Source organism: Culex quinquefasciatus, chromosome 2 (genome assembly GCF_015732765.1).
Source record: "Culex quinquefasciatus strain JHB chromosome 2, VPISU_Cqui_1.0_pri_paternal, whole genome shotgun sequence".
NCBI lineage: Eukaryota > Metazoa > Arthropoda > Insecta > Diptera > Culicidae > Culex > Culex quinquefasciatus.
In genome coordinates this window covers 21,718,895-21,863,073 of record NC_051862.1, presented here as the reverse complement: position 1 = coordinate 21,863,073, position 144,179 = coordinate 21,718,895, and the positions used below count along the sequence as shown (strand labels likewise).

General features: G+C 38.3%; 4 protein-coding genes and 1 long non-coding RNA gene across 7 annotated transcripts in view; 4 read left to right on the top strand and 1 right to left on the bottom strand.

Moving 5' to 3' along the window:
• Window positions 1-18,546, top strand: part of LOC6052963 (zinc finger protein 135) — a 20,908-nt gene extending 2,362 nt beyond the window's left edge. Inside the window, exons 2-4 of the mRNA XM_038250195.1 lie at window positions 1,880-2,191; window positions 13,331-13,454; window positions 17,235-18,546. Of these exons, the coding sequence (XP_038106123.1) occupies window positions 1,880-2,191; window positions 13,331-13,454; window positions 17,235-18,308 (1,510 nt within the window). The 3' untranslated portion in view covers window positions 18,309-18,546. The remainder of the gene's footprint in view (window positions 1-1,879; window positions 2,192-13,330; window positions 13,455-17,234) is intronic.
• A 37,349-nt stretch (window positions 18,547-55,895) lies between these two features.
• LOC6049144 (probable cation-transporting ATPase 13A3) lies at window positions 55,896-83,013 on the top strand. 3 transcript variants are annotated; one of them, XM_038251299.1, is made up of 3 exons: window positions 55,896-56,727; window positions 56,865-57,754; window positions 76,672-83,013. In XM_038251299.1, the coding sequence occupies exons 2-3, from the start codon at window positions 57,228-57,230 to the stop codon at window positions 80,114-80,116; spliced, it is 3,972 nt and encodes a 1,323-aa protein (XP_038107227.1). In that variant the 5' UTR covers window positions 55,896-56,727; window positions 56,865-57,227; the 3' UTR covers window positions 80,117-83,013. The 3 variants fall into 3 exon arrangements, with proteins under 3 accessions (XP_038107227.1, XP_038107226.1, XP_001865950.2); XM_038251298.1 differs by having other exon boundaries at window positions 56,862-57,754; XM_001865915.2 differs by having other exon boundaries at window positions 55,896-57,754.
• A 5,764-nt stretch (window positions 83,014-88,777) lies between these two features.
• Window positions 88,778-90,174, top strand: LOC6049143 (luciferin sulfotransferase). Its single transcript, XM_001865914.2, has 3 exons — window positions 88,778-88,986; window positions 89,041-89,220; window positions 89,278-90,174. Exons 1-3 carry the CDS (start codon window positions 88,829-88,831, stop codon window positions 89,954-89,956), a joined length of 1,017 nt encoding a protein of 338 aa, XP_001865949.2. The 5' UTR covers window positions 88,778-88,828; the 3' UTR covers window positions 89,957-90,174.
• Window positions 90,175-91,819: 1,645 nt separating this feature from the next.
• Window positions 91,820-107,548, bottom strand: LOC6045882 (putative helicase mov-10-B.1). The gene is made up of 4 exons (XM_038255535.1): window positions 107,172-107,548; window positions 98,327-99,203; window positions 97,781-98,260; window positions 91,820-93,438 (listed from the first exon to the last, which is right to left on the bottom strand). Exons 1-4 carry the CDS (start codon window positions 107,191-107,193, stop codon window positions 92,052-92,054), a joined length of 2,766 nt encoding a protein of 921 aa, XP_038111463.1. The 5' UTR covers window positions 107,194-107,548; the 3' UTR covers window positions 91,820-92,051.
• On the top strand, window positions 94,931-95,498 carry LOC119767274. The gene is made up of 2 exons (XR_005277428.1): window positions 94,931-95,087; window positions 95,189-95,498. It is a non-coding gene; the product is annotated as an uncharacterized LOC119767274 (long non-coding RNA).
• Window positions 107,549-144,179: the final 36,631 nt, after the last annotated feature.

Below are 144,179 nucleotides of genomic sequence, written 5' to 3'. Positions count from 1 at the left end.
GAAAATAAATTGATTTGCATGTCAATTGCTGTAATAAAAACCATGCAAGAGATTTTAAAACATAAACATGACGTGGTGTTGTGTAAATGATAAAATGAAGTTTTCAAAAGAAATTTAAAAAAACGTCATTTTTATTTTACTAAAATGGCTAAATCATAGCACTGTAGTGACAGCAACTAATAACTCAAAAATCAAATTGTTCAGTAAGAAATTTCCTAATAGATGGTAGTACTTTAAAGAGCAATTCGCAAAAAAATAATTTCATTGATTAAAGTTTGACATGTTGCCAATGAGAAATGACGAATTCTTGGATCACTAAATACAGAACATTACTGATAGGACCCCTAGCATGGATTTTCAATGAAACACAGAACAATTTGAACTCATTTTTGAATGTGTTAATATAAAATATGACATCGCATTTTTTTATGGGACACGCTAAACAACAGTTTCCAATTGAGTTATTAATAAACTCACAGCTGAACCCCAAAGCTATTCAATATCTTTAAAAAAAATCACTTCTTGTTTCATAACTGTTCATGCTCAACCATAAAAAAAAATATCTAATGGTATAAAGTATCTAAACACTCTTAACATTGTAACATTCAGATCGAAAAAGCAAATTTTCATCATTAGAGTAATTCGCTACAAAAACAATCATGTTTCTTTAATTTAATTTTTTAATTTTTTTTATTTGCCTTAAACTTCCATGTGACCAAAGAAGTCCAAAAACCTTTTCTGTGAAAAAACTAGGGTTGGACTAAATTTTGGCCAAGAGTTGTTTATATTCTATATTTAAAAAAATTATTTATCTTTTTTTTGCCGCAATATCCAATTTTTTTTTATGGAAAAATCAGTTCCCAAATTCAAGTTCAAATAGTTTTTGCCCTTGCTGAGCTATACTTTGAAATACTTTTTGGAGAAATTCACTTTTCAGTGACCAAAAAGGTAATACCTATTTTTCACAAAGTCCTAAGCAACTCAAAAAATATTCAAAATATTGTTGGAAATGTTATGACTTCATTTTAATAAAAAAAAATCTTTCCCAGTTCCTGAGAGGAACACCCGTGAAGAGTATCGGGGTCGGCATTTACAAGGCGGATTCAGGGACAGTAACTGTTCATTAATCAACTTAATGTAAACATTCCATAGGTCGCCTTCCCTAAGGTTTCATGATAAGGTCCAGCTTGTGACGATACACTACCTTCCCTTTACTAAGCAATCGAATCCCGAAACGAAAACTTGACCAGTTGTGTTGGTCCGAGCCGGGATTTGAACCCCGATCTACCACTTACGAGGAGGAAGCGTTTGCAATAAAGACAGATAAATAATTAAAGACACACTTATTTTAGTCCTTTCGCATACAAATTTTCGATTTTTTTTTTGTTCGAGAAAGCAGATCATTTCACAAGATTTTATAGTCCTGAACATAACCTACAATTTTTCCGAAGACACCAAATCGATCAGAAATCCCTTCTTAAGATATAGATTTTTGCATTTTCACTGAAATAAAAAAATACCAAATTCTTAAATTCTAGGAATTTTGCCTCTTTTCCTTATTTAGTAATCCAAAAAAACCAATTACTAATTAAGGAAATGAGGCCAAATTTCTAGAATAAAGGAATTTGGTACTTTTTTTTTATTCCAGTGTTCACAGCCAAGCTTTGTAAAACACTTGAACCTGGAAGATAATATGTCATACCACATAAAACAATTTGAATCATCGCACTTTAAGCATCATCCAAAAAACATCTTCATTATCCTGCCAAGCCCATTGTGACCCACATTACGAACGACCTTTTTCGCCTCATTCTCCAACCATTTATGCTCCAAAATTTGCCTTCATTACAAACGACTCTTTTTTTCCTCCCACACCCAGCTTCAACCTGGAGCTGGACGAGCACGCCCTGGACTACAGCATCCAGTCCATCATAGCGGCGGACGGCGGAGAATCCCTGTTCAGCACACTGTTCCAACAATCGCCATCCAGTCCCACCGCTAACCAGGACGACGACGACGACGATGGCCAAACATCGTTCCTGTCGTCCACCACATCATCATCATCGGAAGAACTTGGCCTGACCTCGGCACTGTTCCCGCTGGACGCCATCATCCTCCAGCAGCCGCCGTCGCCGCCACTTTCAACGTGCTCTGCGCCGACAACGACGTCCCTGAAGACCCACAAATGCATGTAAGTTGTTGCGTTGGTTGGTGAATTCACGCAGTTTTCCGAATGGCAGTTGTATAGTTTCGCCACTATATCTACACAAAACCCCTTGCAAACATATCCTCAACCATTCGTGTCCTTGGTAGATCCTTCTTTTCATGGGGTTCCGAAGGATTAGGAAATTACTTACAAACGATTTGAACTTGATAAATACCATTAATGCCCGACGTTCCCCGTGAAACGCCCGGAGTACGGGGAAGTAATTATTTGCTTTGCAACCGATTCCAAAGGATTAACTTCTGAATGGGAAATGAGCGCTCACCGGTGTTGTGTGTGGTGGTACGAGGTCCTTCCCCATACAAACTGCAACAGTTGTAGTTGCTCCAGGACACACCAGCGAATTAAAGATTCACGCACACAAGCTCGAATCACGTAATTTTGGTATTACACTCAACATTACGACATATTGCGGAATCAATATCCGGACAAAGTTGTTGGCATTACGGCAAACAATGGAAAATCGATTTCGAAACCAAAAGTTTTCTTCAAACACATTAAATTTTCATCCCACCGTTTCTCAATCCCCTTGTAAAAGAAGCAAACAAAACTTTGATTGAAAGCACACACTCACTCGCAAACACTCACAGTCCAAGATGAAGTAGAAGAAGAAGAAGTTTTGCCGGTGTGGTCCTTCGATGAAGTAGAAGGAACTTGCCCCCGCAACTAAAACAATGAGTTCTGTGCAGTTGTGTGGAATGACCAATGGCTATTTCGCCCCTCAAACTTGTCTTGGAAAAGTTTCTTAGAACACAATGGACGGTGTAGGACAAAAGAGGGAACGTAGAATGTGGTTTGAGGAGGTAAGAGAAAGGAGTGCAGTTCGTCGCCATCGTGCTAACTTGTCGTACGTGCATTTTGGGCCAAATTGAGTTATGAACGCCATTTTGTGCAGCTCACAATGCCTCATCTTTTGACCTTCACAGATCCCCAAAATTCGATTTCAATTCCGAGATATTCAATGAAAACCACAAAAGCTCCGAAAATTTTTGTCACTCTACATATAAAAGAAGTTTCAATCCTGTCGTGCTATCTTGTCACTCCCTGAAAATTGATGTAAGTGCGACAAAGGGCAAAAGGATTTCAGGTCAGGATGCGTTTGACGCACGTACAAGTTAGACTACCGTAAACATTTTTAATTATAACTCGGGACTCCAGCAACCAACTTCAACCAAACTTCGAGACAATGCACAGAATGGTCAGCCAAGCAAAACGTGTTTGTTATTGTTTACATTGCGTGCTTTCGTTTTTGTTTATTCAAGGTCAAACATTAAAACGCGTTTTTCTCGGAACGTCGAAATAGCGGGTGCGACATGATAGCACGACGACGTCGAGTTGATTGGAATAGTTGAAGAACAAAAGGCTAGTGAGAGAATGACTGAGCGAACCATTGATTTTAAAAATTTAATTAGGAAATATGAAATTCAGACAACTTCAGACAACAGCCACATGAAACAATGCTTTTGTTCAAAAAATATATATTTTGTTTTCGAATACGAAAACTCAAAAAACTTATTCAACGTTAAATCAACTAATTGGGTACTAAAGCCCTATGTCAATTTTTATGTACAACGGTAAAAAACACGATTAAAAACCATTTCTGTTCACTTTTTTTCATTTTAATGCAAAATTTTGTTTTGACAAGACAACATTTTTTTGGGGGATCAACTATGGTCCCCTTGGAACGAGCTGTCAAGTAGGAGCTTTTCTGTCAAGAAGGACCGCGAGATTAATTTTTCAAAATTGATTTAAAAATTCATTTTAAACTCTTTGTGGTCATACAAAGGGTCATTGTACTCAGAAAAATAAGCTTTATCGCTGTAAACAATAATATCAGCAATCTAAGCTTCATTTTAGGACCCAATTATGCTAAAAATCAGGGCAATAAATTAATACAAAGTCCGAGGTTTTTTCTGTCTCTTAGAAAGCAGTTAGTGACATCGTTTTTCTCGATGAAACCAATCCCATGTCCAAATTTGCTACTACAGTTCAGACTCGCTTACCTATCCGAAGACCTTGGAAAAATTTCACTTCGGATAATCGAATCACGAAAACAAACAATTTTTGTTGTCTTTTTTATTACCGAGCTTAAGGATGACCCCTAAACCACGCTAAAGTGAATTAGATTTTTAAATTCCAAGATGGCAGCCAAAATGGCGGAGATTAAATATTGGTAAAATGTATTTTATATTTTAATAAGATATCAACTATTCGAATTTTGACTAAAATGGTGTTGCTGAACACGAATTTGATGGTAAAAGTGAAAAATAAAAATACGACTATTATTTTTTAATTCATTATTTGATTACTCGAAGTCCAATAAAAACCTTCGGATATTTGAGTCTGGACTGTATTGGTAACAATGTTGAGCTACGTTAAAAAAAATATTTCTAATTTTGAGCAGTGTTTATGCGCCTTTAATCAAAAACATAAAATAGTATTTTAGGCAACAAATTGCAAAAACTCGTCTTTATAATATTTTATAAAACCTCGTTTGATAAATGTACGACCCGTGCTGAAAAAATCGAGTTGTGCCAGCGAGTTGCAAACATATTTTTCATTGTGCAGTTCTAAAATCCACTCTTTGAATGAGATTTTAAATCAAACTTTTATGTGTTTAGTTGATTCTCCGTTCAAACCAAAATTATATTGAAAAGTATTACTTTTCGATTCAGTTATTGTTTGTGAAGAAAAGTTGGCCGTTTAGATGAGGAAATAAAGTAGTTTCACAATGGAGTTGCAAAATAGTAGTTTATGAAACAAGTTGCAAAGAGAGGATTTTTTCAGCACGAGTCGTACATGTATCCAACGAGATTCACCGAGTTGAACAAATACGACGAGTGATGAAAAAATCATGTTTTGCAACGAGTTACATACACCGTTTTTTGCACTTCCGTAAAACACCCTTTAAACAGAATTATAGTACAAATGGAAAAGTAGAACTTTTCAGCATTTGTTTTGAAAAGGATTACTATTTAATTTTGATATTTTTGGTACAGAAAATAGGCCGTTTCGTCGTTCAAGAATGTCAGAAGTTTCACGACGGAATTGCCAAAAATATATTTTTGCAATTCCGCTGTGAAACTGTCAACTTTTCCGGTCCTTCTGGAGAAACGAAACGGCCTACTTTTCCCTACCAAAAATAACAGAATGGAAAATTAACACATTTCAATACCAGTGCTGAAAAGTAAAACTTTTGGGTGCTGAAATGTTGAACTTTTCAACACTAGTATCGAAAAGTAACATTTTTCATTCATTTTTTTTTTGTTTTGATCTGTGAATTTAATAAATACATGTTTGACATGAAATTCCATTCTAGAAGCGTTTTTCGAAATGGCAAATAATGTTGTAAGCAACTCGTTGCAAAACTTGATTTTTTCAGCACTCGTCGTATTTATGCAAATTTTCTTTTTGCGACTTGTTGTATAAACTACTATTTTTGTTACACTGTGATAACTTTTCGAACTTACAATGTTTCAAGGTACTCAAGTTTCATTCAAAAACATGCCCAAGCTTTCAAATATATCTATATTCCAATGCACACCAATAATATTTTTTGGTGTTCCTTGTGACCTCACGGTTTAACTGGAGCAAATTTTACGAACATTATACTTAACCAACATAAATCCGAAAACTAGACAATATTGTATAGGTTAAATTTGGTTAAAAAAAGCATTTTGAGTCTTTGATTTTTACTGACCTGGCCTTATAAATGAATAGACCATAAAAAACGGGTTAATAGACTTAATTTGTCGAGTTAGTTTGCAGTGGGTCTTAGGCGCCATTTGTGAATAAAGCCGTTTTTTATCGGTTCTCGATCAATTTACGAAATATTGACTTCAAAAATGCTTTAGATTGTTTATCTGCACGTTTGCTAACAATTCTAGGCCTAAATATTTAAAAAAATATGTGGTTAGATAATGATAGGGAAATAATTTTCAGGACCATACAAAAATTTCAGGATAGCTTAAAAAAAATCGGTTCAATATTTTTTCATCAGGCTTGAAAATGTATGAATTATTCACTCCAAAAATGCAATTTTTTACCCATTCCAATCCTGAATATTGGCGAAATGTAGGCAATTGTCCATGTACTATACAATTAATCTTTTTTATATCGACGTCGTCGTGCTATCTTGTCGCACCCGCCATTTCGACGTTCCGAGAAAAACGCGTTTTAATGTTTGACCTTGAATAAACAAAAACGAGAGCACGCAATGTAAACAATAACAAACACGTTTTGTTTGGCTGACCGTTCAGTGCATTGTCCTGAAGTTTGGTTGAAGTTGGTTGCAGGAGTCCCGAGTTATAATTGAAAATGTTTACGGTAGTCTAGCTTGTACGTGCGTCAAACGCATCCTGACCTGAAATCCCTTTGGCTATTTGTCGCACTTACATCAATTTTCAGAGAGTGACAAGATAGCATGACAAGATTGAAACTACTTTCATATGGAAAGTGACAAAAAATTTCGGAGCTTTTTGGCATTCATTGAATATCTAAGGATTGAAATCGAATTTTGGGGATCTGTGAAGGTCAAAAGATGTGGCATTGTGGGATGCACAAAATGGCGTTCTTAACTCATTTTGGCCCAAAATGCACGTACGACAAGTTAGCACGGCGGCGACGATATGGACAATTGTCCTCGAGGGGTGGGGGGAGTTAAGATTGCCGAAAAAAGTGTCCACGTGGTTTATGAATGGTCCCTTAATACTGTTTTTTACCGATAGAATGTTTTCTAGTTTCCAGTTATGATTCAGGGCGGTAAATATCAACTATTACTGACTTGACCAAATTGGATGTAATTGTAATTGGCATCAGAAACATCTTAACTAAAATTTTAAAAGAAGAAGAAGTTCAATTCAGTTTCTGTGGCCGTAAGTCGAACCCGACTAGAGCCATACCCAAATACATTGAAATTTTCATGTCTTAAACTATATGAACCCTTTAGGGCGGGAGGATTGGCGACTGTCCACGCTCCATACAAAAAAGTAATTTTTGTATGAACAATTGTCCATGAGGTATGAGTTAAAATTTCCTAAAATAAAATACACTTTGTTTATGAAACAACTTCAAATTCAAAATTCTGTTATAAATCATAACTGATTGAAAATTGTTTCTTAAGGAAAAGATATTGGTCAGAAAATCATAACTCAAGATAATTATTTCCCTGAACAAAATGAGTATGCAAATTCTTATCACATTTTCATTATTGGCCTTGAAATACAGCTTTCGAAAACTATTTTTGCAGTTTTGTTGTGAAACTTTTTACTTTTTCTGTCATTCATTGAGTGCTAAAAAGTTAAACTTTACTACTAATCTAATCTCGCCGTCAACATAACATTCAAGCGGAGATACAATAGTTTCACCGAAAAAATCAAAATCAATGGGGTTTCCCGGAAATGCAAAAAAAAAATTGTATTCAACTCGTTGCAATAAATCATAGATCTAGCTTCAACAAGCCAACTCAATCTAAACATACACATATGCACCCTCCCTGTAGAGACTTATGAATTAATCTCAGTTGAAAGGATTTTTCAAATCCAAATTAAAATATCCTGCATAAGAACTTTTGTTCTCATAAAACACAAATAAGACTGAACTCGTTGCAGTACTTGAATCTTCTTTTTGGAACTTGTTGCATAAAGTACTATTTTTCGCTCCAAAAATTGTATTATTTATCTGCGAAATCATGCTGCTACGACATATTCAACGGAAGCTTCTGTTCAAACCCCCACTTGCGTCAACCCAACCAAGTAATATTTAATTATCGTTTCTATTATTTTTACCCTTCAACCACCGCTGAACTCCCCACTCAATCATTCATTCATTTATTTCCCCGTGCAAAATTCTTCGTTCATATTTAATGCCCCTCCCAGCGACAAACCTAGCGTGTTCCAACTCTTTCCGCGGACGCGCAATTTCCCGCCCCAAACCGTACCTAATGTTGAATAAATGTTTAACCTTGCGGAATTGTGCCCGCGATTATTGTTATTTCTTGGCCGCGACCGCGCGGAAAATTTCAATAGTTCCGCCGCCGGATCATAACCCCTTTTCTTCGGCGGGGTGGTCCGACGGTGCATTTGAAATTTGGTACGCTTTTCAGGATTTGGGCGTGTAGTACAACTGTGCAAATAAGCAGAACTCATTTTTTGGAACTCGGTAAACAACAAGGAACGAAAAAAATGCTTTACTTAGGATTTTGCGGCGAAAAACTTTTTCCTCCCCGGACCCGGTGGGGTGTTTTGCTTTCATTATCTTTCAATTTAGCGGGAAATTTGTATTTATGTTGAACCTTCGCGAGGGGCTTCCTTTTGCCTGAAGTTTTGAAGTCGGTGGGCGCAGGATAAAAGATGAAAATTAAACGAGAAAGTTACGTCGAGAAAACGGAGAGTGAGAAAATGAGGAGAAAAAAAAGATTTTCCATGGCCCATTACGCGGGTGGATGGTGCTGAAGAAAGGAACATTTTAATTACAAATCTTGCCTGCTGCACTTTTTTTTTGTGCGAAGGTGGTGGGAAGCCACCTTTTTGCGTTGCAGCTTTTGTGTTGCGAATTAAAAAAGAAATTTACACCTGGGGAGGAATCGAAAGGAGAAAGAAAATGTTCGATTTTTATGTAATCACTTCTGGAGCAACATTTGAAACGGGCGCATAAGTATTTTGGCAGCTGAACTTATTTTGCAAATTTATAGACAACAAAAATCTAAGGATTTCTATTGTTTTGGATCTCAAATTAATTTGCCGCAAAATGTTGAATATTTAATTCAATTACCTCATCATACATATATAAATATAGGTAATTCTCCGCCAACTCACACGAAATCGGAAAAAAGTTGCCCCGACCCCTCTTTAATTTGCGTGAAACTTTTTCCTATTTTTTGTCGCTGATCACGAATCCGGTACGACCCTTTCTTTTTTTAAACATTCGAAAAAAGACGTATTTTTCAATAATTGTCAAAGGGATTTTTATGCTAAATTGAACGCCCGATTTGATGGCGTACTCAAAATTTAAAAAAAAAATCATTGAAAAGAGTATAAAAAAAGTTTCAAAAATTCTGCCATTTTTCGTTACTTGACTGTCATTTTGTTTGGGGCATATCATTTTATGGGAAAATTCTTTTCGAATTTGGAATAACTCAGAAGGGCAACTTTTCATTTCGAAATAAAAATCATATTAAATATCGTGTTTTTTGTAAATTTGCAGGGTAACAATGTTCTACAAAGCTGCATGGGAGCTTATGGGAAAATTCTTTTCGAATTTGGAATAACTCAGAAGGGCAACTTTTCATTTCGAAATAAAAATCATATTAAATATCGTGTTTTTTGTAAATTTGCAGGGTAACAATGTTCTACAAAGCTGCAGAGCAGATAATCACACAAATTTTGATATATAGACATAAGGTTGTTTGCTTGTAACAATCACAACTGTCCGCGATTTTATTTAAAAAAACGTTACTTAATCCACCTTAAGGTGGTTGGTGCCTCCCTCACATTCATGTTGTATTTTCAAATTAATTTAAGAGTTTTTTTTTATCTTTTTATTATTTTTTTGATATGCCAACATTAGGTGCACGATGGAATTGCATGCCCCTAGTCTTAGTAAACAATGTCTTTTGAGTTGTATATTTCAGTAAAAAGTTCGTGTAAATCTTTGTCGAGACAAAATGAATTAATACAGACTTTTTCCAGAAGAGACGCAGACACTGCTTTAGCAAACCGGGTGATACGCATGCTGCGCGACTCTCGCGCGTAAGCAAAAAGATCCGGCCTTTGAGGTTAGGTTAGGTTAGGACTTTTTAGCAGCTACAAAAAAACTTTTTCATGACATAACTTTAAAAGTACTTAATTAATCAGAATAAAATTTAATAGGGTCTTAGGGGACCCCAAAAGGAACAGAATAAAGCGGATTCGGCCAAATCAGTTCAGCCAGTTCTGAGATAATCGTGTGTAAAAAAAAATCATGTCTACACACATCCCCACAGACATTTGTTCAGAATTTGATTCTGAGTCGATAGGTATAACTGAGAGGTTTATTTAAGAAGTTCATTTTTCGAGTGATTTTATAGCTTTGCCTCAGTGAGGTGAGGAAGGCAAAAAGGTTTGGAAAAAGTAACTTTTCGTGATTCTTTTTGTTTCGTTGTTCGTGTCTGTCGGGTGACCTTAAATGGACATGATCAACGACGGCCAACTTTTTTTAAACTAAAATCGCGTTAATTCTGTTATTGTCAATAATTCGATCGTCCATGATTTTTTGCAGATTTTTGCAATGAATATTTCTCGATAAATGCTCGGATTACGATCTTTAGTCAGAGCCAAAAGCAAATCCTACACCTTTCCTTAGTAAGAAAGGCAAAATGTTGAAAATAATCGCATTACAGGACAAAGTTCATCAAAAACGATGTTAAAAAATAGTTTTTATTTACGGCAAAAATCATTCCAGATTATAAAATAATTTTAGATTTAAAGGTGGAGCGACAGCTCCTTTTAATTCCAATCAAACTCTGGAATCATCCCCAGAATATCCATCAAAAAGTCATTTTAAGAGGCAGTATTTGTAGATATTGCTCAGTTTGTTCTAGAGTTACACAGAAAAAAATCTGTGAATTTACTCGACACGGAAAAAATGAATCACATGTAAACTCAGTTGATGTAAACTTGAGATTCGACGTAAACGGTTGAATCACACGTAAAATCATGTTTTTACGTATAATTTGTTGCAAATTTACATCAAATTACATTTAAATTTAAATGTTTAATGACGTGCAAAAGTGTTACATCATAAATGATGTAACATTCAGAAATATTTTTTGTGTGTAGTATCGAGGTGCTCCGATTTGGATGAAACTTTCGGCGTTTGTTTGTCTATACAAGAGATGAAATCGTGCCAAATATGAGCCCTCTACGACAAAGGGAAGTGGGGTAAAACGGGCTTTGAAGATTGAGGTCGAAAAAACATGAAAAAAATATCAAAATTGGTCTTTTGAAGCACTTCAAAATATGCCATAGACATCCAGGATTGGTTTGATTTTTTCTAATAGCTTTTGCAAATTACTGTTAAAAATTGTTTTTTTTTAAACCTTAATATCTTTTTGAAACAGCCTCCAACATCCGCACTTCCATAGGTCAAAAGATATGTAATTTCATGGATTATAAGCCTACGGTATTAACTTTTTGGCCAATCGCAGTTTTTCTCATAGTTTTTCGATTGTGCTATAACAAACATTTTACAAGGTTAGTTTTTGCCCTGTAGGCCGCCATAGCGACACTTTTTGGTCTTAATTTTGTCATATTCGAAATCCTCGGACAATTTCACGTAAGTTAGAAGTATTAGAGTCGTAAATTTGATTTTGAAAAATAATTAAATAAAACATTTTTGAAAATAAGTAAGATTTGGTTTATTCTGTGATCCATACGTCAAATGCTGTATCAAGTAAGCAAATATCTGTTTTACCCCTAACACGACAAAATGTTAAAAAATATTTTAATTCATTCTAAATGGCATTTTTTCCAACCAAATTTACAACTCCAATACTTCTAACTTACGTGAAATTGTCCGAGGATTCCGAATATGACAAAATTGAGACCAAAAAGTGCCGCTATGACGGGCTACAGGGCAAAAGCTAACGTTGTAAAATGTTTGTTCTAGAAAAATTGAAAAACTATGAGAAAAACTGCGATTGGCCAAAAAGTTATTACCGTAGGCTTATAGGCCATGAAATTCCCTAACTTTTAAGCCTATAAGAGTATGGATGTTGGAGGCTGTTGCAAAAAGATATTAGGGTTTTAAAAAAATCTATTTTTAACAGTAATTTGCAAAAGCTATGAGAAAAAGTCTAACCAATTCTGGATGTCTGTGGCACATTTTGAAGTGCTTCAAAAGACCTTTCGAATGCATCAAAGAGAGTTGGAATTGATGAAGTTTTACGGAAATGCGAGCAATTTTGAGATTTTTTTCATGTTTTTTCGACCTCAAACTTCAAAGCACGTAGGGTAACCTACTTCCCATTGTTGTAGAGGGCTCAAATTTGGCATGAGTTCATCTAGACAAACAAGCTCTGAAAGTTTCATGCAAAGCGGAGCACCTCGATACAACCTGTTACACATTTGTGAAAAACTCGCTCTTAATTACACCTACTATATTGGAATGTTTGAATAGAATTAGTAAAATATTTCTATACAAGTATCATATCAATAAATTATCTCAAAATTGCATCGGAGCTCCAAGCGTTTGGTACGGTATGTCCACACATCCTTCCTCCCCTGTAGATTCTGAGAAATGTGATCCATTCTCAGAATCCTCTCTGCGGTAAACACAACGTAGTAGGGCTGGCCGCTTTAATTTATGCTATACATTTTCGGGTGTCCTCGGATTTACTGCAATTATTAATATTAACAAGAAAAGTTCTTGGAGCGTAATCTTATCACAAGACTTTCCAGCATGCTTTCATCGGACTGGCTGCGTTTGTGTTAGATTAGATTTGATAAGATTAGATCAAAATTGCATCGGAGCTCCAAACAAATCTGAAATCCATTTCCTCTTGTGATAAGGTTGCACGGTAAAATTCCTGCATACTTGTTGTATGCCTTAAATTCGAAACAATTTAATACGACAACGACCTTTCCGATCCGAAAATCGATAACATTGTCGGATTTCCATATTACAACCACAGGAGGAAGAAAAAAAATCATCATCCCAACCACATGCGAACGCACCACCATTGAAGGGTGTGTCCTTCCACCCCTTCAATTCAACCTCCGCGCGCGAGAGAGTGAGAAGAGCAATTCATCTCTCCCTCCCCTTCTCCGGTGGAAAAAGGCGTTGCCATACGAACCAGCAGCCAGCCACGCATCCTTCAATTGTGTCTGCTCTCATTTTTAAATCGATAATGGCGATTCACGTGGTTGCCACGCGCGCGCGTTTCCGTAAAAGGATATCTCTCTGCTGCGGTTCCGGCTGCCGGAGAGAAGTCCTGCAAGTGTCCTCTGCCATTGAGCGCACACACACACACCATTTTTCCACTTTATTCTGCATTCCATTGTGTGAGGTTCTGGGGCGAGGATATCGAGTTTCGTGTGGTTTTGTAGGATTTTTTCGAAGATATTAAAGATGTGAGGTTTTAAAAACGTATTCCTTCTGTATTTTCAGGGACGACGAAGAAGACCACGATTCGGGCAACGCCTCATCTTCAACGTCAACGCTGGATTCCGGCACAGAGGAGACACTTTCTGAGGTACAGTTACATCAAGATCTAGTTGATTATGCAAACAAATGGTGTTTTTTTTTTAAAGCAATGCATGTCAATAGGCTTTTCTTATTATTAAGTGAAATACATACATCATGTAATGAAAATTTGTATCTGAGTAATATTTTGAGAAATTGTTAGAAAACTTAGAATATAGACATGTTATGCAACTGCACATTAGGCCGTCCCAAAAAAATGAAAAGTTGTCAAATCTTCGGTGCTCACCCCTAGAATGATAGATAAGGATGTCAGGAACAATGTTTTCAAACAACAAAAAATTCTCAAAAATGGTTTACAACTCGCGCGCGGAGCTTGAATGAAAAAAGTGCATTTTCCGAGTATTTTTCAGAAATGCGCGTAACAATCATACTAAAGTCATTCAAATTTGGTCGCCTTGGGCTTCAAGTGATAGTTTAATGTCCCCTGAACAAATTCCTGTATAGACATAGTCCATAAAAGCTTGTGTTTGGGCATGGCAGGGCGTTTTAGGGAGAAAATTTTTTTAGACAAAAAATTTCAAAAATCACTCCCCAAAACCAGCCAAAAAATTGTGCAGCCAAAACTAATGCATTCAGCTTATAGGAAATTTTACGGAGATCATTATGCCTTTTTAACATTCAATTTATGTCCACGCAAAGCCGAGATATTTGCATTTTAGTGAACAAAAAGTGACGAATTTTCTAAATTCTTGGTATATAAGCGTTTCTAGCATAGACATTGCCTACTATGATTACAAACGGGGACATTAAACTATCACTTGAAGCCCAAGGCGATTAAATTTGAATGACTTTAGTATGATTGTTACGCGCATTTCTGAAAAATACTCGGAAAATGCACTTTTTTCATTCAAGCTCCACGCGCGAGTTGTAAACCATTTTTGGGATTTTTTTGTTGTATGAAAACATTGTTCCTGACATCCTTATCTATCATTCTAGGGGTGAGCACCGAAGATTTGACAACTTTTCATATTTTTTTTGGGACGGCCTACTGCACAGTGAATGCTTCAGTTTCATCAAGATATGATAGCTCCTATCGACAGAATTGAATTTTATTTAATTTCCTGCGAATGTTAAAGGTTGTTATTTTCGGGTATGAAATCATTCTAAGAAACCAAGCGGCTCCATTGAATTTCATCTTCTCAGTATAAAACCATGGAGGCGCCTGGCTTCTTAGCACGGGCTCATATCATATCATTTGAATTTGTAATTTACAGCTTTGGCTTCATCCATAAAGTACGTCACGCTAAAATCAGCCAAAATTTACCCCCCCCTCCCCCCTTTGTCACGCTTTCCCTATACTTATAACACGCAATGTCACACTTTCTCAGACCCCCCCCCCCTCCCCCCCTAGAGCGTGACATACTTTATGGATGACGCCTTTATTCTTTGGCAAAAATTTCACTAAATTCACTGCCAAACATACGAGAATTTCCTAACCACAAAATTATATCAATGGGATATTTTTAACTCAACTAGTTATTTTTATGATATTTTACTTTGAAAAATTGATACCATAAACTCAACTGAGAAAATTAACTATTCCAAAATGATTGTCTCGAGATAAGCATAACGCATTGAATTGAATGATGAATTTGTGAAAATGATAATTGTTAGAATTTCGTCTATGAGCTAAACATATGCGGCCAATTGCACAAAACCAAAATTTTTTTAAAAGTATGTGAAAAAATGTCGTCCATGAATAACATAAAATTCAAAAATTTGAATGTAAAAATCAATTTCAAACATTTCACGAATTTAGCTTAATGTGTTTTTAAAGCTTAGAACTAGTTGATAACCATTAACTGGTATTTTTTGCATTCCTCACCTTACTGAGGAAAGGCTGTAAAATCACTCGAAAAAACCGACTTCGAAAGTTCGGCTTTTCAGTACTAAACTGCGTGCTGAAAAGTTCTACTTTTCAACACTAGTATCGAAATAGTAGTTTATGCAACAAGTTGCAAAAAAAAAGATTTTTTCAGCACGAGTTGTACATTTATCCAACGAGGTTTACCGAGTTGGATAAATACGAAGAGTGCTGAAAAAATCAAGTTTTGCAACGAGTTCCATACAATATTTTTTGCAATTCCAAAAAACACACACTGAGTGAAATTTTATGTAAAATTTTCATGTATTTTGTCAATAAATCGTTTTAATCAAAAAAATGTTGAAAAGTGTTACTTTTCGAAACAAGTGCTGAAAAGTAGAACTTTTCAGCATTTATTTTGAAAAGTGTTGCCATTCGATTCTGTTATTTTTGGTACAGAAAAGTAGGCTATTTCGTCGTCCAAGAATGACAGGAAAAGTAAGTAGTTTCACGACGGAATTGCAAAATAGTAGTTTATGCAACAAGTTGCAAAAAAAAATTTTTTTCAGCACGAGTTGTACATTTATCCAACGCTTTTTATCGAGTTTATCAAGTTTTACAACGAGTTGCTTACAGCATTTTTTGGAATTCCGAAAAACGTTTCTAGAATGGAATTATATGTCAAACATCCATGTGTTTAGTAAATTCACCGTTCAAAACAAAAAAAAATATATTGAGAAATGTTACTTTTTGCAATTCCGTCGTGAAACTCGTTGGATAAATGTACAACTCGTGCTGAAAAAATCTTTTTTTTGCAACTTGTTGCATAAACTACTATTTTGCAATTCCACTGTGAAATTGTCAACTTTTCTTGTCCTTCTGGAGAAACGAAACGGCCTACTATTCCCTACCAAAAATAACAGAATGGAAAATTAATAACTTTCAATAACAGTGCTGGAATTTTAAACTTTTCAACACTAGTATTGAAAAGTAACATTTTTCAATATTTTTTTGTTTTGAACGATGAATTTACTAAACAATCCTAATTCGAATCCCGCGGCGGGCGCTCTAAAATTCTTTGTGTAAATATGGGTATTCGGCGCCGTCGCTCCGTGCCATACTTTCATACACTTAGGAGCCCAGGGCGGCGAAGTCCTTGTAGATAAAAGGAAGACACTAGTGGTTGATACTAGCAATGGTGGCCGACAGCTATAAAGTCAACTTCGTTCATTTACTAAACACATGGCTGTTTGACACAAAATTCCATTAAAGAAGCGTTTTTCGGAATTGCAAAAAAAAATGTTGTAAGCAACTCGATTTTTTTAGCACTCGTCGTATTTATCCAACTCGGTAAACCTCGTTGGATAATTACACAACTCGTACTGAAAAAACTTTCTTTTTGCAACTTGATGCATAAACTACTATTTTCTAATTCTAATATACAGCCATGCCAGCAACCAGTTTTCGATCAACTGAGTCTGAAAAAGAAAATCATAAGATTTTTTTCAGCCCACGGTTTATTACATGGGCTCCTTTTCCTTATAATATGTGAATCGATATTTTAAAAATCAAACATTTTAAACAAAAAATGTCTATAACATGAAAACAGTGAAATTTATGAAATTTTTTGTTAATTTGGATTGCAAATTTTATTTGCATCTTAAAGTGAGTCATAAAGTTTAGTGCGACCATATTCTTGATTCTTTGCAAAAATCTTAATTCAAATAACTCCGGTTCGTAATATTAGGTGTTTTTTTTTAAATCTTAAAACATTTTAACAGAAAGGCCACACACAAAGTTAGACTCAAATAAAAAAAAAATAAACAAACATTTAAAATTTCAAAACATTTGCGAATTTCTCATTACAAGAATCATTGGATATTTTGTCTAAGTAGTATTGAATCTGCAAAATAAAACATTTCTCCCTACCTACGATAATTAAATGAGTAAACTCCCTCTTTACAGACCACACCAACATCCCCCGAGGGCTCCACCAACGGTAGCGACGCGGAAAACGATGCGCCGGATTATGCGGCGACGGAAGCAGCGCGTCCCTTCAAATGCTCCGAGTGTGGCAAGAGCTACACCCGCAAGCTGTATCTGATGCGACACTATGTCCAGCACACCCGCGAGCGCCCCTACCAATGCGACGGCTGTGACAAAGCGTTCGCGTACGCCAGCTCGTTGTCCTCGCACCGGAAGCTGCATCTGGCCAGCGGCGAACATCGGTGTGAAATTTGCAGCAAAAGCTTCGTCAGTGAGGCGCTCGTTGAGGCTCATAAAACGGCGGCTCATTACGGGGAACGGCCGTACAAGTGCAAACTGTGCAAGAAGAGTTTTGTCCTGCTGCACGCGTACAACTCCCACAAGCGGTGGCACGCCCAGTTTAATCCGTTCCGGTGCGGAGTGTGCGACAAACAGTTTACCAAGAAAATCAGCCTCAAGTGTCATCTGAGGGTTCACACGGGCGAGAAACCGTACAGTTGTGAAGTATGCCACAAGAGCTTCACCCTCTCGTCCACACTTTCTTCGCACAAACGTCTGCACGGCAGCAAGCCCACCCTCCAGTGTGACACCTGCGGCAAAATCTTCACCCAAATATCGGCCCTCTCAACCCACAAATATCTGCACACGGAGACACGGCCGTACAGCTGTGACCTCTGCGGCAAGCGCTTCATCCGACTCCACGCCATGAAGATCCACATCCGGACGCACTCGAACGAGCGACCCCATCGCTGCGAGCTCTGCCCGAAGACCTTCACCGAGAAGCACGTTCTGGTGCGGCACCTCAAGACCCACAGCAACGAACGGCCTCACGCCTGCGACAGCTGCGGCAAAGCCTTCAAGGAGAAGTACGACCTGCTCCGGCACGTCCTCATTCACACCGGCCGGCGCCCGTACGAGTGCGAGCTGTGCCCGAAAACTTTCGTCCAGTCGAACGCACTGGCCAAGCACCGGCGGAAGCACGAACGGGAGCAACAGCTCAAGACGATGCAGGCAAGGGCGGTGGAGGGTGGAGTTGATGCAACGGAAGTCTAAGACGAGAGGTGCTAGGAACAGGTGTGAGTGTTGAGTTACATGCAGAGAGTTGATTTCAGTGAAAATAGTGCCAGGTGGTTTGAGAAAATAAAGCACGTGATAAGGATAAGGTTTAGGTTCTGAGGAATTGCATTGGACTTGTTTGGCAGAAAAGAGCTTTTTGAGTTGGAAGGAGGAGGTTTATGTACGATGTGATATAAATCATATTGTGTAAAAATATAGCTTTGTTGTGAATCAACGTGAAATTGTTTTCTTTTAATATTTAGACCCATATCCCTCAAACGAACGTACCATTAGAAGACAAAGAAAAGTAGAAAACTTACGAAAACAGGTTTTTAAATCAATTTAATTTAATTCAATTTCAAACTACATATCCTGAGCACCACTTTTTTGTTGAGCAACTCTCTACGAAATCGGCCGATTTCGACCATTTTTATTTTTTTGTATTTTTTGATTTGACTCAAACTTTGTGGGGGCCTTCCCTATGACCAAATATGCTATTTTGTGTCATTGGTTCACCCATACAAGTCTCCATGAGCAGTTCTCTAGGATTTCGGTCATTCGATTTTTTTTGTATTTTTTAATCCGACTGAAACTTTTTTGGTGCCTTCGGTATGCCCAAAGAAGCCATTTTGCATCATTAGTTTGTCCATATAATTTTCCATACAAATTCGGCAGCTGTCCATACAAAAATGATGTATGAAAATTCAAAAATCTGTATCTTTTGAAGGAATTTTTGATCGATTTGGTGTCTTCGGCAAAGTTGTAGGTATGGATACGGACTACACTAGAAAAAATAATACACGGTAAAAAAATTTGGTGATTTTTTATTTAACTTTTGTCACTAAAACTTGATTTACAAAAACACTATTTTTATTTTTTTATTTTTTATATGTTTTAGAGGACATAAAATGCCAACTTTTCAGAAATTTCCAGGTTGTGCAAAAATCATTGACCGAGTTATGAATTTTTAATCAATACTGATTTTTCAAAAATCGAAATTTTGGTCGTAAAATTTTTCAACTTCATTTTTCGATGTAAAATCAAATTTGCAATCAAAAAGTACTTTAGTGAAATTTTGATAAAGTGCACCGTTTTCAAGTTATAGCCATATTTAAGTGACTTTTTGAAAATAGTCGCAGTTTTTCATTTTTAAATTAGTGCACATGTTTGCCCAGTTTTGAAAAAAATATTTTTGAAAAGCTGAGAAAATTCTCTATATTTTGCTTATTCGGACTTTGTTGATACGACCTTTAGTTGCTGAGATATTGCAATGCAAAGGTTTAAAAACAGGAAAATTGATGATTTCTAAGTCTCACCCAAACAACCCACCATTTTCTATCGTCAATATCTTAGCAACTAATGGTCCGATTTTCAATGTTAATATATGAAACATTTGTGAAATTTTCCGATCTTTTCGAAAAAAATATTTTCAAAATTTTCAAATCAAGACTAACATTTCAAAAGGCCAAACATTCAATATTACGCCCTTTTAAAATGTTAGTCTTGATTTGAAAATTTTGAAAATATTTTTTCGAAAAGATCGGAAAATTTCACAATTGTTTCATATATTAACATTGAAAATCGGACCATTAGTTGCTGAGATATTGACGATAGAAAATGGTGGGTTGTTTGGGTGAAACTTAGAAAACATCAATTTTCCTGTTTTTAAACCTTTGCATTGCAATATCTCAGCAACTAAAGGTCGTATCAACAAAGTCCGAATAAGCAAAATATAGAGAATTTTCTCACCTTTTCAAAAATATTTTTTTCAAAACTGGGCAAACATGTGCACTAATTTTAAAAAATAAAAAACTGCGACTATTTTCAGAAAAGTCACTTAAATATGGCTATAACTTGAAAACGGTGCACTTTATCAAAATTTCAGTAAAGTACTTTTTGATTGCAAATTTGATTTTACATCGAAAAATGAAGTTGAAAATTTTACGACCAAAATTTCGATTTTTGAAAAATCAGTATTGATTAAAAATTCATAACTCGGTCAATGATTTTGCACAACCTAGAAATTTCTGAAAAGTTGGCATTTTATGTCCTCTAAAACATATAAAAATAAAAAAATTAAAAATAGTGTTTTTTGTAAATCAAGTTTTAGTGATAAAGTTAAATAAAAATCACCAAATTTTTTTACCGTGTATTATTTTTTCCAGTGTAGTCCGTATCCATACCTACAACTTTGCCGAAGACACCAAATCGATCAAAAATTCCTTCAAAAGATACAGATTTTGAATTTTCATACATCATTTTTGTATGGACAGCTGCCAAATTTGTATGGAAAATTATATGGACAAACTAATGATGCAAAATGGCTTCTTTGGGCATACCGAAGGCACCAAAAAAGTTTCAGTCGGATTAAAAAATACAAAAATTAAAATTGAAGAAAAAAGACCGATTTCGTAGAGAATTGCTCCCATACAATTTTGGCAGCTGTCCATACAAAAATGGTATGTAAATATTCAAACAGCTGTAACTTTTGAGTGAATTTTCTGATCAATTTGGTGTCTTCGGCAAAGTTGTAGGTATTGTTGAGGACTATTGAGAAAAAAATAGGTACACGGAAAAAAAAATTAAGGATTTTTTTATCAAATTTTTTTTCACTAAAACTCAATTTCCCAAAATACGTATTTTTTGATTTTCGAGATTTTTTGATATGTTTTAGAGTACAAAAATCCGCAACTTTTGAGCCATAGAGAAACATGGTCAAAAAATCTGCCGCCGAGTTATGAATTTTTGAAAAAATAGTGATTTTTGGAAAAAATCGAAGTTTCATGCAAAAACAAGTTTGACATTATTTTTTAATGCAAAATTGAATTTACAATCGAAAAGTACTCTACATATTTTTGATAAAGGGCTCCGTTTTCTAGATATAGCCACCGAAAGTTTGATTTTAGCGAAATATTTGCAGTTTTTCAATTTTTAAAAATAGTGACCATGAGTGACCATTTCTAAAAATATATTTTTTGAAAAGTTCAGAAAATTTGCTATAAAATTGTCTAAGAGACATTGAAGATTGGACCTTTGGTTGCTCTGGTCTCTTCGAAAAAAATATTTTGAAAATTTTAAAATCAAGACTAACATTTTAAAAGGGCCAAACATTGAACATTACGCCCGGCTTGGTTTGGTGTGTTGTTTGTACTTATGGCATGGAGGCCGGGATGGAAGGTTTCTTTGCAACCCTACATTTATTCAACCTGCATAGGTTTGTACAGCGTTTCCACGTCAAGCCAGTATGATCCAGATTTAAGTGTTTCGATCGGCCGCCATCTTGGGTGGTTGAGATTAATATCGCGCACAAACTGCACTCAGCAAAACAGATATTTTTTTATTCATGTTTTTTAACATTAATAGAGGATTTGCAGCAAAGCTAAAATACACATGTCGCCACCTATGAACAAATAGCGTAAACCTATGATTTTTCGAAAAAATGTGTTTTTACCTTCATAATCAACAGTTTTATGAAACTTATGCCGGATTCAGATGAGAAAAAATATTTCCAACAATTTGGTGTATAACTTTCCACTATTTGTTTGATTTTTCTACGAGAAAACTGTAAATTTAGAAAAAGAATAGTAATTTGGAAGTCTGTCAAAAATCAATAAAAAATGTTGAATATACGTTAACACATCTGTTATCAACTATATAACTGTTTATTTCATTGATATATACGAGGAAACTCATTTTTTCGTGTTCCAAAACATGTTTTTTCAAGAAAAAGTTCACAATTTTTTGCGCGCCCAAAAATTGATGTTCTTTATTTTAAAGCAAAAAATGTTTCTCGTCTTTTGCAACCAGTTTCATTAAGATTGATGCAGGGAACCATGAGAGATAAGCGATTTTGTTCTTCAATCCAGCAGAAAGGAATTCGATTTTTGGCAAGTAACCTCATTTTGGCGCCACCTACATTTGAAACGCAGGCGCGCTGCAAAACCTCAATTGATTGAAGAACAAAATCGCTTATTTCTCATGATTTCCTTTATCGATCTTAATAAAACTGGTTGCAAAAGACCGTGGTGCCGTAATTGACAGCTTGGGATGGCTGCGGTTGAGCTGTCTGTGGTGAGATACATATAGATGTCGCCACCCTGGTTCCGATTTAGCTCTAATTTGGCATGGAAATTCCTTGGCCAATAAATAAAGCCAGTTTTTTTTTGCGATTTGGCGTTCATATCCCAAATATGGTAGTCCCAAAAATTGCGTTCTTTTTACCATTTTTGCAAAAACCACATTTTCAATAAAAAAAAAACAGGCGGAATCAATGTTTGCTTGCGACGGTTTGATAGAAAGGTGTTTAGTTCGACTTTTAATGGAACAACGTCACAATTCAAATTCCCAGACGCTTCGAAACCCGGACACCTCATCTTGTTTTATCAATTATTTGAATATGAGTTCACATAATGAATTCCAAACTGTGTTATTTGATGAATTCTAACAACAACTTTCATTTAAAGTTTGTTTGAACGATTAAGTTAATGTCAAATCAATTAAAATAAAATAAATTTATAAGTTTATCAAGAATGTGAAATATATCACTGAAATATTTCATAGGCGTCCGAAGCACCGGGAAGGCGAAGCAGAAATACATGGTTTTATTTTCTTAAATTTTAGCAAATTTATATATAAAATATCAATTGTTTTGATGTTAACAGCTTATTTGAGACCTAAAGAATGCCTTTCACTAACATTTCAGTCCTAATTTGTGCGATTCATAAGCAAAATCGAGTGTCCAGAATTCAAAGCAAAAGTTGACGGATTTCGAATCAACTTTTATCAGTGTCCGGAACTCGAAGCACAACAAGTCATTAATTTAATCATTTAATTTAATCTTAACATTCTGATGAAAAATACTTAGAAAAGGCATATTTCGCATGCATTCTGTTGAAACTGGCTGTTTGTACTACATCCTGATGATATTTCTACATTTCCAACTTATTGCATGATTTTTTGCCAGATATAACAAAAATGATATGCTACTAAGTGTCCGGATTACAAATCATGACATTATAAAACATAGCTGAATACAATTACAGATGCAAACTTACTGTGTTGATTTGAATGTCTCGGCACGAAAGAGCTCAAAGCTGAAAATATTTACACAAAAAAAAGAGGTAATCCATAAGGGGCCATCCATAAATCACGTGGAAACATTTCATGAGCATTTTCGATATTTTCCTAAAAACAGTATTTTAAAAAAACATAATTTGGCCCAAAATAAAACCTTCGTGATACTCTATATCTCAAAAGTTCTGTCTACGTGTAATTTTTTTCTGAATAGTCCTAATCAGAACCTAAAACTTTGCCGAAGACATCAAATCGATCAGAAAATTCCGCTAAAAGATACAGATTTTCGAAGGTTTTCATAGCACTTTTATTTGAACAGCCCACAAGTTTGTATAGAGATTTGTGTAAAGAAACTAATTGTGCAAAATGGCTTATCTGGGCATAAGGAATCGATGGACAACGTTTCATACAAATAAAAAAAACAAAAATTAAAATCAGGAATTTTAGCGAAATTCTCTTTTTAAAACTATGAATTATCGTTTTCGTGATGAATTATCGTGATCATTATTTAGCTGTCTAATCCGAAATATATCGAATATCTTTTTATGTATCTTCGCATTGATTTGATGTCTTTATTAAAGTTGTATGTATTGGATAGGCCCGTGGTTAAGCCTCATTTTTTCATAGTTTCAAGATTTTTTTTTCTATTTTGATGTCAAAAATATGGACAACAAGTTACTTATGAAGTTATAAATTTTTGAAGAAATTGTGAAGAAATCTAAAAAAACGATTTTCAAGCGGAACGTATTGCTGCAAAAAAATGGATGTAAATCTGAATTTACAAACAAAAAGTACTTAATTTTTGTTTGAAAAAGTGACATTTTTCGTGTTAAGCCTGATCTACAATGGAAAATTGCAGAATGTTGCGTCTGCCACTTTTGCCCCTATTTACTTTGTCATTTCGATGTCGAACAGAGACCGATGGTCGATACTTGACTGACATCTGGATCAACTTGATGATTACTGTCGCAAGAGTTTGCGTAAGTTTGGTTCAAGATGAGCCCCGAAAAATATCTTCAATTTTGTTTTTTTAAGTCCTGCGATGCAACCACTTAAATATAAAGAAACATGTTTGCAATGCAAAATAATATCAAAAAAAATGTTTTTGGGAGTTCAAATTTCAAAAATAAAAATGAATTTCAAAAATATTGCTCTGCTCTGTGTTGACTAATTTTAAGTGAATTATTTGTTGTAAAATAAATATTCTACTGAAAAACTCTTCTGCACGTGTCAACGAAATGTGAGATTTCTTATGTTAGTTACCACGACAGTCGGAATAGAACTAAGTATTCTGTCTCGCTTTTCCTAAAATCGTCGCTTTTATGCTATCTTGGACACGTCATATCATGTATATGTAGATGTTTGGTTAGATAGCATACACGCGAAGAAATAACGTATTTGACCAGGCAGTATACAGCTATTTTCTACACATACTTTAACGCCAAGTTAAAACATAAAGCTTCGGGTAGTAAATTGAGGATTAAGACCATTGAAATACGCTTACAAACATGTACTGAAGTAATGGGCCGTTTTGGGCAGATCCCTCTCCATCCTTTCGATAAATAAAAATTTCTACCCGAATCTCCCTTTTCAAAAACCGCCAGGTAAATCCTGGAATTTCCAGCTTCTCATTAGATCGTCATTCAACGCGTCAGTTCAGTTCTACCCTCCGACGACGAAACGACCATGTGCGTCCACACTCGCAGTGCCCGCCCGCCCCAACGCGGATTCGCCGACCTGCCGCCCGAGATCCAGGAGTACATCTTCGACTTTCTACCGCTCGCGGATCGCAAGGCCGCCGCCTGCGTCAACTCCCACTGGCTGACGTTGGCCTTCTCGGGTAGGTTCCTGGCCCGTACACGGCTCAAGATTCCCAGCTGGACCGAGCTGGACATCTGTTCGCGGATGCTGCTGGCCAAGAGTGGCCGGAGACATCGGAACATCTTTGCCGCGTTCGGGAGCGGGTCTTGCGAGCCGCGCGATCTGCACCTGCTGTTGGACATCTTGGTGAGATTGGCTGAGACGATCGAGTGCGTGCAGAGTCCGACCATGTTCAGCTCGCAGCAGCTGACCGCCATCGTGAACACTTTACCGCGGTTGAAGGAGCTGGAGGTTGCCGTTGGGGATGTTTACAACTTTGAACACGAGGGGTTGATGCAGCTGGCCAGGCTTGTGAAGCCGATTGCGAGTAGTACCCACTTGAGTGAGAAGAATTCATTGACGAAATTACGAATGAAACTGTTTTCTTGTAAAAGTCCAAGCTTCTTTGGAAATTTCCTTAGAAAAATGTCTGTAAACTTGAGGGAGCTCAGCCTGTACGTAGTCTGTCCGTATGTCCCACTGAGTAGCGTAGATTTGCCCAATCTAACAACACTTCGTATATCAGCGCAACAGTTTTCAATGAAGTCGGACATGCTGATCATCATGTTCCAAGGAACTCCAAAAGTGAAAAAGCTACGAATTGATCATGACATCGACAGTCATGTGTTCGAAACACTTACGCAAAACTGTAGTGAACTGCAGGAACTAAACGTCCATGTCAATGTTAGGGACATTCCCTCGCTGGAATCCCTGTCGAAACTGCAGAAACTTCGCAAACTGAAACTCGAAGGATCATTCACGAGCAATCAGATGCGCGCCTGCTCGCCGATTCCCGGCATGCGCAAGCTGTACCTTCGCGTCCATCGGCTGGACAACATCACAACCTTCTTCCAACAGCTGGAGCGAATCCTGCCCAACCTGCACACCATCCACTTCCGCATCAACAGTCTGCCCCTGTTCAGCAAGCGGATCGTCCAGCAAATCACCCGCGGTTTCCAGTCCCTGTCCAAGTTCACCATCGAGGGATCCCCGGTCGTAATGCGCCCGGAGTTGGCGTTCCAATCACTTCGAGACAGACCCGATGGTGTGCAGGAGGACGACGATGACGAACTTGAGACCGATAGCAAGATCGGCCGTCTCCGGGTGAGCAACTGTACCGACTTTCGTGACGCCGATCTGCTCCGGTTGGCTACGACGTTTCCGGAGCTGACGTACGTCGAGCTGTGCAAAAGTCGGTGGATCACCGAGGAGGGACTACGAGTTTTTGCGGAAGTGCTACCGAATTGTCGGATTGAATTAAATGATAAATAAAGATTTGTTTTAAGAGTAACTTGTTTTGATTGGAGGGACTATCCGAACTTTCTTGTATTGCGAAATAAATAAGACATACCAGGATCGATTTGTATAGTTTATCTACAAAAACAAAAATAGCCTGCCTTAACCATCTATCCTAATAACGGCATTCAAGCTACAACCAGGCATCTTCGGAATCAGCGCTTGCACAGCCGGCTTGGTAACATTCGCGCAGAACCCAATCTCCAGCACCTTCAGCTTGGGGAATATCAGCGGCACCAGCTGCAGATCTTCGTCGCGCAGCGATCGGCAGTAGTTGATCCGCAGGATCCGTAACTTCCCCGGCATGAGCCGCTCCATGTTCAGATACATATCGCGCACGATCAGCTCCTCCAGGAACGGCATCTGGTCAAAGTGCACGAAGGTATCGCACCGGGACTCCACCGGAGCCATCATCGAGCCGAACAGGGCCAGCTTGCGCAGCATTCGGAAGTTGCGACAGATCAGTTCGGCCATCGCGTTGTCCAGGATGCAAGGTGGAGGCAGTAGCACTCGCAGATCGCTTAGATTCGGCGTGATCTTCGCTATGGTTTCGAAGAACTGATCGACCGTGTCGATGTGCTCGATGCGAAGAATCAACGTTTTGACCGTTGCAAGAGGAGCACAGTCACGTAGCAAAGCCTTATGGAAGTCTCCAAACACGTACAGTTCTTCCAGCTGATCCAGGCTATCTAAGTAGCGAACCGCTTGTTGCGACAACCAATTGGTACTGATTCTTAGCGTGGTCAACCGAGAACAAGTTGATGTTATGACCTGCAACAACGGTAGAGTAACCTCCAAAGTAGGATACGCTTGCCTCTTCACACTAAGCTCCTCATTGAACTGCATTTGAATGTTCTCGTCGATTCCCTCCAAGCTTCCCGACATCAACATCACCCTCACCTTCCGCTGCTTCAAATACTCCATCGGAATGTAACTCTCCTTCGAGTAGATGTACATCTCTCTCAACTCATCCTTAACTCGACCAAGCACATTAAAGTCATAGTTCGTATTGGAATACACGTTGATCCTCAGCGCCAGCTTGACCACATTCGGCAACGATTCCGGATCCACATCCGCTCCCACTCCCAGCAGCTGCCGTTCCAACGTAAAAACGTCCGTCACCCCCAAGTACGCCTCCCGACTACCGCCAACAATCGAACACTGACAACACGCAACGTCCCCGCTAACGCCCACACAAATCTCCTTCAAACCAGGAAGCCGCTCCCTAATCGCCTTGACCTGAACCGGCGTGAATCGGACCATCGACTGGAAGCACGTCACCGAACCTGCGAACCGCTCCAAAAACTGCACCAACAGGCGCCAATCGTCCGGACCGCATCGCCCATACTCCGTTGAGATGAAAAAGTTCCGGTACGGCCGCTTGCTGGCCAGCAGCAGCTGGATCCGGTCGACGTTCCGGCGACTGCTCGGCACCAGCAGGTTCACCTTGTTGAGAAAGCGGCTGGAGAAGGCAGCTTGGAGCCAGCGTTGACTAACTAGGGACGCTGATTTGCGGTCGATGCAGGGTAGAAAGTCCAGCACCATCTCGAGCACTTCCGGGGGAAGGCAGTTTATGGTGGTAGAGGACATTGTGGTGGCGAGACTAGAATCAACCATCCCGATCGCGTTTTCAAGAAGAACTGAAGAAAGCTGAGTCTTGCGGTTTTATATAAAGAATCACAAAAAACCGTTATTCGCTAATCCATACTATTTCAAGAACGTCTAGGCAGTAAACTTAAGCTCAGGTAATGATTTTCACATAAAAAATGAAATTTACCTCCAACAAAATTGTTTTTTTTTTTTTTCTTTTAACTCTTCTTATCCATCTTATCGTATTGTATTTGTGTCCCAGCTTAGAAACATAAATAAAATTCCGCTATTATTTTGAAAATGCAGACTATAGTGCTATGCTAAACAATATCTGGGTAAAAATCAAACCAGTTCATAGGGACACGAACAAACCGTCGCTATCGTGCCAACTTGTCGCACGTGCATTTAGGAAAAAATTGAGTTGAGGACGCCATTTTGTGCAACTCACAATGCCTCACCTTTTAAACTTCACCGATCCCAAAAATTCGATTTCAATACTGAGTTAATCAATAAAAACCAAAAAACAAACTCCAGGCATTGTTGACACAGTTTCAATCTTGTCGTGCTATCTTGACACAGCCTGAAAATTGATTTAAGTGCGACAATTGGCCAAATGTATCCCTGCAAAGATCTGGCAACTCTGTCTCAAAATACAAAACCTAAATTTGTTTGATCATTTTTGTCATTTTGGTCATTTTGGTCATTTTGTTCATTTTGTTCATTTTGGTCACTTTGGTCATTTTGGTCATTTTGGTCATTTTGGTCATTTTGGTCATTTTGGTCATTTTGGTCATTTTGATCATTTTGGCCATTTTGGTCATTTTTGTCATTTTGATCATTTTGGTCATTTTGGTCATTTTGGTCATTTTGGTCATTTTGATCATTTTGGTCATTTTGATCATTTTGGTCATTTTGATCATTTTGGTCATTTTGTTCATTTTGTTCATTTTGTTCATTTTGGTCATTTTGGTCATTTTGGTCATTTTGGTCATTTTTGTCATTTTGGTAATTTTGGTAATTTTGGTAATTTTGGTAATTTTGGTAATTTTGGTAATTTTGGTAATTTTGGTAATTTTGGTAATTTTGGTAATTTTGGTAATTTTGGTAATTTTGGTAATTTTGGTAATTTTGGTAATTTTGGTAATTTTGGTAATTTTGGTAATTTTGGTAATTTTGGTCATTTTTGTCATTTTGGTCATTTTGATCATTTTGGTCATTTTGGTCATTTTGGTCATTTTCGTCATTTTCGTCATTTTGGTCATTTTGGTCATTTTGGTCATTTTGGCCATTTTGGCCATTTTGGTCATTTTGGTCATTTTGGTCATTTTGGTCATTTTGGTCATTTTGGTCATTTCGATCATTTTGGTCATTTTGGTCATTTTGGTCATTTTGGTCATTTTTGTCATTTTGGTCATTTTGGTCATTTTGGTCATTTTGGTCATTTTGGTCATTTTGGTCATTTTGGTCATTTTGGTCATTTTGGTCATTTTGGTCATTTTGGTCATTTTGGTCATTTTGGTCATTTTGGTCATTTCGATCATTTTGGTCATTTTGGTCATTTTGGTCATTTTCGTCATTTTCGTCATTTTTGTCATTTTCGTCATTTTCGTCATTTTCGTCATTTTCGTCATTTTCGTCATTTTCGTCATTTTCGTCATTTTTGTCATTTTCGTCATTTTCGTCATTTTCGTCATTTTCGTCATTTTCGTCATTTTCGTTATTTTCGTCATTTTCGTCATTTTCGTCATTTTCGTCATTTTCGTCATTTTCGTCATTTTCGTCATTTTCGTCATTTTCGTCATTTTGGTCATTTTGGTCATTTTGGTCATTTTGGTCATTTTGGTCATTTTGGTCATTTTGGTCATTTTGGTCATTTTGGTCATTTTGGTCATTTTAGCCATTTTGGTCATTTTGGTCATTTTGGTCATTTTGGTCATTTTAGGCATTTTGGTCATTTTGGTCATTTTGGTCATTTGAGTCATTTTGGTCATTTGAGTCATTTTGGTCAATTTGGCCAATTTGGTCATTTTGATCATTTTGGTCATTTTGGGCATTTTGGTCAATTTGGCAATTTGGTCATTTTGGTCATTTTGGTCATTTTGGTCATTTTGGTAATTTTGGTCATTTTGGTCATTTTGGTCATTTTAGCCATTTTGGTCATTTTGGTCATTTTAGGCATTTTGGTCATTTTGGTCATTTTGGTCATTTGAGTCATTTTGGTCATTTGAGTCATTTTGGTCAATTTGGCCAATTTGGCCATTTTGATCATTTTGGTCATTTTGGGCATTTTGGTCAATTTGGCAATTTGGTCATTTTGGTCATTTCGGTTATTCTACTCATTTTGGTAATTTTGTTCATTTGAGTCATTTTGGCCATTTTGGTCATTTTGGTCATTTTGGTCATTTTGGTCATTTTGGTCATTTTGGTCATTTTGGTCATTTTGGTCATTTTGGTCATTTTGGTCATTTTGGTCATTTTGGTCATTTTGGTCATTTTGGTCATTTTGGTCATTTTGGTCATTTTGGTCATTTTGGTCATTTTGGTCATTTTGGTCATTTGGTCATTTTGGTCATTTGGTCATTTTGGTCATCATTTTGGTCATTTTGGTCATTTTGGTCATTTTGGTCATTTTAGGCATTTTGGTCATTTTGGTCATTTTGGTCATTTGAGTCATTTTGGTCAATTTGGTCATTTTGGTCATTTTGGTCATTTTGGTCATTTTGGTCATTTTGGGCATTTTGGTCAATTTGGCAATTTGGTCATTTTGGTCATTTTGGTCATTTTGGTCATTTTGGTAATTTTGGTCATTTTGGTAATTTTGGTCATTTTGGTCATTTTGGTCATTTTGGTCATTTTGGTCATTTTGGTCATTTTGGTCATTTTGGTCATTTTGATCATTTTGATCATTTTGGTCATTTTGGTCATTTTGGTCGTTTTGGTCATTTTGGTCATTTTGGTCATTTTGGACATATTGGTCATATTGGTCAATTTGGTCATTTTGGTCATTTTGGTCATTTTGGTCATTTTGGTCATTTTGGTCATTTTGGTCATTTTGGTAATTTTGGTCATTTTGGTAATTTTGGTCATTTTGGTCATTTTGGTCATTTTGGTCATTTTGGTCATTTTGGTCATTTTGGTCATTTTGGTCATTTTGGTCATTTTGGCAATTTTGGTCATTTTGGTCATTTTGGTCATTTTGGTCATTTTGGTCATTTTGGTCATTTTGGTCATTTTGGTCATTTTGGTCATTTTGGTCATTTGGTCATTTTGGTCATTTTGGTCATTTTGGTCATTTTGGTCATTTTGGTCATTTTGGTCATTTTGGTCATTTTGGTCATTTTGGTCATTTTGGTCATTTTGGTCATTTTGGTCATTTTGGTCATTTTGGTCAATTTGGTCATTTTGGTCATTTTGGTCAATTTGGTCATTTTGGTCATTTTGGTCATTTTGGTCATTTTGGTCATTTTGGTCATTTTGGTCATTTTGGTCATTTTGATCATTTTGGTCATTTTGGTCATTTTGGTCATTTTGGTCATTTTGGTATTTTGGTCATTTGAGTCATTTTGGTCAATTTGGTCATTTTGGTCATTTTGGTCATTTTGGTCATTTTGGTCATTTTGGTCAATTTGGTATTTTGGTCATTTGAGTCATTTTGGTCAATTTGGTCATTTTGGTCATTTTGGTCATTTTGGTCATTTTGGTCATTTTGGTCATTTTGGTCAATTTGTTATTTTGGTCATTTGAGTCATTTTGGTCAATTTGGTCATTTTGGGCATTTTGGTCAATTTGGTCATTTTGGTCATTTGAGTCATTTTGGTCAATTTGGCCATTTTGGTCATTTTGGTCATTTTGGTCATTTTGGTCATTTTGATCATTTTGATCATTTTGGGCATTTTGATCACTTTGGTCATTTTGGTCATTTTGGTCATTTTGGTCATTTTGGTCAATTTGGTATTTTGGTCATTTGAGTCATTTTGGTCAATTTGGCCATTTTGGTCATTTTGGTCATTTTGGTCATTTGAGTCATTTTGGTCAATTTGGCCATTTTGGTCATTTTGGTCATTTTGGGCATTTTGGTCATTTTGGTCATTTTGGTCATTTTGGTCATTTTGGTCATTTTGGTCATTTTGGTCATTTTGGTCATTTTGGTCATTTTGGTCATTTTGGTCATTTTGGTCATTTTGGTCATTTTGGTCATTTTGGTCATTTTGGTCATTTTGGTCATTTTGGTCATTTTGGTCATTTTGGTCATTTTGGTCATTTTGGTCATTTTAGCCATTTTGGTCATTTTGGTCATTTTGGTCATTTGAGTCATTTTGGTCATTTGAGTCATTTTGGTCAATTTGGCCATTTTGGTCATTTTGGTCATTTTGGTCATTTTGGTCATTTTGGGCATTTTGGTCAATTTGGTCAATTTGGTCATTTTGGTCATTTTGGTCATTTTGGTCATTTTGGTCATTTTGGTCATTTTGGTCATTTTGGTCATTTTGGTCATTTTGGTCATTTTGGTCATTTTGGTCATTTTGGTCATTTTGGTCATTTTGGTCATTTTGGTCATTTTGGTCATTTTGGTCATTTTGGTCATTTTGGTCAATTTGGTCATTTTGGGCATTTTGGTCAATTTGGTCATTTTGGTCATTTTGGTCATTTTGGTCATTTTGGTCAATTTGGTATTTTGGTCATTTGAGTCATTTTGGTCAATTTGGTCATTTTGGTCATTTTGGTCATTTTGGTCATTTTGGTCATTTTGGTCAATTTGGTATTTTGGTCATTTGAGTCATTTTGGTCAATTTGGTCATTTTGGTCATTTTGGTCATTTTGGTCATTTTGGTCAATTTGTTATTTTGGTCATTTGAGTCATTTTGGTCAATTTGGTCATTTTGGGCATTTTGGTCAATTTGGTCATTTTGGTCATTTGAGTCATTTTGGTCAATTTGGCCATTTTGGTCATTTTGGTCATTTTGGTCATTTTGGTCATTTTGATCATTTTGATCATTTTGGGCATTTTGATCACTTTGGTCATTTTGGTCATTTTGGTCATTTTGGTCAATTTGGTATTTTGGTCATTTGAGTCATTTTGGTCAATTTGGCCATTTTGGTCATTTTGGTCATTTTGGTCATTTTGGTCATTTTGGTCATTTTGGTCATTTTGGTCATTTTGGTCATTTTGGTCATTTTGGTCATTTTGGTCATTTTGGTCATTTTGGTCATTTTGGTCATTTTGGTCATTTTGGTCATTTTGGTCATTTTGGTCATTTTGGTCATTTGAGTCATTTTGGTCATTTGGTCATTTTGGTCATTTTGGTCATTTTGGTCATTTTGGTCATTTTGGTCATTTTGGTCATTTTGGTCATTTGGTCATTTTGGTCATTTGGTCATTTGGTCATTTTGGTCATTTTGGTCATTTGGTCATTTTAGTCATTTGGTCATTTTGGTCATTTGGTCATTTTGGTCATTTTGGTCATTTTGGTCATTTTGGTCATTTTGGTCATTTTGGTCATTTTGGTCATTTTGGTCATTTGGTCATTTTGGTCATTTTGGTCATTTTGGTCATTTTGGTCATTTGGTCAATTTTGGTCATTTTGGTCATTTGGTCATTTTGGTCATTTGGTCATTTGGTCATTTGGTCATTTTGGTCATTTTGGTCATTTTGGTCATTTGGTCATTTTGGTCATTTTGGTCATTTTGGTCATTTTGGTCATTTGGTCATTTGGGTCATTTTGGTCATTTTGGTCATTTGGTCATTTTGGTCATTTTGGTCATTTGGTCATTTGGTCATTTTGGTCATTTTGGTCATTTGGTCATTTTGGTCATTTGGTCATTTGGTCATTTTGGTCATTTTGGTCATTTTGGTCATTTGGTCATTTGGTCATTTTGGTCATTTGGTCATTTGGTCATTTTGGTCATTTTGGTCATTTTGGTCAATTTGGTCATTTTGGTCATTTGGTCATTTTGGTCAATTTGGTCATTTTGGTCATTTGGTCATTTTGGTCATTTTGTTATTTTGGTCATTTGAGTCATTTTGGTCATTTGGTCATTTGGGCATTTTGGTCAATTTGGTCATTTTGGTCATTTGAGTCATTTTGGTCAATTTGGTCATTTTGGTCATTTGGTCATTTTGGTCATTTTGGTCATTTTGATCATTTGGTCATTTTGGTCATTTGATCATTTTGGTCATTTTGGTCATTTGGTCATTTTGGTCAATTTGGTCATTTTGGTCATTTGAGTCATTTTGGTCATTTTGGTCATTTTGGTCATTTGGTCATTTGGTCATTTTGGTCATTTGGTCATTTTGGTCATTTTGGTCATTTGGTCATTTGAGTCATTTTGGTCATTTTGGTCATTTTGGTCATTTGGTCATTTGGGTCATTTTGGTCATTTGGTCATTTTGGTCATTTGGTCATTTTGGTCATTTTGGTCATTTTGGTCATTTTGGTCATTTGGTCATTTTGGTCATTTTGGTCATTTTGGTCATTTTGGTCATTTTGGTCATTTTGGTCATTTTGGTCATTTTGGTCATTTTGGTCATTTTGGTCATTTTGGTAATTTTGGTCATTTTGGTCATTTTGGTCATTTTGGTCATTTTGGTCATTTTGGTCATTTGAGTCATTTTGGTCATTTGAGTCATTTTGGTCAATTTGGCCATTTTGGTCATTTTGGTCATTTTGGTCATTTTGGGCATTTTGGTCAATTTGGCAATTTGGTCATTTGGTCATTTTGGTCATTTTGTCATTTTGGTCATTTTGGTCATTTTGGTCATTTTGGTCATTTTGGTCATTTTAGTCATTTTGGTCATTTGGTCATTTTGGTCATTTTGGTCATTTTGGTCATTTTGATCATTTTGGTCATTTGGTCATTTTGGTATTTTGGTCATTTGGTCATTTTGGTCATTTTGGTCATTTTCATTTTGGTCATTTTGGTCATTTTGGTCATTTTGGTCATTTTGGTCATTTGGTCATTTGGTCATTGGTCATTTGGTCATTTTGGTCATTTTGGTCATTTTGGTCATTTGGTCATTTTGGTCATTTGGTCATTTTGGTCATTTTGGTCATTTTGGTCATTTGGTCATTTTGGTCATTTGGTCATTTTGGTCATTTTGGTCATTTTGGTCATTTGGTCATTTGGTCATTTTGGTCATTTGGTCATTTTGGTCATTTTGGTCATTTTGGTCATTTGGTCATTTGGTCATTTTGGTCATTTTGGTCATTTTGGTCATTTTGGTCATTTTGGTCATTTTGGTCATTTTGGTCATTTTGGTCATTTTGGTCATTTTGGTCATTTGGTCATTTGGTCATTTGGTCATTTTGGTCATTTGGTCATTTTGGTCATTTTGGTCATTTTGGTCATTTTGGTCATTTTGGTCATTTTGGTCATTTGGTCATTTGGTCATTTGGTCATTTTGGTCATTTTGGTCATTTGGTCATTTTGGTCATTTTGGTCATTTGGTCATTTTGGTCATTTTGGGCATTTGGTCATTTGGTCATTTGGTCATTTTGGTCATTTTGGTCATTTTGTCATTTTGGTCATTTTGGTCATTTTGGTCATTTGGTCATTTTGGTCATTTGGTCATTTGGTCATTTTGGTCATTTTGGTCATTTTGGTCATTTTGGTCATTTTGGTCATTTGGTCATTTTGGTCATTTGGTCATTTTGATCATTTTGGTCATTTTGGTCATTTGGTCATTTGGTCATTTTGGTCATTTTGGTCATTTGGTCATTTTAGTCATTTTGGTCATTTTGGTCATTTTAGTCATTTTGGTCATTTTGGTCATTTTGGTCATTTTGGTCATTTGGTCATTTTGATCATTTTGGTCATTTTGGTCATTTTGGTCATTTTGGTCATTTTGGTCATTTTGGTCATTTTGGTCATTTTGGTCATTTTGGTCATTTTGGTCATTTTGGTCATTTTGGTCATTTTGGTCATTTTGGTCATTTTGGTCATTTTGGTCATTTGGATCATTTTGGTCATTTTGGTCATTTTGGTCATTTTGGTCATTTTGGTCATTTTGGTCATTTTGGTCATTTTGGTCATTTTGGTCATTTTGGTCATTTTGGTCATTTTGGTCATTTTGGTCATTTTGGTCATTTTGGTCATTTTGGTCATTTTGGTCATTTTGGTCATTTTGGTCATTTTGGGCATTTTGGTCATTTGGTCATTTTGGTCATTTGGTCATTTGGTCATTTTGGTCATTTTGGTCATTTTGGTCATTTTGGTCATTTTGGTCATTTGGTCATTTTGGTCATTTTCGTCATTTTCGTCATTTTCGTCATTTTGGTCATTTTCGTCATTTTGGTCATTTGGTCATTTGGTCATTTGGTCATTTGGTCATTTGGTCATTTTGGTCATTTTGGTCATTTTGGTCATTTGGTCATTTTGGTCATTTTGGTCATTTTGGTCATTTTGGTCATTTTGGTCATTTGGTCATTTTGGTCATTTTGGTCATTTGGTCATTTTGGTCATTTGGTCATTTTGGTCATTTGGTCATTTGGTCATTTTGGTCATTTTGGTCATTTGGTCATTTTGGTCATTTGGTCATTTTGGTCATTTTGGTCATTTTGGTCATTTTGGTCATTTTGGTCATTTTGGTCATTTTGGTCATTTTGGTCATTTGGTCATTTTGGTCATTTTGGTCATTTTGGTCATTTTGGTCATTTTGGTCATTTTGGTCATTTTGGTCATTTTGGTCATTTTGGTCATTTTGGTCATTTTGGTCATTTTGGTCATTTTGGTCATTATGGTCATTTTGGTCATTTTGGTCATTTAGGACATTTTGGTCATTTTGGTCATTTTGGTCATTTTGGTCATTTTGGTCATTTTGGTCATTTTGGTCATTTTGGTCATTTTGGGCATTTTGGTCAATTTGGTCATTTTGGGCATTTTGGTCATTTTGGTCATTTTGGTCATTTTGGTCATTTTGGTCATTTTGGTCATTTTGGGCATTTTGGTCATTTTGGTCATTTTGGTCATTTTGGTCATTTTCGTCATTTTGGTCATTTTGGTCATTTTGGTCATTTTGGTCATTTTGGTCATTTTGGTCATTTTGGTCATTTTGGTCATTTTGGTCATTTTGGTCATTTTGGTCATTTTGGTCATTTTGGTCATTTTGGTCATTTTGGTCATTTGGTCATTTGGTCATTTTGGGCATTTGGTCAATTTGGTCATTTGGTCATTTTGGTCATTTTGGTCATTTGGTCATTTTGGTCATTTGGTCATTTAGTCATTTGGTCATTTTGGTCATTTTGGTCATTTTGGTCATTTGGTCATTTGGTCATTTGGTCATTTTGGTCATTTTGGTCATTTTGGTCATTTTGGTCATTTTGGTCATTTTGGTCATTTTGGTCATTTTAGTCATTTGGTCATTTTGGTCATTTTGGTCATTTTGGTCATTTTGGTCATTTTGGTCATTTTGGTCATTTTGGTCATTTTGGTCATTTTGGTCATTTTGGTCATTTTGGTCATTTTGGTCATTTTGGTCATTTTGGTCATTTTGGTCATTTTGGGCATTTTGGTCATTTTGGTCATTTTGGGCATTTTGTTCAATTTGGTCATTTTGGGCATTTTGGTCAATTTGGTCATTTTGGTCATTTTGGTCATTTTGGGCATTTTGGTCAATTTGGTCATTTGAGTCATCTTGGTCATTTTGGTCATTTTGGGCATTTTGGTCAATTTGGTCATTTTGGTCATTTTGGTCATTTTGGTCATTTTGGTCATTTTGGTCATTTTGGTCATTTTGGTCATTTTGGTCATTTTGGTCATTTTGGTCATTTTGGTCATTTTGGTCATTTTGGTCATTTTGGTCATTTTGGTCATTTTGGGCATTTTGGTCATTTTGGTCATTTTGGTCATTTGAGTCATCTTGGTCATTTTGGTCATTTTGGGCATTTTGGTCAATTTGGTCAATTTGGTCATTTTGGTCATTTTGGTCATTTTGGTCATTTTGGTCATTTTGGTCATTTTGGTCATTTTGGTCATTTTGGTCATTTTGGTCATTTTGGTCATTTTGGTCAATTTGGTCATTTTGGTCATTTGGTCATTTGGTCATTTGGTCATTTTGGTCATTTGGTCATTTTGGTCATTTTGGTCATTTTGGGCATTTTGGTCATTTGGTCATTTTGGTCATTTGGTCAATTTGGTCAATTTGGTCATTTTGTCAATTTGGTCATTTGGTCATTTTGGTCATTTTGGTCATTTTGGTCATTTTGGTCATTTTGGTCATTTTGGTCATTTTGGTCATTTTGGTCATTTTGGTCATTTAGGTCATTTTGGTCATTTTGGTCATTTTGGTCATTTTGGTCATTTTGGTCATTTTGGTCATTTTGGTCATTTTGGTCATTTTGGTCATTTTGGTCATTTTGGTCATTTTGGTCATTTTGGTCATTTTGGTCATTTTGGTCATTTGGTCAATTTGGTCAATTTGGTCATTTTGGTCAATTTGGTCATTTGGTCATTTTGGTCATTTTGGTCATTTTGGTCATTTTGGTCAATTTGGTCAATTTGGTCATTTTGGTCATTTTGGTCATTTTGGTCATTTTGGTCATTTTGGTCATTTTGGTCATTTTGGTCATTTTGGTCATTTTGGTCATTTTGGTCATTTTGGTCATTTTGGTCATTTTGGTCATTTTGGTCATTTTGGTCATTTTGGTCATTTTGGTCATTTTGGTCATTTTGGTCATTTGGTCATTTTGGTCATTTGGTCATTTGGTCATTTTGGTTATTTTGGTCATTTTGGTCATTTTGGTCATTTTGGTCATTTTGGTCATTTTGGTCATTTTGGTCATTTTGGTCATTTTGGTCATTTTGGTCATTTTGGTCATTTTGGTCATTTTGGTCATTTTGGTCATTTTGGTCATTTTGGTCATTTTGGGCATTTTGGTCAATTTGGTCATTTTGGGCATTTTGGTCAATTTGGTCATTTTGGTCATTTTGGTCATTTTGGTCATTTTGGTCATTTTGGTCATTTTGGTCATTTTGGTCATTTTGGTCATTTTGGTCATTTTGGTCATTTTGGGCATTTTGGTCATTTTGGTAATTTTGGTCATTTTGGTCATTTTGGTCATTTTGGTCATTTTGGGCATTTTGGTCATTTTGGTCATTTTGGGCATTTTGTTCAATTTGGTCATTTTGGGCATTTTGGTCAATTTGGTCATTTTGGTCATTTTGGGCATTTTGGTCAATTTGGTCATTTGAGTCATCTTGGTCATTTTGGTCATTTTGGGCATTTTGGTCAATTTGGTCAATTTGGTCATTTTGGTCATTTTGGTCATTTTGGTCATTTTGGTCATTTTGGTCATTTTGGTCATTTTGGCATTTTGGTCATTTTGGTCATTTTGGTCATTTTGGTCATTTTGGTCATTTGGTCATTTTGGTCATTTGGGCATTTTGGTCATTTTGGTCATTTTGGTCATTTGGTCATCTTGGTCATTTTGGTCATTTTGGTCATTTGGTCAATTTGGTCAATTTGGTCATTTTAGTCATTTGGTCATTTGGTCATTTTGGTCATTTTGGTCATTTTGGTCATTTTGGTCATTTTGGTCATTTTGGTCATTTGGTCATTTTGGTCAATTTGGTCATTTGGTCATTTTGGTCATTTGGTCATTTGGTCATTTGGTCATTTTGGTCATTTGGTCATTTTGGTCATTTGAGTCATCTTGGTCATTTTGGTCATTTTGGGCATTTTGGTCAATTTGGTCAATTTGGTCATTTTGGTCATTTTGGTCATTTTGGTCATTTTGGTCATTTTGGTCATTTTGGTCATTTTGGTCATTTTGGTCATTTTGGTCATTTTGGTCATTTTGGTCATTTTGGTCAATTTGGTAATTTTGGTCATTTTGGTCATTTTGGTCATTTTGGTCATTTTGGTCATTTTGGTCATTTTGGGCATTTTGGTCATTTTGGTCATTTTGGTCATTTTGGTCATTTTGGTCATTTTGGTCATTTTGGTCATTTTGGTCATTTTGGTCATTTTGGGCATTTTGGTCATTTTGGTCATTTTGGTCATTTTGGTCATTTTGGTCATTTTGGTCATTTTGGTCATTTTGGTCATTTTGGCCATTTTGGTCATTTTGGGCATTTTGGTCAATTTGGTCATTTTGGTCAATTTGGCCATTTTGGCCATTTTGGTCATTTTGGTCATTTTGGTCATTTTGGTCATTTTGGTCATTTTGGTCATTTTGGTCATTTTGGTCATTTTGATCATTTTGATCATTTTGGGCATTTTGGTCATTTTGGTCATTTTGGTCATTTTGGTCATTTTGGTCATTTTTGCCATTTTGGTCATTTTGGTCATTTTGGTCATTTTGGTCATTTTGGTCATTTTGGTCATTTTGGTCATTTTGGTCATTTTGGTCATTTTGGCCATTTTGGTCATTTTGGTCATTTTGGTCATTTTGGTCATTTTGGTCATTTTGGTCATTTTGGTCATTTTGGTCATTTTGGCCATTTTGGTCATTTTGGGCATTTTGGTCAATTTGGTCATTTTGGTCATTTGAGTCATTTAGGTCAATTTGGCCATTTTGGCCATTTTGGTCATTTTGGTCATTTTGGTCATTTTGGTCATTTTGGTCATTTTGGTCATTTTGGTCATTTTGGTCATTTTGATCATTTTGATCATTTTGGGCATTTTGGTCATTTTGGTCATTTTGGTCATTTTGGTCATTTTGGTCATTTTTGCCATTTTGGTCATTTTGGTCATTTTGGTCATTTTGGGCATTTTGGTCATTTTGGTCATTTTGGTCATTTTGGTCATTTTGGTCATTTTGGTCATTTTGGTCATTTTGGTCATTTTGGCCATTTTGGTCATTTTGGTCATTTTGGTCATTTTGGTCATTTTGGTCATTTTGGTCATTTTGGTCATTTTGGTCATTTTGGTCAATTTGGCCATTTTGGTCATTTTGGTCATTTTGGTCATTTTGGGCATTTTGGTCAATTTGGTCATTTTGGTCATTTTGGTCATTTTGGTCATTTTGTTCATTTTGGTCTTTTTGGTCATTTTGGTCATTTTGGTCATTTTGGTCATTTTGATCATTTTGGTCATATTGGTCATTTTGGTCATTATTGTCATTTTTGTCATTTTGGTCATTTTGGTCATTTTGGTCATTTTGGTCATTTTGGTCATTTTGGTCATTTCGATCATTTTGGTCATTTCGGTTATTCTACTCATTTTGGTAATTTTGTTCATTTGTGGCATTGGAGAATTTGAACGGTGTGCGTCGCGGTCCTCACGCAGGATTTTCGTTGCCGTTTACGTCTCTGTTGTCCCCCGATTGTGCGTGTATTTCGATCTGGGCGGTTTCGGGATGTTTGACAGTTGCGTTGGAGAATTTGAACGGTGTGCGTCGCGGTCCTCACGCAGGATTTTCGTTGCCGTTTACGTCTCTGTTGTCCCCCCGATTGTGCGTGTATTTCGATCCGGGCGGTTTCGCGTTTTCGCATTTTAGTTGGTTTTATCTTTCCACAGCCGGCTGTCTAAGATTGAATCATTTATGCTAAACTTAACACCAAATAACCGGGAATAGTCTCATCCGCATACTCCGACTGATTGTCTTGAGAATGCATAATACATCACACCATTAAACAAAATTTATTGATTATTGGGTCGCATCATCATCCTCTATGTTGAATCCTGGCCATTACCCTTACCCACTAACAAAATCCCAAGTAGAAGTAGTTTTCCGGCACACGCGGGGTTGTGGATATCGTATAGAACCCACCCTTGGTAGCAGCCTGTGCTAACTAACATTCCCGTCCCATTCCCTCGAGATCTACAAACTGACATGGCGGGCGCCGTTGGTGGCCAACGGCTGTTTCCTATTCGCACCGGCTCTAGTTTTGATGATCGTGATGTTTTATCTTTTCAGCGCATTCATGCATGCTGTTGAAAAGGGAAACATCATTTGATCGTTGAAGCGTGTGACCGGTTGTGCTGATGGGATATTATGGTCCTGTTCAGCAACGGAGAAGGACAACCATGGGTGGTCTCTCATGCTCATGCTCATTTTGGTAATTTTGTTCATTTGAGTCATTTTGGTCAATTTGGCCATTTTGGTCATTTTGGCCATTTTGGCCATTTTGGTCATTTTGATCATTTTGGTCATTTTGGTCATTTTGGTCATTTTGGTCATTTTGGTCATTTTGGTCATTTTGGTCATTTTGGTCATTTTGGTCATTTTGATCATTTTGGTCATTTTGGTCATTTTGGTCATTTTGGTAATTTTGGTCATTTTTATCATTTTTGTCATTTTGGTAATTTTGGTAATTTTGGTCATTTTGGTAATTTTGGTAATTTTGGTAATTTTGGTAATTTTGGTAATTTTGGTAATTTTGGTAATTTTGGTAATTTTGGTAATTTTGGTAATTTTGGTAATTTTGGTCATTTTGGTCATTTTGATCATTTTGGTCATTTTGGTCATTTTGGTCATTTTGGTCATTTTGGTCATTTTGGTCATTTTGGTCATTTTGGTCATTTTGGTCATTTTGGTCATTTTAGTCATTTTGGTCATTTTGGTCATTTTGGTCATTTTGGTCATTTGGATCATTTCGATCATTTTGGTGATTTTGGTCATTTTGGTCATTTTGGTCATTTTGGTAATTTTGATCATTCTGGTCATTTTGGTCATTTTGGTCATTTTGGTCATTTTGGTCATTTTGGTCATTTTGGTCATTTTGGTCATTTTGGTCATTTTGGTCATTTTGGTCATTTCGATCATTTTGGTCATTTTGGTCATTTTCGTCATTTTCGTCATTTTCGTCATTTTCGTCATTTTCGTCATTTTCGTCATTTTGGTCATTTTGGTCAATTTGGTCATTTTGGTCATTTTGGTCATTTTGGTCATTTTGGTCATTTTGGTCATTTTGGTCATTTTGGTCATTTTGGTCATTTTGGTCATTTTGGTCATTTTGGTCATTTTGGTCATTTTGGGCATTTTGGTCATTTTGGTCATTTTGGTCATTTTGGTCATTTTGGTCATTTTGGTCATTTTGGTCATTTTGGTCATTTTGGTCATTCGGGTCATTTTGGTCATTTTCGTCATTTTCGTCATTTTCGTCATTTTCGTCATTTTCGTCATTTTCGTCATTTTGGTCATTTTGGTCATTTTGGTCATTTTGGTCATTCGGGTCATTCGGGTCATTTTGGTCATTTTGGTCATTTTGGTCATTTTGGTCATTTTGGTCATTCGGGTCATTCGGGTCATTTTGGTCATTTGGTCATTTTGTCATTTTGGTCATTTTGGTCATTTTGGTAAATTGCTAAATTGTTAAATTGTTAAATTGTTAAATTGTTTAATTGTTAAATTGTTAAATTGTTAAATTGTTAAATTGTTAAATTGTTAAATTGTTAAATTGTTAAATTGTTAAATTGTTAAATTGTTAAATTGTTAAATTGTTAAATTGTTAAATTGTTAAATTGTTAAATTGTTAAATTGTTAAATTGTTAAATTGTTAAATTGTTAAATTGTTAAATTGTTAAATTGTTAAATTGTTAAATTGTTAAATTGTTAAATTGTTAAATTGTTAAATTGTTAAATTGTTAAATTGTTAAATTGTTAAATTGTTAAATTGTTAAATTGTTAAATTGTTAAATTGTTAAATTGTTAAATTGTTAAATTGTTAAATTGTTAAATTGTTAAATTGTTAAATTGTTAAATTGTTAAATTGTTAAATTGTTAAATTGTTAAATTGTTAAATTGTTAAATTGTTAAATTGTTAAATTGTTAAATTGTTAAATTGTTAAATTGTTAAATTGTTAAATTGTTAAATTTTAAAATTGATAAATTTTCTAAATGATTAGTCAAAAGTGCCAAATAATATACACAAATAAATACTTGCTGATGTTCTAAGCTTCCACACGAACACCATCTATGCGTTTAACCATGAAACCAGTCAACCCCAGTCATAAAGTGTCGAACATAAAGCACAAACTTCACGCAGCTGCTCGACATCAAGCGAACTATAATAGTCGCATTCGAGCACGTGGTGAGTTTCTCGCGTTCGGAAGTCACGCTTTTAGCAGCGATTGCTGTACCTTCCATTATGGCGCGCTTCTAGTTGGAGATTTGGCTTGAGTAGTTGTAGCAGTTCAGCTAATTACGCGAACGGCAGCAATTTCTTGCAGTGCAGAAGGCAACCTTCAAAACTTTTAGACTTTGACCGTTTCTTCAGTTTCGCAACAAGGGGGTTCACTGGCAGAGGTGAGTTACCTCTATGCAAAAATAAAGAATGTGCTCAGGTAGGTAAATGACTCCGGCTTGACGGACGACCTTGGTCCGTTAAGTTTTTTTTTTTTAATAATAATTTGCTAGAAGAGGCAAAACATAAAAAGCTGTTCTAACTGAACCCACAAATCAGTGTGTGCGGTTAGGTCGACAATTGGTTCGCGGTTCACCAATCAGTTTCATAACGGGCGCGAACCAATTGGGACCACTTTCCGACCATGGGACAAGCCCGGCGACTTCAGCTGTGGCGGTGTAGATTAGATTCAATTGAATCGCGCAGCATATCTACTTGATGATGATGCTGTAGAGCACGAAGTCGGTCTAATGTGGTTGGAGATGATTGTTGGTAGAGCATAGCTATAAGTAAAATTTAGTAATTTTGGCGGCATAATTAAAAAAAAAACTTAAAGGCACGACAAGTTAAAAAGTTTTTAAATCATATTTTAACACTAAAAGAAAAAATTAAAAAATAAACATTTTCAAATTGATTTGACAAAAATAAAAGGGCAATCATAGAAACCCTACCCTAAATCCAACTCAACTACCAACTACACACAAAACCGACTGGATGGACCCTCGTTTGCAAAAATTACCAGATTCAGGACAGCAATATTTTTTGCAAATTTTTACCCTCCCCAAAAAAAAACCTGCACCAGCTGATCGTCAACGTCAGCGTTCATATCACATCATTTCGCCAGCATTTCGTATCAAGCCAAATGTGCAGTAAATCGACGCAGATTATCTCGCGACACGGTGTGGTGTTGGCGTAAACGAGCTTTTAATGGGGTCTGATTTGGGAATTAAGCCCAAGTCTAGTCGTGAATTTAGAGCGTCGTGGTGGTGGTGTTGGTAGGAAACACGATTCAGGAAGAGTTCCGTATTAAACACCTTGAATGGCCAGCAGTAAAGACACAGCTGTCCGAATGTTAGATTTGATTTGGGTAATTTTTGTTGCGGAACAGGAAGAAGATATTTCGTTCAATTTCGCTATGGGAATGCGAAATTAGCACCTCGTTGTTAATGAAAAAGTAATGAGCTAATAATTGGAAATTTTCAGCAGAAGCTATGATTGGCGAGTGTAGTATTCAACAATTCAACGGAATGTATTTTGAACTCATGGAATTGTAAAATTTTAATGTATTATCGAAATTGGATACGATTCAAAGCAAATCACTACAATTGCCGGAAGGCTTTCCTGTGAACAATGAAGGTTTTTTGCATAATTAATTCGTCCATTCAAGTCTGATTTTCAAAACTTCAAAACAAAAGGCAACAACTTATTAGTTTTTTTTTTTTTTCAATATAATTTTCAAGTGTCATTACTGTCGTTGTCATTAATTTGTTTTTATCCCGTGACTATTTTGCAGGGGGAAGTAAAAACTTTAAATAAAATTTGCAATGATCTTAAAGTGGATAAAAAAAAAACAATTTTTAAACCACAGATAAGCGTTGAAAAAAACCGTAGCGATATTTATTTAATTAATGCATTTCTAAGAATGTTGAAAATCTACCTGCATTTTTTTTTAGAAATTTTTAATTGTAAAATCAAATTTGACTACAATTAGTGTTAAAAATATGTGTAATTTTACATCAGGACCTGGTGAAATTTTCATCTGTCTCTGTTAAGTTTCACTTTTTTAACATTATTTTAGGTAAAATTTACTCAAAAAAGACCAACCAACTAAATTTTCAACCTTCCTAAATTCAACAAGCATAATTTGAAAATGTTCCCAAAAAACCGAGCAAGGTGGATTGTTTGATATATAAAAAGATGTTTTAGGAGTAGGGCCGTTGCAAATATCGTGGGGGTGTTGAACATTCCAATGAAAAAAGTGTTTTAAAATGCAAATTGCACCTGTTCAGTAGATTTGTACCCATTAATTTTCAAAAAATCTAAGTAACGACGAAAAATTTCACAAAAATTCAACATATTTTTAATCGAGCTAAAACATGCTAAATATGACATTTAATGCAGCAAAATGCATTTAAATTGTTTTCAGTTGATATGACTTCTACTTACATTTATATTTAAAAATATATAAATTTTAATGATAATGGTACTGTCAAATGTTTCCAAAATATGCATGTATATTTAGGATTTTTTCAGAAGTAGCCACGGCGCCCTTGGCGAAACATCAATTTGGCGCCCCTCCCAACTTTACAAGCATTCTGATAATTTTCAATGATTGCTTCGATATAAATTGATTTTATAATTGCAATTGGAGACCTTAATATGGTTAAAATCAGAAACACAGTTATTTTATGTTTTATTTTTCAAATAATATGAGATAGGTAATCGAAAATTTAGTATAGGAGTTAAGTTAGCTGAATAATTTCTCGGATTTCATAAAATCGATAATGATTTTGTTTTAATTTATTTTTCAGATAAATGCACAGAATTAGATACTCAATCATGATAAATTTTGCTATAATTTGTTTGCTCATTTTATAATTCGAAGCCTGCAAAATTTTATCTGACCTAGTATTAATTTGATTTTATAAGCCCGAATTTGTAAAATAATTAGCTGATTTGGCTTTGGATTTAATTTCGTTAATTACAACAAAAAAAAACCTTCTTATAAATTGAAAAAAATAATAATTCGATGCCCGTGTGCTCTCTTGTTCTATCTAGATAGGAATCCCAGCAAGCTTAGTTCAAAAGAGCACACCGGCATGGAAGTAGAATTTTCCAACATGCAGCGGCAGAACAAAATTTCGTCAAAATCAATTTAGACCTTTGCAAATTTGTAAATTATTTTTGGTGAAAAAGTTAAACTTTTTTCCTGAACTGAACTCCTTGCCACCTACAACTTTGCTCAAGTCAGAAAATATTTTCGCATACATTTTGGAATATTTACAAAACATGTATGAATGGACAGTTGTCAAAATTGTAAAGACAAACGAATGATGCACAGTATAAAAAATAGTAAATTAAAAAGGTATTAAATTAGGGGTCGTGCATAAACCACGTGGCCTTTTTTTGGAGAATTTTTGACACTCCCCTCCCCCCTCATGGTTTTTCGTGGTTTCACGCAAACCCCCCTCCCCCCCTATATGGCCACGTGGCTTTTTCCTTCCAGGTGAAAAATCTTTAAAAATAACAAAATATGTATAGATTTCAAAAATGTTTATCCACAAATGATGTACCGTCAGTGGTGGTGACTTTTGGTCAAAAAACGAAATTACTGTTGTTATTTCAACACAAAAAAAAATCACGAATGTTTTATTTATAAACACTGAAAATCGCACCATTAGTTGCTGAGATATCGACATAAGAAAATTATGGGTTGTTTGGGTAGTAAACATCCATTTTTCTGTTTTAAAATCTTTGCATGGCAATATCTCAGCAACAAAGCAACAAAGAATTTTCTCAGCATTTCAAAATTTTTTTTTCAAAATTGGGCAAACATGGGCACTAAATTTTTTAAATTAACAACTGCAACTATTTTTTTTTTAAGTTACCTAAAAATAGCTATAACTTGAAAACGGTGCACTTTATGAAAATTTCACTAATGTACTTTTAGATTGCAAATTCGATTTCATACCGAAAAATAAAATTGAAATTAAGTTGCGGTCAATATTTTGATTTTTTTTTAATCAGTATTGATTCAAAAATTCATAACTCAAGCAACGATTTTTTGCCCGTTCTGGAAATTTCTGAAAAGTTGGCAAAATAAAAAAAAAATAAACATAGTGTTTTTTTTTGCAAATCATGTTTAGTGACAAAAAGTGAAATTAAAAATCAGCAGAGTAAATTACCATTTATCATTTTTTTCAGTGTAGTCCTTATCCATACCATCAACTTTGCCGAAGACACCAAATCGACCAAAAATTTCTTCAAAAAATACAGATTTTTTAATTTTCATTGCTGCCAAATTTGTATAGAAAACTATATGGTCAAACTAATGATGCAAAATGGCTTGGGCACCAAAAAAGGTTTCAGGCGAATTAAAAAAATCAAAAGTAAAAATTTAAGAATAAAGACCGATTTTGTAAAGAATTGCTCGAAAATCGATTTCGTGTCTTTGGAAAAGTTGTAGACAACGCGCCATGGACATCCAAATTGTTTAAGTCTTACTCTTACTTTAAATTGATTTTGCTATCGACTACGTGTTTTGATAAATTTAAAAAAGATTGAGCTAAAACTTGGAATTTATTTTACATTTTTTCAGTTGTTTAAATAGGCAATTATCTACGATTTAAAATATTTGATCCAACTTTTGGTTGCTGAGATATTACCTCAAAATAAATACAAAAAAAATTAAATAAGTTAATTTTTCAATCTTTTCAATATCTTTGAAATTATTACCACTGGGACGCTCAACGCATGTCCAATATACACGGATGCCAAAGCCTCCCTAAAACGTTGGAACGGTAACTTCAACTCACAGGTTTTCGGGCTTGTCTTCGCGGATTTTGTCCCGCCCGTGTGGATCAATCGGACCGCGCACTGGACTAACAATCCAGAGGTTGCTGGTTCGAATCCCGCGGCGGGCGCTCTAAAAATTCTTTGTGTAAATATGGGTATCCGGCGCCGTCGCTCCGTGCCATACTCAAACACTTAGGAGCCCAGGGCGGCGAAGTCCTTGTAGTTAAAAGGAAGACACTAGTGGTTGGTACTAGCAATGGTGGCCGACAGCTATAAAGTCAACTTCGTTTTCGTTCTTCGCGGATTTTCGGGCGATTTTTTTACTAGAGCAAACAAAAGTTGGAACGACGTTTTTGATCGCATAAATTACAGATTTTATCAAATCGAGTTCTGCAAAGTTTAAGGATCATCTAGACATCCTTATAATTCACTCAAAAAAAAATGTCCCCGTTGGTTGAGTTATGCCCGAGAACCAGCAAGTTGAAAATACCGTTCCATCTTTTTTTAAGGAGTTTTATTTATTTTGATCTTTAACGGCATTGTATTGAAATTTATTTCACAAATTGATATCGGCATTTAAAAATTAAGTGACTGTTTAAAACTAAAATTATTTTAATGTGTCTATATATTTGAGTGGTTTTATCTCAAATATGAAGTTAAAACATAAATTATTTTAATGTGTCTATATATTTGAGTGGTTTTATCTCAAATATGAAGTTATAGTATATTTTCTCAGCTTAAAGAAAAACAAATATTTTCAGGAAAGGGCACCTTTGGCCCCTATTTTTTAATCTTTAAATTTATTGAGAAACAAAAACAATGTTTGCTTGAAGCTCTTTTTTTCTCTAAAAATCTAAAATGTTTGCCCATGTTTCTCTTTGGCTCAAGAGATGGTCCCTATTAACATAAAAAAAAAAACAAAAAAAAATACCAACCCGAGCAAACGGAAATAACTTGGGAAAGTCAGTTTTTGATATTGTGAGAAGATCGAAATATGTTATTGGGATGATCGGATTAGTTGTTAAAATAACAAAAATCAATAACAAAGATTTGTTCGAAGAATAACTTAAACCGTTATTATGTTGTTATTGCAATAACAAACTAATAACACAGAAGGATTCATGAAGGAATAACAAGATTTGTTATTTTGTGCGGAGAGGTGGAGCAGCATAATAACAAAAAATGTTATTGAACTGGTATGTCTCCATAACAAAAAAAGTTATTGTTTTGGTTTATTTGTAATTTGCAAATAAACCTGCAGTTGCCATAACTCCTCTGTACTAGTCAGGGCTGCAGAGTCGGGTACCTCCAAGCGACTTTGAATCCATACTTTGAAGACAACTTCGATTCTGGATGCAGGATATGACGTCAACGACGACTTCAGCTCTCCAAAAATACCCGACTTCACAGATTCCGACTCCAAGTAAAAGTTGCTGGAAATTTGCTGAATCCGATGCAGTCTCCGAGGTCTCACTCCAGCTCGAACTTCAACGTCAGCTCTGTGGCGTTCCTGGCTCTGTGAAGATAATAACAGTTTTTGTTATTCACACTTCAAAAATTCTCAATAAATAAATCAATTCCGTTAGGGAACATAATTTTTTTTTAAATGAACTCTAAAAAGTTAATTTTATTGGATTAATTTTAAATTGAAACCCGATTTCATGGTGAAATAAATGACCCTGACGAAATTGGTCAAAATTATCATAGTTCTAACCATTTTAAACAAAGTCCTTTAGGGGGTATATCAAATGATTAAAAAAAATCAACTTTCAAAATTTCAACTTTTTAGAATAATTTTAGCTTAAGGACCCCATTTCATGGCCAAGATAATGACCCTGACGAAATTGGTCAAAATTATCCCATAGTTCTAGCCAATTTTAGCAAAGTCCCTTAGGGGGTATATGAAATAATTAAAAAAAATCAACTTTCAAAATTTCAACTTTATAGAATAATTCTAGCTTAAGGACCCCATTTCATAGCCAAATTAATGACCCTGACGAAATTGGTCAATATTATCCCATAGTTCTAGCCAATTTTAGCAAAGTCCCTTAGGGGGTACCGACACGCAGAAAAATGTTTTGTAGAATCAGCCTGTACGAGGGTTGATTCAACAAAATATTTTGTTGAATATAATCAACAAAATTTTTGCGTTGAATCAACACTCAAGTTTTGTTGTTTCACATCGGGGCATTTTGTTGTATCAAACCGGCTTTTTCGTTGAATGTACTCTCATTTTTGTTAATTAAAATTTGACAGACAGTGCGTTCAAATTTTTGTTGAATCAACGAGAATTTATTTTTGAAATAAGCCGGTATTTTTTTTAATATAAGACTCAACATTTCATTAAATCAACAAAACGTTGAAATGAAATAATAATGCTAACTTTTATTGCGCATTTTGCACTTTACTAGAGTCTTGCGCAATTATTTTCATCACAGTATTTTTTCATCACAGTGATTTTTCTTCACAGTGATGACGATGATATCCGTTGCTATGGCAGGCTGTTTATTTATTTGTTTATTTTTGGTTCAGAAAGCTCGTCCAGCTCAGAAAAAGTGTTTGAACCGGCTAAGTGGAGGGACAACAACTTGTTTCGACTGTGAAATCGTGGTCTTCGGCACTGGGATGCAGCGGTGTTGCGCAGGGATCTTGACTTACGGTGAATCTTTGTCTTTTTGCTGGGCGGACAACCAGCGATAGTCTTCACTACTTGTTGGATCGGTACAACATCCGGCTGATCCGGCGCTGCTAAGAGGAGTCCCTTCATAGCGATGAAGGCCAGTAATTATCGTCCTCTATGGTCCTGGGGAAGGGGATGGGAAGGTGACAGACGGCGGAGCAGAAGCAACTGCCCGGGATTCAAGCTACCCATGCGGATCAATCCGAGATAGACAGATGTCCGGAGTTTCGCTGTCGGAGAGGGCGATTTGTTATCATTGGCTACCCTGGAGTTTGTTCAAACTTTTACCAATGCTATTTATTACATGTAATCCTGTCTAATAAAGTCTTTCGATACGGTAGTTAAGAGTATTTAGTACTGATTTACTGAAAAATAAAAAAGGCTTCTTTCGTCTACCATCCATTGGTTTTTAGTCAATTCATGGCCTCGGGCCGTGAGAATAATGGTACCGTTTACTGACTCATTGAACATAGCTCGAGATGGTCGATAGAATTATGCCCTCGAACTCAATAGAAAAAAATAATCCACCAAAAAACCTAACAGTGGCAACCACAAGAATCGATCCAGGAACCTTTAACAGACCATCTCAATGACTTATCTGCCTCGGCCACCACAGCTTGATGACTAGATTGTGGTCAGAAGTCGATGTAGTACACTTGTTTTGTTTTGATGGTGTGATGGAAATTCGGTTTGCCAACTGTGATGAAAATTTTCCCGCAGCACTCTAGCACGGTGCAAAGTGCGCAAAGTTGACAGTTCTCAGTCCTGCAAAGCAGTGTGATGAAAAAATCTAGGCCTAGCACGATTGACACAAAACTCTAGAAATTGCTGAAAGGCGCAATAGTTTATTATTCATTTTATTTATTTATTTATTTTGAGGTGAATAAATTTTATTTCGCCCGCCAGTCCGTGTGTGGTTCCGCTGCTCTTGAAATGCACCTGGGCTTCTGATTAAACTGGTGCCGTCTGCACCAGGATGCTCTGTTCTTGCATCTTCCCGATGATTGCATCAATGAAATCTGCAAAGGTGGACAAGGTGATTATAAGTGGGGTCAATTTATGTTGAGTTTCAATGCGTTTACCCTGGGTCGATCAGAGAGAAACTTCTGTCTCATTTGTGTTTCATTGGCTGCCATTCTGTGCGAGGGTTGTGTGAACTCGTCAAATTTCCGATGATTCTCCGCCGTGGTAATAACACGCGGAGGACCTCCCAGGTGAGGCAGAGATATTTCATACACAAGTCCATTCAGCTGATGCAGGTTAAACCTTCTTAAAATTGGTTTAATTAGAAAATATCGCAAGATATCACAAAGATTTTCCTAAGACAAACGCAAAACTTAATCACCAGCCGACTGACGAAAATTTAACTTTTGACAGATAGCAGCCACGTGTCAACAACAATTAATTGTTATTCAAATCAAAAAACAATGTAACGTTGATTCAAAGTATATTCGGGTAGAATCTACGCAGTAATTTTGTTGATTTTTCCAAAAGGATATGACAAATTATAGTGAGTTGATTCAATGCTACATTTTGTGTTGTTCCAATTGGTTTTCAGGGTTCTTTCAACAAAAAATCGTTTAGTTGAAACAACAAAGAAATTTTTTGATTCAAACCCAATCGATTTTTCTGCGTGGAGCCACGTAGCCCAGTGGTAACGCTTCCGCCTCGTAAGCGGTAGATCGGGGTTCAAATCCCGGCTCGGACCAACACAACTGGTGATCTTTTTCCCTTCTGGAATCGATTGCTTAGTAAAGGGAAGGTAGTGTATCGTCACAAACTGGACCTTATCACGACACCTTAGGGAGGCGACCTATGGAATGTTAACATTAACCTTAACATGTTAACATTAAGTTGAGAATGAAACTGCCACTGAATCCGCTTTGTAAATGCCGGCCCCGATACTCTTCAAGGGTGTTCCCCTCAGGAACAGGGAAAGATTTACTTTTACTTAGGGGGTACATCAAATAATTAAAAAAAATCAACATTCAAAATTTCAACTTTTCAGAATAATTTCAGCTTAAGGACCCCATTTCATGGCCAAAATAATGACCCCGACGAAATTAGACAAAATTATCCCAAAGATCTAAACATATTTAAGAAAAGAAAAAATAATAACAGATTGTGTTATGGACACTTAGAAACTTTTCCATTTGTGCGATTTATGGTAATTTTATTTCTAAGTCAGTATACCGAACGAATAACAAATTTTGTTATTAGGAGAGTTTTTGAAATGTATAACATTTCCTCTTATTAGCGTGTTATTAAACATTTTCAATATAATATCACTTCAATACCAAATTTTGTTATTTTATCAGAAACTGTTATTATTTTTTCTTCTTGAAATTGAACTTCAGGATAAAATAATAACAATTTTTGTTATTTTAACAGGATTTGTTATTGAAATATTATTAATTTTGTTATTACCGTCTGCCCGGGAACAACTTTGACGATGGATAGTAAACGTGTATTTTATGAAATGTTATGTAATATAACAATCTGAATTGTGTAACCCATGAAATAAGGAATATATTTTAGACCAAAATATTCATCAAATTTTTTGGTGAATCTTAAAGTATGTATCGTTCGTTTTTTCGTTACTGGTTATTTTTTAATGTTAGACGTTTCACTTGCAAATGAGGTAGTGACACTGAAATTTTGCGCGATAATCCTGAAATTGGGGTTTTTAGTTTCTTTGTACTTAAAAAAATATTGCATGAGAGAGGAGATACAAGATATCTTCAGTTTGTTTTAAGTGTCAAAAAACAATCTTTCGATTAAGATTCTTCGATCACTTATAGGACCAGCTACGGTAATTAGCTAAGATCTGAGACATTGATTTTTTTTCGCAGAGAATCATTTTTAGACACTTCATTTATAATACATATTTAGTTTTTTGCCTTGTTACGAAAATCTTATAAAATTGTCAGCAATATTAATTTTTTAAGTTGTTCCAAAATAGAACTATCGAAGACTACATCTACTTTCAATGCAAATTTGCAAGCACATTTTTAGCTACTTGATACCATCAACAAAAAAAATGAAATTGTGTTTGCATTTTGGTACGCATTTTTTTTGGGTATATCAACTTTGAATACTGTTTACTGTTTTTACACTTTATTTTTTAACAGCTTTTCAACTTTTGCAAGACGTAGTTACATGAGTATTAAAAAGTGTACATTCAATAACAGGCTCAAAGTATTGATATGAATCTGCCGAAATATATAATTCAATATTGAATTGGTAAATATTATGACATTGAAATATAAGTAATAATTTTAAACACAATAAGTGGTTTTGAAGTGTAACAAAAAATGTATGCATGTAAGTAAATTCAAAGCGCGTATTTTTTTTAAGAAAAGACTTTTTTTAAGGCCACGTGGTCAGCCGTCGACCCCCCTCCCCTCCCCCACATGGCTTTTCATGGTTTTTTTCGGTTGAATTTCGGACCCCTCCCCCCCCCTAATGAGACCACGTGGTTTATGCACGACCCCTTAGCAGGTTTAACATAACATCTTTTATGAGGAATTATGACCTCAACTTAGATTGAAAAATTGGCATTACAATAGAAAAGTGGTAAATTTACAATTTTCTCAATGGGAAATTACACATTTTCTGACATTAAAGATGTTCTCATTTCCAGGTTTAATATGGCCCTAATTGTTTTTACTGTGCATTAAGCAATCAATTGGCCATAGAGTTATCTACGTGCGCATGTGTTGCGTGTACGTACACGAGGTTGAGGTTAATTTTTGGCTTAGATAACTCTATAGGAAAGCACCCCAAAAAGTTTCGGGCAAATAAAAAAATACAAATGATATTCATTTCAGGTTTTCGTGGAAAATTGCATTATTGCGATTATGCTCAACGATCCGAAATTTGGCCACCAAGCTCTCTGAAAACAGCGCGAGGACTGTCACCACGTAATATCCGGGACTGAGATAAGCTGAATCAGCGCTATCCAAGTTTGATAAAAACTAGACTTTGTCATAATTTCACTGCCGGCCAGCGATTGAACTTCAAGTGACATCCATTTGAATAGTTGATTCCAAACGAATAATCAAATATGATAATCACATCAACAAATTGCACACTAAAAAATCCACTCTTGCAACATTCTCGGAAATTCCTTCCCTGAGTCACATTTTTTTCCTCGAAAGCAGCACCATGAATCAATGCACCTGAAATCTTTCACAAACCCCCGCTAACCTCAAGCCCATGTTCACTCATGTTATCCACCAGTTCGGTTCAGTTGATGTTCCTCATCACAGCGGTTTCGGTTCGTTCTACGCCAGCTTCGCTTCACTCCGTCAGTCAGCATCGGGTTGGATTCGCGCGCGGACGCAATAACACACAAGCTGGGCTTCAGCAGTACGGGTAGCACGTGTCCCGGACCGTTTCGGCACGTTTTCTTTCGTTCGCGGTTGTGTTGGTTTCCTACGCGTTAGGGTGAGTGCCCACTCGTTGGTGTTGGTTTCTTGGTGTTTCTGCCTGATGGGTCCAACTCACCTCACCCGGCAGCGTTTGCCTGCGATTTCAGTGGTGGTGGATTCGGTCCTTATCGTTTGCCATAAAACAGGCAGAGTGTGAAACTGCTAGAAAATGTGTCAGCCTCATGAGTGAAAATTTTTGACAGACCAGTCCCTCCAGTCCAGACCGTCAGTACGGTAATACCACACGGGTGCGTGCTCCGAGCGATTGGATTACCCACGGGTTGAGACACGGATTGTGGATTCGGCTAGAAACGCGCTAGTGGTTCCGGATTGCAGGGGAGTGTGTTCCATATTTGGGAATTCGTGAAGATCTCGGTGGAAGTAGACGAGGAAGATTGAAGAAATGTGTCACTTGGAAGCAGAGTGTTGAAATTTGGTGTGTAATTTTGCACAAAAAAGGGGGTTTCCTGACGTAGTTTGCCAGGAAGTGAAAATTGGGGCTTCCGGGCGACGGTGAAGAAGAGGTCACACACAGAACGTGCTCGATGAGCTGAGACTTGCAGTGGCGTGTAGCGTACAGTCTGCAGCCGATGATGTAGTTCGTCCAGGCGACATTTAGAATTTTCACACCATACGAGTATCACAAAACCAGAACACTGCATGCCGCTGTCCCTTGAGATCATACAAAACACCACAGGTTCCGCACCGTATTTGGTTTTTGTGTGATTGACAAGTGTTGATAAGAGCGGCAGAAATCGTCTAGTTATCAAGCGAACGCGACACACCGGAAGAATCCAATACCTCGAACCCACTAGAAAAATAAAAGTCGTGTTGCGAAACTGCAAGGAAAATCGATTGCGTGTCGCACACACATCCTGATCCCGAAGAAGACTCAACCGAGGAGGTAGGCTTCATCCCGAACGGCAGCAGTCGTGATTCCACGTTGAATGCTTGCTTACATAATTGGAACAACCTTCAACTCTGCGTGAACGCAAGGTTCTCCAGCAATCAGCTCTAATAGCGTATTCTGCGTTTCAGAAGTTCTCCATGAACGAGTGAATCCGTCAGAGAGCATCTCGCAACGCCAAGAACTACCCCCATCAGGTCGTTCCTCCGGTATTCGCGTAATCGTGCCATGCCGCGACCATCGAACCGCTCAACGCTCGTTAGCCACCTCGTCGTCGCAATCGCCCCGAGATAGCATAGATACGCTGGAGCCCTCGTATTGCGCTGATTAACAGCAATCTCCGTCGCCGTCACCATTATCACGCCGCACCAGCAGCAGTACAGTCACAATTTCTTCAGTTTGATCTCCCGCTCCAAAATCACTCGGGCAAAACCTCCCTGACATCCTCCCGCTGACCCCTAAACAAAAACCTCCTCCTCCCACCTCCTCCCCGTAAAATGCCCCTCGAAACCAGCGATCTGCACCCGGAACCGGTTCCGCCAGCGCATCCACCTCCTCCGGACGTCCCGGACCAAGCCAACGGAGGCTACCCCCCGCACAACCCGGACCTCTACGCCTCGATCCGCAGCAACAAATCACAAATGGCGGCCGCAATCCGCTCCTCCAACCGCCGCGTCGAGGAAAAACACCACCCGGAAGGTCACTCGACCCTGGTCGAACTCCTCACCGAGACGTCCCAAGCGTCCGTGCACGACATCCTGAACGATGGCGAGGAGGACCAAATGTTCGTCACCGGCTACGAAAAGTCCTCCGTCCGGACGTTCTTCTGCTACGTCGGCTTCGTGCTCACCCTCGGAATCATGCGGCTCGTGATGCACTGGTGGCAACACTGGCTGCTGCTCGCGACCCACCGGAAGTGCTCGCTCGAGGTCGCCCAAAAGGTGCTGGTTCACGAGCGGTACCAGGACAAGCACGATGCGTACTACGTCAAGAACGTCATCACGATGAACGCCGAAGCAATCAGGTGAGTCCCGCGGGGTTTATCTCGCGTGGGTGATAGCTTGAAATTCCACCCATTGTTTCGGGCTTTGAATATATAGCTCTAATGAAGGGAAGTTATTGTTATTCTACAAGCAAGAAATCGGTGAATTTTAGGCCAGGGGAGATACTACAGGGAAGCACCGGCAAAGTACTTACTGAAATGACTGTCTTTAGTTGCACAAGATGGCACAGTTGTTTTTAAATAAAAACAATCGATCTAATCAAGAGGTAGAATATATCATACAAGTAGATGGAGTTTCATAACAAGTAGTTAACAGTATATTTTTCATAAAATCGCGATAACTTGTGATGATTACAAGCTAATCCCTTATGTTTGTAATTGTCTGTTCAACATTGTTACACTCTAACAAATAACCTTGCAAAGTTAGAAAAAAACACAACATTTTAAAACGAAAAATTTTGTTCTAAATGAAAAATTACCCTTCTGGGTTAATGTAGATTCGAAAATACATTGAATTTACCTTAAAATGACATTTTCAATTTTTTTTTACAGTTAAGTAACGAAAAATTGCAGAGTTTTTTAAACATTTTTAGTGTTTTTCTCGATGCATAATGCTTGTTATTAGGATATTCTTTGTTATTGTTATTCTCATCACCATTTCAGGCTGCAAATTATTGAAATGCATGTCTTTTTTCGCATGTTCTAAAATGAAAGGGGTCGTACCGCCCCTCCATCATCAGATATCAAAAAACACACCTCGGATTCGTGATCAGGGACAAAAGTTGCCCCTTAAGACAAAGTTTCATGCAAATCGAAGAGGGGTCGGGCAATTTTACCCGATTTCGTGTGAGTTGGTAGAGAATTATCCAACTATTTTTATTTTTTATTTTTTTTAAGAAGCTTCTTGAATCGAAGATTTTTTTGAACTTTAATTTTTAAACGGTTCAAATAGATGAAAATAAACATTTTTATGCACACAGTAAAAAATAATGTAAATTTGGAAGCTGTGATTTTGGAACGTTGAATATTACCTCTTTTATGATGTAATTTTACTTCAATTTAGACTGAAAAAGTGACATTACACCAGAATAGTGGTAAAATTACACATTTTCAGAGGTAAAATTACACATTTTTTCTGACATAAAAAATGTACCCCTTCCCAGATGTAATATTACCATGATTTTTTTCTGAGCATGTTTCTATTGTGAAATTGTCTCAGAAACACGAATATGATAAAATTATACCAAAAAAGGGGATCCAAGGGGTCCCCAAGCAATAATTTAGAACCAAAAAATTCACTAAAAGCAAAAGTGTTTATTTTATGTGTTGAACTGCCTTACCCAAAGCGTTATCAGTCTCAGATGGCAGTCCCAGACGTCCCCTACAAGCTCCAGGTCGAATCGAGTTAGTAACTGGATGGAATACTTTTTTTTATTGGAGTTTCAAAATTGGGCTATTTTTTCACTAAAATGCCAATAACTCGCTTTAGATTTAACCAATTGGGATGCTTCACCTCGCATTTTGTTGGGTTTTTTAAGATGCATTTTGAATTTCGAAATTTAATTAAAGTTTGCCCAAGTTACAGCCTTTTTAATATTTTTGACGTTTTTGAACCATAAAACTTTCTGTCACGATTTGCCCCACTTCCCGTTGACCTATTTGCTCATAATTTGGTCAGATGCTAGTTTTATATGTACAAACAATCCCTGAAAATTTCAGGCAGATTGGTGATACAATTTATAGTTTAACCTTCCTACGGTATTGGGGTCCTTTTCGGCCTTTTTGAAAATCAAATTTGCCATAACTTTTGCTATATACATGCTAGAGCCTTGAAATTTTCTGACATTAAATTTATAGTATAAATACACATTTCACAAAACAAATAAACCTTGGACGACCCCTAGGGGAGCGTCCATAACAAAAGTTACTTTGAAGGTATTGGGGTCCTTTTCGACCCCAAATTTTAAAAAAATCGTCAAAAATCCAGTTTTTGACCGATTCCGGTTCTTTTGGTTACAAATGAAAGCTTTGAACGTCATCTTTCCGAAACCGTACTGGAAAATCGAATTTGGTCACTGTGGCCATCGGGAATCGGCTACAACCGAAAAAAAGGCGTAATATTTAATATTTGGCCCTTTTGAAATGCTAGCCTTGATTAGAAAATATATAAAAGTATTGTTTTCGGAAAGATCGAAAAATTTCACGAATGTTTCATATTTTAACATTGAAAATCGGACCATTAGTTGCTGAGATATCGACGTTAGAAAATGGTGGGTTGTTTGGGTGAGACTTAGAAAACATCAATTTCCTGCTTTTTAAACCTTTGCATGGCAATATCTCAGCAACTATAGGTCGTATCAACAAAGTTCAAAAAAGCAAAATAGAGAGTTTTCTCAGCTTTTCAAAAATATTTTTTCAAAAGTGGGCTAACATGTGCACTAATTAAAAAAATGGAAAACTGCGACATTTTTTTTTTTAAATCCCAAATATGACTATATCTTGAAAACGGTGCACTTTAAGAAAATTTCACAGAAGTACTTTTTGATTGCAAATTTGATTTTACATCGAAAAATGAAGTTGGAAAATTTTTGCGACTAAAATTTGATTTTTGGAAAAAATTAGTGTTGATTCGAAAATTCATAACTCGGTCAAAGATTTTTTGCACAACCTGGAAATTTCTGAAAGGTTGGCATTTTATGTCCTTAAAAACATATCAAAAAATTAAAAAAAAAATAAAAATAGTGTTTTTTTGCAAATCAAGTTTTAGTGACAAAAAGTTAAATTAAAAATCACCAATTTTTTTACCATGTATCATTTTTTTTTTCAGTGTAGTCCTTATCCATACCTACAACTTTGCCGAAGACACCAAATCAATCAAAAAAATCATATATCATTTTTGTATGGACAGCTGCCAAATTTGTATGGAAAATTATATGGACAAACTAATGTGTGTGTGTGGTGTGTGTGTGTGTGTCCAACCAACCAAACGGGACCACGCGGTCGCTTCTTACAAATTGAGTTGTTTCCATGTATTTTTAGATCTACATTCTATACATGCAAATAACTCGCATAGGCATCTGGAAGGTGTTAGCTCTGCCGGCTGTTAGCGGTGTTAGCAGCTGCCGAGCTTCGGTGGCCCATTTTTACGCTGGCTAGCCGAGCGCGAGGTACTTCAGCTTTATCGACAAGCCCCGCCCTGAAGAACGTTTGCACCAATCGGATTCAAACGTTATTTAGAACTTCCGAATCCTTGTCAAATGGACAAGGACCCAGCGCGTATATAGTTGATAGTAACAGTATTCCTAATTCCAGTCATAGCTCACCAAGTCGCGATGGCCTAGTGGTTAGCATTTTTGCTAACCAATCCAAAGGACGGGGGATCGAACCCCGACTCGAGCGACTTTGATTTTTCGTTCATGTTCAGAGTTTCAAGATTAATATTTCCTATACTTTCTCGTTGGGAGCAGATGGGAATCGAACCCAGAACCATTCGCTTACAAAGCGAACACCGTAACCAGTCAGCCACGGCCGCTCCTAAAAAAAAAAAAATATATGGACAAACTAATGATGCAAAATGGCTTCTTTGGGCATACCGAAGGCACCAAAAAAGTTTCAGCCGGATTAAAAAATACAAAAACTAAAATTCAAAAAAAAAGATCGATTTCGTAGAGAACTGCTCCTTTATTTCTTCATGTTTATTAGGCCTTTTGTTGAAACCCATCTGGAATGAGAAGCGTCACTTTTCTCGTTTTGTTTACAAAATCATCCATAATGTTTTGCCTTTTTTGCAAATACTTATTTTCCACTCAATTTTTCAAACACGGGCAAACTTGACCCCAAAAAATTTTGTTTTTATTTATATTGTTTAAGTAGGTGCCGGGACGAGAATGTATTGTAATCATTTTGACATTGATAAGAAACTAGATTCAAACAGTGGGATCTTTTTCCTTCAAAAAGAAGATTTAATAGGTTGTGATTTATAAAGCCGAATCAATTATTTTATCTACAACAACTGGCATCCAAAGATAATAACTGAAGCGATTTAATTTAAATAAACACATCAATATTAAAAACTCGTTTACACGTGCCGGTAAACCACAATTTACTGTAATCACTCAAACGTCAGTAAACCGGAATAAAATGATATTGATGCGAATTGTTTACATTACATTAAATGCAAATTTGGTTCTCATGATTGAAAAAAAAGTCAGCAAAATCGCTAACTTATTTAAAAATGTCAATTTTGCATCCGCTTGTAGTGAAGCGTACAAAGTTGCAAACTTCAACCGATTCCGATTCGGGTTATTTGTCGGAGGGCTATTAATCACACGTCGCAAATCTTTTAATTCCAAGAAAGTGAGAAGATGAAAAATACGAAAATTCCAGCCAAAATATGTACACAACCCTTCCACCTCCAGCACTCCAAGCCTATCACCCCAAATGAAAGGAGGTAAAAAAGAGCTACACGAAATTTGTTTTATGTTTAACGTCCTGTGTGTGTGTGTTTGTGTGTGTGTGTGTATGGGTTGTGGGCGGCCAAAATTTAATTTTCAAGTCAAGTTTCATTTGCGTTTTCCTCAACAGTCATATAACCAGTTTCTACTAGCTGACAGTCGCAGAGGTACGTTGTATCTTGCTATCTATTTCGCATTTATGGGCAAGCAAATGACGACATTCATTTGCCCCGAAAGAATTTGCACTGAGCTGTGCTTTTGCCAAATCGTTGACACTGTGTCACGTTCTTTGACGTGCTGGCGAACCCCCGAGTGTCCATTCTGCGATTTTAAGAGTTTTGATTTTTTTAAATTGATAAAAAAAAATGCTAATTTTAAATTTTTATCAATTTAGTTTGTAAATTAGAGGGTTTTTTTTCCAAATTAGATGACTTCCGGAGGTTAACCCTCAACCCACTCGAATCCAAAAAATCCATATCAAACTAATTTTTATCCTTTGTTTGGTTGAATTTTAATTGTTTGTTGGTGCTTTACCATTTTTTTCACCTGAAAAAACAATTCTGATGGTCAATTTTTGATATGTTTTTGAGAAGGACTTTTCTAATCGAGTTGGTGTCTTCGGCAAAGTTGTAAATTATTATTAGGTCCCTTGAGAAAACTTAGGTATACGGATTTTCATCAAATTATTTTTTTTATCACTAAAAGTTAATTTTTAAGGGACTTAAAAAGACATAGTGCATGATTATACAAAATCTAGCTCCGGAGAAATGATTTTTTTGAAAAAAAATGTGTTTCTAATGTCGACAAAAAGGAACAGACCTTTTTGAAAAATAATACTTCCAAACAGAATCGAGTTTTAATACAAACGAATTTATTTTTTCAATTCTACACAGCTAAAAAAGTAGTAATCCAGCTGCGTGTAAAAGGCCTGGGTGTAAAAAAAATTGCATTATTTTATGCAATTTTATGTGATTTTACACCCTGAAATATGTAGCCCATCAGTATAGGGGGATGGCGTTGCTATTTTTAGACCACGTTTTCCACTTTTTCTCATCGTAACCGATTACTTTATCGACTTCATTTTGCTGGGCGAGATAGGGCGCCGTCTATTTTTAGACAATGACTCAGCACTTTTCCACTCTTGCGCTTAAAAAAACCAGATGGCAGCACGATGTAACGCCACGTCCCTATGGGAAACCTACTTGACTGAAATGTCAAGCTCATATATGCGTTTATCCTTACACATTTTTAACGGTCTGATGGCCGAGTGGGCTAAGGCGCCAGTCCTTACTGTTGGTGCTGGGTTTGAATCCCGTCGACTGCAACTTTTTTTTGTGTATGCAAAAATTGTAGATGTAGTGTGTAATATTAAGTGTTTATTTTGACGAAGGTGATGTGCATGCTTTTGCATGCGATTTTTCCATCGGATTTTTTGCTGTGTATGTATTATAAAAATACTTCTAGAAGGAAAACAAACTCCGAATAAAAATTTGAAGCGTTTGAAAATTTCCTAAAATGTTCTCTCTGAGACTTTGGAATTAGGCTATTAGTTTCTAAGAAACAGCCTAAAAATCATAGTTTTTTCCTTTATCCTGTAATTTTTAATGGACGATATTGATTTAATTTTCAATGCTAAAAAATGAAACTTTTCTGACATAATTTCACTATTTCAAAATATGTATTTCAAATTTGCCTTTACAAATTGTTGTAAATATTTTTCAAAGTTTATGTTATTACTTAGATATTTTGACAACTAGTGATTGCAAAACAACTGGGCAGGTGTAAGATGCATTATAAAATACTGTGTGCTTCCAAATGTTACACAGCGAAAAATCCGATGGTAAAATCGCATGCAAAAGCATGCACATCACCTTCGTCAAAAAAGACACTCAATATTACACGCTGCATGTACAAGTTTTGTATTAACAATAAAAAAGTTGCAACCGACGGGATTCAAACCCAGCACCAACAGTACGGACTGGCGCCTTAGCCCGCTCGGCCATCAGACCGATGAGGAATGGGAAGGATAAACGCATATATGAGCTTGACATTTCGGACAAGAAGGTTTCCCATAGGTGTAATATTACGTATAATTTCATAAAATAATGCAACATTGCTGTGTAATACTATGGCTTGTAATTTAAATTTTTATCAAAAAACAAATCATTCGCTCTACAGCATTGCCTTTGCGTTCTTGATTGCGAGATTCCTACTCAAAATTTATTTATTTATTTATTTTTGGTTGGCCAAATCGAGGGACATAATCTTCAAAAATTACTTGCAAGGGTTTATAAAGTTTTTTTTTAAACGAAAAATGTAAAAATTTCTGAAATTATAATCTAAAAGGTATTTTAAGGTATTACTTAACGCAGTTTAGGGGGAGAAGGAATCGATGGCCGTTCTACGCATCATTTTTTTTTTTAATTTGTATGGAAATATTGTTACAAAGGCGGGGGAGGCAGTCAAAAAAATTGCGTTACGTAATAAAATAACGCTCCCTATTTACTTTTCCTGTCATTTTCAAACGACGAAACGGATTACTGTTCGAAACGAATATTAATAGAACCAAATAGAAACACTTTTCAAAACAAATGCTGAAAAGTTCTTCTTTTCAGCACTAAAATGGAAAATGAAAAGTTGAACTTTTCCGCACTTGTTTTCAAAAGTAATACTTTTTGACATTGTTTTGATTTAAACGGTGGATTGACTAAATACATGGACATTTGGCTTACAATTCCATTCAAAGGGTACGACTCGTTCTATAAATTACTATTTCAATTGCATATTTGCCTAAGCCCTAAATTTTTGTTTTTGATTTCATTGCCGGTATTTTTCAAAAATATTTTTGTTTCAAAACTGAAAAAAATAAACGAAGAAATTAGTATATTTTTAGAGTATTTTTCGTGTGTTCGAAGGCTTGATTGTTGAGGCAATTGCAAACCTCTTTTAACACCTAAGCTTCCATCCACCCCGGGATTCGAACTGACGACCTTTGGATTGTGAGTCCAACTGCCTACCAGCGACTCCACCGAGGTAGGACCCAGGGAGACGACTCCTACACCTGGACTGAGCTATCGACAGAACCTTTTAGGTTAGACCGGGGCCAACATTTACTTCCCCTTCTGACGGAAGGCGTGGTCAGACAAATCTCGTCTCGAAAAATGCCACCGGGACCGTCTGGGATCGAACCCAAGCCGACTGGGTGAGAGGCAACCACGCTTACCCCTACACCACGGTCCCGGCTAAAGACACCAAATCGACCAGAAAATTCCATTTCAAAATACAGATTTTCATTTGTCTACGTCCCCGTTTTATATGGCAAAAATACAAATCGAAAAATTGCAAAATAATTTGCGAAAATCTTGTCGTTCGAAATTACAATATTTTTTTAAACAAATGGTGCAGTAGAGGGTTAAAAACTATTCCGTGGATTACCTGCCCAAAAAGGTGAATCCCAAACTAGAGAATGGCCAAAAATTTGCTGGTTTTTTTTGCCCAACACATGTGGTGTAGGTGGTCACTTTGCGGATCCTCCTCTTGCCTTTTTTGCGGATTTCGTGGTTTCTGACCTCCACACATGCTCGCTTGCAAACAACCAGAACGGACCTGTTTGAACGTGTTGTGGCATGTTTTTTCGGTTGGAATGCTTGGGGGAAGAAACCAAACGGAATGAAAAAAGGAAAAAAACAAACTCATTCGGATCGATTTCATCGAACTATATCGGAAATGCTTCCATCTGCAATCAAACAGATTGACACGTGGGGCAAAATCACCCGTGTGTGGGAGCTTTGTGTCGCCTTGGCCAGGGTTGAGTTATTTTTCAATTATGAAGCTGCATTGCATTGCGTTTGCATCTCTGTGCGATTGCTCTTGCGGGCACGTGGAGATGAAAAAGCGCAAGAATTCCGTTGAGAGCAACTCTGCGCTCATGATTGCACGAGTTTGCCCAGGTGGCGGAAGCATTCCGATACTGGACGTGATACTGAGTTGTTAGCATAAAGATTATTTTTTTAAATACTATATGCTAGCTTAACAATATATCACAATTGATTACCAGATGAAATGAAAATAATACAAATATTCATTAAAAAACATGTTAAAGAATTATTTATAAATTTTATGTTTGTATCTAATTAAAAAGAATCAACTAGTATACAATTGGCAATAGTATGAAAATTGGCATTTTGTTAAGGACATTGTTGAGGTGAATTTATATTAATGCCTAGTTGTGAACCCAATTTACTTCGAATTATTCTGCAATCTACAGTTAAAATGCATCAAATTTCAATATTTCAAAAGCAAATTATAATAATCATAATCTCGAATGTTTGATGACCTACTTAAAAATGCCGCTTATCAAGCAAAACTTCCACGGTATTAAATTTCGTGAGCCACGCGACATTGGAAGTCATTCGCTTGCGATGTCCAGGAAAATCCCAACCTCAATTGTGTATTTGGCTGTGTTGCTCGGCCAGTTTCAGCATAATTTGATCCATTCAAGAAAACAATTCACACCGACTTTCGTAAGCAATTCGTGCTAGACAGTGATGACTACGGTGTATTTATTAAACAACTTTTTTTACATTTAAATTAAAATCACAAAACCACGGTCAAACTGGTAAGTGGCATACAACGTTGCATATCGATCAGTTTACCTACATCACTCTGTACAATTCCCACCGTTTGGTTGTTTTGTACTAGTTGTTGTTATTATTTGCTGAACACTCAACGCAACAGGTGCAACATTTGTTGTTGTATAGCCACGGAACTTTCCCCCAAACCCTACAACCTAAGCTGAATTGCTCAACGTTGAAGGTGTACCACCACCATCGTCAATCAGTCATCAACAATTACAAGAAAAAAAAACGCTAGTATTGCTGCAAGACTAGCGGCAAAAGACTCATTGATGACCTTTGCATTTCGTTTCAAGCATGAATAGTGACAGCCCCTTTAACTACTCACGTTTTTGATTTGGTGTACTTTTACGATGGGCAGCAATTAGCACCTCACCACGAAATGGCCTAAACCGTGACGTATGTCTCGTGGAAATAAGTTCCATGCAGTTTTTTTCCCTGATATCAAGAATTGACGGTCAAGGGTTAATCGAAATTCACGAGAGAAAAATTGACTATTTTTGGCACCAATATCGACTACGGTTCATTCATAATTGATTGACAACCCTAAAAAAACACCTCTAATAATTTCAACAGGTTCCCCCAATGGTACGTAATTGAATGTTCGACCGGCTTCCGAAAAAAGAAGTTATGTATCGATGATGAGAGCTTTACGTTCAGAAAATCACTCTATTACAATGACCTTCAAAGGTAATGCATGGATGGAGGCATCACTTATTCACCAAGCGAAGGTCGGCCAAAGACATGTTATTAAAGGACGGCAAGGTCAGTGCCATATACTTTAGGGACGGCCCCCGGTACCCACTCGTAGGCCCACGCGTACATCAAAAATGTATGAGGCCGGACAGTGATTTTGTTGACATCATGACTGTTGAGATATAATTATTGTAATCACTTTTGATTCAATTTGACGATTGCTTTTCAAAGCAAATCGTTAATTGCCTTTTTTTATTTTACCCATAATCAACCCAATATTTTTGCATCGTGTTGTTAGTAAAGTTATATTAAAACGATATTCTTTTCTAAATAGGTTGAAAACTAATTCGGGTTGGGACACTCAAATTGATATGATTTATCAACACATATAACCCGGGCAGACGGTTATAACAAAATTCATGCCATTTCAATAACAAATGCTGTTAAAATAACAGAAAGTTTTATGGACTCTTCTTGAAAAATCAATTTTTGTATGACCCGAGCAGACGGAAATAACTTGGAAATAACATTTTTTGATATTTGAAAATACTAGGCCAATAACATTTTATGTTATTCATAACAAATTTTCTTATTCGCCGTTATGATTTTTTTTTTTTGTTATTCGATTGTTATTGTAATAACAGACTAATAACATTTTAAGTTATTCTTCAAACAAATCTTTGTTATTATTTTTTGTTATTTTAACAACTAATCCGATCATCCCAATAACAGTTTAAGGTATTCTTCCATAACAAAAAATGTTATTCCAAAGTTGTTCTGGCTTTCAATCAATATCAGACCGATAACAAATTTTGTTATGATAACATTAACTGTTATTGAACTCTTATGCAAGAACGGATTTTGCAAGAATATTCCATAACACTTTCTGTTATTTTAACAGGTTTTGTTATTGAAATGTCATGAATTAAGTTATTACCGTCTGTTCTGGGAGAGTTTAAAAACAGTTTATGTTATCATAACAAAATATGTGATTGGATTGATATTGGTTGAAAGCCAAAACAACTTGGGAATAACATTTTTTGTTATGGAAGAATATCGCCAACCGGGATGAACGGATTAGTAGTTAAAATAACAAATAAATAATTACAAAGATTTGCTCGAAGAATTACTAAAAAAAATCATTAGTCTGATATTACAATAACAATAACAAAAAAAATCATAACGCCGAATAACAAATCTTGTTATAAATAACATTGAATATTGATCCTTGCACTGTAACTTGGATATTAGTGGCCTAGTAACGAAATAACATTTTTCAGCTATTAGGAAATATTTATTTCTGAAAATAAACACTTTTTTTTAATTTGAAAAAGATATTTTTTTATTTCAAAAATAACCTGAAATGGTTTTAACTTAGCAAAATTTCACAAAAGTATTTTTAGGTCAAATATAATTCTACCATGAAACATGGTTTTTTGATTTATTTTTCGATGTTTTTTCAATAGTTTTAGTTTTTTTAAATCATGCTGCAAATGTAAATTTTAATTCCATTTTTGCAATAGTTTTCGAGATATCGGAAGCTGAAAAATGACTGCTAATTAGATAACAATGAAAAAAACTCAAAACAACAAATCAAGAGTTTTTTTTTTCAAGCTATGCGATTCCCTATATCTATGGGCTTTAAAATTTAATCTTCAAGTGGCTGTATCGCAGCAACCAGCAGTCTGATTCAACAATGTTAAAAATGAAAATTAAAGGATTTTTTCTCTCATTCATTTCAGAAATGTGTTTTTGCAGGAGCTATTTTCCATCATAAAGATTTTTTTTTATTGTAAAAAATCTTACCTAAGGTGACTATAATTTAAAATCGATGCCATTTATGAAATAAATTTGATTGCAAGTTTGATTTTGCATTAAAAACAATTTTTGAAATTTTGTTGGGCCGTTGGGGGGGAAAAAGGGGGCAAACAATATAAAATAAATTAAAAAAAAATTGTAATTGCAAAACATGGCCATAATATTTGAAAGAAAAAAGTGTCTTAAAATGCATTTTACACCTGCCTAGTCATTTTGCAATCATTAGTTTTCAATATATCTAAGTATTGACGAAAAGTTTTTTCTCGCCGAAAAAAATCTCTTTGCGTTACTGTACATCGGAATTTCACAAAAAAATCAAAATGTTTTCTATCGATCCTGAACATACTAAATATGATTTTAACCTCAGGGAAATGCATTTCATATAGTTTTTAGTTGATTAGTAACTTCTATTTTCATTAAATTTAAAAGTTTTTGAAAAAAAAATGGTCCTCAACTTTTTGGACCGATTTAAAAAAAAGGGGGATGACATAAAATTTGCAACAGCCTCAACAATATTTTCCATTTAAAAATAATCTCTGGTACCAGATTTTACAACAACCCAAACTCTAGCAAAAAAGATGCATTTTTGATTTCTTTGAAACATACCAAAAAATTTTAAATTGTAAAATAAGTATAACGGGAATTCAACTTTTTGTGAAAAAAGTCAAATAAAATGAAATGTTTTTTTTCGTATACCTATTTTTTTAAAAGGTCGTAATCCTATAAACTTACAACGTTGCTGATGATATAAAGTAGCTTCTTTTGACATAGTGAATGGATTGGCATAATAATTCTAATGTTAAAAATATCTTATAAATATACAGCAAAAAAAACAGAAGTTAACCAGCTGCGTGTAAAAGGCCTGGGTGTAATATAAATTTTGCATTATAATTCTATGTAATATTACACTCTGATAAATATCATCACCCATCAGTATAGGGACGTGGCGTTACATCGTGCTGCCACCTGGTTTTTTTAAGCGCAAGAGTGGAAAAGTGCTGAGTCATCGTCTAAAAATAGACGGCGTCCTATCTCGCCCAGCAAAATGAAGTCGATAAAGTAGTCGGTTTCGATGAGAAAAAGTGGAAAATGTGGTCTAAAAATAGCGACGCCATCCCCCTATGGGAAACCTACTTGACCGAAATATGTCAAGCTCATGTATAGGGACGTGGCGTTACATCGTGCTGCCACCTGGTTTTTTTAAGCGCAAGAGTGGAAAAGTGCTGAGTCATCGTCTAAAAATAGACGGCGTCCTATCTCGCCCAGCAAAATGAAGTCGATAAAGTAGTCGGTTTCGATGAGAAAAAGTGGAAAATGTGGTCTAAAAATAGCGACGCCATCCCCCTATGGGTTTACCCTTTCTATTCTTCATCGGTCTGATGGCCGAGCGGGCTAAGGCGCCAGTCCTTACTGTTGGTGCTGGGTTTGAATCCCGTTGGTTGCAATTTCTTTGTGTTTACAAAAATTGAACATGCTGTGTGTATATTTTGCTTTTGCATGCGACTTTACCATCGTATTTTTTGGGGTGTAACAAAGAGTCAATTTCACATAATCAACGTGGGTTTCCTGGTACAAAACCACTTATCTTTATATTTACCACACTTTTGGCCTTGATAACGTTTTCTAATGGCTCTAATGGCTTCATGCCAGTATCAGTCGATAACGGCAAAGAAATTTTACAATTAATCCAGCGTACATACAACCCAACAAACGTCAACATCCCTCATTTTTTCTATTCCTTTTTAAAAATAAACAGTCCAAAGAATTCGACGCCAACATTTCAAAAAGCATCATGTACAAACCATGCGTTTTGAGGAAAACGCATTTGAATGTTGAGCATCCATTTTCAATTCCCATTTTAATATAAAAGCAAAATAAGGGACCATCCATAAACCACGTGGACACTTTAGGGGTTTTGGCGATTGTCCATGATCCATACAAAAAGTTTTTTTTGTATGGACAATTGTCCACGAGGGGGGGGGGGTTGGTTTTACAAATAAAGTGTCCACGTGGTTTGTGGATGGTCCCTAAGATGTTCTAATAATAACAAACGATGAAAAATGTTGCTTTCATTGATACTTGATCATTCATATTCAATAAAACATTATTTCCGTCGTTTTATTTAAGAAAAACAAACATAACTCCTTTTGAAATCACCAACGTTGATATCACCCTGCTGTCATTGGAGGGGAAGCTTTGTTATGATTCGTTTTTCTTCACCGAATGTTCATGATGCTTTTTTTTTCGTCGCGAGGTTTATGTAGTCTTTTGTTTGACAGGTTGACAGGGCTATATAAACAGGGACTGCTGATGGCAGAGATTTTGTTTATGTTACTTTATTTAAAATCATGATTAAACAGACTTAACTGAAGTATTTTTTGCTCATGTTTGGTGGAGAGGTAGCTTATTAGGAGTACTTTTAGAATATGCAATAACCCAGAAAGTGTCGAAATGTAGATGATGCCTTTTGAAATGTTACCGTCGAATTGCTCCCCAATCTTAACGACCACGATATCTCCTCAAATTTCGTTGACGAATTACTATATGGCAGCACAATGCCCCACCCGGCGAATTGCTCGTTATCGGAAACCATTCGAAGACAATTAAGTGTTCGGATCACGCGGTGGAGGCGAACCTTAACCTGACAACCGAGTTAAAATAGCTTTTTTATCTCGTACCAGGGTAATCTATCAAATCTCCGCGATACTCTCAACTCGCCTACGCGTGCCTTATCTATTCATACTGTGCTAGACAAGATAAATCGTGGGAAAGCTCGGCGCTGGTATATTTCGCAAATTTATCTAAAAATGAGTCAGACCAAAGTGATGAGTAATTTGAACATAAATATAAAGCTTGAAGGTCGTCGACTTATCAGCGTTTTTCCTCTTAGTATACGAATACTGAAACATTGAAAAAGAAAGGAAATGACAAAGGTGACCTGCTATCAGCACGCTGATCCATTCATAACTCACAGCGGAATATTGATGACGTGTTGATAAACATGCTTCACGGTGTGTAGGGTGAGCGACGCTAATTTTGGTAATTTTTTATTGTAATTTGATGCAAAAAGAAATCCTGTCAAATACAAATTGAAAAATAAAGATTTATTTGATTAATACCAAAAAAAACAAGTTTAGCAAATCACTCCGCATTGGTACAGAAAGCCACACGTCAGTCACCGTGTAAAGTTATGAAATCCTTATCATCTCTGTAGTGCTGCACAGCGAGTAGTAGTGCCATTCAAAAAGCTATGAATAATAGAAAAAGCTATAGTGTTTTGTTAGCGGCAGGAACCATTCGCAGTGGGCTACAATGTGAATGTGAAAACGAAGAAATAAAAAAAAGGAACAACTAGAAAACCACTATCAACCTGATTTTTTTTGCCCTTCGTGAGTCCCATTGTATGGAGCGGGACTTACTGGTATAAAATGGAAATTGGATTATGTGTAAGGTGGATTTATTTCGATTGGTACTCGTGGAATCGCAAATCTACAAAAATATGAATAATAATAACATCCTGTTTTAATGGATTTTTCGATCTATGTTACCTTTTATGTTACCGTAAACCGGGGTGGCTTTGATAGGATTTCATTTTATGTTTTGAATATTTTCCAACTGGTAAGGTTTTTTTTAAGATTATTATTTATATAACATGTACTGGGGTAGGCCACGCAAAGTCCATGCACTATTTATGAAAAAAAGTTAGTATTTAGACAAATAGTTACGTTAAAAACTATTAGTGTTAATTACGGGGTGACTTTGATAGTCATATAGTTTTTCTTGTTAAAATCAGAATAAAGGTGTTCAAACTTTATTTTTACGTCAAATGTACCATCACTTATGTTGCTGATATAGTTTTAATGAAAACATGTTTATGTTTAGTTAACTAAGTTTATAAGCTTTTCAACAAAATGTATATAAATTTTAGGTAAAATTGTTAAAAAGTCGTTTTTTTTTTAAATTCGTTGGAACTAGTTTTGTTTATAAATATATCGATTTATATTGCAATTGAAACTGAATTTGAAGCACGAATCACAAGTTTTGTATGTATGTATGTATGTATGTATGTATGTATTTGAACCCCCGTCTTGGCATGACTTGGCCATGACCACAGTATATTTCAACTGAGACGGTTCGGTTAGTAACCACCATATATCTCAAGAGCCTTTTAAGCGAAATACCTTTCTCTGGCTAACGATTTCTTCTGAAATTGTACGGACATAGAACGTTAATGCAGATGACTCGGGTCAGGCAATCCACGACTCCCTCGTCCAGTTCAATAGTATATGAGATGGCACTGGGCTGTTTTGAGACAGTATTAGTAGTTATATAATGGTTTGATAGGTTATACCTTGTGACACATTATTGAGCCACGAATCACAAGTTTTCATAAATATTATACATGAAATTTGTTCAACTGAAATCGCTCACAAATTTGGGTTTTTTTATTGTATGTCAAAAACACATATTATTTATTATTTACAAACTTATTTAACCTTCTCCTAGTGGAAAATTGTCCAATGAATCCGAAAATGTATTCCGTTTCCGATTCAAAATCATGTTCATTGAAAAAATCATGACACTTTGAGAAGTTTAAAATAGTGACTTGCATAAACATTTTCTTAACAATAGTTAATCAACTATTTAAACTTTTCAAAATTTTATGAAAAGTTCTTTTTGGGTACTTTGAACACTTCTCTGCCACGGTCAGTATGATTTCAAACCATTCCGTACGTATTTTATTTGTACTATTCAATTTGCGGAAAAAACTCAAACCTATCAAAGTCACCTCGTTTTACGGTACTAATTTTTTAGATTTTTTATATTAAAACAAAAAAAAATCAATAATAAATTTAGTTTAAAAAATCCCTAGCCAAGCAAAATAAAAACAATTTATTTTCTTATTTCCCCACAAAATGTCTCCTAAAATCAAGAGATTTTTTTAAGTTTAATAAAACTTTTTCAATAGACTGTAAACCGTCCTGAAAACATTTCCCAACCTTCGATTCTCCTGTTATATTTTTTTTATTATTATTTTTGTTTGCACTTTATAAATTTTTGTGCCCTTTTTATTGAAACTTGATTCTAGCTGAAGATCTTTTAAATCATTTATCGTCCTATTTGTATTTTTATTTCCTCCAGGGCAATTCTGTATGAAATCGGCCGATTTCGACCATTTTTATATTTTGATTTTTTTTATTTTACTCAAACTATGTCCAACGAAGCTATTTTGTGTCATTTTGTCAATAAATGTCATCAATGTCAATTTTGGCAGCTGTCCATACATGGCACGTAAATATTCGAAAATCTGTAACTTTTAAATGAATTTTCTGATCAAATTGGTGTCTTGGGCAAAGTTGTAGGTTGCAGGAAAAATAAGTACACGGAGAAATCTTTTGCCACTTTTTTATATTTTTTGATTTTAGAAATTTTTTATATGTTTTACGGGACAAAAACCCGTAACTTTTGAGCCATAAAGAAGTATGGTTAAAAAATCTGCCGCCGAGTTATGATTTTTTGAAAAAGAGGATTTTTTGGAAAAAAAATTTAAATTTCACAAATAATTATTTCTACCTTATTTTTTTACGTAAGTTCAAATTTGCGATCGAAAAGTACTTTACAGATTTTTTGAAAAATAACCTCGTTTTCAAGACCACCGCCACCAGCCACCGAAAGTTTTATTTCAGATAAATATGTAAAATATTCGATTATCTTCGGACATTTTAGTCTAGACTGTCATACATAAACACATACAACCGAATTTTCATTCATAATTTTTCTCTAAGAAGCTGTAGTCAAAAACAAGAACTGCATACTAATTCATAAAGCATTTTTGCAAACACTTAAATTGCTTTAAATTGAAAAAGTTCCTTTATTGCTGACAAAATTTCAACAAAATCGAAAATTTTAAAAAATGCTTGAATTCTAAAGGAATTGCCTAAGATATCCTGAAAAAATCAAATTCAACCCTAATGTTTAACATTTTTCAGCAAAAAGTAACACAAAATTCTTTTTACGTTATTACAGTTATGCTTCTGACACAATTTGTAAAATGTTTTTGAATTGATGGAATTTTGTTTCCCTAAATTCCCGATCTGTGACCGCAAAATTTCAAATGTAGTCAAAAGATTAAAAAGCGTTCTTTTGCTCAAACACACATTAATATACGTTGTACAATGTACTCTAAATTAATAATAAACTATTTTTAAAGTTTTTTCAAAGAAAATTCAATTTTTTGCATTTTCCCCCCTAATAATGTGGAGTTTTTTTTCGCACTGCTCCAAAAGCAATTTTAATAATACCAAACAAAAAAAATTCGACTGCATATAAAAAAAATTATGAAATCAACAAAAAACAAAAATCTTACACTTTTTTTGCATTTCCCCATGGAACTTACAAACATGCAATAAGTTTCCACTTCTAGTGCACCTGACCCACGTGTATTCTTTCGCACGGCTCGTCCCCGGCAGGTAATAACACTTTTGTGACACACTTTTCTGCAGTAATTGCCCCAGGGAAATCCACGGAACTGCACCGCACAGTTACCGCGTGTTAGTACCGCGTGAAGCCCCTCAGTCATCAAATTTTAACGACTTTTCCGAAACCCAATCGGGACGGTGTGCCCTTGAACCTGTTTTTTCCCCTTTCCGATTGTCAAAAAACAAATATCGCCTCGATTATCCTTGGATCAGCGATCGGGAAGCGACAAGTGGAACACCATCAACAAAAAAACTATTCCGCAGGTCGTTAAAACGACATTAAGGGTGCACCTCTCCGTACCGTGCAGAACGTGTAGATAGTGCCCAGGTTTATGGAACACCGGGGCCTTATCGCACAGATGCTAATAGCGTTCGCGGTGGCGGGGTTTTCCTTGAGCCTTGCTCGTTTTCATTGCCATAAAGACGACGACGACGACGACGTTGTTGAGGCAGTTTTACAATGGCCAGGGATTACCGTGGAGCACATTTTTGAACGAGCTTACAGATTTTGAGCTTATCTATGCCCTGGGTATGGTTGGAATGTACGTCACATGGCGTTTGAGATTCGTGGAATTTGAAGAATTAGGTCATCTTCCACATCGTCAATTAAGCTTAATCAATATGTTGACAGTTATCCCAACTGGTTCCAGTCGGCGTAAATTATCGTATTTCGCAGTATTCGTCATCACTATCTGAAACAGTTTACCAAACACGTCAAACCACATGTACGTTTCACAGCTTGTCGACTACAGCGTACTCAGCTCACTCAATTCCAATTAAAATATTTGCTCCGACACCTGTGCGCAAAACAACGTGATTCAGGGGAACTCATCGCCGTCTTCTTCTTCTCTTTGCAGCGAGGTGACCTCAACCAGCAAGCGTCTCTCGACCAACGGCCAGTGCATCGTCAAGGAGCTCCAGCAGAATGGCATCACGAACCGGGTGGCGTTCTTCAACGAGTGCAGCCCCTTCCAGGTGGCCTTCCACCGGACCGGAGGCCGCTTCGAGCACTTTGACTCGATCCGGTTCTTCTGCTGCAAGAAGCTGCGCTACATCTGGAGTCCGGAAACGAAGCGATTCGTCAAGCTACGCGGCATGGACGTTGATGTGCCGAGCGTGACCATCCATCACAACAAGGGACTGTCGACGTACGAGCAGAACATCCGCCGGCTGGTGTACGGAAGCAACGAGATCCTGATCCCGCTGCGAGGTGTCGTGACCCTGCTGTTCCTCGAAGTGCTCAACCCGTTCTACGTGTTCCAGATCTTCTCGGTGATCCTGTGGTTCGCGTACGATTACTACTACTACGCAACGGTCATCATGCTGATGAGCGGGTTTGGCATTACGGTGTCCATCATCCAGACCCAGAAGAACCAAAAGGCGCTGTACTCAACGGTCAAGAGCAGCGACACCGCAACGGTTATACGGGAAAATTGCGAGTCCGAGCAGATCGAAACCCGCCTGCTGGTTCCCGGAGACGTTCTGGAAATCCCCGCAACCGGTTGCACCATGCAGTGCGATGCGGTCCTAATATCCGGAAACTGCATCCTGGACGAATCCATGCTGACTGGAGAGAGTGTTCCCGTTACCAAGACCCCACTTCCACTGAAACGTGATCTCAACTACGACAACAAGGAACACGCCAGACACACGCTCTTCTGTGGCACCAAGGTCATCCAGACGCGCTACATCGGCAGCGAAAAGGTTCTGGTCAAGGTGATCAACACCGGAAACATCACCGCCAAAGGCGGCCTAATCCGATCGATCCTCTACCCACCCCCAGTCGACTACAAGTTCGAAAAAGACTCGTACAAATTCATCATGGTGCTAGCGTTCCTCGCCGGCTGTGGTTTTCTGTACACCGTAACCACCAAGATACTGCGCGGCGTAGGCGCCCTCAAGATCATCGTCGAATCGCTCGATCTGATCACGATCGCCGTCCCCCCGGCTCTACCCGCCGCCATGACCGTTGGTCGCATGTACGCCCAGAAGCGGCTCCAGAAGAACAACATCTACTGCGTGTCACCACGGGCCATCAACGTTTCCGGCAGTATCGACTGCGTTTGCTTCGACAAAACGGGAACCCTCACCGAGGACGGACTCGACATGTGGGGCGTCCTGCCGAAAGACTCCACCAACAACTTCCAGATCCCGCTGACCCAGATCAACCGCCTGCCCATGTCGGAGCACTTGCTCAGCGGAATGCTGACCTGCCACTCGATCACCTTCGTCAACGGGGAAATGCGCGGTGACCCGCTAGATTTGAAGATCTTCGAGTCGACCGGCTGGATCCTCGAGGAAGCGAACGTGTCCGACGAGACCAAGTACGACCTGCTGTTCCCGACCATCGTCAAGCCACCGCGTACCGACTCCAAGGACAACCTGAACCTCGAGCTGGACGTCGCGTACGACAACTCGAACGACATCGGCATCGTGCGGGAGTTCTCCTTCACCAGTGCTCTCCAACGCATGTCGGTCATCACGCGCAAGCTCTCCGACAACCACTTTAACGTGTACTGCAAGGGATCCCCCGAAATGATCTCCAGCCTGTGCAAGCCGGAAAGCATCCCGGAGGACTTTACCAGCAAGCTCGGGTTCTACGCCCAGCAGGGCTACCGGATCATCGCGATCGCGTACAAATCGCTGGACAAAAAGATGAACTACTCCAAGGTGCAGAAGGTGTCCCGCGAGAAGATCGAGAGCGATCTGCAGTTCCTGGGCTTTGTGATACTGGAGAACCGGCTCAAGACGGACACGGAGGAGGTGATTGAGAGCCTGAACGCGGCCAACATTCGCTGCATCATGGTAACCGGCGACAATCTGCTGACCGCTGCCAGCGTAGCGCACGACTGCGGGATGGTGATGCCGGGCCAGAGCCTGGTGACGGTGACGGCGCACGTGGACAAGAGCGGCTCGAACAAGTACTTCTTGAGCTACGACATCACCGGTCAGCCACAGCTGACGCAGTCGGACATAATCAACGACAACAGCGTCAGCGACGAGAAGCGCAACGGGAACTACACGCTGATGACCCAGTCGAACAGCGTGAGCAGCTGCGAAACGATCGACACTTGCACGCTGTCGACGCAGGTGAGCGCGTTTGAGAAGGAGGCGCATAGGATCACGATCGAAGGGGAGGGCGAGAAGACGATAGCTGCGGGGAAGGGAGGATCGTTCCGGTTTGCGTTGACTGGGAAGACGTGGGCGATTATAAAGGAGCACTTTGTGGACTTGGTACCGACGATCATCACTTTCGGAACGGTGTTCGCGCGGATGTCTCCGGATCAGAAGCAGCATTTGATTAGCGACTTGCAGAACTTGGGTTATTACGTGGCGATGTGTGGGGATGGAGCGAATGACTGTGGAGCGTTGAAGGCAGCGCATACCGGGATTTCGTTGTCGGAAGCGGAGAGTTCGGTGGCGTCGCCGTTTACCTCCAAGAATCCGACCATTGCATGCGTCCCGAAGGTGATCAAGGAAGGTCGAGCGGCGCTGGTGACATCGTTTGGAATTTTCAAGTACATGGCCGCGTATTCGCTGGTGCAGTTTGCTTCCGTGTTGATCCTGTACTCGATCGATTCCAACTTGACCGATCTGGAGTTTTTGTACATTGATCTCTTCATCATCTCGGTAACGGCGTTCTTCTTCGGCAAGACGTCCTCGTATGACGGTCCGTTGGTGAAGCAAACTCCATCGAACTCGTTGATATCGTTGAGTCCGCTGCTGTCGCTGGCACTGCACTTGATCGTTGCGCTGGGATTCCAGGTTGCGGGTTGGTACCACATCCAAGCCCAACCGTGGTTCGTTCCGTTCAACTACACCGACGAGCTGGCGTTGAACGACCTAGGCTGCTACGAGAACTACGCCGTTTTCTGCATCTCCACGTTCCAGTACATCATCCTGGCGATCGTGTTCTCCAAGGGTGCTCCGTACCGCAAGTCGATCATCTCCAACTACGGCTTCCTGGTGGCCATCATCTTCAACACGTGCCTGTCAATCCTGCTGACGCTGTACCCGCCCGTCTGGCTGCAGGACCTCTTCCAGCTAGTCGTTCCCCAGGACGACATGATCTTCCGGGCGTACCTGGTCGGGTATGGCGTGGCCAACTTCATCCTAGCGCTGTTCATCGAGAAGTACATCATCGACGAGATCGCGTTCAAGAAGCTACGCTACCGCTGGCACAACATTGCCAAGTCACGGCGCAAGTACTTAATGATCGAGCACAGCTTCCGCAAGGAGGTGCAGCACCCGAGCGACTTCAAAACCGTGCTCGGCTGGTCCAGCGAGAAGTACGATTACTGACAGCTCCTGCTGCTCGAGCTGGCGATCTGGCCACTTCGGTAGCGACCGCCGCCGTCGCCGCCGGACTTGTTCTATTTGTTTTCAGTTTTATTTATCCGTACACGATTAAGGAGTGCAAACTGCCAACAAACGGTTTTTTTCTTTTTCTGATCACCACCACGTGTGGTGAGTGGCTTTTGCGAGAGACCACACACGCGCATGAGTTTTGTGTTTTAAATTAATTGTGGTGTAAATAGTTGTAAGTGCCATAATTGTATTATGTTAACCGTCGATACGATCAGCAAAGCGGACGCGGAATAAAGTTTTCACTTGTGATAAATGTGTAACGCCCGGAGGAGAGTGAAGCCGGAAACAGAATGGGATTTTAGGAAGTAGCAACAACACACGACACAACACTACAAACAAAAAGAATACAGGAAATTTTTAGCGCTGTGCAGAATCGAAATCAAAGGAAGACAATAATCAAAATTTGTATAAATTAGTGCACGAGATATCCCCTTGGGCAAGATTCGCTAAACAAACCCAACCCAACTAAACCGAAACGGAACGCTTCTCCTGGAGTCCTCCCCATCGCTTCTGCACACGAAAATTACCCCGCACTCGGTGAGGTTTGTGAGATTGCTTTTGAGAAACTATCGTGATGATGAATAACGCCTTTTGAAGGTTGATGAAAATCTCTTCGATGCTTTGCAGATTCGTTCAAGAACTGTTACCCACGGTTACAACACTTACCTTAAAATTTCGGCTTGAGCGTTTCGAGACTTGATAAATCGGCCCCAAAACGGTATTCACATCCTAGAAACCATTACCACTACGAAGCAGTGCAATACACACGTCTGGAATGAGAAAGAGAATAAAATTCAACTAACAATTACCAAAGAAACAGCGCTTAAAATGTTAAACAATTAAGTCCAACTAATCAACAAAGGCCTCCCAAATTTTACCGAGTGCACAAAAAAAACGAAAATCTTGTATAACTTGAATCAACTTGCTATCGGGATGTGTTATCCGGAATCTTCGGAAACGACATGATTTAGCCTAAAACTTTCACATTGCCAGCCAAATGCGGAAATCTTAAATCAGCACGACGTGTTGCGAAAAGGGCAAATCGACTAGAGAACTGTACACTAACATGCACGATAACTTTAACAATCACTTACACTTGTATATCTTATGTTTGAAGAAGGAGAAAACTATTTCTAACCCCCTAAAAGCTTGGAGCAAGGTAGCGAGCAAGAGAGCAACTCTCTCGCTCCGTAGCAACAGGGACAAAGCAGAGAAAAACGGGAGAGTCACTCTCTTGCTCGCTGTCTTGCGCTGAGCACGATACAAAGAAACTCGCAGAGTGTGCGTATTATTAGCTGGTGAGAGTCACTCCACTGACGGTTCAAACTCATGCACACGCAACACGCAAATCAGAAAACCAACACATTCTCACTGCACCGTTTAGATGTAAATGAAGAAAATTAGACGATCACTTATGAAATTTTGATTTTAAAATGACGCAGCGTTGACCACATTCTTTTGCTTCTGGTTACAGGCAAAACAAAAATCGTAGTGTAAAACGTGGCATTTTTGCAGAACATAACCTCAAAACTCTGTAGCTCCATTTTGGCATACACGAACGTTAGGGTAGCTTTAAAGAATGAGGGAAAAGGTAGCATTTTTTGAAACGCAGAAAACACACATCTATACACTTATAATTAGCTAAATTTGCAAATATTGCAATCTACTCTAGTGCATCTCAAAACAAAACAAAAAAGTGTTTTAATCTAGATTTACTAGAGTTACAGAACCAAAAGCCGACAAAAAAATAAAAATGAAAGAGAGTATTGCATATATCTCAAGCAGCCGCGAAACTAAGTTAAGTTAGGCAGTTGTTTGCGCGTACGATGGTCAGGAAGTTGCTAACCCTTTTATGGTGACATTACACTGCGCGAAACTTTGTTTGCAAGCTTGTCAATACACAGTTTCGACAGATGTCGCGTTTGTGTTTCCCTATTCCACTATGGCAAACTTTCCGACAAACACCAAAACTGTGTTTTGAAAAGTTTGCAAACAAAGTTTCCCGCAGTGGAATACCACCTTAAGTAGCCTAACCCCCCTTTTGAAAGCAGTAGGAATACAATTTCAACAAGTCTCTTCCGTACCGGGAAACCTGCAAAACGGGATCGCGAAAATGGTCACAAAGTGACCGTTAAAACGACCCGTGAAAATCTACTTAATGCATCAGGTGAAAATGTTTACATTAATTCAAATATATAATTAAATATTTATGATTTGTTTTTCTACGTTAGCGCGTTTTCTACTAAAATATCACTACTATCACTATTTGTAAGGAATGTATCTGTTTGAAAAATAGGTAAAACCGAAAGGGACATTTAGAACCAAGCATGCTTTCAACATTCAAAAACGAAACATAGAATCACAAAACGAAGAAAATAGATAAATTTTGAAGTGCACAGTGACACAAGGACTTCCTTACACAACAATGCAAAAAAATAGGCAAAACCAATAGACAAACAAAAAAAAACTAGATGTGTTAACCGTTCAACCAGCACATCAAGAAAAACACAACACACATTATAACTGAAAACACCACAGCGAGCAGAGTGGGAAAAGAAGAGCGGATTGCTTCATCAACACTGAGAGCAGTTGTTTGTTTCTTTAATGAAAAAATAGGTTTTAATAAGCTGCTAATTCAAATATAGTTGTATACAATTGAGGTACCTATCCTGAATCAAGAAAGATATCATTTGAATAAAAAAAGGTGTGAAAAGAAGTACCAACAAAATTAAAAGAAGAAGAAGAAGCACGACTCTGCTGAAGGTTGAAACTGTGTGTACATATACCGGGATATATTTTACAAGAAATAAAGGTTATTATTATATCATGAATGCCCACAAATTATTCATCCAAATTATGAAATAAGAGAAATATCCCTACTGTTTTATATTTGTTTTAGTTTCACGGTGTGTTTTATAGAACAAACTAATGATAAAAAAATCGGTATGTCTGATATTTGGCACCGTGATAGAAGGGCTCTTTCCCGACATTTTGCGTGGTATACCGAAATATTTCGTTGGGGGTCTAGAGCAACTTTTTTTTAAAAATAATTTTTCGAGTTTAAGGGATATTTGTTCAAAAAAGTCACAGAAATTCGGTGCATTCATGTTGATATGAAGTACCTCAAACTTCTTATGATTATGCCTTGGGGACTCTAACTAATCATATTTGACCTATATTTGACCTCCACAAAAAAACGAATCAAATTTACCAGATTTCTAGCATTCTTTGAAATTACCCCAAAATCCAAGCTGTAAACCCCGAAACGACCGAAAATAAATCTTTTCTTTGTACAATTTGTCATGAAAATACAGCAACACGTTGCCCGTTACGAATTTGAGCATTAAACAATGCAAAACATGAATTATTTGATAAATATGCTGTTTATAACCCAATAGGTTCCGAAAATATTTTTTTCAATCCTCTGCCACATCAGACTATGACATTTTAAAACATTTTAGAATCAATCACATTGTGGAGAACAGTTTTCTGAACAAGTTCCATAAAAAAGTATCAGTTTTGGTTCAATATAAGCAGAGATATGCCCAATTTCCTGAAATAAATAGTGCCTTTCTCCAAAATTTCTTAATTTAATTCCCTTTTATATGATGCGCACTGCCTACTGAGTTTTGTAATGAATGCTATAGAATAATTTTCATGAATTTCGTCAAAACTTTTATGTTTCAAAAAAAATCATACAAAATTTCTAAGTAGGCAGTGCCGATCATGTGAAAGGTAATTAAGTTAAGAAATTTTTGAGAAAGGCACTAATTATTTCAGAAAATTGGGCATATCTCTGCTTATAATGAACCAAAACTGATGCTTTTTTATGGAACTTGTTCAGAAAACTGTTCTCCACAATGTAATTGATTCTAAAATGTTTTAAAATGTCATAGTGTGATGTGGCAGAGGATTGAAAAAATAATTTTTGGAACCCATGTAATCCATGTTATGCATTGTTTAATGCTCAAATTCGTATCCGAGCCATGTGTTGCTGTATTTTCATGACAAATTATACAAAGAATAGATTTATTTTCGGTCGTATCGGGGTTTCCAGCTTGGATTTGGGGTAATTTCAAAGAATGCTAGAAATCTGGTAAATTTGGTTCGATTTTTTTGGTGGAGGTCAAATATCGGTCAAATATGATTAGTTAGAGTCCCCAAGGCATATTTATAAGAAGTTAGAGTGATATCAACATGAATGCACCGAATTTCTGTGATTTTTTTGAACAAATATCCAATAAAATCGATCGATCTTCGAAAAAAAAAGTTGCGCTAGACCCCCCGACGATATACGGTATACCCTGCAAAATGTCGGGAAAGAGCCCTTCTATCACGGTACCAAATATCAGACATACCGAATTTTTTATCTTTGGGGTCTCGAAAAAATACACCGTGAGTTTAAATTGCTTATCCGATTTCGATAAATGAAAAATTCGTTCAAATCGATCAAGTTTATTCATTAGTCAAAATAAACAAAATTTTACTCAAAATTGTTAGTAAGATCTAAAAAAATATTGAATCAATTTTTAAATTAAAATGTGTGCATGATCGCTAACCATTAGGGTACTCCAAATCCGGGCTTCCTTAGGGCTACCAACTGAAATCAAAGATTGACCGACCACTAGGCTAAATTCCAAATTTCCGCTTTTTCTGACCACGGGAACCCCACCCTCTAATCGCTTGAAGTTTGTATGGGAAAAATCATCAAAATGTATGGAGAAAAGCAAATGTTTTACTTCTTTTTGCCTGTGAAAGGCGTAATAGTTTTCCAAAGTTACCCAAAAACGACTATGACTTGAAAAGGGTGCACTTTATTTAAATTTCAAACAATAAAGTACTAAAGTACTTTTTGATTGCAAATTTGATTTTACATTGAAAAATGGAGTTGAAAAACTTTTGCTACCAATATTTCTATTTTTTTTTAAATCAGTATTGATTCAAAAATGTATAACTCGGTCAAACATTTTATTGCCCGTTCTGAAAATTTCTGAAAAGTTGGCATTTGATGTCCCCTCAAACATATCAGAAAATAAAAAAAATGTTTTTTTTTTTGCAAATCAAGTTTTAGGAACAAAATGTGAAATTAAAAATCACCAAAACTTTTTTACCGTGTATATTTTTTTTTCAGTGTAGTCCTTATCCATACCTACAACTTTGCCCAAGACACTAAATCAGGCCTGCCCAACCTTTTTGGCTTAATTTTTACATTTTTGATCGTCAAAACTACATATGTTCATTTTTTCATGGTTTATTTGATGGTTGATGATAACCTGCAAACATATTTGTTCAAACTTTTGTTAAAGATATGTTTATTGATTATCTGGGAACCGATTCCATCAAATAAACCATGAAAAAATGTCCAATTCGAGCCAAACATTTCATTAGGGCATAAAACCAAAATCCACGATTCGAGAAAATCGCTTGCAAAAAGTGCACAACTTGTTTCAATTCCTATTTAAAAAAGAAGCTTCACTGATGGTATTTTTACTGATGATACGATAAAACACATCATTATCCTCAACTCTGCTTGAATGCTTCTTAATTTATGTTGATTTTCGCAATAAAACTCATAATTTAAAAAAATCTCGTTATTAGGCCCTTTTAACTTTCCAACTGTTGTTCATATTGGGCCCTTTCTAGATGCAATTTCGAAGAGAATTGAAAGGGCACTAAAGCGCTGTCATCCGATTGTTGTTTTGAATGATGTTTATGGGACCTTTTGTTCAGTTAGAAATAATGAGGAATTCAGCGAACATTATGTTAATTGGTGAAGATTTGTGATCGAATGGTGAGAATAGGGCATGTGAAATATAAAAATTCTTCGAAGGTGTACTGAACAGGATCCGCGGGACCGTGTTAAATATTGTGGTTCGACGAAGTTTTTTTCTGCAGAAATCCTTGGTGAAACTTTAACCAAACGTTGTTTTGAAGTGAATTAGTGTTAAGAATGTATGAAAACTTCACTTCATAACATAGAAAGTTCCTCAAAAAACTAACGAAAAAGAAAAGGGCACAATTGAACTTTTTTTCTGGTTCGGAGTGAACATTGTTATGGGCCCTTTTGAGTTTTTGATTTTTTCAATAGGAAATTGTTTGTTATCAATCTGATTCTTGGAGGGCATGTAGGGAGTGTACTAATGAATGGAATAGTGGAATAATCCCGAATGTTTACGTTTTGGTTTTGGGCCCTAATGAAATGTTTGGCTCGAATTGTTATTTTGTCGATAATAAATGTAAAAATTGAGCCAAAATAGTTGGGCAGGCCTGCACCTGGGTGCTGAAAAGACAGAATGCGTAACGTGATTTCCGAATGATCCCCATTGTTCCTCACTAACACAACTGCACTACAGCTGTAAACATAAACAAAGTAGAAGGCTTTGTTCAAGCTCAAGCGTGACATTTTTTTTGCTGCTGAAGTGACTCGTTTTGAACTATTTTGGATCTGATAATATAAAAGTTTTCGCTGAAAAATTAAGTTCATCGCACTTTTTTTGTTCGTAGACTAAACGATGGGCGGCCAAAATAGTCCATATTTTTTTTCAACGTGATGAAAAATTGCGTCAGAAGTGGGAGGAATTTTGTGAACCAGAAGAGCAACCGAATGGAAGTTACGAGATTATGTATCTTTGAAGCGCAGTGATAATACAGGAGTAAGATTATTCAATGTTATTTGGCAAGTGGCATTAGTAACTGATAATTCGTCGTAAACAATTCATAAACATAGGTTTTGCATGAGACATAGCGCTCATTGAAATGTTAGGGATGAATTATGCAAATCCCGATTTCAACCCTTTTCTTAAGATTTGTTTACTTTGAATACCTCGAAAGCTCGACGCCCTCAACTTTTTATTCCTGCCAAAATAAATTATAGATCGATTACAATACTTGCCGCTTCTTAGCATCATTTTTCAAACAGTAAATTGGTTCCGCTTTGACAGTTCTAAATTGAGGCCGCTTTGCGGACCACTATTCTGCACCCAGGCCTGCACTAAATCGATCAAAAAATTACTTCAAAAGAAAAAAGATTTTTGAATTTTCATATATCATTTTGCGTTCCTCACCTAAGGTAAGACTATAATCCTGCTCGGAAAATAAGCTTCTTTCAGAAACGTCGTAAACCCACCTTCATGTACACCTATCGACTCAGAATCGAAAACTGAACAAATGTCTGTGTGTATGTGTGCGTGTATGTGTGTGACCAATATTCTTACTCAGTTTTCTCAGCACTGGCTTTACCAATTTAGGTCAAACCGGTCGCATTAGACTCGGTTTTGGGGTCCCATACGTCGCTATTGAAGCGTTTGAAGTTTCGATAGATAGTTCAAAAATTACGTATAAAAATGTGTTTTCACAAAAATCCGGATCTCACTTTAATGAATGTCAACTATGGCCGGATCTATAAACCGACCCATCGTTGGTTAGGTAATCTAAAGACCTTTCCAATGAGTCCAAAACATTGATTATCTGGCAACCCTGTCTCGATTTATGACCACTTAAGTGATATTTATGTAGTTGTTTGAAGCCGGATCTCACTTAAATGTATATAAACTATGTCCGGATGTCCGGGTAATTGAATGACTTTTCGAACGAATCCAAAACATTGATGATCTGGCAACCCTGTCTCGAGTTATGACTACTTAAGTGATATTTATGTATCTTTTTGAAGCCGGATCTCACTTAAATGTATGTAAACTATGTCCGGATCTATCAACTGACTCATCGTTGGTTAGGTCATTGAAAGACCATTCCGATTTGTCCAAAAAATTGATGATCTGGCAACCCTGTTATACCGAGGTAAAATAGGCTTTGTTTACCATTGGCTCTTACGGCTCTTTGAAAACTAATCCGAATTTCCACTCAAAATCGTTTGTAAGATCTAAAGTTTTTTAAAAGTTCCTATGAACATAGACAATAAAGAATCAATTCAAAAAGCACTGTGGTGAAAGATCCGGCCCACGTCATCAGCCGGGACTTTTGCAATTTTCACCCTTTTTTGTATCTACAAAAATCTGTTTCGTAGCATAACTTTTGAAGCACTTAACTGAACATCATCACCATTTATAAATAAATAGCGACTTATGAGACTTATGGGAATAATACGGACAAATTCGGTTAAACCAGTCCCGAGATAATCGATAAAAACATTAATGAACTTCTTTCCCGAGTTTCAGTATGTTTTTGCCGAATTCGGTAGTTTTTAGTTTACCAAACTGTTCAACACTAGAAAGTTCAGTAACTTTACAGAATTCGGTAGAAAAAAATCTGTGGTAGATACTTTCGCTAACCGGGTTTCATTCTGCATTTAGGTTTTATGCCGACTCGGTTTTTAGGTTAGAAATTTGACAGCTTGGCTGTACTGTTTACATTTTTGCACGTGTGTCTCAGTAAAAATGTGTGTGCGTGTGCGCTCGTGACGTCACGCTGTAAAACCTAATAACAACTTTAATGATTTTCCTCTCTTTCTCTCTCTTTCTCTCTCTCTCTCTCTCTCTCGGAGAGCTTTCCGTTTTTCAAAGCTCCGAACTCATTCTCGCACTGCAATCTACTTAGTGCAACCATCACAAGATAAGCACTACCCACCTAGCCACTCAGTCTAGTAGTGACACTCTTACGCGTCGAAACTACCTCACTTCACTTTGCGCAATGGCCTTCGAATTCACCGAAATAGGCGATCCAGTTTACCGAGCTACCTGCACCGATCGCGGCCAGGAGGACTACCTTCTGGTTCGACCAACCGATTCCAGCTCGGTTCCGGTGACGCTACCAAGCTGGAGCCCCGAACCGTGCTGCTTGAACAAGAGGTTGGTGAACGGGTTGAGTGCCTCCAAGGCCGTGGTGATTAATTTATTTTGTAGATTTACAGGGTATGCGGAGCTGTTCAAGAACTTGGATGTTCGTCCGGACGACGTTTGGTTGGTGACGTACCCGAAGAGTGGAACCACCTGGTGCCAGGAAATGATTTGGCTCGTTTGCAATGACCTCGATTACGAACAAGCGAGTGAGATAAGCCTGGCTAAGCGGTTCCCCTTCGTCGAGTAAGTTGTTCAATTGGGCGATCAGACGTGGAGTTCAAACGTTCCCTTTGCTTTCAGTATGACCGCCTTACGGGATCTGCCAGAAGGGAAGGATCCCTTTGAGGACACCCTAGCGATGCCATCGCCACGATTCATCAAAAGTCACCTTCCGGTAGCCCTGCTTCCTGAGCAGCTTTGGACCACAAAACCGCGACTGGTTTACGTTCGCCGGAATCCGAAGGCCGTGGCCGTTTCGTACTACCACCACTCGGTCATGTTCCACAACTACAAGGGAACCATGGAACAGTTTGTGGAGTCTTTCGTGAAGGACCTTGAGTACTACTCGCCGTATCATCGCCACGTGCTGGAGTTTCACAACTTGGACTACGGAAACAACCTTCTGCATCTCTGTTACGAGGACATGAAGACGGATCTCAAAGCAACTCTACGTAAAGTGTGTCAGTTTTTCGGGAAATCGTACTCCGAAGAGCAACTCGACAAGCTCGAGTCTCATCTGTCGTTCGATTCCATGAAGAACAACAAAGCCGTGAACGTTCAAGATTGGGTCGAGTTTCAGCTGCAGGCTACCAATCGAACGGATAGGTTGGGCGATCAAAACTATCGGTTCATGAGGCGCGGTGAATCCAACGGATGGCGGTCGGAACTTAGCGCTGAGTTGGTGCGGCAGTTGAACGAGTGGAATGAGCGAAAGGTGGCCGAATGTGGCCAAGGGGAGCTGTTTAGTTATAAGGAGTAGTTGAATACTACAATAAACTTTAACAGTGTAGTAAATTCAATAATTAGAATTAACATAAGCATTTTAGGACGCCCTATTCACGGATGAAAATTCAGGATTTCTCGTTAGGAGTTGATGGGAACCGAACCTAGAACCATCCGCTTAAAAAGCGAACGCCATTACCACGGTAATTTCGTAATAAAACGTGAGTCAATAAAACATTTAATTTGATAACATAATCCAGCTGAAAATGTGGATAAAGGTTTGTTACACTGATTTTATAAATTAAAAAATAATAATTGCGTACAAAAACATTTTTTTACAAAATCTTATTTTGTCATAAACAACACTAGGTAGGGGAACAGCATATAATTCCAGCGTGCCTCTAATGTTGCCATATCAGCACTTTGACATTCAATTAAAGCTCATTAAAAGCGTTTTCAACTGAAATCGAGTGATAATTAGCTCAATAAGAAGTGAGCAAGCAAGTGTCTATCAAAGATTTTGCAAAATTAGCTATTTAAATAGTGAAAATCAGCGAATTTGAATTTGGGACCGAGTGCTTAACCTGCCAAACAAACGAGAATTACCCCTATTTACCATGAATCACATTGTCATTCACACTTCACACTACACACTTTTTTTTACAAATTCTCACTGCATTAATAAACAATTAATCACTAGTTATTTTTCCGAACAACAATAAATTTTAATATATTTGTGCATTAAAAAGGCTTTGTTTTGATTTACCGGCAGCTTTTGCCCATGTGAAGGTTGAAATATAAAGAAATGAACCTCACCAAAGAAAGTTCATTTGGTTCATGCGCTTCTTTTTCATCCTTGCCAAAGACAATTGTACAGATATAATACTAAATTTTAAAAACACACGCAGCAAAATCAAGAGAAGAAAGTCTGCTATTAACACCAAAATTTCGAAGCTCGAAAAATGGGAAAATTTTAATGGAAATAAAAATATGATAACATATTTTCTGTACATTTTCAATTTACGAGAAAGCTATTAAATGAAGTTCTTGTAAACAGCCACGCCAGATATACAGAAAAATCTGTATTTGACAGATTTTTCGATCCCAAAAATTAAAAAATCTGTATAAACAAATATGTATAAACCACAAATGTATAAACATATTTTTTTTAAATGATTATATTTGAAAATTTCAACAATTTAATGATTGAATTATGCTTTAATATGATTTAAAAAGCCTAAATCTACTGTCAAAAAATTAAAAATATCTTGCATGGCTCCAAATTTGACATGATACGGATAGAATACAGATTTATTTTTAAGAAAATACAGATCTGTCATAAAACAATCTGGCATCGTTGCTTGTAAAATATGAATATTCCAAAATGAAAGGAAGTGATATTTACATTTCTGAAGTTTTCTTGAAAAGGTTCAATAAACCAAATTTCCAGTTTTTGTTTTTTGGGTGTTTTTGAGATCGCCTTGAGTCAGGGGTATTCGAAAACACCCAAAAAACAAAAACTGGAAATTTGGTTTATCGGACCTTTAAAAAAAACTCCAGATTTATAAAAAAAATTACCCCAAATCAATTAAAAACGAAAAACTTTTGGAAAAAAAAATTATCCACTGGAAACTTTTTTTATTCCCCCTTCCCTTGACAAAAATACATTATTTTGTAATGGCCTCACATTCATTGTGGATTATTTTTACGTACAATCCAGAGATTGGTTGAGATTTGTGAAACAGGAGTCGGAGTAAGCTGGAGTCAAGGTGACGTCAAGGCTGACAAACGAAAGGTTTCTTTAAATTCCATATATTTTAGCTAAAAAAAAAACACATTTTCGTACTTATTACATATATTATTCGTGGTCCGGTTACGTTTAATAAAAAAAATACAACAAAAAAACATAATCGATACATTCGAATTCACGCGTCCAAAAGCACGTACATCTTTTCACATTACATTTCTCTCTGAAAGCGTCGCGGTTTAATTCAACTTTGTCTGCAACGCATGTTAAGAATAAAACTGAAACTTATAACGACTATAACAACTAGCTGATGAACGACAAGAAATGAACTTTGGTGTGTCTTTGTGTGTGTCCAAGTTCTGAAATGACCTAAATCTAAATCAAATTAAGCAAAGTCTTCTTCCTCCTCCCTAGCCGCAAAGTTAACTTCCGGTTTGCGCAGCACAAAGTCAATCCCGCGCACGCCATTGTTCTCGTAAATGTAACGTAACAGACGATACCAGTGCGGATCGTTCTGCAGCGTGTCCGGATTACCGATGATGATCAGCAAACAACGGGCTCGAGTTATGACCACGTTCAGGCGCCTGGTGTTTGCGAGGAATCCCACGTGCTTGCGCTGGGACCGCACGGTGGAAACGATGATGACGGGCTTTTCGCGACCTTGGAACTGTTCGGCCGAGCCGACTTCGATCTCCTCCCAGCCATAGTTGCGACAACCTTGCCGCAGGAACGAAACCTGCCGCCGGTACGGGGAAACGATTCCGATGTCCTGTTCCCGAATCTGGCGCTCGTTGATTCCGTCGGTGAGCATTTTCTGCACGTAAAAGAGTACTTTCTGGGCTTCCTCCTTGTTGAACGAACTGCAGGACTGCTTGTCGACTCGGGTGATTCCCACAACCGAGTGAAAGATGATCGGGAATGCCATGTTCGGAAGGCAGTTCCAATTGATTGCCCAATCGGTCAGTTCCGACGCGGCACGAGCGCGCAGCTCACCCTCGTAGAACCACTCGTTCGAGAAGTGAATCAGCAACTTGTGAGATCGGTAGTTATCCAGCAGCTTAGTGATGACCAAGCTGTTGAACTCCCCGGTGTTTGGATCGCGCTTGTAGATTCCTTGCGCCATCAACCGCTCCAGCAGCGATGTATTGTGGACGGTCTTCTTGAGAAACTCAAACCGCACCACCGGCCCCAGCTGCTTCGGATCTCCAGCCAATATAACGCTGGCATGAATCTTGCTTCCTTCGGTACCAACTCCGGCGATCGGAACCAAGGCCGAAATCTCCTTCGCACTCCCACACTCATCGATAAAGATATAATCGAAAAACGTCGGAATCACGTGTGCCTGCGCCAACCGGCCACAATTGGTGACCGTGCTGACCACAATCCGACTGCCGTAAATGTGCTCATACGTCGGTATCTCGTAGATCCCCGTCGCTAAGTTCGAAATCTCCAAGATTTCCATATCGATCGTTTCGATGTTCCGCTCGCAGGAACGCGAAAAGAACCGGAAAATGTCCGCCTCCGGCACGAAGCGCATCAACCGCTGGGTCAGCTCGTTGCACGCAAAGTTGGACGAAGCGGCCACAAGGACGTGAGCACGTGGCTGCTGGCGCCAGATCTGCAGCACCGCCTCGACAATCGTCGACGTTTTTCCCGTTCCGGGTGGGCCGAATATGATGTACGGCGCCGGGTAGGACGTCATGTTGACGATGTTGCGGATGGCCGTGACCTGTTCCGCGTTGGCGGCGATCGTCGGTTGGAACCAGTCGAACCTGGAAAAAAGCGAAGATGGTTTTTTTTAATTACAATAAAATTTCAATTTGATCATGGACTGACAATCATTTTTAACTTTTATGTTAGTTTGAGAAAAAACAACATAGAAATATATTTAAGTTTCTAAAAATTGTCTCATTTAAGCATACCTGAAGAAAATCAAACAATTTCATCCAACAGATTTTTTTTAAATCAGCTCAAAAGATTATTTCCAGTCACACCAGAAAGTTTCATAAAGATATTTAATTTTGCCATGCGCAAAACAAAGTGTCACACTTTCTGAACCTAATTTCTCGAAATACTGAGTTGATTTACGGGTGCTACGATATTTCGAGATTGGATAGACCAAATTGTCTGAAATATGGGATGAAGACTCTTAAGACCCCGAGCCCGATTTTAAAATTTTGTTTCTTTAAAAAATACAGAAAATCAAAAATTGACGATGTCTTATTTGAAAAAAAAAAATGCAAATAAAGTAAATATTTACTACGAATGATCATGGGTTCGATTACCATCTGCTTCAACCTTCCATCGGATGGGAAAGTAAAACGTCGGTCCCAACCTTGGTTGTTGTTATGCCCTTAGGTCATTCAAGGTGTAGGAGTCGTCTTCCCCGTATAAGTACAAACAACACACCAAACCAAGCCTCCGAATCGCTGGCAGTGCTTGGACTTGCAATCGAAAGGTTTTCAGTTCGAACCCTTGGGTGGAAGGTTCTTTGGAGTAGAAAGAGATTTGGGTGCTCTCCCCATTCAAACCTTCGGACTCCTAGGTTCGAACAGAAACTTGCAATAGAGCAACTCTCTACGAAATCAGCCGATTTCGACCATTTTTATTTTTTGTATTTTTTGATTTGGCTCAAACTTTGTGGGGGCCTTCCCTATGACCATTTTGCAATTTGGTGTCATTGGTTTACCCATACAAGTCTCCATACAATTTTGGCAGATGTCCATACGAAAATGGTACGTACATATTCAAATAGCTGTAACTTTTGAGTGAATTTTCTGATCAATTTGGTGTTTCCGGCAAAGTTTTAGACATTGTTGAGGACTATTGAGAAATAATTAGGTACACGGAAAAAAATTGCAGATTTTTAATCAACTTTTTTTTACTGAAACTCAATTTCCCAATTTTTTTTTATTTTCGAGATTGTTTTTATATGTTTTAGTAGAGAGCCTATATGGAGAGGCGAAATGTCACTCTCAGGGTTCCAATCGAACTGTCAAATCGGGGTTCCAATCGAGCAACAAGATCATGCAAGAACAAGGTTGGAATCAATTTAAAATAGTTTTGGCAAAAAATGAGACTTATAACAATTACAAGTATTGTAAAACTGTTGTTGATAACTCGGGGCAAGACAGTGAAAAAACCAGAACAAACGAGAGTTGCTCTGGGAGCAAACGGGAGGAAACGAGAGAAATTGAGAGAAACGAGAGAAACGCCATTCTGGCTGCTGGGAAATGTCACTTTTGACATTGTTGACGTTTCTCTCCATTCGCATCTGATGTCTTTCTGTTTTTTGTCGTTTCGATTGTGCCTATTAAAAGTGCACTATTTTCTTGTTTTTGTTAATAAAACATTGAAAAAAGTGCTGCTAATGCCGGAAAGTCTTGCTCGGCAACCCGCTGCATCTAAGCATCAAGTTCTGGTAAGTATTAAGGAGGAATTTTCAACCGGGCTGGGGAACTTTCGCACAATTTTACTCGAGCATTGCTCATCTAATTTTTTTTTATCTTCCTCCTCCGCCAGATCATGCTTGGGAATCTGGTTCCGTGCGGGAACACAAGGTTGGAACGGTCATGGAGCGAGGCGCATCAATATCAGGAGCTACTGACTCCCTTGGACATCTGAGTGAACTGAACTGACATGACCGTACTAACCGATGTACTGACCAAGGCCAAGGACAAGTGCACCGTTGGTCGGGCACAGGTGCTGAAGGCGGAAAAGGTTACCTGGAAATCGTGTTTCCGTCGTAATATGCTGACAGATTATGTTGTAATATAATGCGAATGTAATTATTCTACTCTTGTGTTGATAAATAAAATTGGTTTTCCGAGGGTGGGGTGGGGTTTTGTTGATTCGTGCCAGCCTGGGCCTTGCTAGTGCAAACTCGAACTCTCTCTACTCAAAGTTAAATTACCCACAATCCTTCAGCAAAGCAGCTGCTTTTTGTACAAGAGCATCGCGTCCTCTAATCCTTTAGCCCCGTACAGTCGATTCCCATCTCTGTTCCGAAGCGTCAAGAATGGCCATTTGCTTGAGGGAAAAGTCGCGGTAAAGCAAAACATCCAGATTAAAATCAAGATTGTCAAGGAGTTTCAGCATCGTTCTATCATAGCCCCGACCGATCATGTGGTAGAAACTTATGGTTCGAAAAGGAGCGTGGACCGAGTACGCAGGAAACGAGCGTAACCGTAGGGACCAGATGCGCGCTGACCTCGGCATTGCCCACAACGCCAGGTGCCTAGTGGATGCCACACCGCGCCACAAATCCAGCAGCGAAATCTCCGACAACTCATGTACATCATTTCGAACATAACCACCAGAACGTGATAGCTCGATGCTGAGGGATTCACCAGGGTGCCTTACACAACGCCTCAGTTTGACCAGAGCGGACATGGTCTGGCGGTTGGAATGTAGCACGTTTTTTCTTGTCCATTACGTTATTGAAACTTGCTTCTCGTTCAAATCCCCGCTGCTATAGCCGAACAGTTTCCGGATCGGTACTTTCGACCGGGAACTGGACACCGACCAGCCTCTGGAGGCCATTTTATTTCCTTCCCAACCCGACAATCAGCACCAACTTGCCACGGACGACTTTGTAGCCGTCGTTGCCACCGTCGGATTGCCTTTCGCTCTTGCCGTCTACATATCCGTACGCCGGGAGTTAAAAGTACCGAAGATGCGATAGATTCTTTACGGAGGTTTCATCGATTCTGTATCCGCCGTCGGTCTACGCGGGACACTTCCAGTGCAATATGGCCAATCTTGCCAGGCAACCTGGCCAGGGGTTAAAAGAACAGTCTCGGAACAGAAAATATTCGACAAATTTCTTTGAGCGAGTCGACTCAATCTGGAAAATGTGTAAATAAACAACGAAATGTCATTTTGTTGTTTTGCTCTTCTCTCATTTTTTGCTCTCTCCAGAGAGATTTCTCCTGAAGCAACCAGAGCAACCGAGAGCAAACGGGAGCAATCGGGAGGAATCGGGAGGAATGTAGAGCAACCAAGAAGAATGAGATGGGAAACTGTCAAAAGTAAAATTTCTGAGCAACGGGAGCAAAGTAGAGGAAACGGGAGGAACTTAGAGTAACAAGAGTAACTCCCTTGCTCACTGTCTTGCCCCGAGGTTGATAATAATCTGGTAGTTTTTGTTATGTTTGTGCTTGTTCGGTATAAAAAAGTGCTATCACGAAAGAAAAACTACAAGTTTTTCAACCTTAAATTTGAATGACTTTGGGTGTTTGAAATTTCTCCCAGAACATTTCATTTCCCTATGTAGGTCCCTATGTTTTAGGGGACAAAAACCCGCAACTTTTGAGCTATAGAGAAACATGGTCAAAAAATCTGCCTCCGTGTTATGAATTTTTGAAAAAATAATGATTTTTGGAAAAAATCAAAGTTTCATGCAAAAACAAATTTGACGTTATTTTTTAATGCAAAATTCAATTTGCAATCTTTACAGATTTTTTGATGAAGGGCTTCGTTTTCAAGATATAGCCACCGAAAGTATGATTTTAGCGAAATATTTGTAGTTTTTCGATTTTTAAAAATAGTGACCATGAGTGACCATTTCTAAAAATATTTTTTTTGAAAAGTTCAGAAAATTTGCTATAAAATTGACCAAGAGACATTGAAGATTGGACCTCGGGTTGCTGAGATAGAGCCGCTTTAAGAAAAAGAAACACGAAAATTGAAGTTTTCTAAATCTCACCAAAACTAATGACGGCATCTCAGCAACGAATGGTCCGATTTTCAATGTTAATACATGAAAAAAAAATTTTTTGAATCAAGACTAGCAATGCTAGTCTTGATTTAAAAATTTTCAAAAATATTTTTTTTGAAAAGATCGGAAAAGCCCAGCAAAAAAAAAGTTTTAGTCAAATCCTCAAGTTATTCATCTGTACCGAATCTGTGGTAATGCTTTCCAAAAATGAACCAAAATGAACACTACGCGAAGTTCATTCCACGGAACACGTGCTGCGATGCGACTGCTTTTTGCGCGCGCAATTCTCGTTCATCCAACACGCGACCCAACCCCACATCACACCCCTCAAATTTCTGTGGCGAAGTCCTTTTACAAATCGACCACGTGTACCTTTGCGTACGCAGCAAACTTACTTGACTTGCCGCACCGGTCGCCGCTTCTTGGCCAGCACCTTCGGGAACAGCAGCTGGTCGAGGTCGATCTTGCTGATGTGCGCCAGCGCCTCGTACTCCAGCTTGTACTGGGTACGGTTCAGCGGGAACTCGACCCGGCAGGGCAACGTGAAGCGGACCGGCGCCTGCATCGTCACCACGATCCCGGTCTCGTTGACGGCGTCGATGTACCCGTTGATGAACTCCAGGTTGTTGTCCACGTTGCGGTTGTGCTTGGTGACGGTGATCCGGGCGTAACCGTCCTCTTCCAGCAGGTTGGGCGGAACGTCGAACTGATCCAGCGTGATCAGGTAGCGCCGGGCTTGCTCCATCGGTTTGAGCGTGACTTTCGGGATGGTGTACGTTGCGAAGGTGGTTTGCAGGTCGTAGTCCTCGATCATGTTGAGCAGGCGCAGGTGCTCGACGTAGCTGGTGGGTGTGAGGCCGGCCTTGTTGAATTTGCTGGAAGGATTTTTTTTTTGAGATGGTTGAGAAATTAAGATTGTTAGTGTTATGGTTGAGCCTTACCGTAGGTTCTCCAGGCAGAGCATCGCCAAGCGATCGTAGTGGTTGTCGTGTTCAAATTCTTTCAGATATAGATCGATCAAGTACTGGGGAATGTGATGGTACGGCAGGATGCCCATCTTCAGCTGGTTTCCCGCCATCGGCGTGCTCTTCAGCATCTGCACGTAATACTGCTCGATGAGTTCGACCTGACTGCCGGCCACCGTCGCCGACAGGATCATCGTATACTGATAGTTCGGGATGCACTGCTTCACGGTGTGCTCTATTTCATACGAATAGCCCGGCACCATACGCAGCACGCCGTCGAACGTCGACTCCAGCCGTTGATCCAAGCCAAAGAGGTAAACCGCGCGCAAAATCAGCACAACCTCCGAGTAGTTCTCCACCCTTATAATCATCCGCGAGGCGCGCGCCAAATACTTGACCGTCAGCCGCATCGTGGAACGCACAATCCGACGATCCGTAACGTCTAACATGACGTCAAAATCCCTCCCATGCTGCTTCTGCATGTGGTTCCGGAGGGCTTCCTCCGTCGAGAAGCTCACCCGACACACCGGACAGCCCTGGCTAAAGTCCAGCTTCAGCTGATCCGGCCACAGCAGCCGCCCGTACGACATGACCCAGCGGCAGATGCACCGGCGCGTGTGAAATCCGGCCGCGTGACGACGCTCGGCCTTGCCCACGATGCGCAGCTCGGTGCAGGACTTGGCCTTGGCCGGGTGCGAGTTCCGCCGTTGATCCTTCCAGGGCTTGTCGTAGAAGCTGTCGCTGGTCTTACAGATGTTGGTGCTGTTGTTGTTGTTGACGTCGGCCAGGCACGCCAGCGAGGCATTGTGGCGACCCTGAAGCTTGCCGCGGCTTTTCCGGCGACGAACGGTTACTGAAAAGATCGGAAAAAAAGTTTATTAGCATTTCTAACATAGATCTGCACTCGGCAGATAGTGGCGAAAATTACTACCCTGTGGGTAAGCGTTCTGTAATTAGTCATGTCCACCCGGCTTTTAGCGCTCCAACGGCTGCTTTTTTAACTGTGAGTAAACTTTCCCATCAGAAATGGTCCTGATTAGGTCATTTTCATGCAACACAGAAAACTTCGAAATCAGTCAAGAGCGATGGTCGTAAAGTTTTCAATTTGCAGTTATCCTCCAAATCTCGAAAAATAATCGCGAGGGAGCGCGTGTTCGACCTTCCATGTGTAGAAGACAATTGAACGCGTGACAAATCTTGTGCGATTTTGCGGAGTTCGTCAATCTTTATACATAAATTGTCCGTTTGAAGAGTGGCGGAATTAAATTTTACCATCTGGGGAAAACTCTTAAAAAGGTTTGTAAGAAGGAACAACTCTACCAACGTGTTCAATATCTGAAAACCAACGTGTTATCAACATAACCACAATACCTCATATGATGCAAATATTACATCACTTATTTTTTAAAATGATGCAACACAGCATTTCCAACACAAACCAAACGAAACTCAATTTCCTCTCGGATAGTTGCAACTAGATAGTCCAGCAGTTTTGTGCAAACATTTATAAAAAAAAAATGTCAAGTTTAAGTGTAGGAAGCTAACAAAGATTGATAAAATTTAATCAGCCAGGAAACGCAACAAATCGATACGGTAATAACTTGCTTTCGAATGTGTTAATCAATTGATGTGTTATTTGTCTATTTATAAAATTTTATGGTTTTTGTGAAACACAGTATAAATATATGCATGTTTTTTCGTGTATAACCAAGCTAATTGTTTTTCGAAAATACTCAAATTTTCAAAATTTGCAATATGAGTATCAAACAAAACAAAATTTTGTATGACTTTCCCCGTATTAATTTTATGAAAATGCTAAAATTTTCACGACATACCATATTTTTCGAAAATACTTTAACTTTCAAAATATGAAGCGAAATTTTGCATGCTTCATACAAACATCAAAATTTGGTATGTTTGATATCAAATTTCGATTCGTTAAATACCCATATTGCAAATTTTGCAAAATTGCATTTTTCTTTTGAAAAAATACGGTATTTTGTGAAAAAAAACTCTATTGATATTAAAATGCATAGCCTTATTGTAAATTTTCGAAAATTTCAGCATTTAAAGTAAAACGGTATATTGTGAAAATTTTAGATTAAAAAAACTCTAACAAAGTGAAAAGGCTTCGCTTTGTATCAAACCATATTGTAAATTATGAAAATTTTAGTATTTTGTGAACAATGTTAAGTATTTATACTTTGAAACTACCATTTTCGAGTCATATTCACATAAACTTTGATTTAGAGCAATTCCAGCTCAAATCAGGAATTTTTCTGGTACTTTTGTACCCGACCCTCTCCGATTTCAATGAAACTTTGTAGACATGTTATCCTAGGCCTATATAAGCCATTTTTGTGTATATGGAGCCAAAAGTACTCGAAAATAACATTTGAGAAGGGCGTAGGGTATTTAAATATTTTTGTATTTTGTAATTTAAAAATTACTGTATCTCGAAGCCGTTGCGTCGTATCAAAAAGTGGCCAAAGACAAACTTGTAGGAAATTGGACGGGCTTTCTGAAAAAAATACACTGAAACAAAAATACACGCCACATCTATGAAATATTTTGATTTTAAAGTCTAAAACTTAAATTTAAAGGTGATGTCACGATTTTTTTTCGTTCAAAATTTTTGAGGAAATAGCCTAAAATGTTACCAATAGACTGACGAAAAATGCAGGATGGTATGTCTCTCCTTAAAAATACAAAAATCATTTATTAAAACACTCCTAGGCCTATAGGATAACATGTCTACAAAGTTTCATTGAAATCGGAGAGGGTACCAGAAAAATTCCTGATTTGAGCTGGAATTGCTCTTTAGAGAAAGAATATTTATCTTTCGATTTTGAATGAAAATGTCCATTTTAAATTATATTATTTTCACAAATTTTAAGAGAATTTCCTCTAAATTTGGCTACCCTGCAGATTGCACAAATAGAACTCAATTTTCAAATATCTGAGAAACTAATGTTTCGATTTTCATTTTTTTAAACTGAATCGTTCATAAAATGTTATGCTTCATCTTATCAAAAATAATTTGTTTTCATGTGTCAAAGCAAGATTAACATTTCAAACGGGCTTAATATTAAGTTCATGTGCCCTTTTGAAACGTTAGTCTTGATTTTATTATATGGCGTCCTATTTTCCCGGGTTTTGAATTTCTCGGGAAACGGTAACAATTTTTTTTTTAATTTTGGGAAATTTTTGAAGCAGTTATAAAATCTATGTTTTCATTATATTTGCTATGTCATTCAAGCTTAAATCATAGAATTCGCTCAATACTGCTAATTGCCTCACTCCAATCTGCACAAGGACAGCAGTCTTTAGATAGTTTAAACACAAAAAAACATATCTGCTGTTCTCTGATGTGCTTTGGAACATAAATGAACCACAATTTTTAATATATTACGTTAATTTACTTATTTATATAACATGACTACAAAATCTTGCAGGCCAAGTGCGAATGATGCTGATGATACCTCTTCAGTTGACGCTCAGGTGAGGAACATCCTGGAAGGAGCGACACTGACTACGTCCGTAGTCCTGTTAGATCATTCTTGATCAAGACAGTATAGCTCTGGTTCCTTGCAAGTGTCCTATTTTCTTACCTCCACGTTGGCTTGGTTTTCATGATGACCTAGCTGGTGGCCTGTGGAAACGGCTCGTAAACCTTTGACCACCGCGGGTCAGACTCGAGACGGCTAAAAGAAAGGGGCGCGACAATGTGGGACAGGGAAGTAATTTGTGATTGTAGACGGTATTGTTTTGATTCGCAGTATGTTGAGTCAACTGCTGTGGATGTACCTGAAACATCGCACAACGGGGTTTCTCTTCTTTTCGTTTTTATCTACCATTAGAGAGCCTGGAGCTTGTTAGAGAACGGACATCTCGAGCCTGAGGTGCCAGTTGAGGCACGGGAGCTGACAAACGTATGGTGCCTATCGAGCAAAATCCTTTGTGACGGTTCTCGTGCTTCGATTGGTGCTTTTGATTTGAGATGTCCGTTCTCGAATAAGCTCCAGGTTCTCTATCTACCATCTATATTCTGTTTATTTTGTTTCACTGATTCTCTAACACGCCTTATGTTTATTATCGTCCATTTGTTTTCGATTTTTCTTTCATGATTCTCTTATTTCTCAACGCTTTTCCACTATATTTACTAATTGATGCTGCTGTAACAAACTGTCTGTTTTCCCTTAATTTGGCAGCGATGTCAATTTTGTTTATCTTTATTTATCTATTTGAATAATTGTTCATCTGCCCTATAAATTTCCCTTATACAATCTAAGCTTGTTTGTTGCCTCTATTTATTAACTATTGTTAATTTCTTTATCTACTTCATAAATTACTATCTTTCTTTTACTATTGATTCTTCAAATAGTATATTTCTTTCATTGTCCATTGTTTTCAATCTTCACCCTTTTCTTCAAACAAATGAGGTTCGAGCCCTTACTCAAATTTTGAAATGATTAAAGAATTAACACAAATATTACTATTGTACTTTTGAAAAACTTGGATAAAATGCTTAGGACCAAAAATTGTAACAAAACACCGCGACAAAAGAAATAGCAACATATAAACACTGACGAACTGACGTGCCACCTGGAACAAATTGGTCGATCATTTTTGACCGCACACTGCTTCTTTTTCTTTCTACTGTTCTCTTCTTCGGCGATTGTCAGAATTCGAGTTTGACGTTTTGTCACATCAGCTGTTTTCTTGCTGTGAAGAATTCTGGAACAACATGTGTAAATGGCGGATAAGAGTTGGAATGGAAATGTTACGAAAAGTCTAAAAGATAGCCTAATTTGGAAGTTTAACGAAATTTCTTGCCTCATTTCACCTTAAATAATGCAAGATTAGCAAAATATTCATCGTTTTGTTCAGAATTTGCAAAAGTTTCCAGGCTTCAATATGTTCTCCCCCATTTTCATTTGTTGTTCCTGAAAGTTTCTCAGCAAGTGCAGCTGCGCATCTGTCAAATCGTCTGTTTGACAATCGCTGATCGCTGAGGGTGAGTGAGAAGGAAGATAGGAAAGTGCGGTCAAGTTTGGATTCGGGGTGGCACGTCAGTTCGTCAGTGATATAAACACGACTCAACTCTAGGAATGATTTCAGCAGAAAACAATACACAGTAAAATAACAACTAGTTTTTGAATTCAAACTAAAAATAAAACAGTTTTTGCTTTAATGAAAGTTGATAGGCACACTTTAAATAGTTAGGCGCTTATACTTACATCAAACCCTACGTAATGTACCACCCCCGGCCGAGTTAAAATGCGTAACCGGAAAAGAAGGTGTGCATGCCTGGCACGAACACTCAAAGCGTGTTCTAGCGTGCTGCTCGTACTGACTCAGAGCAAGGGTGAGATGTAGGTGTAAGGGCAGTGCGTGTTCGTCTGGAACCTAGTGCATAAGATCGGTCAAGGCCCGTTCTTACACTGAAAATTGCGAATTGCGAATTGCGAACATGACTACAAAATCTTAACCAATTTCATTTAAACTGTCTAAAAAAACATGAAACGAAAACAAATAAAATAATGCCAGACAATGTAACCAACCCGGGAGCAGGTTGACAGCTCCCATACAAACTGAGCGTACCCCTTTTTGTGGGCCCAGTGGGCCTAAGATGGCGGTCTTTGATATTATCTAGCCAAACTTTTGAAAATGGCGAATAGTTTAAATAAAAATAGTCTGGAATCATTTTCTTAAAAAAACTTGTTTAGCGACATGCCACGTTCAAATATTTTGTCTAGAACAGTTGAAGTGAGCGTGCCGCGAAAGCCGTCACGAAAAAAAAGTTTCCCATGCAAATTACGAGTTGCGTATTTAATGGGCGGACTCCGACGAGGCCCACTCGCCATCTGTCGGTGAATACGCGCAACTAACGAAAACTGTCATCTTAGGGTCCGGCTGAATGTAACACTTTGGATAAATTTAGAATTTTATGTTTTATATTTAAAACATATTTTAAAAATTATCTTTAAGTATTGAACTGTTCATCTTTTTCCACAACCAAGTCTGATTTTCTGAACCAAAATTTGATTTGTTTTCAAATGTGGGAATTCCCGGGACAAAATACTAAAAATCCCGGGATTCGGGAATTCCCGGTTTTGGAAAATCCCGGGAATGTATCGATATTTTTATGCTCGAATTCCGATTGGATTTGACTCAAAAGATTTTTTTACCTGATCAAAATCTTCCAAAATGTAAAAATACGTGTTTTGAGGATTAAATTTTGAGTGAAAAAATGATGAAGATGTAATAAAAAGAATAAGTTATTTTTTAAATTTTGTTCTTTTCTGAGAATTCCTAACCAGTGCCTAAAACTTTGCCGAAGTCACCAATTCGATCAGAAAATGTCTTCTTGAGACCATTTTTAGCACGCTGTTTTGTTTCCTCAAGATATTTGTTATGTCATGTTATCATTTATAATGCTATTGTACTAGTATAAAAAATACCAATCAGAAAAATCAAATAAAAAAAAAAGGTTTCTCGACGGAGAAAAATATTTTGTATTTCGTATTTTGAATCAGCCTGTGCGAGGCTTGATTCAACAAAAAGTTTGTTGCGGTAGTTCGGAAGTCCATCGAGGTTAGAATTAATAGTCTTTATAGCAGCTAGAAAAGCAGCTTTAAGGCTGAATATTGTTTATTAAGTATATTTGTATTAAAATTAGTATAGATATACTCATAAAATCGGTATTCATCTGTACCAAGAGTATTGAATCTCCCGTGTCTAACCAACAAGAATATGAGCTAGCCCTGAACTGTTTGGACGATAAAGTTCAACTGGCCCAAAAGACAATGCCCTCATTTGGCGTATTTGGCGTAATCTATGCTACGCAACCGAGTTGCCAGTTACACAGAAAATACAAGAAGCAAGTCTTCGCAACAATCATCAACAACGTTTTTGCGTTGAATCAAACCTCGATTAACCAAGCCTGAATTCTCAAAAAAAAAATTTTTTTTGGTTGATGATGGGAAAAGAATTTTGTACGATCATACGAAAATTATAGGCTAGTTTTGAAAATTTTCATTTTTGGGTCATATATGACCCATCAGGCCTGAAAGGGTTAAACAAACGTCTTTTGTTGTTATGAAAAAGTTGAAACAAAAATTAACAGTGCTGACGAATTTCCATTCTTTTTTCCGTGCAACCGAATTCGACCCATGTGAGCACGTCGAAAGAAACCCTGCGCTAAATTCGCATCAAATAACAAACGAATCTGCGAAAAATTCGCGTCAAATTTGCGCAAGGTCAAATCTAGAGTTCTTTAAGAAGTCCTATAAACATATCTGGAGTTTTTTTTTGAAAAGGTCCAATAAACCAAATTTCCAGTTTTTGCTTTTTGGGTGTTTTTAGAACCGCCTTGAGTCAGGGGTATTGAAAAACACCCAAAAAGCAAAAACTGAAAATTTGGTTTATTGGTCCTTTTCAAAAAAAAAACTCCAGATATCTAGAGTTTTTTTTTTTTTGAATAGTCGTATAAACATTTGAAACACAATAGGTTACAGGACCTTTTTAAAAAAAAACTCTAGATATGAAGCACAATAGCTTATTGGATCTTTTAAAAAAACTCTAAATATAAATTTGAAGAAAGAAAATTGAGTTCAGTACTTCTGCAAAAACAGAAAAATGTGTATTCTAGAATAATTTTTCGTAAGGTCCTATCTGCATAGGAAACGCATGACTCAAAGATTATGTTGAAAATTTACTCTGATTTTCATAGTTTTTCTAATAACTCAAATCTAATTATGCCAAAAAGCAAATTTCATTTTGATATTTCGATGCCAACATTTCAAAAAGCATCATGTACAAACCATGCGTTTTGAGAAAAACGCATTTGAATGTTACCATTTTCAATTACCATTTTTATATAAAAGCAAAATAAGATGTTCTAATGATAACAAACGATGAAAAACGTTTCTTTTGTTGATACTGGATCACCCATATTCAATAAAACATTATTTCCGTAATTTTATTTGAGAAAAACAAACATAACTTCTTTTGAAATCACCAACGTCGATATCACCCTGCTGTCACTGAGGGGGGCGCTTTGTTATGATTCGTTTTTCTTCGCCGAATGTACATGGCGCTTTTTTCATGTTGCTTTTTTTTCGTCACGAGGTTTATGTAGCCTTTTGTTTGACAGGTTGACAGAGATATATAAACAGGGACTGCTGATGGCAGAGATTTTGTTTATGTTACTTTATTTAAAATCATGATTAAACAGACTTTACTGAAGTAACTTTTGCTCATTTTTGGTGGAGAGGTAGCTTATTAGAAGTACTTTCAGAATATACAATAACCCAGAAAGTGTCAAAATGTACGAAACTATTGGCACTACGCCCCCCGGGGCATGGCCTTCCTCTAACGTGGGATTTCTGCTCCAGCGCCTCTGACGAGACAGGAGAAACCGGGACCGACGTTTTACTTCACCATCCGATAGAAGCTCAGTGGATAAGGCGGGAATCGAACCCGCGTCTCATAGCATCATCGGGATCGGCAGCCGAAGCCGCTACCCCTGCGCCACGAGACCCACTGTCAAAATGTACATGATGCCTTTTGAAATGTTACCGTCGATTTGTTGCAAATCAACCAGGATTCTTAGTTTTAATTCCTTTAATTTTTCCGCAATCTGCAAAATTTGAGTTTTTACTCGCACTATTTATCGATGCTCCAACATTAGGTTCTTTAACCCTAATTTGTGACACTATCTCAGAGAACAGAACAATAGATACAGCTGTCATCATCTGTAGTTCATCTGTCAATAATCAAACATTCCCACCTCCACAAATTAGCTAAATTCACTTACTAAAGTCTCCACCATCGGCCATCCTTTTTCGGACTGAGTCACTTTTCTAACTTCCACAGCAGCTCAGCACAAAACTACACACTCACACAAGTTGCACTTCTTTCGGTTCCGTTCAATATAAAGGCACTTTTGCGAAAAGGTTCTTATCTGAAACTTTTAACAATAATAATTGCGCACACTTTTTAAAGCGATAAAAGCAAAGCAAATCAACGAAACTATCCCAAACGGCGACGACGACGACGACGACGGCGATATGTAAACAATGAACGGGGGAGAGGGAGGGGCAGAGAGAATTATTGTCAACACACGCAGAAAAATAAGGAAACTTCCGAGCCAGGAACAAAACGGGGACGCTCGCGTGGTGTCCAGCTTGCCGGACGTTTGGAGAATGAATGAAAGTTCTGGATTTGTTTGTGTTTTCTCTGCTATCGTTTCTCTCCTCGTTTGGAGAGAGTCACCCGCATACAGGCGCAACTCACAATGAACATCTCGCTCACGGAACAGTGGGATTGTTTGGAAATGAAGAGGACAAACTTTCTTTTGATTTGCCTTCGGTCTTGGGACTTCTCAGAAAAAAAGTCACGATGTAAAAAAAAACGTATTGTAAAATTACTAACTAAAATTTTAATTCCCAAAATCTAATAAAAAACATCTTTTGGGTTAGAGGAAAAATGTCTATCGAGTGATAGGTAATTTTTTGAAGAAATAGAAAATTGGTATATCAGAAAAATTACAAACATTTTCAAATATAATCAAGCAAAAGAATGTAAATGGGCCAATGTGAACTTGTAAGCAAAAAGCCAATTCTGTTCACATCCGTTAAGGGGTCGTGCATAAACCACGTGGTCTCCTTAGGGGGGGGGAGGGGGTCCGAAATCCGACCGAAAAAAACCATGAAAAGCCATGGGGGAGGGGGTCGACGGCTGACCACGTGGCCTTTAAAAAAATCTTTTCTTTAAAAAACAAAAAAATACGCGCTTTAAATTTACTTATATGCATACATTTTTTGTTACACTTCAAAACCATATAATTATTGTGTTTAAAATTATTACTTATATTTCAATGTCATAATATTTTCCAATTCAATATTGAATTATATATTTCGGCAGATTCATATCAATACTTTGCGCCTGAATTGAATGTACACTTTTTAATACTCATGTAACTACGTTTTGCAAAAGTTTAAAAGCTGTTAAAAAATAAAGTGACAGTATCCAAAGTTAATATACCCTAAAAAATGCGTACCAAAATGCAAACACAATTTCATTTTTTTGTTGATGGTATCAAGTAGCTAAAAATGTGCTTGCAAATTTGCATTGAAAGTAGATGTAGTCTTCGATAGTTCTATTTTGGAACAACTTAAAAAATAAATATTGCTGACAATTTTATAAGATTTTCATAACAAGGCAAAAAACTAAATATGTATTATAAATGAAGTGTTTAAAAATGATTCTCTGTGATTTTTTTTTCAAAATCTCAGATCTTAGCTAATTACCGTAGCTGGTCCTATAAGTGATCGAAGAATCTTAATCGAAAGATTTCCTTTTGACCCTTAAAACAAACTCAAGATATCTTGTATCTCCTCTCTCATGCAATATTTTTTAAGTACAAAGAAACTAAAAACCCCAATTTCAGGATTATCGCTCAAAATTTCAGTTTCACTACTTCATTTGCAAGTGAAACATCTAACATTAAAAAATAACCAGTAACGAAAAAACGAACGATACATACTTTAAAATTCACCAAAAAATTTGATGAACATTTTGGTCTAAAATATATTCCTTATTTCATGGGTTACACAATTCGGATTGTTATATTACATAACATTTCATAAAATACACGATTACTATCCATCGTCAAAGTTGTAGGTATTTTTTTTAGTTTTTTTTTTATGTTAATAGGGACCATCTCTTGAGCCAAAGAGAAACATGGGCAAACATTTTAGATTTTTAGAGAAAAAACGAGCTTCAAGCAAACATTGTTTTTGTTTCTCAATTAATTTAATGTTTAAAAAATAGGGGCCTTTCCTGAAAATATTAGTTTTTCTTTAAGCTGAGAAAATATACTATACCCTCAACTTCATATTTGAGATAAAACCACTCAAATATATAGACACATTAAAATAATAACTAAAAAGTTTTAAAGAGTCACTTAATTTTCAAATGCCGATATCAATTTGTGAAATAAATGTCAATACAATGCCGTCAAGATCAACATAAATAAAATTCATTAAAAAAGATGGAACGGTACTTTCAACTCGCTTGAAAAATTATCTTATTTAATATTTTTTTGTATTTATTTTGAGGTAATATCTCCAACCAAAAGTTGGATCAAAAATCTTAAATCGTAGATAATTGCCTATTTAAACAACTGAAAAAAAATGTAAAATAAATTCCAAATTTTATTTCAATCTTTTTTAAATTTATCAAAACACGTAGTCGATAGCAAAATCAATTTAAAGTAAGAGTAAGACTTAAACAATTTGGATGGCCATGACTAAAAGAATGATTTTTAGCGCGTTGTCTACAACTTTTCCAAAGACACGAAATCGATTTTCGAGCAATTCTATACAAAATCGGTCTTTATTCTTAAATTTTAATTTTTTGATTTTTTTAATCCGTCTGAAACCTTTTTTTGGTGCCAAAGCCATTTTGCATCATTAGTTTGTCCATATAGTTTTCCATACAAATTTGGCAGCAATGAAAATTAAAAAATCTGTATCTTTTGAAGAAATTTTTGGTCGATTTGGTGTCTTCGGCAAAGTTATAGTTATGGATAAGGACTACACTGAAAAAAATGATAAATGATAATTTACTTTGCTGATTTTTAATTTCACTTTTTGTCACTAATACATGATTTACAAAAAAACGCTATTTTTATTTTTTTTTTTAATTTTGCCAATTTTTCAGAAATTTTCAGAACGGGCTAAAAATTGTTGTTTGAGTTATGAATTTTTGAATCAATACTGATTAAAAAAAATCGAAATATTGACCGCAACTTTATTTCAATTTTATTTTTCGATGTAAAATCAAATTTGTAATCTAAAAGTACCTTAGTAAAATTTTCATAAAGTGCACCGTTTTCAAGTTATAGCTATTTTTAGGTAACTTTTTTTAAAAATAAGTTGCAGTTATTAATTTAAAAAAATTAGTGCCCAAGTTTGCCTAATTTTGAAAAAAAAATATTTTTGATATGCTGAGAAAATTCTTTGTTGCTTTGTTTCTAAGATATTGCCATGCAAAGATTTTAAAACAGAAAAATGGATGTTTACTACCCAAACAACCCATAATTTTCTTATGTCGATATTTTCAAAAAAAAATTAGACTAACATTTCAAAAGGTCGTAATATTGAATGTTTGTCCCTGTCTCTGATTCTTGTATGGAGAAAAAAATTGAACAGCTCAACTTTTTTGGACACACTGAATCATTGGAATCAATCATGCTTAATTAAAAAGAAAAGTTGCTTTAGTTTGGATTTTTATGAATGCTTGGAATAAAATAAATATTAACTAGGAGCTTTTATAACTATATATTTTCCTTAAAATAAAATGAAAATATTTTTTTCCTTAAAATAAAATGAAAATATTTTTTTCCTCAAACAAAACTTTTCTATTTAATTCATTTCAATTTTAAGAAAATATTTTAAAGCGCATTTAAATAAAATCATGAATGCTGTTTATAAATCAAAATAGCTTTAATTCTTAAAGCATATTTATTCTGGATGCAATTAATTGCACTGCAATTCCATAATTTTGAATACATATGTTTTACTAAGTTTTTTGTTTTGTTGAGGGTATTTTTACTTTCTGTACCATTTCAATAAATTGTTATACTGTTATTATTTACCTTAAACTTTGTGATATCATACTTTTTCACACTTTTAAGTGAATTTCTGTTTTTATATATTATCAAATTGGTTTTAATGGTGTTACAGCACCTACACAAATTAAAATGTTTTCTGTTTGACCCAATGTCACCCCTCTAAAGGGTGAGTTTGAGTTAATTTTAAAACGATTGGCATTTATGAACGGTGTGATTATACTAGCCATATTCTGGGAAAATGTTGGTAAATTCAGGAGCATTCCCCAACAATATTTATTTCGATATAATTTGAAATGTTTTTATTGAGTTAAAATAACAACAGTAATATCGTTTTTTGACCAAAAGTCACCACCACTGACAGTACATCATTTGTGGATAAACATTTTTAAATCTATACTTATTCTGTTTTTTTAAAGATTTTTCACCTGGGAGGAAAAAGCCACGTGGTCATATAGGGGGTTGGCGTGAAACCACGAAAAACCATGTGGGGGAGGGGGGGTCAAAAATTCTCCAAAAAAAGGCCACGTGGTTTATGCACGACCCCTAATTGATACTGGTTGTGTACCAATCCAATTTGGACTATTTGCTTTGTTATGAAACTACAGCTTAGTAGTTCATTGAGATCAAGAATTTTATCCATCCAATTTGCTGTTTTCACTATTATTTAAACAAAATTTACTGCAAAACCTAAGTTCCAACAGTTTCTTAGAATTGAGATATCGCTATCTAAAAATTGGACGATTTTGTGTTAACACCAAGAAACCCTTACATAAATATTTTGTAATTTGACCACCTAGAAGAACAATACCCTTTTTCAGCCTATTTCTATTATCGGCCTATCAGCACTTTGATCATGAATAACAGCTTTCATAAAGTGTTTTTGACTGTTCCAAAGTAATGAATAGTTTGAATAAAAGTGAGCAAGCAAATCTCCATTGTTGATACATCTGAAAATGTTGACTTAATAGCGGAAAACGGCAAAAGTGATGAGAATTGGTCAAGCGGCTTAGAGTGACTAAAATAGGTATATTTCCCCTAGTTTAAATTTTCAAGCCTGAATTTTAAATTGTTGAAACAAAAATTATCACTTGATGAGCTCTAGATAATGCGTTGCTACAATCCAAATTGGCTACATATCTCTGGTGAGTTTTTAAAAAGCCGTAAGAGCAACCGTGACACTTATTTTCAGTTTTCTCGAAAAATGAAACAAAATTTCATTTATTTTTAATTTGGGGCACTTGAAGGACGTGTGAACAATCTCGAGCCTTTTCGATATTGGTTTTTCGTAAGTAGGTCGAATACCGATGCAAAAAGGACTTTGTTTAATATTGGCTCTTACGGCTTTTTGAAAACTAATCATATTATCAATGAATTGAGGAAAATATTTTGTTTTTTGGCTTCCTCTCCGAGGAATGCCATATAAAATCACTTGAAAATTGGCCAAAAAATGTCACTGCGATTTCTCGGAACTGGCTGAACGGATTTGGACACTTCCGGTTGCATTCGATCCCTCTTAGCTTCCGATAAGTCGCTATTGAAAATCTTCCCCGTAGCCCTTTCCTGTCAAAAGATATTTAAGAAAAACGATTTGCAAACCTAAAACTGAAAAACAAAAAACGATGAAAATTTTTCAAAATTGCTTCATTTTTGCATAACTAGGTAGTCTGGAATGTCCTCCTTCCCGGGCTGAAACGGGACAAAAATCCATTGGAATTTGCCAAAGTTACAGCCACTTTAAGAAAACTGTTTGCATTCAGCCACCTTCAAATCGACTAAAACGAGGCCAAAATTAACCGAAATGTCGGCATGTTGCACATTTTGGAAAGCTCTTTCAAAACCCAATCCACTGAGATACATATCTCGACGAATTATTAAGCTTAGTCGTTAATATCTGCGCTAAACTGCTATTTTTGACGATACCAATGCATTATCACATGCTGGTTCGCCCATCCGGCTAAAAACCCACAACTATTATACTTCATTCGAAAGCATTTTCATCGTGCTTCGAATGTCATCTTAGAAATAAAATTCCCTTTGTGAATCGCGTCCAGCATGCAAATATTTCACCCGACCTCAAATCAGGTCCAAAATAGCCTCAAAAGTCGAGCGGCCGGAAGATTGCTCGAAAACTCAAGTCGAGCACCTTCCGGCCGGAAGATTGTTCGACAACGCGCAGGAGAAAAAAACAAATCAGCTCAGAGAGCGAGCGGGAGAGAACGAGATTCGAACCCACAGGCAAAAATAAAACTCTGGGGCGCGCCCTAGCTCACTACGCCGACTCGACTTGCTGAGAAGAGTGCAACAAGAACGCGACCAACTGGTCGCAATTGGTTTACGGCAGACTATTTTATTTTGGGGAACCCGAGTTTTGGCTTCCTCTCCGAGGAATGCCATATAAAATCACTTGAAAATTGGCCAAAAATGTCACTGCGATTTCTCGGAACTGGCTGAACGGATTTGGACACTTCCGGTTGCATTCGATCCCTCTTAGCTTCCGATAAGTCGCTATTGAAAATCTTCCCGTAGCCCTTTCCTGTCAAAAGATATTTAAGAAAAACGATTTGCAAACCTAAAACTGAAAAACAAAAAACGATGAAAATTTTTCAAAATTGCTTCATTTTTGCATAACTAGGTAGTCTGGAATGTCCTCCTTCCCGGGCTGAAACGGGACAAAAATCCATTGGAATTTGCCAAAGTTACAGCCACTTTAAGAAAACTGTTTGCATTCAGCCACCTTCAAATCGACTAAAACGAGGCCAAAATTAACCGAAATGTCGGCATGTTGCACATTTTGGAAAGCTCTTTCAAAACCCAATCCACTGAGATACATATCTCGACGAATTATTAAGCTTAGTCGTTAATATCTGCGCTAAACTGCTATTTTTGACGATACCAATGCATTATCACATGCTGGTTCGCCCATCCGGCTAAAAACCCACAACTATTATACTTCATTCGAAAGCATTTTTCATCGTGCTTCGAATGTCATCTTAGAAATAAAATTCCCTTTGTGAATCGCGTCCAGCATGCAAATATTTCACCCGACCTCAAATCAGGTCCAAAATAGCCTCAAAAGTCGAGCGGCCGGAAGATTGCTCGAAAACTCAAGTCGAGCACCTTCCGGCCGGAAGATTGCTCGACAACGCGCAGGAGAAAAAAACAAATCAGCTCAGAGAGCGAGCGGGAGAGAACGAGATTCGAACCCACAGGCAAAAACAAAACTCTGGGGCGCGCCCTAGCTCACTACGCCGACTCGACTTGCTGAGAAGAGTGCAACAAGAACGCGACCAACTGGTCGCAATTGGTTTACGGCAGACTATTTTATTTTGGGGGGAACCCGAGTTTTGGCTTCCTCTCCGAGGAATGCCATATAAAATCACTTGAAAATTGGCCAAAAAATGTCACTGCGATTTCTCGGAACTGGCTGAACGGATTTGGACACTTCCGGTTGCATTCGATCCCTCTTAGCTTCCGATAAGTCGCTATTGAAAATCTTCCCCGTAGCCCTTTCCTGTCAAAAGATATTTAAGAAAAACGATTTGCAAACCTAAAACTGAAAAACAAAAAACGATGAAAATTTTTCAAAATTGCTTCATTTTTGCATAACTAGGTAGTCTGGAATGTCCTCCTTCCCGGGCTGAAACGGGACAAAAATCCATTGGAATTTGCCAAAGTTACAGCCACTTTAAGAAAACTGTTTGCATTCAGCCACCTTCAAATCGACTAAAACGAGGCCAAAATTAACCGAAATGTCGGCATGTTGCACATTTTGGAAAGCTCTTTCAAAACCCAATCCACTGAGATACATATCTCGACGAATTATTAAGCTTAGTCGTTAATATCTGCGCTAAACTGCTATTTTTGACGATACCAATGCATTATCACATGCTGGTTCGCCCATCCGGCTAAAAACCCACAACTATTATACTTCATTCGAAAGCATTTTTCATCGTGCTTCGAATGTCATCTTAGAAATAAAATTCCCTTTGTGAATCGCGTCCAGCATGCAAATATTTCACCCGACCTCAAATCAGGTCCAAAATAGCCTCAAAAGTCGAGCGGCCGGAAGATTGCTCGAAAACTCAAGTCGAGCACCTTCCGGCCGGAAGATTGTTCGACAACGCGCAGGAGAAAAAAACAAATCAGCTCAGAGAGCGAGCGGGAGAGAACGAGATTCGAACCCACAGGCAAAAATAAAACTCTGGGGCGCGCCCTAGCTCACTACGCCGACTCGACTTGCTGAGAAGAGTGCAACAAGAACGCGACCAACTGGTCGCAATTGGTTTACGGCAGACTATTTTATTTTGGGGAACCCGAGTTTTGGCTTCCTCTCCGAGGAATGCCATATAAAATCACTTGAAAATTGGCCAAAAATGTCACTGCGATTTCTCGGAACTGGCTGAACGGATTTGGACACTTCCGGTTGCATTCGATCCCTCTTAGCTTCCGATAAGTCGCTATTGAAAATCTTCCCCGTAGCCCTTTCCTGTCAAAAGATATTTAAGAAAAACGATTTGCAAACCTAAAACTGAAAAACAAAAAACGATGAAAATTTTTCAAAATTGCTTCATTTTTGCATAACTAGGTAGTCTGGAATGTCCTCCTTCCCGGGCTGAAACGGGACAAAAATCCATTGGAATTTGCCAAAGTTACAGCCACTTTAAGAAAACTGTTTGCATTCAGCCACCTTCAAATCGACTAAAACGAGGCCAAAATTAACCGAAATGTCGGCATGTTGCACATTTTGGAAAGCTCTTTCAAAACCCAATCCACTGAGATACATATCTCGACGAATTATTAAGCTTAGTCGTTAATATCTGCGCTAAACTGCTATTTTTGACGATACCAATGCATTATCACATGCTGGTTCGCCCATCCGGCTAAAAACCCACAACTATTATACTTCATTCGAAAGCATTTTCATCGTGCTTCGAATGTCATCTTAGGAAATAAAATTCCCTTTGTGAATCGCGTCCAGCATGCAAATATTTCACCCGACCTCAAATCAGGTCCAAAATAGCCTCAAAAGTCGAGCGGCCGGAAGATTGCTCGAAAACTCAAGTCGAGCACCTTCCGGCCGGAAGATTGCTCGACAACGCGCAGGAGAAAAAAACAAATCAGCTCAGAGAGCGAGCGGGAGAGAACGAGATTCGAACCCACAGGCAAAAACAAAACTCTGGGGCGCGCCCTAGCTCACTACGCCGACTCGACTTGCTGAGAAGAGTGCAACAAGAACGCGACCAACTGGTCGCAATTGGTTTACGGCAGACTATTTTATTTTGGGGGAACCCGAGTTTTGGCTTCCTCTCCGAGGAATGCCATATAAAATCACTTGAAAATTGGCCAAAAAATGTCACTGCGATTTCTCGGAACTGGCTGAACGGATTTGGACACTTCCGGTTGCATTCGATCCCTCTTAGCTTCCGATAAGTCGCTATTGAAAATCTTCCCCGTAGCCCTTTCCTGTCAAAAGATATTTAAGAAAAACGATTTGCAAACCTAAAACTGAAAAACAAAAAACGATGAAAATTTTTCAAAATTGCTTCATTTTTGCATAACTAGGTAGTCTGGAATGTCCTCCTTCCCGGGCTGAAACGGGACAAAAATCCATTGGAATTTGCCAAAGTTACAGCCACTTTAAGAAAACTGTTTGCATTCAGCCACCTTCAAATCGACTAAAACGAGGCCAAAATTAACCGAAATGTCGGCATGTTGCACATTTTGGAAAGCTCTTTCAAAACCCAATCCACTGAGATACATATCTCGACGAATTATTAAGCTTAGTCGTTAATATCTGCGCTAAACTGCTATTTTTGACGATACCAATGCATTATCACATGCTGGTTCGCCCATCCGGCTAAAAACCCACAACTATTATACTTCATTCGAAAGCATTTTTCATCGTGCTTCGAATGTCATCTTAGAAATAAAATTCCCTTTGTGAATCGCGTCCAGCATGCAAATATTTCACCCGACCTCAAATCAGGTCCAAAATAGCCTCAAAAGTCGAGCGGCCGGAAGATTGCTCGAAAACTCAAGTCGAGCACCTTCCGGCCGGAAGATTGCTCGACAACGCGCAGGGAGAAAAAAAAAACAAATCAGCTCAGAGAGCGAGCGGGAGAGAACGAGATTCGAACCCACAGGCAAAAACAAAACTCTGGGGCGCGCCCTAGCTCACTACGCCGACTCGACTTGCTGAGAAGAGTGCAACAAGAACGCGACCAACTGGTCGCAATTGGTTTACGGCAGACTATTTTATTTTGGGGGAACCCGAGTTTTGGCTTCCTCTCCGAGGAATGCCATATAAAATCACTTGAAAATTGGCCAAAAAATGTCACTGCGATTTCTCGGAACTGGCTGAACGGATTTGGACACTTCCGGTTGCATTCGATCCCTCTTAGCTTCCGATAAGTCGCTATTGAAAATCTTCCCCGTAGCCCTTTCCTGTCAAAAGATATTTAAGAAAAACGATTTGCAAACCTAAAACTGAAAAACAAAAAACGATGAAAATTTTTCAAAATTGCTTCATTTTTGCATAACTAGGTAGTCTGGAATGTCCTCCTTCCCGGGCTGAAACGGGACAAAAATCCATTGGAATTTGCCAAAGTTACAGCCACTTTAAGAAAACTGTTTGCATTCAGCCACCTTCAAATCGACTAAAACGAGGCCAAAATTAACCGAAATGTCGGCATGTTGCACATTTTGGAAAGCTCTTTCAAAACCCAATCCACTGAGATACATATCTCGACGAATTATTAAGCTTAGTCGTTAATATCTGCGCTAAACTGCTATTTTTGACGATACCAATGCATTATCACATGCTGGTTCGCCCATCCGGCTAAAAAACCCACAACTATTATACTTCATTCGAAAGCATTTTTCATCGTGCTTCGAATGTCATCTTAGGAAATAAAATTCCCTTTGTGAATCGCGTCCAGCATGCAAATATTTCACCCGACCTCAAATCAGGTCCAAAATAGCCTCAAAAGTCGAGCGGCCGGAAGATTGCTCGAAAACTCAAGTCGAGCACCTTCCGGCCGGAAGATTGTTCGACAACGCGCAGGGAGAAAAAAAAAAACAAATCAGCTCAGAGAGCGAGCGGGAGAGAACGAGATTCGAACCCACAGGCAAAAATAAAACTCTGGGGCGCGCCCTAGCTCACTACGCCGACTCGACTTGCTGAGAAGAGTGCAACAAGAACGCGACCAACTGGTCGCAATTGGTTTACGGCAGACTATTTTATTTTGGGGAACCCGAGTTTTGGCTTCCTCTCCGAGGAATGCCATATAAAATCACTTGAAAATTGGCCAAAAATGTCACTGCGATTTCTCGGAACTGGCTGAACGGATTTGGACACTTCCGGTTGCATTCGATCCCTCTTAGCTTCCGATAAGTCGCTATTGAAAATCTTCCCCGTAGCCCTTTCCTGTCAAAAGATATTTAAGAAAAACGATTTGCAAACCTAAAACTGAAAAACAAAAAACGATGAAAATTTTTCAAAATTGCTTCATTTTTGCATAACTAGGTAGTCTGGAATGTCCTCCTTCCCGGGCTGAAACGGGACAAAAATCCATTGGAATTTGCCAAAGTTACAGCCACTTTAAGAAAACTGTTTGCATTCAGCCACCTTCAAATCGACTAAAACGAGGCCAAAATTAACCGAAATGTCGGCATGTTGCACATTTTGGAAAGCTCTTTCAAAACCCAATCCACTGAGATACATATCTCGACGAATTATTAAGCTTAGTCGTTAATATCTGCGCTAAACTGCTATTTTTGACGATACCAATGCATTATCACATGCTGGTTCGCCCATCCGGCTAAAAACCCACAACTATTATACTTCATTCGAAAGCATTTTCATCGTGCTTCGAATGTCATCTTAGAAATAAAATTCCCTTTGTGAATCGCGTCCAGCATGCAAATATTTCACCCGACCTCAAATCAGGTCCAAAATAGCCTCAAAAGTCGAGCGGCCGGAAGATTGCTCGAAAACTCAAGTCGAGCACCTTCCGGCCGGAAGATTGCTCGACAACGCGCAGGGAGAAAAAAAAAACAAATCAGCTCAGAGAGCGAGCGGGAGAGAACGAGATTCGAACCCACAGGCAAAAACAAAACTCTGGGGCGCCCTAGCTCACTACGCCGACTCGACTTGCTGAGAAGAGTGCAACAAGAACGCGACCAACTGGTCGCAATTGGTTTACGGCAGACTATTTTATTTTGGGGAACCCGAGTTTTGGCTTCCTCTCCGAGGAATGCCATATAAAATCACTTGAAAATTGGCCAAAAATGTCACTGCGATTTCTCGGAACTGGCTGAACGGATTTGGACACTTCCGGTTGCATTCGATCCCTCTTAGCTTCCGATAAGTCGCTATTGAAAATCTTCCCCGTAGCCCTTTCCTGTCAAAAGATATTTAAGAAAAACGATTTGCAAACCTAAAACTGAAAAACAAAAAACGATGAAAATTTTTCAAAATTGCTTCATTTTTGCATAACTAGGTAGTCTGGAATGTCCTCCTTCCCGGGCTGAAACGGGACAAAAATCCATTGGAATTTGCCAAAGTTACAGCCACTTTAAGAAAACTGTTTGCATTCAGCCACCTTCAAATCGACTAAAACGAGGCCAAAATTAACCGAAATGTCGGCATGTTGCACATTTTGGAAAGCTCTTTCAAAACCCAATCCACTGAGATACATATCTCGACGAATTATTAAGCTTAGTCGTTAATATCTGCGCTAAACTGCTATTTTTGACGATACCAATGCATTATCACATGCTGGTTCGCCCATCCGGCTAAAAACCCACAACTATTATACTTCATTCGAAAGCATTTTTCATCGTGCTTCGAATGTCATCTTAGAAATAAAATTCCCTTTGTGAATCGCGTCCAGCATGCAAATATTTCACCCGACCTCAAATCAGGTCCAAAATAGCCTCAAAAGTCGAGCGGCCGGAAGATTGCTCGAAAACTCAAGTCGAGCACCTTCCGGCCGGAAGATTGTTCGACAACGCGCAGGGAAAAAAACAAATCAGCTCAGAGAGCGAGCGGGAGAGAACGAGATTCGAACCCACAGGCAAAAATAAAACTCTGGGGCGCGCCCTAGCTCACTACGCCGACTCGACTTGCTGAGAAGAGTGCAACAAGAACGCGACCAACTGGTCGCAATTGGTTTACGGCAGACTATTTTATTTTGGGAACCCGAGTTTTGGCTTCCTCTCCGAGGAATGCCATATAAAATCACTTGAAAATTGGCCAAAAATGTCACTGCGATTTCTCGGAACTGGCTGAACGGATTTGGACACTTCCGGTTGCATTCGATCCCTCTTAGCTTCCGATAAGTCGCTATTGAAAATCTTCCCCGTAGCCCTTTCCTGTCAAAAGATATTTAAGAAAAACGATTTGCAAACCTAAAACTGAAAAACAAAAAACGATGAAAATTTTTCAAAATTGCTTCATTTTTGCATAACTAGGTAGTCTGGAATGTCCTCCTTCCCGGGCTGAAACGGGACAAAAATCCATTGGAATTTGCCAAAGTTACAGCCACTTTAAGAAAACTGTTTGCATTCAGCCACCTTCAAATCGACTAAAACGAGGCCAAAATTAACCGAAATGTCGGCATGTTGCACATTTTGGAAAGCTCTTTCAAAACCCAATCCACTGAGATACATATCTCGACGAATTATTAAGCTTAGTCGTTAATATCTGCGCTAAACTGCTATTTTTGACGATACCAATGCATTATCACATGCTGGTTCGCCCATCCGGCTAAAAACCCACAACTATTATACTTCATTCGAAAGCATTTTTCATCGTGCTTCGAATGTCATCTTAGAAATAAAATTCCCTTTGTGAATCGCGTCCAGCATGCAAATATTTCACCCGACCTCAAATCAGGTCCAAAATAGCCTCAAAAACGTCTTAGCCAAGCCAAGACAAGTCAAGTCATTCCGGGAAATGACAATATGTATCGCGTTCTTAGATACCTATCCTTGAGCCATCGATCGACTCCGTTAGCGATACACTTTTACCCTTTCTTAAATTTTCACTTTAGCTACGGAATGTGAGAGCGGAATGCGAGAGAGGAGAGAGTTTACGGAAATTATGACTTGTTCGAGCACTGCATTAGTTTTTACGCCGTGTCAGCATTAGACAGCTCGCATGCATTGTTCACATGGATTTTCGTCGACAGACCGTAGGCGTATTTTACTTTTACTGGGATAGAATAGCATTCAATTTAGTAAGTCTATAGACTATATACTTTATAAAGTAATATGCTTTCTGTCAAAAGGATCGCAAAGTTATTACTTTAAATTGTTTTAAAAATCCATTTTAAATCCTTTGCGGTTGTATAAAGTGTCATGGTACCCAGAAATTTAAGCTTTATCATTGTGAATAATAATATTAGCAATTTAGTTGAATTTTAGAACTCAATCAACGAATTGTCTATATATATACAATGTATATTATACATGTACATTCTCAATATAAAAATTTGTGTATGAACCGAGAAGAGGAAGCCCCCATTCACCTAGGTGGATTAAGTAACGTTTTTTTCTAAACTAAACGTAAAGCAACGGTTTGTAATAAAAATTTCAATTTATTTAATATTTTGCCTCCTCATTTTTTGGGAACATTGGCCCAATATAAGACAAAAAATAGATAATTAGGCTGGTACAAATTTTATTAAATGTTTTTGTCTCCCCTCTCCCCCCTCCGGAGGCTAAAAAAGGTTTTTTTTCAAAAAAAATCAAAATTTCAATAGAAATTTAAATGCAATCAGCTGAAATCAATTAAACATGCATTCTCCTGCGTTTAGAACCATTTTAAGCATGTTTGGATTGATTTGTTTCTTTTTTTATAATTTTTGAAAATATTCGATATTTATTATCGCCAAAAGTTTTCCTTCGCATTTTTTTTTTTTCGTCAAATCTTACATTTTTTGAAAATTAATGATTGCAAAACAACTGAACTAGTGTAAAATGCATTTTAAAACACTTTATCCATGGAAATGTTGAAACTATGGCTTGTTATTTCAATATTTATATTTTTTTTTTGCCCCCAGCCAGAGCCGAGGAACAAAAACTTTTAAAAATATTTGCATAGGCCTTATTTGAAAAAAAACGTTACTTAATCCACCTAGGTGAATGGGGGCTTCCTCTTCTCGGTTCATACACAAATTTTTATATTGAGAATGTACATGTATAATATACATTGTATATATATAGACAATTCGTTGATTGAGTTCTAAAATTCAACTAAATTGCTAATATTATTATTCACAATGATAAAGCTTAAATTTCTGGGTACCATGACACTTTATACAACCGCAAAGGATTTAAAATGGATTTTAAAACAATTTAAAGTAATAACTTTGCGATCCTTTTGACAGAAAGCATATTACTTTATAAAGTATATAGTCTATAGACTTACTAAATTGAATGCTATTCTATCCCAGTAAAAGTAAAATACGCCTACGGTCTGTCGACGAAAATCCATGTGAACAATGCATGCGAGCTGTCTAATGCTGACACGGCGTAAAAACTAATGCAGTGCTCGAACAAGTCATAATTTCCGTAAACTCTCTCCCTCTCTCGCATTCCGCTCTCACATTCCGTAGCTAAAGTGAAAATTTAAGAAAGGGTAAAAAGTGTATCGCTAACGGAGTCGATCGATGGCTCAAGGATAGGTATCTAAGAACGCGATACATATTGTCATTTCCCGGAATGACTTGACTTGTCTTGGCTTGGCTAAGACGTTTTTGAGGCTATTTTGGACCTGATTTGAGGTCGGGTGAAATATTTGCATGCTGGACGCGATTCACAAAGGGAATTTTATTTCTAAGATGACATTCGAAGCACGATGAAAAATGCTTTCGAATGAAGTATAATAGTTGTGGGTTTTTAGCCGGATGGGCGAACCAGCATGTGATAATGCATTGGTATCGTCAAAAATAGCAGTTTAGCGCAGATATTAACGACTAAGCTTAATAATTCGTCGAGATATGTATCTCAGTGGATTGGGTTTTGAAAGAGCTTTCCAAAATGTGCAACATGCCGACATTTCGGTTAATTTTGGCCTCGTTTTAGTCGATTTGAAGGTGGCTGAATGCAAACAGTTTTCTTAAAGTGGCTGTAACTTTGGCAAATTCCAATGGATTTTTGTCCCGTTTCAGCCCGGGAAGGAGGACATTCCAGACTACCTAGTTATGCAAAAATGAAGCAATTTTGAAAAATTTTCATCGTTTTTTGTTTTTCAGTTTTAGGTTTGCAAATCGTTTTTCTTAAATATCTTTTGACAGGAAAGGGCTACGGGGAAGATTTTCAATAGCGACTTATCGGAAGCTAAGAGGGATCGAATGCAACCGGAAGTGTCCAAATCCGTTCAGCCAGTTCCGAGAAATCGCAGTGACATTTTTTGGCCAATTTTCAAGTGATTTTATATGGCATTCCTCGGAGAGGAAGCCAAAACTCGGGTTCCCCCAAAATAAAATAGTCTGCCGTAAACCAATTGCGACCAGTTGGTCGCGTTCTTGTTGCACTCTTCTCAGCAAGTCGAGTCGGCGTAGTGAGCTAGGGCGCGCCCCAGAGTTTTATTTTTGCCTGTGGGTTCGAATCTCGTTCTCTCCCGCTCGCTCTCTGAGCTGATTTGTTTTTTTTTTTCTCCCTGCGCGTTGTCGAACAATCTTCCGGCCGGAAGGTGCTCGACTTGAGTTTTCGAGCAATCTTCCGGCCGCTCGACTTTTGAGGCTATTTTGGACCTGATTTGAGGTCGGGTGAAATATTTGCATGCTGGACGCGATTCACAAAGGGAATTTTATTTCCTAAGATGACATTCGAAGCACGATGAAAATGCTTTCGAATGAAGTATAATAGTTGTGGGTTTTTAGCCGGATGGGCGAACCAGCATGTGATAATGCATTGGTATCGTCAAAAATAGCAGTTTAGCGCAGATATTAACGACTAAGCTTAATAATTCGTCGAGATATGTATCTCAGTGGATTGGGTTTTGAAAGAGCTTTCCAAAAATGTGCAACATGCCGACATTTCGGTTAATTTTGGCCTCGTTTTAGTCGATTTGAAGGTGGCTGAATGCAAACAGTTTTCTTAAAGTGGCTGTAACTTTGGCAAATTCCAATGGATTTTTGTCCCGTTTCAGCCCGGGAAGGAGGACATTCCAGACTACCTAGTTATGCAAAAATGAAGCAATTTTGAAAAATTTTCATCGTTTTTTGTTTTTCAGTTTTAGGTTTGCAAATCGTTTTTCTTAAATATCTTTTGACAGGAAAGGGCTACGGGGAAGATTTTCAATAGCGACTTATCGGAAGCTAAGAGGGATCGAATGCAACCGGAAGTGTCCAAATCCGTTCAGCCAGTTCCGAGAAATCGCAGTGACATTTTTTGGCCAATTTTCAAGTGATTTTATATGGCATTCCTCGGAGAGGAAGCCAAAACTCGGGTTCCCCCAAAATAAAATAGTCTGCCGTAAACCAATTGCGACCAGTTGGTCGCGTTCTTGTTGCACTCTTCTCAGCAAGTCGAGTCGGCGTAGTGAGCTAGGGCGCGCCCCAGAGTTTTGTTTTTGCCTGTGGGTTCGAATCTCGTTCTCTCCCGCTCGCTCTCTGAGCTGATTTGTTTTTTCTGCGCGTTGTCGAGCAATCTTCCGGCCGGAAGGTGCTCGACTTGAGTTTTCGAGCAATCTTCCGGCCGCTCGACTTTTGAGGCTATTTTGGACCTGATTTGAGGTCGGGTGAAATATTTGCATGCTGGACGCGATTCACAAAGGGAATTTTATTTCTAAGATGACATTCGAAGCACGATGAAAAATGCTTTCGAATGAAGTATAATAGTTGTGGGTTTTTAGCCGGATGGGCGAACCAGCATGTGATAATGCATTGGTATCGTCAAAAATAGCAGTTTAGCGCAGATATTAACGACTAAGCTTAATAATTCGTCGAGATATGTATCTCAGTGGATTGGGTTTTGAAAGAGCTTTCCAAAATGTGCAACATGCCGACATTTCGGTTAATTTTGGCCTCGTTTTAGTCGATTTGAAGGTGGCTGAATGCAAACAGTTTTCTTAAAGTGGCTGTAACTTTGGCAAATTCCAATGGATTTTTGTCCCGTTTCAGCCCGGGAAGGAGGACATTCCAGACTACCTAGTTATGCAAAAATGAAGCAATTTTGAAAAATTTTCATCGTTTTTTGTTTTTCAGTTTTAGGTTTGCAAATCGTTTTTCTTAAATATCTTTTGACAGGAAAGGGCTACGGGGAAGATTTTCAATAGCGACTTATCGGAAGCTAAGAGGGATCGAATGCAACCGGAAGTGTCCAAATCCGTTCAGCCAGTTCCGAGAAATCGCAGTGACATTTTTGGCCAATTTTCAAGTGATTTTATATGGCATTCCTCGGAGAGGAAGCCAAAACTCGGGTTCCCAAAATAAAATAGTCTGCCGTAAACCAATTGCGACCAGTTGGTCGCGTTCTTGTTGCACTCTTCTCAGCAAGTCGAGTCGGCGTAGTGAGCTAGGGCGCGCCCCAGAGTTTTATTTTTGCCTGTGGGTTCGAATCTCGTTCTCTCCCGCTCGCTCTCTGAGCTGATTTGTTTTTTTCTCCCTGCGCGTTGTCGAGCAATCTTCCGGCCGGAAGGTGCTCGACTTGAGTTTTCGAGCAATCTTCCGGCCGCTCGACTTTTGAGGCTATTTTGGACCTGATTTGAGGTCGGGTGAAATATTTGCATGCTGGACGCGATTCACAAAGGGAATTTTATTTCTAAGATGACATTCGAAGCACGATGAAAAATGCTTTCGAATGAAGTATAATAGTTGTGGGTTTTTAGCCGGATGGGCGAACCAGCATGTGATAATGCATTGGTATCGTCAAAAATAGCAGTTTAGCGCAGATATTAACGACTAAGCTTAATAATTCGTCGAGATATGTATCTCAGTGGATTGGGTTTTGAAAGAGCTTTCCAAAATGTGCAACATGCCGACATTTCGGTTAATTTTGGCCTCGTTTTAGTCGATTTGAAGGTGGCTGAATGCAAACAGTTTTCTTAAAGTGGCTGTAACTTTGGCAAATTCCAATGGATTTTTGTCCCGTTTCAGCCCGGGAAGGAGGACATTCCAGACTACCTAGTTATGCAAAAATGAAGCAATTTTGAAAAATTTTCATCGTTTTTTGTTTTTCAGTTTTAGGTTTGCAAATCGTTTTTCTTAAATATCTTTTGACAGGAAAGGGCTACGGGGAAGATTTTCAATAGCGACTTATCGGAAGCTAAGAGGGATCGAATGCAACCGGAAGTGTCCAAATCCGTTCAGCCAGTTCCGAGAAATCGCAGTGACATTTTTGGCCAATTTTCAAGTGATTTTATATGGCATTCCTCGGAGAGGAAGCCAAAACTCGGGTTCCCCCAAAATAAAATAGTCTGCCGTAAACCAATTGCGACCAGTTGGTCGCGTTCTTGTTGCACTCTTCTCAGCAAGTCGAGTCGGCGTAGTGAGCTAGGGCGCGCCCCAGAGTTTTATTTTTGCCTGTGGGTTCGAATCTCGTTCTCTCCCGCTCGCTCTCTGAGCTGATTTGTTTTTTTCTCCCTGCGCGTTGTCGAGCAATCTTCCGGCCGGAAGGTGCTCGACTTGAGTTTTCGAGCAATCTTCCGGCCGCTCGACTTTTGAGGCTATTTTGGACCTGATTTGAGGTCGGGTGAAATATTTGCATGCTGGACGCGATTCACAAAGGGAATTTTATTTCTAAGATGACATTCGAAGCACGATGAAAAATGCTTTCGAATGAAGTATAATAGTTGTGGGTTTTTAGCCGGATGGGCGAACCAGCATGTGATAATGCATTGGTATCGTCAAAAATAGCAGTTTAGCGCAGATATTAACGACTAAGCTTAATAATTCGTCGAGATATGTATCTCAGTGGATTGGGTTTTGAAAGAGCTTTCCAAAATGTGCAACATGCCGACATTTCGGTTAATTTTGGCCTCGTTTTAGTCGATTTGAAGGTGGCTGAATGCAAACAGTTTTCTTAAAGTGGCTGTAACTTTGGCAAATTCCAATGGATTTTTGTCCCGTTTCAGCCCGGGAAGGAGGACATTCCAGACTACCTAGTTATGCAAAAATGAAGCAATTTTGAAAAATTTTCATCGTTTTTTGTTTTTCAGTTTTAGGTTTGCAAATCGTTTTTCTTAAATATCTTTTGACAGGAAAGGGCTACGGGGAAGATTTTCAATAGCGACTTATCGGAAGCTAAGAGGGATCGAATGCAACCGGAAGTGTCCAAATCCGTTCAGCCAGTTCCGAGAAATCGCAGTGACATTTTTGGCCAATTTTCAAGTGATTTTATATGGCATTCCTCGGAGAGGAAGCCAAAACTCGGGTTCCCCAAAATAAAATAGTCTGCCGTAAACCAATTGCGACCAGTTGGTCGCGTTCTTGTTGCACTCTTCTCAGCAAGTCGAGTCGGCGTAGTGAGCTAGGGCGCGCCCCAGAGTTTTATTTTTGCCTGTGGGTTCGAATCTCGTTCTCTCCCGCTCGCTCTCTGAGCTGATTTGTTTTTTTCTCCTGCGCGTTGTCGAGCAATCTTCCGGCCGGAAGGTGCTCGACTTGAGTTTTCGAGCAATCTTCCGGCCGCTCGACTTTTGAGGCTATTTTGGACCTGATTTGAGGTCGGGTGAAATATTTGCATGCTGGACGCGATTCACAAAGGGAATTTTATTTCTAAGATGACATTCGAAGCACGATGAAAAATGCTTTCGAATGAAGTATAATAGTTGTGGGTTTTTAGCCGGATGGGCGAACCAGCATGTGATAATGCATTGGTATCGTCAAAAATAGCAGTTTAGCGCAGATATTAACGACTAAGCTTAATAATTCGTCGAGATATGTATCTCAGTGGATTGGGTTTTGAAAGAGCTTTCCAAAATGTGCAACATGCCGACATTTCGGTTAATTTTGGCCTCGTTTTAGTCGATTTGAAGGTGGCTGAATGCAAACAGTTTTCTTAAAGTGGCTGTAACTTTGGCAAATTCCAATGGATTTTTGTCCCGTTTCAGCCCGGGAAGGAGGACATTCCAGACTACCTAGTTATGCAAAAATGAAGCAATTTTGAAAAATTTTCATCGTTTTTTGTTTTTCAGTTTTAGGTTTGCAAATCGTTTTTCTTAAATATCTTTTGACAGGAAAGGGCTACGGGGAAGATTTTCAATAGCGACTTATCGGAAGCTAAGAGGGATCGAATGCAACCGGAAGTGTCCAAATCCGTTCAGCCAGTTCCGAGAAATCGCAGTGACATTTTTGGCCAATTTTCAAGTGATTTTATATGGCATTCCTCGGAGAGGAAGCCAAAACTCGGGTTCCCCCAAAATAAAATAGTCTGCCGTAAACCAATTGCGACCAGTTGGTCGCGTTCTTGTTGCACTCTTCTCAGCAAGTCGAGTCGGCGTAGTGAGCTAGGGCGCGCCCCAGAGTTTTATTTTTGCCTGTGGGTTCGAATCTCGTTCTCTCCCGCTCGCTCTCTGAGCTGATTTGTTTTTTTTTTCTCCCTGCGCGTTGTCGAGCAATCTTCCGGCCGGAAGGTGCTCGACTTGAGTTTTCGAGCAATCTTCCGGCCGCTCGACTTTTGAGGCTATTTTGGACCTGATTTGAGGTCGGGTGAAATATTTGCATGCTGGACGCGATTCACAAAGGGAATTTTATTTCTAAGATGACATTCGAAGCACGATGAAAATGCTTTCGAATGAAGTATAATAGTTGTGGGTTTTTAGCCGGATGGGCGAACCAGCATGTGATAATGCATTGGTATCGTCAAAAATAGCAGTTTAGCGCAGATATTAACGACTAAGCTTAATAATTCGTCGAGATATGTATCTCAGTGGATTGGGTTTTGAAAGAGCTTTCCAAAATGTGCAACATGCCGACATTTCGGTTAATTTTGGCCTCGTTTTAGTCGATTTGAAGGTGGCTGAATGCAAACAGTTTTCTTAAAGTGGCTGTAACTTTGGCAAATTCCAATGGATTTTTGTCCCGTTTCAGCCCGGGAAGGAGGACATTCCAGACTACCTAGTTATGCAAAAATGAAGCAATTTTGAAAAATTTTCATCGTTTTTTGTTTTTCAGTTTTAGGTTTGCAAATCGTTTTTCTTAAATATCTTTTGACAGGAAAGGGCTACGGGGAAGATTTTCAATAGCGACTTATCGGAAGCTAAGAGGGATCGAATGCAACCGGAAGTGTCCAAATCCGTTCAGCCAGTTCCGAGAAATCGCAGTGACATTTTTTGGCCAATTTTCAAGTGATTTTATATGGCATTCCTCGGAGAGGAAGCCAAAACTCGGGTTCCCCCAAAATAAAATAGTCTGCCGTAAACCAATTGCGACCAGTTGGTCGCGTTCTTGTTGCACTCTTCTCAGCAAGTCGAGTCGGCGTAGTGAGCTAGGGCGCGCCCCAGAGTTTTATTTTTGCCTGTGGGTTCGAATCTCGTTCTCTCCCGCTCGCTCTCTGAGCTGATTTGTTTTTTTTTTCTCCCTGCGCGTTGTCGAGCAATCTTCCGGCCGGAAGGTGCTCGACTTGAGTTTTCGAGCAATCTTCCGGCCGCTCGACTTTTGAGGCTATTTTGGACCTGATTTGAGGTCGGGTGAAATATTTGCATGCTGGACGCGATTCACAAAGGGAATTTTATTTCTAAGATGACATTCGAAGCACGATGAAAATGCTTTCGAATGAAGTATAATAGTTGTGGGTTTTTAGCCGGATGGGCGAACCAGCATGTGATAATGCATTGGTATCGTCAAAAATAGCAGTTTAGCGCAGATATTAACGACTAAGCTTAATAATTCGTCGAGATATGTATCTCAGTGGATTGGGTTTTGAAAGAGCTTTCCAAAATGTGCAACATGCCGACATTTCGGTTAATTTTGGCCTCGTTTTAGTCGATTTGAAGGTGGCTGAATGCAAACAGTTTTCTTAAAGTGGCTGTAACTTTGGCAAATTCCAATGGATTTTTGTCCCGTTTCAGCCCGGGAAGGAGGACATTCCAGACTACCTAGTTATGCAAAAATGAAGCAATTTTGAAAAATTTTCATCGTTTTTTGTTTTTCAGTTTTAGGTTTGCAAATCGTTTTTCTTAAATATCTTTTGACAGGAAAGGGCTACGGGGAAGATTTTCAATAGCGACTTATCGGAAGCTAAGAGGGATCGAATGCAACCGGAAGTGTCCAAATCCGTTCAGCCAGTTCCGAGAAATCGCAGTGACATTTTTGGCCAATTTTCAAGTGATTTTATATGGCATTCCTCGGAGAGGAAGCCAAAACTCGGGTTCCCCAAAATAAAATAGTCTGCCGTAAACCAATTGCGACCAGTTGGTCGCGTTCTTGTTGCACTCTTCTCAGCAAGTCGAGTCGGCGTAGTGAGCTAGGGCGCGCCCCAGAGTTTTATTTTTGCCTGTGGGTTCGAATCTCGTTCTTCCCGCTCGCTCTCTGAGCTGATTTGTTTTTTTTTCTCCTGCGCGTTGTCGAGCAATCTTCCGGCCGGAAGGTGCTCGACTTGAGTTTTCGAGCAATCTTCCGGCCGCTCGACTTTTGAGGCTATTTTGGACCTGATTTGAGGTCGGGTGAAATATTTGCATGCTGGACGCGATTCACAAAGGGAATTTTATTTCTAAGATGACATTCGAAGCACGATGAAAATGCTTTCGAATGAAGTATAATAGTTGTGGGTTTTTAGCCGGATGGGCGAACCAGCATGTGATAATGCATTGGTATCGTCAAAAATAGCAGTTTAGCGCAGATATTAACGACTAAGCTTAATAATTCGTCGAGATATGTATCTCAGTGGATTGGGTTTTGAAAGAGCTTTCCAAAATGTGCAACATGCCGACATTTCGGTTAATTTTGGCCTCGTTTTAGTCGATTTGAAGGTGGCTGAATGCAAACAGTTTTCTTAAAGTGGCTGTAACTTTGGCAAATTCCAATGGATTTTTGTCCCGTTTCAGCCCGGGAAGGAGGACATTCCAGACTACCTAGTTATGCAAAAATGAAGCAATTTTGAAAAATTTTCATCGTTTTTTGTTTTTCAGTTTTAGGTTTGCAAATCGTTTTTCTTAAATATCTTTTGACAGGAAAGGGCTACGGGGAAGATTTTCAATAGCGACTTATCGGAAGCTAAGAGGGATCGAATGCAACCGGAAGTGTCCAAATCCGTTCAGCCAGTTCCGAGAAATCGCAGTGACATTTTTGGCCAATTTTCAAGTGATTTTATATGGCATTCCTCGGAGAGGAAGCCAAAACTCGGGTTCCCCCAAAATAAAATAGTCTGCCGTAAACCAATTGCGACCAGTTGGTCGCGTTCTTGTTGCACTCTTCTCAGCAAGTCGAGTCGGCGTAGTGAGCTAGGGCGCGCCCCAGAGTTTTATTTTTGCCTGTGGGTTCGAATCTCGTTCTCTCCCGCTCGCTCTCTGAGCTGATTTGTTTTTTTTCTCCTGCGCGTTGTCGAGCAATCTTCCGGCCGGAAGGTGCTCGACTTGAGTTTTCGAGCAATCTTCCGGCCGCTCGACTTTTGAGGCTATTTTGGACCTGATTTGAGGTCGGGTGAAATATTTGCATGCTGGACGCGATTCACAAAGGGAATTTTATTTCTAAGATGACATTCGAAGCACGATGAAAATGCTTTCGAATGAAGTATAATAGTTGTGGGTTTTTAGCCGGATGGGCGAACCAGCATGTGATAATGCATTGGTATCGTCAAAAATAGCAGTTTAGCGCAGATATTAACGACTAAGCTTAATAATTCGTCGAGATATGTATCTCAGTGGATTGGGTTTTGAAAGAGCTTTCCAAAATGTGCAACATGCCGACATTTCGGTTAATTTTGGCCTCGTTTTAGTCGATTTGAAGGTGGCTGAATGCAAACAGTTTTCTTAAAGTGGCTGTAACTTTGGCAAATTCCAATGGATTTTTGTCCCGTTTCAGCCCGGGAAGGAGGACATTCCAGACTACCTAGTTATGCAAAAATGAAGCAATTTTGAAAAATTTTCATCGTTTTTTGTTTTTCAGTTTTAGGTTTGCAAATCGTTTTTCTTAAATATCTTTTGACAGGAAAGGGCTACGGGGAAGATTTTCAATAGCGACTTATCGGAAGCTAAGAGGGATCGAATGCAACCGGAAGTGTCCAAATCCGTTCAGCCAGTTCCGAGAAATCGCAGTGACATTTTTGGCCAATTTTCAAGTGATTTTATATGGCATTCCTCGGAGAGGAAGCCAAAACTCGGGTTCCCCAAAATAAAATAGTCTGCCGTAAACCAATTGCGACCAGTTGGTCGCGTTCTTGTTGCACTCTTCTCAGCAAGTCGAGTCGGCGTAGTGAGCTAGGGCGCGCCCCAGAGTTTTATTTTTGCCTGTGGGTTCGAATCTCGTTCTTCCCGCTCGCTCTCTGAGCTGATTTGTTTTTTTTTCCCTGCGCGTTGTCGAGCAATCTTCCGGCCGGAAGGTGCTCGACTTGAGTTTTCGAGCAATCTTCCGGCCGCTCGACTTTTGAGGCTATTTTGGACCTGATTTGAGGTCGGGTGAAATATTTGCATGCTGGACGCGATTCACAAAGGGAATTTTATTTCTAAGATGACATTCGAAGCACGATGAAAATGCTTTCGAATGAAGTATAATAGTTGTGGTTTTTTAGCCGGATGGGCGAACCAGCATGTGATAATGCATTGGTATCGTCAAAAATAGCAGTTTAGCGCAGATATTAACGACTAAGCTTAATAATTCGTCGAGATATGTATCTCAGTGGATTGGGTTTTGAAAGAGCTTTCCAAAATGTGCAACATGCCGACATTTCGGTTAATTTTGGCCTCGTTTTAGTCGATTTGAAGGTGGCTGAATGCAAACAGTTTTCTTAAAGTGGCTGTAACTTTGGCAAATTCCAATGGATTTTTGTCCCGTTTCAGCCCGGGAAGGAGGACATTCCAGACTACCTAGTTATGCAAAAATGAAGCAATTTTGAAAAATTTTCATCGTTTTTTGTTTTTCAGTTTTAGGTTTGCAAATCGTTTTTCTTAAATATCTTTTGACAGGAAAGGGCTACGGGGAAGATTTTCAATAGCGACTTATCGGAAGCTAAGAGGGATCGAATGCAACCGGAAGTGTCCAAATCCGTTCAGCCAGTTCCGAGAAATCGCAGTGACATTTTTGGCCAATTTTCAAGTGATTTTATATGGCATTCCTCGGAGAGGAAGCCAAAACTCGGGTTCCCCCAAAATAAAATAGTCTGCCGTAAACCAATTGCGACCAGTTGGTCGCGTTCTTGTTGCACTCTTCTCAGCAAGTCGAGTCGGCGTAGTGAGCTAGGGCGCGCCCCAGAGTTTTATTTTTGCCTGTGGGTTCGAATCTCGTTCTCTCCCGCTCGCTCTCTGAGCTGATTTGTTTTTTTTTCTCCTGCGCGTTGTCGAGCAATCTTCCGGCCGGAAGGTGCTCGACTTGAGTTTTCGAGCAATCTTCCGGCCGCTCGACTTTTGAGGCTATTTTGGACCTGATTTGAGGTCGGGTGAAATATTTGCATGCTGGACGCGATTCACAAAGGGAATTTTATTTCTAAGATGACATTCGAAGCACGATGAAAATGCTTTCGAATGAAGTATAATAGTTGTGGGTTTTTAGCCGGATGGGCGAACCAGCATGTGATAATGCATTGGTATCGTCAAAAATAGCAGTTTAGCGCAGATATTAACGACTAAGCTTAATAATTCGTCGAGATATGTATCTCAGTGGATTGGGTTTTGAAAGAGCTTTCCAAAATGTGCAACATGCCGACATTTCGGTTAATTTTGGCCTCGTTTTAGTCGATTTGAAGGTGGCTGAATGCAAACAGTTTTCTTAAAGTGGCTGTAACTTTGGCAAATTCCAATGGATTTTTGTCCCGTTTCAGCCCGGGAAGGAGGACATTCCAGACTACCTAGTTATGCAAAAATGAAGCAATTTTGAAAAATTTTCATCGTTTTTTGTTTTTCAGTTTTAGGTTTGCAAATCGTTTTTCTTAAATATCTTTTGACAGGAAAGGGCTACGGGGAAGATTTTCAATAGCGACTTATCGGAAGCTAAGAGGGATCGAATGCAACCGGAAGTGTCCAAATCCGTTCAGCCAGTTCCGAGAAATCGCAGTGACATTTTTGGCCAATTTTCAAGTGATTTTATATGGCATTCCTCGGAGAGGAAGCCAAAACTCGGGTTCCCCAAAATAAAATAGTCTGCCGTAACCAATTGCGACCAGTTGGTCGCGTTCTTGTTGCACTCTTCTCAGCAAGTCGAGTCGGCGTAGTGAGCTAGGCGCGCCCCAGAGTTTTATTTTTGCCTGTGGGTTCGAATCTCGTTCTTCCCGCTCGCTCTCTGAGCTGATTTGTTTTTTTTTCTCCTGCGCGTTGTCGAGCAATCTTCCGGCCGGAAGGTGCTCGACTTGAGTTTTCGAGCAATCTTCCGGCCGCTCGACTTTTGAGGCTATTTTGGACCTGATTTGAGGTCGGGTGAAATATTTGCATGCTGGACGCGATTCACAAAGGGAATTTTATTTCTAAGATGACATTCGAAGCACGATGAAAATGCTTTCGAATGAAGTATAATAGTTGTGGGTTTTTTAGCCGGATGGGCGAACCAGCATGTGATAATGCATTGGTATCGTCAAAAATAGCAGTTTAGCGCAGATATTAACGACTAAGCTTAATAATTCGTCGAGATATGTATCTCAGTGGATTGGGTTTTGAAAGAGCTTTCCAAAATGTGCAACATGCCGACATTTCGGTTAATTTTGGCCTCGTTTTAGTCGATTTGAAGGTGGCTGAATGCAAACAGTTTTCTTAAAGTGGCTGTAACTTTGGCAAATTCCAATGGATTTTTGTCCCGTTTCAGCCCGGGAAGGAGGACATTCCAGACTACCTAGTTATGCAAAAATGAAGCAATTTTGAAAAATTTTCATCGTTTTTTGTTTTTCAGTTTTAGGTTTGCAAATCGTTTTTCTTAAATATCTTTTGACAGGAAAGGGCTACGGGGAAGATTTTCAATAGCGACTTATCGGAAGCTAAGAGGGATCGAATGCAACCGGAAGTGTCCAAATCCGTTCAGCCAGTTCCGAGAAATCGCAGTGACATTTTTGGCCAATTTTCAAGTGATTTTATATGGCATTCCTCGGAGAGGAAGCCAAAACTCGGGTTCCCCAAAATAAAATAGTCTGCCGTAACCAATTGCGACCAGTTGGTCGCGTTCTTGTTGCACTCTTCTCAGCAAGTCGAGTCGGCGTAGTGAGCTAGGGCGCGCCCCAGAGTTTTATTTTTGCCTGTGGGTTCGAATCTCGTTCTTCCCGCTCGCTCTCTGAGCTGATTTGTTTTTTTCCCTGCGCGTTGTCGAGCAATCTTCCGGCCGGAAGGTGCTCGACTTGAGTTTTCGAGCAATCTTCCGGCCGCTCGACTTTTGAGGCTATTTTGGACCTGATTTGAGGTCGGGTGAAATATTTGCATGCTGGACGCGATTCACAAAGGGAATTTTATTTCTAAGATGACATTCGAAGCACGATGAAAATGCTTTCGAATGAAGTATAATAGTTGTGGGTTTTTTAGCCGGATGGGCGAACCAGCATGTGATAATGCATTGGTATCGTCAAAAATAGCAGTTTAGCGCAGATATTAACGACTAAGCTTAATAATTCGTCGAGATATGTATCTCAGTGGATTGGGTTTTGAAAGAGCTTTCCAAAATGTGCAACATGCCGACATTTCGGTTAATTTTGGCCTCGTTTTAGTCGATTTGAAGGTGGCTGAATGCAAACAGTTTTCTTAAAGTGGCTGTAACTTTGGCAAATTCCAATGGATTTTTGTCCCGTTTCAGCCCGGGAAGGAGGACATTCCAGACTACCTAGTTATGCAAAAATGAAGCAATTTTGAAAAATTTTCATCGTTTTTTGTTTTTCAGTTTTAGGTTTGCAAATCGTTTTTCTTAAATATCTTTTGACAGGAAAGGGCTACGGGGAAGATTTTCAATAGCGACTTATCGGAAGCTAAGAGGGATCGAATGCAACCGGAAGTGTCCAAATCCGTTCAGCCAGTTCCGAGAAATCGCAGTGACATTTTTGGCCAATTTTCAAGTGATTTTATATGGCATTCCTCGGAGAGGAAGCCAAAACTCGGGTTCCCCCAAAATAAAATAGTCTGCCGTAAACCAATTGCGACCAGTTGGTCGCGTTCTTGTTGCACTCTTCTCAGCAAGTCGAGTCGGCGTAGTGAGCTAGGGCGCGCCCCAGAGTTTTATTTTTGCCTGTGGGTTCGAATCTCGTTCTCTCCCGCTCGCTCTCTGAGCTGATTTGTTTTTTTTCTCCTGCGCGTTGTCGAGCAATCTTCCGGCCGGAAGGTGCTCGACTTGAGTTTTCGAGCAATCTTCCGGCCGCTCGACTTTTGAGGCTATTTTGGACCTGATTTGAGGTCGGGTGAAATATTTGCATGCTGGACGCGATTCACAAAGGGAATTTTATTTCTAAGATGACATTCGAAGCACGATGAAAATGCTTTCGAATGAAGTATAATAGTTGTGGTTTTTTAGCCGGATGGGCGAACCAGCATGTGATAATGCATTGGTATCGTCAAAAATAGCAGTTTAGCGCAGATATTAACGACTAAGCTTAATAATTCGTCGAGATATGTATCTCAGTGGATTGGGTTTTGAAAGAGCTTTCCAAAATGTGCAACATGCCGACATTTCGGTTAATTTTGGCCTCGTTTTAGTCGATTTGAAGGTGGCTGAATGCAAACAGTTTTCTTAAAGTGGCTGTAACTTTGGCAAATTCCAATGGATTTTTGTCCCGTTTCAGCCCGGGAAGGAGGACATTCCAGACTACCTAGTTATGCAAAAATGAAGCAATTTTGAAAAATTTTCATCGTTTTTTGTTTTTCAGTTTTAGGTTTGCAAATCGTTTTTCTTAAATATCTTTTGACAGGAAAGGGCTACGGGGAAGATTTTCAATAGCGACTTATCGGAAGCTAAGAGGGATCGAATGCAACCGGAAGTGTCCAAATCCGTTCAGCCAGTTCCGAGAAATCGCAGTGACATTTTTGGCCAATTTTCAAGTGATTTTATATGGCATTCCTCGGAGAGGAAGCCAAAACTCGGGTTCCCCAAAATAAAATAGTCTGCCGTAAACCAATTGCGACCAGTTGGTCGCGTTCTTGTTGCACTCTTCTCAGCAAGTCGAGTCGGCGTAGTGAGCTAGGGCGCGCCCCAGAGTTTTATTTTTGCCTGTGGGTTCGAATCTCGTTCTCTCCCGCTCGCTCTCTGAGCTGATTTGTTTTTTTCTCCTGCGCGTTGTCGAGCAATCTTCCGGCCGGAAGGTGCTCGACTTGAGTTTTCGAGCAATCTTCCGGCCGCTCGACTTTTGAGGCTATTTTGGACCTGATTTGAGGTCGGGTGAAATATTTGCATGCTGGACGCGATTCACAAAGGGAATTTTATTTCTAAGATGACATTCGAAGCACGATGAAAATGCTTTCGAATGAAGTATAATAGTTGTGGGTTTTTAGCCGGATGGGCGAACCAGCATGTGATAATGCATTGGTATCGTCAAAAATAGCAGTTTAGCGCAGATATTAACGACTAAGCTTAATAATTCGTCGAGATATGTATCTCAGTGGATTGGGTTTTGAAAGAGCTTTCCAAAATGTGCAACATGCCGACATTTCGGTTAATTTTGGCCTCGTTTTAGTCGATTTGAAGGTGGCTGAATGCAAACAGTTTTCTTAAAGTGGCTGTAACTTTGGCAAATTCCAATGGATTTTTGTCCCGTTTCAGCCCGGGAAGGAGGACATTCCAGACTACCTAGTTATGCAAAAATGAAGCAATTTTGAAAAATTTTCATCGTTTTTTGTTTTTCAGTTTTAGGTTTGCAAATCGTTTTTCTTAAATATCTTTGACAGGAAAGGGCTACGGGGAAGATTTTCAATAGCGACTTATCGGAAGCTAAGAGGGATCGAATGCAACCGGAAGTGTCCAAATCCGTTCAGCCAGTTCCGAGAAATCGCAGTGACATTTTTGGCCAATTTTCAAGTGATTTTATATGGCATTCCTCGGAGAGGAAGCCAAAACTCGGGTTCCCCAAAATAAAATAGTCTGCCGTAAACCAATTGCGACCAGTTGGTCGCGTTCTTGTTGCACTCTTCTCAGCAAGTCGAGTCGGCGTAGTGAGCTAGGGCGCGCCCCAGAGTTTTATTTTTGCCTGTGGGTTCGAATCTCGTTCTTCCCGCTCGCTCTCTGAGCTGATTTGTTTTTTTTTCTCCTGCGCGTTGTCGAGCAATCTTCCGGCCGGAAGGTGCTCGACTTGAGTTTTCGAGCAATCTTCCGGCCGCTCGACTTTTGAGGCTATTTTGGACCTGATTTGAGGTCGGGTGAAATATTTGCATGCTGGACGCGATTCACAAAGGGAATTTTATTTCTAAGATGACATTCGAAGCACGATGAAAATGCTTTCGAATGAAGTATAATAGTTGTGGGTTTTTTAGCCGGATGGGCGAACCAGCATGTGATAATGCATTGGTATCGTCAAAAATAGCAGTTTAGCGCAGATATTAACGACTAAGCTTAATAATTCGTCGAGATATGTATCTCAGTGGATTGGGTTTTGAAAGAGCTTTCCAAAATGTGCAACATGCCGACATTTCGGTTAATTTTGGCCTCGTTTTAGTCGATTTGAAGGTGGCTGAATGCAAACAGTTTTCTTAAAGTGGCTGTAACTTTGGCAAATTCCAATGGATTTTTGTCCCGTTTCAGCCCGGGAAGGAGGACATTCCAGACTACCTAGTTATGCAAAAATGAAGCAATTTTGAAAAATTTTCATCGTTTTTTGTTTTTCAGTTTTAGGTTTGCAAATCGTTTTTCTTAAATATCTTTTGACAGGAAAGGGCTACGGGGAAGATTTTCAATAGCGACTTATCGGAAGCTAAGAGGGATCGAATGCAACCGGAAGTGTCCAAATCCGTTCAGCCAGTTCCGAGAAATCGCAGTGACATTTTTGGCCAATTTTCAAGTGATTTTATATGGCATTCCTCGGAGAGGAAGCCAAAACTCGGGTTCCCCAAAATAAAATAGTCTGCCGTAACCAATTGCGACCAGTTGGTCGCGTTCTTGTTGCACTCTTCTCAGCAAGTCGAGTCGGCGTAGTGAGCTAGGGCGCGCCCCAGAGTTTTATTTTTGCCTGTGGGTTCGAATCTCGTTCTTCCCGCTCGCTCTCTGAGCTGATTTGTTTTTTTTTCTCCTGCGCGTTGTCGAGCAATCTTCCGGCCGGAAGGTGCTCGACTTGAGTTTTCGAGCAATCTTCCGGCCGCTCGACTTTTGAGGCTATTTTGGACCTGATTTGAGGTCGGGTGAAATATTTGCATGCTGGACGCGATTCACAAAGGGAATTTTATTTCTAAGATGACATTCGAAGCACGATGAAAATGCTTTCGAATGAAGTATAATAGTTGTGGGTTTTTTAGCCGGATGGGCGAACCAGCATGTGATAATGCATTGGTATCGTCAAAAATAGCAGTTTAGCGCAGATATTAACGACTAAGCTTAATAATTCGTCGAGATATGTATCTCAGTGGATTGGGTTTTGAAAGAGCTTTCCAAAATGTGCAACATGCCGACATTTCGGTTAATTTTGGCCTCGTTTTAGTCGATTTGAAGGTGGCTGAATGCAAACAGTTTTCTTAAAGTGGCTGTAACTTTGGCAAATTCCAATGGATTTTTGTCCCGTTTCAGCCCGGGAAGGAGGACATTCCAGACTACCTAGTTATGCAAAAATGAAGCAATTTTGAAAAATTTTCATCGTTTTTTGTTTTTCAGTTTTAGGTTTGCAAATCGTTTTTCTTAAATATCTTTTGACAGGAAAGGGCTACGGGGAAGATTTTCAATAGCGACTTATCGGAAGCTAAGAGGGATCGAATGCAACCGGAAGTGTCCAAATCCGTTCAGCCAGTTCCGAGAAATCGCAGTGACATTTTTGGCCAATTTTCAAGTGATTTTATATGGCATTCCTCGGAGAGGAAGCCAAAACTCGGGTTCCCCAAAATAAAATAGTCTGCCGTAACCAATTGCGACCAGTTGGTCGCGTTCTTGTTGCACTCTTCTCAGCAAGTCGAGTCGGCGTAGTGAGCTAGGGCGCGCCCCAGAGTTTTATTTTTGCCTGTGGGTTCGAATCTCGTTCTCTCCCGCTCGCTCTCTGAGCTGATTTGTTTTTTTTTCTCCCTGCGCGTTGTCGAGCAATCTTCCGGCCGGAAGGTGCTCGACTTGAGTTTTCGAGCAATCTTCCGGCCGCTCGACTTTTGAGGCTATTTTGGACCTGATTTGAGGTCGGGTGAAATATTTGCATGCTGGACGCGATTCACAAAGGGAATTTTATTTCTAAGATGACATTCGAAGCACGATGAAAATGCTTTCGAATGAAGTATAATAGTTGTGGGTTTTTAGCCGGATGGGCGAACCAGCATGTGATAATGCATTGGTATCGTCAAAAATAGCAGTTTAGCGCAGATATTAACGACTAAGCTTAATAATTCGTCGAGATATGTATCTCAGTGGATTGGGTTTTGAAAGAGCTTTCCAAAATGTGCAACATGCCGACATTTCGGTTAATTTTGGCCTCGTTTTAGTCGATTTGAAGGTGGCTGAATGCAAACAGTTTTCTTAAAGTGGCTGTAACTTTGGCAAATTCCAATGGATTTTTGTCCCGTTTCAGCCCGGGAAGGAGGACATTCCAGACTACCTAGTTATGCAAAAATGAAGCAATTTTGAAAAATTTTCATCGTTTTTTGTTTTTCAGTTTTAGGTTTGCAAATCGTTTTTCTTAAATATCTTTTGACAGGAAAGGGCTACGGGGAAGATTTTCAATAGCGACTTATCGGAAGCTAAGAGGGATCGAATGCAACCGGAAGTGTCCAAATCCGTTCAGCCAGTTCCGAGAAATCGCAGTGACATTTTTGGCCAATTTTCAAGTGATTTTATATGGCATTCCTCGGAGAGGAAGCCAAAACTCGGGTTCCCCAAAATAAAATAGTCTGCCGTAAACCAATTGCGACCAGTTGGTCGCGTTCTTGTTGCACTCTTCTCAGCAAGTCGAGTCGGCGTAGTGAGCTAGGGCGCGCCCCAGAGTTTTATTTTTGCCTGTGGGTTCGAATCTCGTTCTTCCCGCTCGCTCTCTGAGCTGATTTGTTTTTTTTTCTCCTGCGCGTTGTCGAGCAATCTTCCGGCCGGAAGGTGCTCGACTTGAGTTTTCGAGCAATCTTCCGGCCGCTCGACTTTTGAGGCTATTTTGGACCTGATTTGAGGTCGGGTGAAATATTTGCATGCTGGACGCGATTCACAAAGGGAATTTTATTTCTAAGATGACATTCGAAGCACGATGAAAATGCTTTCGAATGAAGTATAATAGTTGTGGGTTTTTTAGCCGGATGGGCGAACCAGCATGTGATAATGCATTGGTATCGTCAAAAATAGCAGTTTAGCGCAGATATTAACGACTAAGCTTAATAATTCGTCGAGATATGTATCTCAGTGGATTGGGTTTTGAAAGAGCTTTCCAAAATGTGCAACATGCCGACATTTCGGTTAATTTTGGCCTCGTTTTAGTCGATTTGAAGGTGGCTGAATGCAAACAGTTTTCTTAAAGTGGCTGTAACTTTGGCAAATTCCAATGGATTTTTGTCCCGTTTCAGCCCGGGAAGGAGGACATTCCAGACTACCTAGTTATGCAAAAATGAAGCAATTTTGAAAAATTTTCATCGTTTTTTGTTTTTCAGTTTTAGGTTTGCAAATCGTTTTTCTTAAATATCTTTTGACAGGAAAGGGCTACGGGGAAGATTTTCAATAGCGACTTATCGGAAGCTAAGAGGGATCGAATGCAACCGGAAGTGTCCAAATCCGTTCAGCCAGTTCCGAGAAATCGCAGTGACATTTTTGGCCAATTTTCAAGTGATTTTATATGGCATTCCTCGGAGAGGAAGCCAAAACTCGGGTTCCCCAAAATAAAATAGTCTGCCGTAACCAATTGCGACCAGTTGGTCGCGTTCTTGTTGCACTCTTCTCAGCAAGTCGAGTCGGCGTAGTGAGCTAGGGCGCGCCCCAGAGTTTTATTTTTGCCTGTGGGTTCGAATCTCGTTCTTCCCGCTCGCTCTCTGAGCTGATTTGTTTTTTTCTCCTGCGCGTTGTCGAGCAATCTTCCGGCCGGAAGGTGCTCGACTTGAGTTTTCGAGCAATCTTCCGGCCGCTCGACTTTTGAGGCTATTTTGGACCTGATTTGAGGTCGGGTGAAATATTTGCATGCTGGACGCGATTCACAAAGGGAATTTTATTTCTAAGATGACATTCGAAGCACGATGAAAATGCTTTCGAATGAAGTATAATAGTTGTGGGTTTTTTAGCCGGATGGGCGAACCAGCATGTGATAATGCATTGGTATCGTCAAAAATAGCAGTTTAGCGCAGATATTAACGACTAAGCTTAATAATTCGTCGAGATATGTATCTCAGTGGATTGGGTTTTGAAAGAGCTTTCCAAAATGTGCAACATGCCGACATTTCGGTTAATTTTGGCCTCGTTTTAGTCGATTTGAAGGTGGCTGAATGCAAACAGTTTTCTTAAAGTGGCTGTAACTTTGGCAAATTCCAATGGATTTTTGTCCCGTTTCAGCCCGGGAAGGAGGACATTCCAGACTACCTAGTTATGCAAAAATGAAGCAATTTTGAAAAATTTTCATCGTTTTTTGTTTTTCAGTTTTAGGTTTGCAAATCGTTTTTCTTAAATATCTTTTGACAGGAAAGGGCTACGGGGAAGATTTTCAATAGCGACTTATCGGAAGCTAAGAGGGATCGAATGCAACCGGAAGTGTCCAAATCCGTTCAGCCAGTTCCGAGAAATCGCAGTGACATTTTTGGCCAATTTTCAAGTGATTTTATATGGCATTCCTCGGAGAGGAAGCCAAAACTCGGGTTCCCCAAAATAAAATAGTCTGCCGTAAACCAATTGCGACCAGTTGGTCGCGTTCTTGTTGCACTCTTCTCAGCAAGTCGAGTCGGCGTAGTGAGCTAGGGCGCGCCCCAGAGTTTTATTTTTGCCTGTGGGTTCGAATCTCGTTCTTCCCGCTCGCTCTCTGAGCTGATTTGTTTTTTTTTCTCCTGCGCGTTGTCGAGCAATCTTCCGGCCGGAAGGTGCTCGACTTGAGTTTTCGAGCAATCTTCCGGCCGCTCGACTTTTGAGGCTATTTTGGACCTGATTTGAGGTCGGGTGAAATATTTGCATGCTGGACGCGATTCACAAAGGGAATTTTATTTCTAAGATGACATTCGAAGCACGATGAAAATGCTTTCGAATGAAGTATAATAGTTGTGGGTTTTTAGCCGGATGGGCGAACCAGCATGTGATAATGCATTGGTATCGTCAAAAATAGCAGTTTAGCGCAGATATTAACGACTAAGCTTAATAATTCGTCGAGATATGTATCTCAGTGGATTGGGTTTTGAAAGAGCTTTCCAAAATGTGCAACATGCCGACATTTCGGTTAATTTTGGCCTCGTTTTAGTCGATTTGAAGGTGGCTGAATGCAAACAGTTTTCTTAAAGTGGCTGTAACTTTGGCAAATTCCAATGGATTTTTGTCCCGTTTCAGCCCGGGAAGGAGGACATTCCAGACTACCTAGTTATGCAAAAATGAAGCAATTTTGAAAAATTTTCATCGTTTTTTGTTTTTCAGTTTTAGGTTTGCAAATCGTTTTTCTTAAATATCTTTTGACAGGAAAGGGCTACGGGGAAGATTTTCAATAGCGACTTATCGGAAGCTAAGAGGGATCGAATGCAACCGGAAGTGTCCAAATCCGTTCAGCCAGTTCCGAGAAATCGCAGTGACATTTTTGGCCAATTTTCAAGTGATTTTATATGGCATTCCTCGGAGAGGAAGCCAAAACTCGGGTTCCCCAAAATAAAATAGTCTGCCGTAACCAATTGCGACCAGTTGGTCGCGTTCTTGTTGCACTCTTCTCAGCAAGTCGAGTCGGCGTAGTGAGCTAGGGCGCGCCCCAGAGTTTTATTTTTGCCTGTGGGTTCGAATCTCGTTCTTCCCGCTCGCTCTCTGAGCTGATTTGTTTTTTTTTCTCCTGCGCGTTGTCGAGCAATCTTCCGGCCGGAAGGTG

Excerpts from the sequence above, each read along its gene's own strand:
- LOC6049143 (XM_001865914.2), top strand. The coding sequence starts at position 88,829 with ATGGCCTTCGAATTCACCGAAATAGGCGATCCAGTTTACCGAGCTACC. Across the intron at positions 88,987-89,040 it reads CCGTGCTGCTTGAACAAGAG|ATTTACAGGGTATGCGGAGC; the intron begins GTTGGTGAACGG and ends TTTATTTTGTAG. Across the intron at positions 89,221-89,277 it reads AAGCGGTTCCCCTTCGTCGA|TATGACCGCCTTACGGGATC; the intron begins GTAAGTTGTTCA and ends CTTTGCTTTCAG.
- LOC6045882 (XM_038255535.1), bottom strand. The coding sequence starts at position 107,193 with ATGGCCGATGGTGGAGACTTTA. Across the intron at positions 99,204-107,171 it reads GGCCGATGGTGGAGACTTTA|TAACCGTTCGTCGCCGGAAA; the intron begins GTAAGTGAATTT and ends CGATCTTTTCAG. Across the intron at positions 98,261-98,326 it reads CTCTGCCTGGAGAACCTACG|CAAATTCAACAAGGCCGGCC; the intron begins GTAAGGCTCAAC and ends AAATCCTTCCAG.
- LOC6049144 (XM_038251299.1), top strand. The coding sequence starts at position 57,228 with ATGCCCCTCGAAACCAGCGATCTGCACCCGGAACCGGTTCCGCCAGCG. Across the intron at positions 57,755-76,671 it reads ATGAACGCCGAAGCAATCAG|CGAGGTGACCTCAACCAGCA; the intron begins GTGAGTCCCGCG and ends TTCTCTTTGCAG.